The 104,635-nt window shown below is 40.3% G+C and overlaps 4 protein-coding genes across 9 annotated transcripts; 3 read left to right on the top strand and 1 right to left on the bottom strand.

Annotated features, from left to right (window-relative positions):
- Positions 1-45,692: 45,692 nt before the first annotated feature.
- si:ch211-262h13.5 (uncharacterized protein LOC571127 homolog) lies at positions 45,693-52,543 on the top strand. The gene is made up of 7 exons (XM_040031502.1): positions 45,693-45,978; positions 46,773-46,883; positions 48,484-48,571; positions 49,346-49,512; positions 50,004-50,111; positions 50,908-50,994; positions 51,832-52,543. Exons 1-7 carry the CDS (start codon positions 45,760-45,762, stop codon positions 52,273-52,275), a joined length of 1,224 nt encoding a protein of 407 aa, XP_039887436.1. The 5' UTR covers positions 45,693-45,759; the 3' UTR covers positions 52,276-52,543.
- A 4,200-nt stretch (positions 52,544-56,743) lies between these two features.
- Positions 56,744-74,252, top strand: LOC120733379 (G-protein-signaling modulator 2-like). Of its 3 annotated transcripts, XM_040031497.1 has the most exons (16): positions 56,744-57,187; positions 57,281-57,322; positions 63,556-63,777; positions 64,154-64,289; positions 64,655-64,794; positions 67,100-67,223; positions 67,346-67,461; positions 67,935-68,090; positions 68,689-68,797; positions 68,982-69,147; positions 69,372-69,469; positions 69,841-70,026; positions 71,396-71,555; positions 72,084-72,269; positions 72,354-72,469; positions 73,118-74,252. In XM_040031497.1, the coding sequence occupies exons 1-16, from the start codon at positions 57,180-57,182 to the stop codon at positions 73,283-73,285; spliced, it is 2,133 nt and encodes a 710-aa protein (XP_039887431.1). In that variant the 5' UTR covers positions 56,744-57,179; the 3' UTR covers positions 73,286-74,252. The 3 variants fall into 3 exon arrangements, with proteins under 3 accessions (XP_039887431.1, XP_039887432.1, XP_039887433.1); XM_040031498.1 differs by lacking the exon at positions 57,281-57,322; XM_040031499.1 differs by having other exon boundaries at positions 56,745-57,322; positions 63,498-63,777.
- Positions 74,099-81,817, bottom strand: mcoln3b (mucolipin TRP cation channel 3b). Its single transcript, XM_040031501.1, has 14 exons — positions 81,626-81,817; positions 80,876-81,099; positions 80,589-80,756; positions 80,101-80,254; positions 78,798-78,864; positions 78,594-78,690; positions 78,142-78,241; positions 77,930-78,042; positions 76,041-76,190; positions 75,827-75,928; positions 75,362-75,484; positions 75,027-75,233; positions 74,693-74,823; positions 74,099-74,540 (listed from the first exon to the last, which is right to left on the bottom strand). Exons 2-14 carry the CDS (start codon positions 81,095-81,097, stop codon positions 74,495-74,497), a joined length of 1,680 nt encoding a protein of 559 aa, XP_039887435.1. The 5' UTR covers positions 81,098-81,099; positions 81,626-81,817; the 3' UTR covers positions 74,099-74,494.
- Positions 81,818-81,925: 108 nt separating this feature from the next.
- Positions 81,926-103,765, top strand: dnai3 (dynein axonemal intermediate chain 3). Of its 4 annotated transcripts, none has more exons than XM_040031495.1 (23): positions 81,926-82,045; positions 83,439-83,500; positions 84,139-84,177; positions 86,640-86,824; positions 87,188-87,292; positions 87,709-87,843; positions 87,937-88,133; positions 88,411-88,527; positions 88,823-89,019; positions 89,640-89,758; positions 90,254-90,343; positions 90,586-90,684; positions 92,911-93,030; positions 93,890-93,963; positions 95,581-95,734; positions 96,083-96,167; positions 99,071-99,186; positions 99,629-99,689; positions 99,976-100,106; positions 100,549-100,756; positions 100,844-100,935; positions 101,096-101,212; positions 102,300-103,764. In XM_040031495.1, the coding sequence occupies exons 2-23, from the start codon at positions 83,446-83,448 to the stop codon at positions 102,408-102,410; spliced, it is 2,607 nt and encodes an 868-aa protein (XP_039887429.1). In that variant the 5' UTR covers positions 81,926-82,045; positions 83,439-83,445; the 3' UTR covers positions 102,411-103,764. The 4 variants fall into 4 exon arrangements, with proteins under 4 accessions (XP_039887429.1, XP_039887430.1, XP_039887427.1 ...); XM_040031493.1 differs by having other exon boundaries at positions 81,927-82,045; positions 96,083-96,179; positions 102,300-103,761; XM_040031494.1 differs by having other exon boundaries at positions 81,931-82,034; positions 96,083-96,179; positions 102,300-103,762.
- The last annotated feature ends 870 nt before the right edge of the window (positions 103,766-104,635 follow it).

Below are 104,635 nucleotides of genomic sequence, written 5' to 3'. Positions count from 1 at the left end.
TCAGGACTGCACCTATGTGCTGATTTGATGATTTGACCATAAGAAGGAGAGAGAGAGAAGGAGAGGGAGAGAGGGAGTGACTCAATTTTGTGTCACCATAGCAACGGGGCGACTGTAGAGAAATCTGGTCCTCTCTTGTAATCTCTTTTTAAATCATCTTTGAAAAGATGGGATGGCTCGGTGACAATATCTGTGAGTGTGTGACGAGTTGGGGGGGGGTTCAGAAAATGAATCTCTGCAGTAATTGTGACCCATGTCTTTCTTCGTACTTTCTTCCCCTCACACACACACACACCCTTCACTTCTTTCCCCTTTTGTCAGTGTATAGATTTTCTCTCGGCGCTGGCCTTGTCTTCCTCCCTGCACAACGCCACGTTTCAGAATAGCAATCAGCCAGCCTCATTTGCCCCCCACCACCCACCCACTCCCCCCTCGTCTCCTCATGTACCAGAGAATACTTATGCTCTCAAGTCAAAGGCTGCTCCCCGAAGGTGTCTGGGCTTCCTTCACGGGCTAAATTAGATATTTAAGTGGTTCGATGCTTTTGTTGCAGCTCGGCCGGCAGGAAACCACAACAACAAAAAAGAGGCGCCGATTAAAACAAACTGCGTTGACACACGCGGCAAAGTTGAACTTGAAATCATGTTATTGTTTCGTGTTCCCTTTCTCTCCCGCTGCCTTTATCTCTGTCTTTTCTTTCACTCCCTTGCACTCTCTCCCTCTCTCAAGCAAGTAATTATGTTGTAGTGTAAATCTGAATTCTGCTTTCTGCTTGCAGGGACAGAAAAAAAGCTCACAATTTTGCTGACATGAGCAGCATTGTAACTTCTCGAGGGGCAGCCTTTGCGCTATCAATGAGTCACCGTCTGCCTCTGGTTTAGTGAAAGCTAAGACTAACACAACTAGCACAGGGTTTAGGGATGTTATTAAAAATAGGGGTGGGAAAAAATGCACGCTTTAACAAGGCATTCTGATTCTTTTTCTCTTTCTCTTCGCGTTCCTCAGTTGCAGGATTGTTGCATCATATTAGAGTTAATTTAAGTGCTGAGCTCAGACTGACTCATGCGGCAGGGCGCAGAAGGTTACTTGAAATTATAATCTGTTTTTAATTACTGATTGATTGCGTGCTTAACACTTCAGTCAGCACAGGAGACTGTTAGACGGCTCTATTCAGCCATGTGTGAGAGTCATCAAACAAGTATTCAGAGAATCCCTGTCTTTGAGCCTTTTTTTCCCCTTCTCCCCACTCTAATAACAGCCTTTGGAGTTTCACAAAATATCAGCTGCCTTCTCTTTCTTTTGTTTTGTTTTTATCTTCTTCCTCTTTAGAAAAAAATCTCTTCTTATGCTGTCTCTGTGTCTCGACGTTATGCACAGGCCAGGGCTGTGCAGCCGCTGCTCAGTCCCCAGCCTTGTTAATATTTCACATGGTTGGAAGTCAGAGCAGACTCCTGGTTTTTCTCTCGAAAGGAAAGACATCTCCTCATTTAACCCCGGGCACCCAATCTCCATACTAACCAGCCAAGCCAAGGGTTTGACTAGAGACACACTGATTGTTGCAGTGCAGTCCCCTGTTGTTCACCCCCACCTACCCCCTCAGCAGTCTTCTGCACATTTTTTTTCGTTTTTACTTTTCAACATGACTAAACTCCAAAATATTTAGCTGCTGCAGAATCATAACCAGCGCTGCTAAGCACATTCAGAGGTATGACTTCCTCAAATGGAAAAGATATATATAAATCTTATAAAGTTTGTATCTGTCTTGTGTGAAACTTGTATGAAAAGCATACAAGAGTGAAAACAGATATAAGATCCCTTGAAAAATTATATAATGAAACTTGTAGTAATGAGAAAGTGGCCACTTTCATGAATAAATCATATATGTTTTTACTATTTCTTTTTCATATGGGTTGCTGCAAAAACCAGTTTAAAAAAAACTAAAACCAAACACACTGATTTTGTCTCCCTAACGGTTGTGATTCTTGTGATGTCTGAGTATAGCGTGAGGCAGATATACTTTGTATCTCCATCAGCTGCCATCAAATGAATGTGATTCATCACTTTGTGCAAAATGCAGTGTTTGTCTCAATCACTCCAACTTTCCTGTTTTTTTTTGTTCTCGTGTAAAGTCATTATCTCTTCTGAAAATAAGTTATTTTTGCTGAACAAAGTCTTTATTAAAACTTCCAGGTGTTATGTGAATACAAGAAAAGTCACCTTTCAGATTCAAGAGTCATTTATTATCAATAAAACAATATACACAGTATACAGCGTACCGAAAATTAAACAAATATAAAAGATATATCTCCAAGTGATATAAAACTAGGAATTACAAATAAATAATAATTTGCTTTTATACGTGAAAACACAAACTAAGTGAATCACAACACTACAGTGTTTTAGAATTAATTCACAATTACACAGCGATTCCCTTTTGTGCAGTCAAAAATAGCCAAATTGCATTTTTAATTATGACCAGGAAACGATGGAGGGATGAGAAACGCTTCTTTTCTGCCAAATCAGCACGTAATGTGTCTGAAATGATATCTGCAGTTGATATTTTTTGAAGCTCATTGGAGTTTTCCTCTTCTCCCCAGTTAAACCAATCACATTTTGCCTCAGCATCTCTTAGTCTGCCAATCATTTTTCCAGCTACACTCCACTTGGGAACGCTCCTGTGGCTCATGGCATTACTACCCCCTTAAACTGACGGCATCACAATGGAGTTTAATCAGCACGTATTTCTTCAGTTATTCCATACTGTGCGCACATCAAATAAATCATTTACGCCTTCTCTTTAAGCATCTTTCTCATTTAAGCCTCTTGTGATTGTTATGCTGATTAGTTATCTAGCCTGCAAATTGTTATACAGTGTAGATTTCCTGGCAATGGAAGATGTGCGACTTTGGTAGTTAAATAAGAATGAAATTGAAAAACTAATCTGAGTCGAGGTTTAAAATTTGTTGCTCTTATGCTGTGCATCAGACTGCTGTCTGCTTATGTATCATGAAGCACATCACATTATATACATGGTTTAAATTAGGGAATATTTTATTGGTATAAAAACCAACTGTCAATCTGGTAGGAGAGACTGGTAAGGAAAATATATATTTTATTTGTTGCTGTGAAATTGATTACTAAAGCACCAAATGACCCCCCACAGATGACTGCACTCCTCACACTATCACTAAGGGACAGTCCAGCCACCCTTTGGATTCTCATTTCCACTGTTTGTATCTAAAATCTCATTCTCATCACCTCATCACCACATCATCAGCAAAAAGCAGAGACAAGAGCCAAAGTGGAAGCCTTCTGCCACTCGACAATGCCTAGAATTTCAGATACTGCCGGAGTCACTGGGCGGGATGCTCTCTAGGATCCTGCAAAGTGATTCCAAAAAGTCTGGGTACTCTGAATTGTCAATTGGCACACAAAATATATAACTTTCTTTTTTTTAAATCTATGATTACTAAATATTTTTCAGTTATTTTACTATTTGTATTTATTTAGATAAAATAATTTATACACATTAATTGTATTTTATATTTGTATTATAGTTTAGTACAGAGCATAGCTGCTCTTTCCTGTTTTATTATATTAAATAGATAGCTAGAGGGCAAGACTTGGTACAAAGACTAGTCCAAATCACAACAGCCGTCGCCTTACTATGCTTTAAACTATAAGGTAAAGATGGTACAATAATAAATAGAAAACTCCAACAATCAGACGAGTCCCCTTGAGCAAGCACTTGGCGACAAGGGGAAGGAAAAACTCTTTTAACAAGAAGAAACCTCCAGCAGAACCAGGGTCAGGGAGGGGCGTGATTGATTGGGCGTGAGGGGAGGAAGACGGGACAAAAGTCATGCTACAGAAGGAGCCAGAGATTAATAATAAACAATTAAATACAAAGTGAACAAAGTGTTGTGTAAACACAGAGCTAAAAAGGTGAGTGCATCATGGGAAGACTTGCATGTTAGGTTAATCGGTGGTTCTAAATTGGACATAGGTGTGAATGTGAGTGTGCGATAGACTGGCAGCATGCCCAGGGTGCACCAGCCCCCCACAAGTGATAAAATTAACCTTCACGTGAACCTTTTACTGAATTAGGGTGGGCAGCTAAACAGCCAAATATCCCAAATGTCCCAACAGCAGCCTAAATCCCCACAGCACATGAATTACATGCCATAAACATCCCAGGATCATTGGTCCTGCTCCAGGTGTAACACCAGCCCGAGTGCTGCTAACTGGAGCCGTTTCTAGAATATTCTGGCAGCTATATATGGCCCAGAGCTGGCCTGCGTCCTGTCTTCTGATGCCAGAACCCAGATGAGTGCACCAACACTCAGCTGCAACTGGCCTGATTCTGGCTAAATACCAGGCACATTTACCATAAACAAATGAGAACATGTTCAATAAGATTGGCAGTCTTTACTGGACGCTACATTTCACATTGTGCACCACAGGGTCAAATCTCGCTCACAGTGTACGTGCCGGTGTGCTTTATGACACAAAGCAGAAGACAGACTGATGCCAGCACAAACAGAACTACTGCTTCAGAGTTTCTCACAAAGGCAGATGGTAGAAGGAGTGAAAGACAGATGGAAAACCACTTACTAACTGTTTATCCTCTTCAGTAAAGTAGAAGGGAAAACATTTGCCCAAACACGCAACATTTTTTGCTGAGGGGAGGTTTCCTGTTAAAAAAGATTTAAAGTTTATTGGTTTATGGGAAATGTGCTGTTAATTTAGAGAAACATTAGCAGTGACAGCATCACTGGTGCGAGGATCAGGTTACCAATCATCTTCGCCACGGTGTCATCTGTTTGCAGTAATTATACAAAAATTTCACAGATAGTTTGGAAGTAAACAGTGCTGTGTGTCGAGAGAAATATCAACCATTTCATAAAAAACACGTTTATTTTTTTTAACACTGGATTAAAGCCGCGAGTAAAACTGCACACAGCTAGAGAGCTGGGTGTAAAAAGGATGAACTGCAGCAATGCATTTAGAAAACCAGATTCCATTTAACGCAGTCAGTATGCTCTTCCGATACGTGATAATGAAGACTCCGGGGATCCTGTGACCTCAACAATAGAATACAGGTCAAAGGTCACAGGAGAGCGGCAGCTCATGATGATAATCGTCTCACTTTGCCTTTTATGATTCCTGAGGTGAATTCGTGGGATGCAGACGTATGTCTCTCTTCTTTTCTTGCTGTCCCATCAGGCTCTAGCATTTTAGGATTACTAATACATCTCACCGGTATAGAGAAGCGTCGGACGAGAGAAAAAGTTCATGCTAGCAGGCCCACCTAGTAGTGATGGGATTTCCGGCTCTTTTTGGAGAACCGGATCTTTTGGCTCGGATTACCAACCGGCTCTTCAGGTTGTTTTGTTGCTTTAATTAATTTATTATTAACAATAATATAAAATTATGCACAAAAAGAATTGCTAATGGAGAAAAGGGTTTTTATTTATGTATGTTTACATATAAATATATACGGTGGCCCCTAGAGACAAAGCACGTACAAACTCCGAAACACATTTCTAGCGTTAACTGAACTTCCAAAACAGAGCTAGATAACTTAAATAACACAATTGAAAGCATATGTGTATGTGTATTGTTTGTGTATTTACACACAAGCACTCACATAGTTTCAAATAATTTAAAAAAATATTCATTTACCTGTTACTGCCACACACCAAATCCGGTCATTGGTACTTGTGTACCCACTAGGTAACAAAAGTTCAACACTGCGCAAAGCATCCTGGAGCACTTCTGTTGTCTTTTGTAGGTGCTTCTGAGTTTTTACGTGTTTTGGAGTTCGTACATGCTTTGTCTCTAGGGGCCACCGTAAATATACTTTTATTTATCCACTCCACATACAGTTGGGCAAAAAAGTATTTAGTCAGCCACCGATTGTGCAAGTTCCCCCACCTAAAATGATGACAGAGGTCAGTAATTTGCACCAGAGGTACACTTCAACTGTGAGAGACAGAAAGTGAAAAAAAAATCCATGAATCCACATGGTAGGATTTGTAAAGAATTTATTCGTAAATCAGGGTGGAAAATAAGTATTTGGTCAATAACAAAAATACAACTCAATACTTTGTAACATAACCTTTGTTGGCAATAACAGAGGTCAAACGTTTACTATAGGTCTTTACCAGGTTTGCACACACAGTAGCTGGTATTTTGGCCCATTCCTCCATGCAGATCTTCTCGAGAGCAGTGATGTTTTGGGGCTGTCGCCGAGCAACACGGACTTTCAACTCCCGCCACAGATTTTCTATGGGGTTGAGGTCTGGAGACTGGCTAGGCCACTCCAGGACTTTCAAATGCTTCTTACGGAGCCACTCCTTTGTTGCCCGGGCGGTGTGTTTTGGATCATTGTCATGTTGGAAGACCCAGCCTCGTTTCATCTTCAAAGTTCTCACTGATGGAAGGAGGTTTTGGCTCAAAATCTCACGATACATGGCCCCATTCATTCTGTCCTTAACACGGATCAGTCGTCCTGTCCCCTTGGCAGAAAAACAGCCCCATAGCATGATGTTTCCACCCCCATGCTTCACAGTAGGTATGGTGTTCTTGGGATGCAACTCAGTATTCTTCTTCCTCCAAACACGACGAGTTGAGTTTATACCAAAAAGTTCTACTTTGGTTTCATCTGACCACATGACATTCTCCCAATCCTCTGCTGTATCATCCATGTGCTCTCTGGCAAACTTCAGACGGGCCTGGACATGCACTGGCTTCAGCAGCGGAACACGTCTGGCACTGCGGGATTTGATTCCCTGCCGTTGTAGTGTGTCACTGATGGTGACCTTTGTTACTTTGGTCCCAGCTCTCTGCAGGTCATTCACCAGGTCCCCCCGTGTGGTTCTGGGATCTTTGCTCACCGTTCTCATGATCATTTTGACCCCACAGGATGAGATCTTGTGTGGAGCCCCAGATCGAGGGAGATTATCAGTGGTCTTGTATGTCTTCCATTTTCTGATGATTGCTCCCACAGTTGATTTTTTCACACCAAGCTGCTTGCCTATTGTAGATTCACTCTTCCCAGTCTGGTGCAGGTCTACAATACTTTTCCTGGTGTCCTTCGAAAGCTCTTTGGTCTTGGACATGGCAGAGTTTGGAGTCTGACTGTTTGAGGCTGTGGACAGGTGTCTTTTATACAGATGATGAGTTCAAACAGGTGCCATTCATACAGGTAACGAGTGGGGGACAGAAAAGCTTCTTACAGAAGACGTTACAGGTCTGTGAGAGCCAGAGATTTTCCTTGTTTGAGGTGACCAAATACTTATTTTCCACCCTGATTTACGAATAAATTCTTTACAAATCCTACCATGTGAATTCATGGATTTTTTTTTCACATTCTGTCTCTCACAGTTGAAGTGTACCTCTGGTGCAAATTACTGACCTCTGTCATCATTTTAAGTGGGGGAACTTGCACAATCAGTGGCTGACTAAATACTTTTTTGCCCCACTGTATAATTTAATAAATAAATCATATAATACAAAAACCAACTATTTACATTTCAACTTTTAACTATTTAAATTTTCAGCTTTTTCCTTTTAAGTTTAAAGTGAAACAATACAAAATACTGCAAACCACAGCCAATTAAATATAAATTAAAATATGAAAGGGAGAGAAAGCGGGGGAAAAAAATCCCACCCGTTTCATTCGCGAACGACACATCACTACCACCATCATTAACGGATGACATTAATTTGTGTGACCGCTGGCTGCAGGCTCTGTGCATGACTGACAGATCACAGCAGTGTTTCCAGTCAGTTTGAAAGCCAAATGTAGCTGCTCTATCCTGCTCTGGCTTTTGATATTTAAAGTTCTACTTGCTATTTATTTAGCGTACCAACGCCACCATTGCCAAATACTGTAAACAAGTTAACTGTACAATTTACTCCAGGATTAATTGCATGTCAGGTAAAGATTCAAAATCCAACATTCAAAATGTATATTTAACAATGGTCTGTGTGGTAGTCCACAGAATATCTGTAGTTAAGCAAGCTTACTGAAATGGGCTTGGATTATTAAGGCTCTAGGAACAAATATGAGCCAATCATGAACAAGCAGTTTTTGTAACATTAACAAAATAAAATGAAAAAGCCATACCAAAAAGATTATAGTGAGCAGCAACATGGGAGAGCTGTTGTTGGACCATACTAATGCATTATTGACATGGTTCGCCATGGTTTGCATATTCTCAATAATCCAGATGGCTCCAAAATTACTCTTGCGGAAAAAGAAAATCCTATTAAATTTGTTTGTATAAGGGTCAATCATAAAAGCTTTAAAGCAGCCACCTTCATATGCTGCTTGTGGGTCTTTCTGCATTCAGTTTTGTATTTATGACTGAAAAAAACTTGGGTTGAGATCATGTGACTGACATGTCCATTGAAGAATATCATTGGACATTAACCACTGTACACAAGCAAACACACTATGTGTCATAATCTCTCTATCTGTCTCACTCATTCACAAATAATATCACCTAGCAGTGATCAATAATATCAATAGCATCATTCCAGCTTATGAATAACAATTCCAGTCAGAGTTCAGGGAAACTGACACATTTCAACTTGCCCACAAAAAATCCGGGACAGAATCAGCTTTGCTAAAGTAACAAAGATAGGTGCAGCGTCTATAAGCCCGGAACAAACGAGATAAGCCCATTGGATGGGGTCGAGGTACCAAACAAGCACACCTCATTTATAGAATTCCTCATTCAACAAGCATTTTCAATGGACTAGTTGGAATAGAAATAAACAGCTGCTTTCTAGATATGCCACACACATTACAGCATGAGTGCACATTTTCAACTTACTTAGACTTAGATCCTCCCGCGCCGATCGGTGCATCGGGCGACAAGAGAACGCCATCGAACTCGGTCTATCGCGGCAGTTGTTGCTTCATCCCATGACAGTTCGACTGAACGTAAATCTTCAAGGAAAGTCCTCCTCCATGTTATTTTAGGTCTTCCTCGCCGTCTCTTTCCATTCTTCGGGTTCCACAGAACCGCGACACGGGCAGGTCTCGGGTTCGGTAGCCGAAGGATGTGACTGGCAAATCTGAACCGACGCTTGGTGACTTGGACATGGAGCGGCTCTACTCCCGCACGGCGATATACTTCTTCATTGGTAACGCGATCCCGATATGTGATCTTGAGCAGCCGTCGAAGACAACGTTGTTGGAAGACGTCAAGATGGCGGTTGATCTTTGCAGTTGATTTCCAAGTCTCCGCTGCATACAGTGCCGTCAGTATAACGATGGTCTTCAGGAGCCGCAACTTGGTTGATAAAGGCAGTACGGTGGTCATCCATATAGGTCGTAATCGTTGAAAGGCTGCCCATGCTTTCCCAATTCTGCACTTAACGTCATGCTCCACGTCCCCGTCACTGCTAAAAGTGCAACCCAGGTACATGAACCTGTCCACCTCTTCTAGCTGCTGCTGCTGCTTCACAGTAACCGCTGTGTTTGATGGTGTAGCATAACCAACTCGCATAATCTTAGACTTCTCACCGCTGATTCTGAGTCCTATCGGTGCTGCTTCGCTTTCCAAAGATGAGGTTGTTTTCTAAAGAGCCCAGAGTGTTGGTGCAAGTAAGGCTATATCGTCCGCAAAGTCCAAATCTGTGAACTGCTGCAGGGGATCACGTCCGGCGATGCCCATCGTGTTCGGTCCAATTGCTCAGCGAATGACATAGTCAATGGCGATGTTGAAGAGGAATGGCGATAGGACGCAGCCTTGTCGCACACCAGTATCGATGTTAAAATATTCCGTGATGCCGTTGATGCCGTTGTCTGTTCGGACACAGCAACTAGAGTTGCGATACAACGCTTGGAACGCGGTAACGAAGCAGTCGGGTACGCCGTAAGACTTGATGATTTTCCAGAGCGTGTCTCGATTAAGGCTATCAAAAGCCTTTTTAAAGTCAACGAAGTTCACGCATAGCCTTTGGTGGAATTCGAGGCTCTGCTCAATAATTGATCTCAGCGTGAATATTTGTTCAATGCAGGACCTTCCACTTCTAAAACCCGCCTGCTCTTCGCGTAGCCGTTCGTCCACTGTTCTCAATAGTCGCCGAAGTAATACCTTTCCAAACACCTTCCCTGGGATGGAGAGGAGGGTGATGCCACGCCAATTATTGCAGTTTGACAGATCACCCTTCTTTGGGAGTTTCACGATGGTACCTCTCGTCCAGTCGCCGGGTACTTTGCCTCTTTCCCAGCATTTGTTGACCAGAGTTGTCAAAGCTCTGACCAGAACGGGGTGGGCATACTTCAGGAGTTCCGCAGTGATTTCGTCGGCGCCGGCCTTTCCACTCTTGAGAGACTTAATTGCCGCCTTTGTCTCTTCCATAGTGAAGGGGCCAGTGTCCACAGCGAGTTCATCATTTTCGGCTAAGTCATTGTCCAACAAGGGCGTGTCTGGGGCGGGTTGATTCAGGAGGTCTTTGAAGTGTTCTACCCAGCGCTTATCTTGGTCTTCCTGCGTGACGAGAGGTCTGCCATCTCTGCTTTTAATTGGCACTCCTTGACCCGAAAAGGTGCCAGCGAGGTCACGCACGATCCGGAATAGCATTCTCGTATCATTCCGATCAGCAGCTTCCTGCGCTTCCTCTGCTTTCCGCTCGACCCATTCGCGTTTATCCCTTCGACAGCTTCGCTTCACCTGCCGATCATCTGATCCCGGGTGATTTTTGCTCTTCGTCGTTCATTGATTAGCTGCCATTTTTGATCTTGGATCCAACGTTCCTTGAAGGTACCTCTTCTCCGCCCGATGGCCTTCTCAGCGCTGGCCGTCACAGCAATTCGAAGACACTCCCAGTATGCCTCCAGATCTTCGACTTCTTCCAAGATGGCAAAGCGATTTCGGATCTCAACATTATATCGATCGCAGAAATCGCAATCCTTGAGCTTGGCAACATCGAAAGGGCGTACGCGGCGAGCATCTTGTCTTGTTCGTTTGAGCCGCAACTGGATCTTTGCCATAACAAGATAGTGGTCAGACCCAACATCCGCGCCGCGTCGAGTGACTACGTCAGCAGTAGCTGACCTCCATCGCCTCGATATGCAAATGTAGTCGATCTCATTTGCTGTTTGACCATCCGGGCTTCTCCACGTCTTCTGCACATTTTCAACATATGATTGGAAACAATTCTTGACAAAAAAAAAGTAGTTTGTCTTTTCTCTTTTTGTCAAGAATTTTTTTATTGGAAACAATTCTTGACAAAAAGAGAAAAGACAAACTACTCACCCATTGGAACTTCCTTTTTTTGGGCCTAATGCTAAGCAACGGCATTGACAGCACCACTCAAATCCTAAATCCTGGTGCTCTGCTTGTCCTTTTTTCCACAGATGTCAAAGAAAAACATCAGGAAGTACAAGTAATACACATCACAGTGTGCCAACCTGTCGTCAAGGGCCGAGGGCTGACAGCATGTTGACCGGGGCAGTTCCTTGGTAGCTACCCCGCCAAAAGTTACGCCTTCGCGTTTGTGCTGTCCATTATCCATTTACACTGTGAAATACTTCCAGAGACTGTTCTTGACTTGGTTGGTTGTTGTGAAGTTGTATTTTTTTTTCCTACCAATTCTGAAATAATTCTGCAATCATCCCCTTCAGTTGTCTTCTTCTTTCAGAACTTCTGGTGTTACTGAGCTGGCCAAAATATTCCTTCTCTTTAAAAATGTAGCAGATTGTTGCTTTGGACACTCCAACTCAACTCACCTGGTATTTTAAAAATAGGCATACAATTAAACTTTTTTTAAAAAAACAAAACAACAACAACTTGTGATTCGTTTTTTAGGTCAGGACACAGACCTGAACTATTTATTATCTATTTATTTTGCTTTCTAAATGATGGGTTGTTCTTTATTACTTTGCATCAACTGAATTAACTCACACACCCACAAAGCAATAATGGATCCATTGATTTCAGATTAATACACCATAGTTGTGAACACACACATTAGCCACTGCAGAAATAATCAGCTGTCAGTGGAAATATGGCAGAAATATATGTGGATTTGTGGAGGATTTATGGCAGTCATTTAGGGAGAGGTTTACAGTTGCAGGAGCCGGGAAGGAAAAGCATGGCTGATGAAAAATAGTCTGTCAATCTGTCTGCCCTGGGTAGAATCTCAAACCCAGGAATCTGACGGTGGGAATGAAATATTATGTGAAGTGTGAAATATTCCAGCGGTGAAATACTCAGCTCTGTCTGTCCTCATTATCCATCTCTCTCTCTCTCTCTCTCGTCCTTCTTTCTCTTTTGTATCACTTCCTTTTCTTCCTCTCCACCGACACTGCTCTCTTCATTTGCCTGCCCTCTCAGTCGTCTCTCTTTGTCTCCTTCTGTCCATCCTCTTGCTGCTGCAGGGAGTTACTTAGATTGGTCGCAGCTTTCACAACAAAGGAGGAGAGAACAGAGAGGGACAGATTGGTAAAGAAGGAGAAGATAAAGAGGCTTTTACCTGGCTCAGATGTTTCATTTTGGAAGTGAAATACTTACTAAGGGAAAGATAAATAGTTTATAAAGCTAGATTACCAACTGGACCAAGTGGACAAACCGTCTAGCGATTTCCTCCACGTCATGTCTGCGCAACGCTTTTGTTGTTAATAAATTTGCCCAATTGAAGCAATCACAACAAGGCTTCCATGTCTTTTTCTTTTGTCTTGTAAGGTGACCTTGTTAAAAAAAAAGTTTGTTTTATTTTTTATTTGGGTCATTTGTTTTTGTTTTTTATCAATCTGCTTTCATTTTGGTTCACATAATTAACACCCACGGACCCTGAGGGAAAGTACTGTTAGCTTTTAAACACAGTAGCTGTGGAAAGCTGCAACCAACATTTATTTTTATCATCAGTACATTTGAAAGATGTTTTTAATTAACTGACTGTAAAGTGTTACAAATGAGAGAAAATGCCAGTACATCTGTTCTCTTGATTTGGCTTCTAGAATCTCAAAAATAAGAAAGTACACCCTCCTTCAACTGCTGTAGGCCCATCAGGAATAAGAATACTTAAACTGTAGTGTACATCACCTCTCCTCTCGCGGTGCTTTGGTCTATCCAAAGGACACTGCTCTTGTGGTTTGTTCAGATGTAACTCTAAGCCATGCTGTGATGTTCTTTTTAGACACAAGAGGCTTTCTCCTGTCAAACTTTTCAAACAAGCCATACTCGTTCAGTCGTTCTCTAATTACACTGTCATGAACGTTAACATTTAGCAGGCCAATTTGGACCTAGAGAGCCTCAGATGTAGCTAGCTGCGTCTTTATTCCTATGGCAGCAATATTTACTTTATACAATGATAATTACACTTTGCCATTTTGGGTGACTATGCTGTACTGCTCTCCTTGCGTGTGTGCATGCGTGCGTAGGTACACAATTCAGCAGCCAGCCAAACCCCATTCAAATGAATACAGGAATCAGGATATAGTGTCCAAGCTCCAGGTGCTTTATTTTACATTGCACCGCCATACACCATTGAATCAGAGTGAAACTAAAACAAAAACAAGAATACAACAGTAAGGTGATTAACACACTGATATTACAAATTCCCTTATCTACTCTACAGCAAGTCAAGGCTAGCAACAAAAGACAAAGACATCCATGTAATAGGTCCTCCTATGTATACATGGCATGAGATTAGCTTAACTATACACAAAGTTAGGCTTTAGAACACAAAACTACCAAAATGTTACTAAAATATGGCTCTATACTCTTAAGTCAACAAGTACTTACAGACGATGCTTTCGAAGGCATAAACAAGAAAGAGGATTGCAGCGGATAAATGCCGGAACACACATGTGAACCTGCTTACCCCAACTAACATGGCTGACTTCCTGTTCTGGGTCAAAGTGCATGTCACATTAACAACAATTTACAAGGCCCAGTAAGGGGCACTAAACTCAAGGCAGAACATAATGTGTCTAAATCGCTACAGTTGTGCTTGGAGGTTGGTGAACCCTTCAGAATGGTCTACATTTCTCCATAAATATTTTTTTAAAATATCACCAGTTTTTCACACAAAACATTAACAAAGAGGACCAAAAGTGAGCAAAGATAGTGATAAGATCCTGAACCAAGGTTTATTTTCTCCCGACAAAACGTTTCTCATTTAAACCATTTCTTTTTTGGGGGGGCTCTATCGGCTTTCTTCTTGCGTTCCTGCACATCATTGTTGTTCACTATCTCCTGATGATGGAATCATGAACAGCAGCGAATGTGAGAAAGTCATTTAGTTAGTCATTTGGACATTTCCCAGGTTTCCTTTTTACCTCTCAGTCTACTGAACGCCTTTCTCTTGAGGCGATCTTCTTTGGCCAATGACTCCTGGGGAGGGTAACAATGGTCCAAATTTCCCTCTGAGTGTGGAATCTCCCCTTTAACACTAGACTAAATTCAATTTAAGATTAACTGCTAATCAAAGACGTTCACATGCTTCCCTTGTTCAAGACTTGTGTGGAATTTTGATGATGTTTAGGTCATAATTTTGCAGAAATATATAAAAAGCATGCACAACCTGCCAAGTCCCACTTTAATTGAGAGTGAAATTTTGATCATCATAATCACTACAAAAATAAGTCGCTGTGCCCCCGGGAAATTCAAGGACAGGTAATGTGAAATGTTCAAACCTCCTGTGGACAGCTGTGTGTTTTAATAGACTGAGATCATGATCCTTGCCAGCCCACCCACAAATGTTAAGTAGGCTGTGAATAGCAGAGAATCAAATCAATTTGATTTGGCATTAACTGAAACGACTGGAGAGACACTGAGTTTTATTCGATTTAATTGGTCTGGTATAAACTATGCTGTTATTCAGGCTGAAATACAAATGCTTGTTCCAGTAAGAGCGGACAGATCGGCTGTTAGGAATAATAAGTCACAATAATGCAAAATGTCTGGGTAAGCCCTACATTTGTGTCAGAATCTAGAAACATATAAGTAAAGTCCTGAGTACATGTATGCATGTTTCTCTTTTCCCCATGAAGACGACATTTGATGACCTCCGCTGTACTCTTAACGGTGACTTTTACTCACTATACATCAATAAAGACGTAATTTAACGATCCTCAAACATTTTGCACACAATCGCACACTTCCAACTTTGTAGGAACAGTTTGGTGATGGCCCCTTCCTGTTCCAGCATGACTATGCATGTATAAGTGTGTTTTGTTTTAAAGAACTTGACTGGCCTGCACAGAGTCCTGACCTCAACACCTTTGGGATGAATTACAGTGGAGACTGTGAGCCAGGCCTTCTCCTCCAACATCAGTGTCTTATCTCACAAATGGAAGAACAATCAAAAATTCCCATAAACACACTTGTAAACCTTGTTTATAGCTGCAAAGGGTGGACTGACACCAGCCTTGTGAATTGTGAGCAAATACTTTTGCCAATATGGCGTATAACAGAAACCGTCATAATAAAGTGTCCGTTTGAGTTTTTATTTTTAATTTGAAGCTAAGGCCTTTGACCTGTGTCACTGCTGTCAACCTCCTGCTGCCTCCATCTAGCAGATTCACATCATTTGACTCGCAGGAACAGCAACTCGGCACCGGCCTTGGTCAAGTGTGGACACTGGTTTACCAGCAAAGACCCCAGATTCATTCCATAAACATCTCTTTAATTATACAACTTACACTAATAGCTCAAAAATGAGCCAAATGCTGAATGTTGAGAAATAAAATCACGCCACAGTTATCAGGTTGCTGGTTGCACTAGGATTGCTGCTCAGATAGCGCTGTCCATGGTGCTGATAGCAACATGGAGACGTTTGGCTGCCTTCATCCATGTGCAGTGTTCACAGTTTAACGCCTTCTGTGAGCTCTATGCTGATGTAATTGATCGTGTCATCTCCTTCCTCTCCAGGGCGAATCCCTTCCTGCTCTCCAACACATGAGCCTTGTGCCTGGCAGCCTGATAGACAGTCATGCCACGTACGGAGTTAATTCAAACACTTCCCGCTGAACGAGATGAAAGATTGTATTTGTGCCACTAACTTGAAACTAACTCTGTTGACACCGTGACACTTGATGCACCGTTCCTCTGTTGCAGGGAATTTTCCTCACTTCCTTTCCTAACCTGAAAGCGCATGAAAGTTCAACTTTTCCAGAGACAAAAATTCACGAGGCAGACTCCCACACATGAGCACACACACACAGGGATGCACGCTTCCCCTCCCCGCGCCACACACCCATCAGCGTGTGCGCGCGCGCACAAAATAACACAGACAGAATAATAAAAAATGCCTCGGCACTCACGCTGAGATGAGAGCTTGCAAGTGGAAAATAATGACATCTGTTGGGAGTCAAGAAACCCTCTACGCAGTACACATAGAAATACACACAAGACTGCACACGTGCACTCGGAGGTTGATAAATATACTAATTCTCCTGCGTGGCGTTATGCATATTGGTTTCAAACTGTTCAACCAGTCATTTCGGATCAAGCTCATTCAATGTGTGTTCGGCTGCATTGGAACTGTTGCTGCTGTGGAAATTGACTGGAAGTCTCTCGTGTCACCTGTGCTGCCTGATGCGCTGCCATGGCAGAGGCAATCTTGGCTCAGAAATGTAGCGCTGCTTGTGCTGTGCAGGTTCTCCGAGTTATGTGCTGTGGTTACCAAAGAAATTAATCTGACCTTCATAAATACATCATTTTAAATGTGGTATTGCAGCTGACTTGCACGCACTGCAGAGTAATTTGAGAGAGTTCCAGTAGGTGTCCAGTCATTTTAATTTGATGGGGGTTGTGCATTCATTACATCACCGAGTCCCCTACTGGTGCCTCCAAATAGCCAAGCAAAAAAATAATCCCAACTGCAACGCAAAGATAAGGACTCACAGTATGCCAGGGGATAATCTCCTGATAATGTGTTGTGTAGCAGCAGGGGTGTGCTGTACAGGTAGCTTGTGGTAGTCATTTAAAAGTCCCATTACCTGGTAAGTAGACAGCCTTGGTGCTGTGGGATTTTTACAAAGTATTGCACCTGAGAGAGGCATGGGTTACCAATCACAGCGCGGCAAGGATTGCTCTTCCTGAAGTGAGTCACTATGAGATTTGGGAGCAGAAACAACTCAGTAGTGGTGGATTGGACGGGCTATATTTGCACATGTTTTCATCTCCGCTGGCCTGCCACAGGAGACAGAAGATGCTACAGTGGTAGTGGCAGAAAAAAAAGGCGGGGGAAGCATTTTAAAGGCGAGTTAAAGATCAGTGTGGCATTTTGCATAGCTGTGTGAAAAGACTGCTATCAGATTGCAGTTCAGGGTCTATTCTTGACCTTGTCTTGGAGGGACATCTATTTTTCTGACTACTGTAAGGGAAATGAAAATGTTTGAATTGATTTTTTTTTCTTTTCTAGTACTCTGAGCACTAAAAGAGTGCCTACAGAAAATGAACATCTACAGTTATATCTGGGTAAGAACAGTCATTAACTACTTGCTAGACTGCTGTATGTTTTGACAGATGTTTTCCTGCACTCTTGGTGGCGCTGTCACTTGGTGTTCGCTCGCTCAGCGGTAGAGTATCACTTCCTGTTCCTGCTCAAACACAGTGGTGTTTCTGAGGAACCTTGGAGTCATTTTTGACCAGGACATGTCCTTCAACGCACATATTAAACAAATATGTATGACTGCTTTCTTCCATTTGCGCAACATCTCTAAAATTAGAAATATCCTGTCTCAGAGTGACGCTGAAAAACTAGTTCATGCATTTATTACTTCCAGGCTGGACTACTGTAATTCATTATTATCAGGATGTCCAAAAAACTCACTGAAAAGCCTTCAGCTAATCCAAAATGCTGCAGCAAGAGTCCTGACAGGGACTAGAAAGAGAGAGCATATTTCTCCTGTTTTGGCTTCCCTTCATTGGCTTCCTGTTAAATCCAGAATTGAATTCAAAATCCTGCTCCTCACATACAAGGTCTTAAATAATCAGGCCCCATCTTATCTTAATGACCTTGTAGTACCATATCACCCTATTAGAGCACTTCGCTCTCGCACTGCAGGCCTACTTGTTGTTCCTAGAGTATTTAAAAGTAGAATAGGAGGGAGAGCCTTCAGTTTTCAGGCCCCTCTTCTGTGGAACCAGCTTCCAGTTTGGATTCGGGAGACAGACGCTATCTCTACTTTTAAGATTAGGCTTAAAACTTTCCTTTTTGCTAAAGCATATAGTTAGGGTTGGACCAGGTGACCCTGAATCCTCCCTTAGTTATGCTGCAATAGACATAGGCTGCCGGGGGATTCCCATGATGCATTGAGTTTTTCCTTTCCAGTCACCTTTCTCACTCACTATGTGTTAATAGACCTCTCTGCATTGAATCATATCTGTTATTAACCTCTGTCTCTCTTCCACAGCATGTCTTTTATCCTGTCTTCCTTCTCTCACCCCAACCGGTCGCAGCAGATGGCCGCCCCTCCCTGAGCCTGGTTCTGCCGGAGGTTTCTTCCTGTTAAAAGGGAGTTTTTCCTTCCCACTATCGCCAAAGTGCTTGCTCATAGGGGGTCATATGATTGTTGGGTTTTTCTCTGTATCTATGAAGCGCCTTGAGGCGACTTTTGTTGTGATTTGGCGCTATATAAATAAAATTGAATTGAATTGAATTGAATTGGTAAATCCATATTTGCCAGTCAGGGTAATAACGATGTTATTATGGGTGTTCTGGATTATAAATCTCATCAGTGTGTTGTTGTATGATGTTTTCAGGCCTTACATGATTACATAGGGACAGACAGTCATTTTTTGGAAAAAACTTGATTATTGTTTATTTATTTAACTATTTAGTCAATAGTTAGCTCATAAACGGACAGTGATTATGCAACACAGTTGGACTTATTGAGATTCATTGGTATTTATCTTGAAAAGATTACATTTTAAGAGAGTGTTTCATCTGTCTCCATGGAACATAAACTCAGAAGTTATGATGCCATAAAAATCTTTTTTTTAGTCACAAAGTAGCTGTAGTTGATGAAGGTTGCTGTTAGGCAACAATGTAGCTCACTGGGTTAAACAAATGGCTTTTGCAGAGGGCCTGGCTCAAATCTACCCTGAGGCCACTTACAGCGTGACTTCTTCCTGTTCTGTCTCCTCTGGTTTGCTGTCTTCTCTCCACTGTCCACAACAAAAATAAAAAAAAGACAGTGCTGAACAGTGAACCCCAGATCGCACATGCAACAGTGTTTCAGGTTTGTGGAACAAAAGGCTAACACACCCTATAAATCACTCAGTCCATCGCCAGAACTTTCACACCGCACTGCTCCAGCTTTAAGGGAAGGCTTTAGAGTTTATCGATCTGATAAACTAAAGACTCCAGCTGAGAATAACTCCATGGCACGAGTACGAATCTGGCTGCATTTTACACCAACTCAAAACCCAAGTATGATGACAACTTAAAAAATAAAAATAAATAACATTTCTCAGAGAGAAAATTTCAGTGTCATTGCTACAGATGTATGAAATCAAACACCTAGCCATGCAGTCCGCCTTTACAAACAGTTGTGAATAGATGGGTCCTAAAAAGCTCACTGGACAGTGTGTTATTGTAATAGGATGCCACCATTGCAACAAGCCAATGACTCTGTGAAATTTCTTTCCTCCCACATATTTGACGAACTATATCATAACTATATCACTGCAAAGTGGATGAAGGTACTGTTACAGGTTAATTACATGAACTGGGAACAGGTCAGTAACATGACTCATTATAAAAATAGCATTTTAAAGAGGCAGAGTTAAGTCTAAGAAGTAAAGATGGGCAAAGATTTTTTTTTAAAAACAGCGTTTACAATTTGTGGAAGAATTTTCCATAAAATATGTAAAATTGTCATCATCTACAGTACATAATATCATTCAAAGATTCACAGAACCTGGAGAAATCTCTGTGGGTGAGGGACAAAGCTGAAAATCAATACCAGATGCCTGTGATCTTCGGGCCCTTTAGCTCACCATGCCATCCACAAATCCAGGTTGAAGCTCTGTCATGCAAAGAGGATGCCATGTGTGAAACTTATAGAAACACCACCACTATGTCTTCGCTAGAACACAGTTCATTTTAAATGGACTGAGGCAAAGTGAAAAATTGTTCTGTGTTCAGCTGAAAACGTTTTACCTTTCATGGAATCTGGTCAAATGAAGTTATTTGGCAGATTTTCCTTAAAAGATGAAATATTTGACTTAATAAACATGTGATTTAATATTTTTCAGTTTCAGTTTAGCATAAACTAAATAAACGAAAAAGTCTTATATATAGTAAAATGCCGTAGTTTAAACATGTGATATCTTTTCCTTGATTTGAAAACCGTTTCATTCTGGTTTTCTTTACATTTTTCACAGCGTTCCAACTTTTCACGTGTCATTTAGATTTACTGAAACCTAAATGACATTTTATCCATACCCTGAGCTGTCCATTAGTAAGTGCAGCAATGTTACAGTCAAGATACCCATTATCATTAAGTGGGCTTTAGCTTTTGTCAAGCCATCTAATGCAATGAAGCCTGGTTATGTCCAACACTGAGCACAGGTGCCATTTATCTCTCTGTCTGCGTTATACCTGAGAAAACAATCGGCGTGTTTTCACTGTTTGAACATCTGATGAGTCTTTAACATATGTATGAATGTGTTACCATTCAGTGGGTGTCTCTTTGTCACTTGCTTACACTTTGTCAGACTTGTCAACAGAAGCCAAAGAGAACTGTGTCGCATGTTTAATGTAAAATAAGTATGCTATCAAACTACAAACCAAAGCCACTGAAAAATCACCTGAAACAAGTGATTTACAGTGTACAGTCACAATTAAGCAACAGCGCCTTTTGATAAACAAGCTCACGACAGTTTACAATTCAGAAATTACTACTTTGAGAGCCTCCATAAAATGTGGTGCATAGCGAGGCATAAAAAACTATCCATATGATGCAAAGCTGAAGGACAAAATAGGAAATGGGCAAACATTTCCAATCAGGCTGGAGTCGTCCTTTAATGTTGACCTCAGTGATTGATGCAGGCATTCTCCAAACATCATTTTATTCCCGTAGCCTTTCAAATCAAAAGCAGCAGAGGACCGGGAGGCTTTGAATGGCCGTAATCAGTTTCTACTCCATTTTGCACAAACCATTGTTCGTGAAACAAAACCACAATGATGGGGCTACAAAGAAATGTGAGGAACTGATTGACTGCCGACGGTACGCTGATTCAGAAAAGTTCCGTTGTGGATAACTTTTTGTTTGGCTTTTGACAACTTTGTTTATCATCCGCCCAACGGCCAAGTTTGGTTACTCAGCTCTGCAGGAAATGAATAGTTATTCCAGTCACTTGTTGATCATGTAGCTTGCAGTGTGAATGTGGGGTTTATGGGAGGAATGTAATGAAGTTTTTCACAGCAGTAAAAGAAAAAAAAAATCACTGTGTGTGTGCGTGCGTGTGTCCGTGCGTGTGTGTGTGTGTGCGTGCGTGTGTGTGAATATTAAAACCCAGGAGATCCACAAGCGGCCAAAACAACAAATTAGCTGGGCAAATGATCCAAAAAATGAACAAACCAAGCAAAAAAACAACAAAAAAACAGCTTCCATCACTTCGTAAGTCGGACTTCACATGTGTGTAGCCCCCTTTCATCACCCTTAATCAGTGTATTAGTCAGCTTTTACCGTTCCATTAAGTGTTTTCAAGCCTTGTTAGTGTCCCCTGTAGAGTGTGTTTGGGTGTGTTTTGGAGTAGCAGGGTACAGACTGTGCTCTGAGTCAGCAGACGAGAGTGGAACTGAATGTTAAAATGACTAAATGCTAAATGCCAGCTCAGTAATGAGAAACTGTCTGAAGCTGTCAGAAGCAGCCCGGACCAAATGCTCCCGGTTTTGATTAAGACACCTATCGTCGGTGTCCCGCAAACAGAAAGCAGAACGCTCTCTAAAAAGGTCAAGCTTTCAGGAAGTGAGAAACATTTCTTCATTCACCCAGTGACTCTGCATTTCACAGAGTATGTTTATGTGTTTAAGCAGTTTGCAGAAGTTGCTCTGTGTGAGTGTGAGAGGACTTTGTTGAAACTGCTGCCTTATCCAGAACATCAGACTATATTTCACAGCAGTTCTGAGTCAAAAGCAGGGTCGCAGTTGGATAGATCGAACCCATCCTGACTGATTTACCTTATCTGTGGGCAATGGGGAACCTTTATTAAGAATTCTTTCCTGACTGATCTGCAGCATGTCTGGCTTACTATGACAGCCTTTCAGCATCTACTCTGTCAGGAGCACACGCAGCTGAGCAGCAGCTCACGTAGCTTTAATAAAGAAGTCATTCGATAATTGGCCTTTTCACTTCCCATCCTTGAACAACTGTGACCGCATGCTGCAAATAGGGTGAGCAGCTTTCCACACAGCAACAGCTCTACACAAGCCTCTAAGGTGGAAATATCAACAGTACGATACCAATGCCAGTATTGGTATCAGATCAATACTAACAAGATAGGATCGATACTTTGTTTCTATCCTCCAAGTTCAGTGTGTAGCCCAGTGAATTGTGTTAAATAAATACAAATGAAATGGAAAACACACCTCAAACAGTATGAAAAATATCTGAACCTTTTTGTGTTGACTGTCATATCTACATTATTTATAGTCTATAGCACATTTAAACAACAAAAGCTGACCCAACGTGCTTTAGAGACAGGAGCGCTTACGTGCCAGGTCTCCAAATAAACCTGGTTTCAAAATACATAAAAAGCTGAATGATGTGTTTTGTTGTGTTAACTATTTAATGTGGAAAATATCAATCACCAAATTCCATCAGAGCTGAAGTACTTACAATTTGTTCTAGAATAGAAAATCTTTTTCCAGTTGCAATGTTGATCCAGGACCAACATTATCATGATGATGCAGGAACGACACTAACACGGGGATATCGGGTACACCCGTGGGTTTGGAGGGGTGCAGCTCATCATCAGAACCTCACCGTGGCTGCTGCTTCTTCCTTTTAAATGAATGATTCCTGTCAGTGTTAACCTGGATGACAGATGTGTTTATTTTCTCTGTCACTTCTTCAGTCTGACTTTTTTTTTATCCTTGTGAATTAAGCATTGTGAAGCAGTTGGAAATATTTGTTTTCATTAGCAGTAACTTCATACAGCTCTGATACAGCTGTGGGAGAAGGAAGAGTAAACAGTGAGGCTGATGATAATGAGCTAAAATTACAAACCGTAATGGGTTTCTGGGAATCTTTGTGAAGGCAATCTGAATCCAGTAAGTCAATGGTTGACTTAGAGACATTACAAAAGCATATATTGTACACATTGGTAGGTTTAAATACATATGTGACTGGATGGGTTTGCCGTCTAGGAAAGTTATCCCACTAGCATCTGGGTTTTGCCTTAATAAATGTTAGTATCCTGTAAAATACAAAGTAAGAGCTTTTAGAACAAAGGGTGAATCTGTAAAAGAAATCAAGTTTGAAGAGATTAAGGCACTCAGTCAGTTTTTGTGTTAACCAGTGTTGGAAGTAATGCGATTCAATTATCTGTGGGAAAAAGAAAGAAAAAAAAATCATCAAACGTATCTTTTCCTACATCCTTGTGCAACAATTTTCAGTTCTAAGCTTGCATGGGAGAGGGTATGAAAAGTAGGAGGCCTGAAATATGCACATTATCTTCACATTTTTGGTCATTATGTGCAGTAGATTTGAAAGAAATAACCATTCCCTACTGTCTGTGAGCACAGCTCACCATTCTCATGGCATCTGTGTTTGCACTCACCTGCAAAGGAGACATGCTAACACAAAGGTACCAGCAATTTGTACCATTGCTTGAATGTCAAGCTGTGGTGGGTCAACACAGAATAAGATGCATGTGAGGCAGATTCTCATCACTCTGAAACTCTCTTATAGACATCTGGATAACACATAGCCAATCAGCCAAGGAAACTGCTGTTGCTGCATCACTGTACAATACATTTGAGGGCTGTACAGCTAAGTAACGAGGAGTAGCTAGAAGTGCAATTCTCCAAAAAGATGAGTGCAGCTGTAGATTCAGCTGATAGTTTCCCATAAGTCAGTGAAGCCTTTCCACATCATCGCATTGCCAATATTATGACTTGATTGTTATTTGCCCTAATGAAAAGCCCGAGTCATAGTCTTACTGAACGGAATCAAAACTTCAAGTTTAAACTGTTTTTGACTCAGACCTACGAGCCTCCTCAGCAGTGCGCTCTCCTGCCTTAGGTAAAGTATCATTAACAAGGAAACATGCTGCTCGATGCAGGTGAAGGAATGCCTCCTGGTTGCCTCCTCTCTATAAGAACCTGCATGTGGCCAAACAATGAGTGTGTGAGTCATGCACAGAGCTATATCTGATGCTGCCTGTTGTTTTTTCCCTCCTTGTCAAACACACATGCTGGTCTGATGCAGTGTTTCAGCCCAGCAGTCGATGTAGCTTTTATCCTTGCTAATGTGGACGGTGGGATTGGCTAAAGCCGCATCTCTCCACTACATGGTGTTTCTTGTGTGCTTTCCTATCTCACTATCTTGGTTTAAAGTATATTACTGTCAATTTTACTATCTTTTCTTGGGACTGAGCTCTTACAGTGGGGCAAGGAACAAATCAGTAATGGAGCCAATGTTTGCGCTTCAGTGCTGATTGAAGACATGTGTTTCAGGTGTGCCTTTGTTCTGGTTTAATTCAGCCACATACAGTGAACTCTGAGACCATGAGTGTGCTTCAAGTGCTGCAGTCATAAGAGTTGGGCTTCTTAAGGCTGAAGGGGCCTTGTATTAATCCATGCATGATGATGGATTAAACAGGACATTCAAAAATGTATGTGTAAACTTGGTGTGACAGGAGCCTTCAGTTGATGAAGGCCCCTGTCACACAGGCCTCGATCCCAGTTACCAACTGCCTGGCAAGCATTAGTTGCTAGATAAAGATAAATATTCCCTGAATGGTTGCCAGAGGTTGCTGGAAGTTGTTCTGTGAAACTGGTTACTTCAATTCATTTCTATTTCTATAGTGCCTAATTGCATCATGTTACTTTATATTGTAAGGTAAAGACCCTACAATAATAAAGGAACCCCCCCAACGATCATACAACCGCCTTTGAGCTTCCCACTCTGGCAACAGTGGGAAGGAAAAACTCCCTTTTAAAAGAAAGAAACCTCCAGCAGAACCAGGAGTGGATAAGAACCCAAATAGTGCCCCGACTATCAGACAAGGTTCCTTCTATTTCAAAAAGTCCTATTTAAGCCCATTTAACTGGTCAGATTATTATCATTGCAATTATTACAGATCGACTGCATAAAGACTACATACGTTTAATCACCCTTTTCAATCACTATGTGTTTGCACACCCCTATTATTTATTATTAATAATCTCTGGCTCTTTTCCACATGACAGATGGCCCCGCCCCTCCCTGGTTCTGCTGGAGGTTTCTTCCTGTTAAAAGGGAGTTTTTCCTTCCCACTGTCGCCAACGGCTTGCTCATAAGGGGGCATGTGATTGTTTTCTCTGTTTTCTTTGTATCATTGTAGCATCTTTACCTTACAATATAACCTTGTTGTTATTTGGTGTTATATAGAAAAACCTGAATTGAATGGAATTGATGTGCAATGATTTCTTCAGAGCTTTTTTGCCCTGTCATTGTTACTTGTGAAGAAGTACAAAAATCTTCCTTTTGCTACGCTAGAGCCCTGTGACCGTGTTGTGAGAACTTGCATCACTTTCTGGATAAGTGATGCTGAACTTGAACTAATTATGTTTGCTTCAGTTTTACTGCACAGTCAGACTTTATTCAGCTTGCACGGTATATTTCCTTTCTTATTCTGTTCTATTTGCCTTGCTTATCGCATGGCTTCAAACAGCAGGCAGTCACCATTTCTCTGTTCTAATCCTTTGTTTTTCTTTTTTTAAATTTTCATTTGACCAGAAAATCTTGGTGTGTCATTGGGCGATTCCCATCCGGGTGCAGCAGCACACTCCCACTCTGGTCGGCGTCAGGCTCTTTCTATCAAAGCCGAGGGAAGCTGCTTTGATTCAGCAGACAACGCAGAGTCTGTAATGATGTTCTCAGCGGAGCACCCCCTCTAGAGTGATTGCGGGGCCATGTTTGTTGGTGTTGTTTAGATGCATCAATCTCACCGCTGAATGGAGTGGACTCCTGCTGCCACTGCTCAGCATTCAAATTATCTTCCAGTCAATTAGTCATGAAGTTGAGAGGAAGCCTTCACTGAAGAAGTTTTTTTTCCTAGAATGACCTAAATCTGTTATTTCAAAGAAGTGACATGTACTCCTCGACCAAAAAAAAGAGAGTGAAAAAAGAGAGTCACCGGCACAGATGGAGATAAAACTTCCCTGCTGTTTCAAATGGAATTTGAGTTTACTTTTCATTTCAGAGGGGTTATTTTAGGAGAGTTCTCCCCCTTTTTTTTCAGAGTAAAAGTATGAACACAAACAGCCCCTCACATGTATACACAGCCTCGCACTCTGACAAGACTAGAAAAACCTCATTAAGATCAAAGACTTGTTTCTCTTAATGACTCTGTCGCTGCAGCCCCATCCTGCCCTCACATGCATGCACACACGCACACAAAGCAGAAAACTAATTAGACTGTGGTTATTTTTAAATCCGGATCACAGTTTCTGAGAGGGTTTTCTTTGACTGTTCTGTCTCTTCGGGATCAGGATTCCCCTATAACCCTAGGATCAGTGACTATTTTATTACTAACAACTCTCTAATGCTGGCTAGGATCCCAGAAGTGCCCGCATTCTGCATTACATTGATTCAGCAGTGCATTAGCATTACAAAGTTGCTACATGATGCAGACTCAAGGGTTCCCTTTTGTGGACTGAGATATGCTAGCTGCAGTGACCTTTCCTACAGTATAACCGAACTTAAATCATACACTGTGTCCACAAAGATGCTTATGCTAAGCAACAACCATAGCGTTAAACCACTTCAATGCTTGGAAGTATTTTGTTTTTTATATTGGTGAATATATCCTGCAATACGGAGTGATTCAACAGGTATTTGCACCTATAGGAGCAAGAGGTAAGAAAGTTTTTTGCTGCATAAGCATTCTTAGAACAAAATAAGCAACAACCTTTCCTGCAGTATCTCAAAATCAGTGGTGTATTCAGACAGAAGTACTGGTTAATGAATTATTTATTTGCTACAGCAAAATTTAGCAGCAAAAGTACCCCAAATATCATTCAGTCAGAGTGCATTTATTATGGGACAGGAATGACAAAGTTCAAGTGGGACAATGTTGAAACTCCCATCTGCATCCTGCAGAGACACAGGATCTTCTGGTCAATGAAAGATCATGGTGGGCATGCAAAATGGTGAAATAGTGAAACAGCAAAGGAGTGATCATTTATAGCATGGGTAAGGATCAGAGGTCATAAAGAGGTCAGAAGGTGCCTTGATCTGCATCTGAAAGCACAAGTGTTTGTAGCCCTGCTTACTGAAGTGAAGTAGATTACATAGTATAACATGTACAGGTACCTCTATTTTTTTAAAGACTCAGTTTTAGTGACAAGAGCAGTTGTAAATAATTTCTTTGGCCCCTGCTTTAAACGATTTACACATGAATTGTGTAACCTGCTCTTGAAAACGATGTGTAGTTTGGCAGATTTGATTCAAATACAGCACCAGGATTTTCACTCAGCCCATTGTCAGGCTGGTGAGTGTTAGGGATTATTAAACATGGCCAAGTTCGTATTAAGGCCTTTATCTGCCAAGAAAATATTCTGAAACCTATGAGGCCTCCACCCCCAGCCTGAACTGCACAAGGCAGCTCAGATTCTGTGATTCATGATCATTTTGTTCTTTATTGGATGCTGTAGGATAACACAACTTAATTATCAAAGACAGATGCAAATAGTATTTGCAAATAGTATTTATAATACATCCAGCCATTTATCCATTTTCATAACCACTTATCCAACACAGGTTGGAGGTAACACTGTGAGAGCTGTTGACACTATATGAGAGGCAGGGTACACTCGGGCAGGTGGCCAGGAAACACAGACGTGTAGTTTTCTTTTATAAAGAAGTGGGCACTGAGTCAAAAAACACAAACTAGCTGGGAAAAAATAAAACATGTATTGATGCTGTGCTTTAATTTAATTTGTAATAATTGAAAAAATGAAAATGTTGCCAACTACACAGTTAGCTTGTCTGAAAACCTGTTGCTTTGCAACGGAAAATGGCGTTGGGCTTTCTCGACCGTTCCTCTTTTCTCCAGCCTAGTAAAGCACAAATGCAGTGTGCATATAAAACAAGGGTGCAGGACAATCAGTCTAATGGCCAGTAAGATGCTGAAGGCAATTATATTCTTTGAGATGAATAGGAAGAGAATAAAGAGGTTGACACCATGAATAAAGCACTTCAAGTTTGTGTATGAGTGTAAAGCGAGTCCCTTTGTAACGTCTTGCACCCAGCGCTGTACATGACACGCAGTCAAATAGGGCAAAGTAACAGTGCTGGACAGTCTTGTGTGTCATGTCAGTGGTAGCTGGCACCTTCATACAGAGTGCAAGTAAGTGTGCAGTGTGACATTGGTGCAAGTAGTCTCGTTAATAACTTGGTTTTTCTTAACGTTACACACATTTATTGGGAACTTTTAAAAAGATAGGTTAACAGTTCGAGCCCTGTATGTCAGATAAATTACAAATATGATTGAACAGATTTATATCTAACATCTCTGTGTTTCCACAGACATTTGATCAACATTCAACATTTTTATGAGCTTCTGATGCTTTTTTACTTGCATTACTGCTGCCTTTCCCACCTGATTGACAGTAACACTGTATTTGGTTGGTTTGGTCTGGATCAGAGTCAAAGCAACAAGCTATTCATAGCTTTTTAAATAGGATTGAGCCCATCATTAAGTTATCCTTACATTACATCCTTACATAATTGTGTCCAAGTTTTAACTTTCTAGCTGTTGATCTGAGGTCAGACCAAAGTGATTCTCTCTGTTCATCCACATTGTGCAATGTACCAGTATTACTGGCAGCAAAACTGCCCAGGAGCATGATGCTGCTACCACCATGTTTGACAGCTGTTACAATGTTCCCAGGTTTGAAAGCCTTGCCTTTACTCTTCCAAACAAACCTTTTTTCATTGTGTATAAATAGCTCACTATTGATCTCTTCTGATCATAACACTTTTGTCCAAAACGCATTTGTCCATAGGAGTGGCAGTGGAAGCAGGAAGTAGGCGGAGCCACACTGGTTTTGACATGTGTCAAATTTATAGTCAGCACCATTTAATCTTCAACCAGTGGTCCACCTGGAACATTACCACCATCAGGTGTGGAAGAGCAAAAACAATACGCAAAATTATGACCTGGGTCAAAACAAGCTTCAAATTATAGTTGAGTTTGAAGGTGTTCATTTTGAAGCAGGGGCTTCTTTCTTGGTTGGCTTGCTCTCAGTCCATGGCAATGTGAAACTCCCTTTTCTGTGAACAGCGACTCTGGTGCTTTAGCAGTGTTTTGGCAGCGTTGAAGCTTGGTGGTTCCTGGGTTGTGTCTGAGCATGTTAACCAATTTCCTCTCATGTGAGGCTGACAGTTTGGGTCTTCTTCCAGAACCTGGCAAAGTGGTGACACATCTGAATAACTTGCACTTAAATTCAATTGCTTGAATTGATTGATGATTCTGGAATTTGCAGATAATGGCTCTAAAAGACCTTTGCAACTTGCGTAAACCTACAATTCATTTTCCATTGATCCAAGAGTTGATCAGTCCAGCTCTTGGATAAGTGTTGTGGGATAAAAAGGGGGTGTTTTTCTGTTATTTTAGTATCGGCATTATTAGTACATCAGAATCATATAATCAGTTTTGCATTAAACATTTATTGAAGCTTTTGACCTTACATTAACATTTGTATTACAGTGATTGTTATAACCTCAGGTTAATCTTCTATTTACAGGTGCCAGAATAATCATATGATCTTTCATTGCAGGTGTAACCATGATCATCTCATACATATTGCAGTTTGTTGCTCATTGTAGAGTTGTGCTCAAGTTAATAAGGGTTAAAAGCTACAGTCAGCGCGAATGTCTGGCTGATCTATGGAGGGGAAAGGCTTCGAGCATAGAAGGCCGCACGCGCTTACACAACACTGATATCATGTTATTCTTTGTGATCCTGTATTCAGTTTTATCTTTTGTTATGTTTTAAGTAGTGGCAGTTGATTAAACAACATTCATTTAATATTACATACTTGATTCAGAGCATTACACACTGATCACCTTAACCAATCTGGAAATCCTTGTAGCTGCAATGTTGTGTCTCCGCAGGGGACAGTTGGCTCCAGGAGATAGGCGGGAGTCAGGGCCCGTCCTCGGGAAGGAGAGAATGTTCTTTTGCTGTGTTAAATAAACTGTCAACATTGATTGTATTGTACCTGTCTTACGCATGAAGGGGGCATTCTAATACCCTGATTTCATAAAACTATGGAAATGTGGTTTTTGAGGTGAGATCTGATGCTGTCTGCGTACGGTGTCCATCTCCCACGCGTGTGATCATTAAAATCATCGTTTGACTCAACCCGGCCGGACCAGTGTTGTTATTGTGGTTTTTCCTCTTGTATCCATCCCCAATATTTGAATCCGTAACAGTTTGGGGGCTCGTCCGGGTCAGACAAATTCTTTTCATGCTGGCAAAAAGAAAATGCCAGTTGTAGTCAATCATGATCACTAACAAGAAGTTAATAGTTAGCGTGTGTATATATTTGAGCCCTTTGATATTTAATGAATGTATATATATATATATATATATATATATATTTCTGACATCAACTAAATAAAACCATACTAGGTGTCTGTATGAATAAGTTCAGAGCTTGTTTGAAATAGTCATGGTTTAATGGAGGTTCTAAGTTTGTCTGCAGTCATTTTGTTTCCGCTGCAAAGCTAAATGAACTGCAGGATTAAAATACAACATGCACTCTTTCCAAAATGTACAGATAATCTTGCAAAATCTTCTAGGGGATCACATTCATCCATCCCCAGAGAGACTAGTAGTTTAGTCAAACTTTACAGATAGTGAAAAGCTTAAAAGGAGACACACATGCTGTGTGTGGAAATAGCCTGTTTGGAATAATGCAACCAGATAACTGACAACATCTCCTCTGTATATTTTTGACTTATTCTACTGCAAATTTCGCTCACTTGCAACATCATTTCAAGGCACTTCTCCGTGTGTGTGTGGGGGTGTCTGCATTTGTGTAAATCCCATCTTCTTTTTTTAAAATATGAAATTCATTTCTGACGCACCACATGAGGGGAATATGTATCAGATCATGTCTTCCACATGCGAGGAGTGAGACTTTTGAGTCATTGCTCATCCCAGATGACTCGTGCCTGACAACCATGTGGGTTTTAAGGCTGTTTCCTGTTGTTTTTCGAAGCCTCTCGTAACATAAGATATGTGAATTTCATTACACCATATCAAAATCTGTCCCTGAACACCAAAATAGTAATGTCTATGGTCTTTGTAGTTGCCAACAAAGGCCTATCTCTGTCTCTTATTTTGCCACTGTGGCGGTGGCAGTGTGTATATGTGTGTAGCATGTAGATGGCCCACCTGCCACTTCAAAGCTCCTGCCAGATGTGAAAGCACAGGGACTGGCAACACAGGGTCCCACAGTGGGAGGTCCCCACACGGTTCTGCAGCATTATTCACACATAATTATACATGCACAAACACAATGGCTGTAGCTCATTGTAATGCCGGAAATCATGCACCCACCCTGTGTCTTTACCTCTGGCCACTCTTTGATGGATAAACCTGTGGCAGCGATTTTTCATTATTCTTCAAATAAGCATTTATTTCATTTGAATATGTGTTGAACAGTGAGCCAGGGCTGTACAGGAGGACATCCCATCTTGCTAACGTGGTCAAGGGATGCTCAGTCTTACCTTAGACCAGCGGTCCCCAACCTTTTTTGCGCCACGGACGGGTTTATGCCCGACATTATTTTCACGGACCGGCCTTTAAGGTGTCGCAGATAAATACAACAAAATAAAACTAGTACCGGTACCGAAGAAAAGAAGATTTATTCATAACACACATGAAAAGACCCAGGAAAACCGAGTTAACGATAAAAACGATAACAAAATAACGCTGAAAACCGATAAAAACCCTGAAAACCATACATTTCACACCTGAGCCTCAACTCTCGCGGCCCGGTACCAAACGACTCACGGACCGGGGGTTGGGGACCGCTGCCTTAGACAATACGGGAGGTGCTTCGAATGTCATTTCCTTGTCCAGCTTTGGACCATTTTCGGTGCCCTATCAACTTTTCCCTCAGATCATGTTGAGGGAACATGCTTCATTTCTTTATATTTTGCTTCAAAGCAGACAGACCTTTTTGTAATTGTGGTCTTGAGCAATAGTTCTCTGGGATTTCTTTCAAAGTCCTTGTACTTGACCATTTCAGACGATTTTTCTGTTCATTAAAACACTTAATACTGACCCACGAATTGTTCGAGCATAAAAAGGCAGCTAACTCAAGTAGGATGTCTACACACAACAGAGCAAAGAACCAATTTTACATTTTATCTTTAGTGACTTGGTTACTTTGTGTCCATTTCTTTAGTTTAATCTACAAAAAATAGAAAACAGCTTGACATTCATAAAATAGTGTTTTGTGATATAAAAACTATCTAGACCTCGTGAATGGCATCTGAAATTCTTTCCCTTAAGAAATTGTAAAAAGCTGAGACCTTACACACGACCTGCGAGATGCCTCCATTGGATCTTTGATGAAGCCTCACCGGAGAGGTTGAGATACGCTAAATTACACAAGAACTGCACTAAAAATCAGTGCAACAAGTCTTGTGGGGAAGTGAATCCAAATTTGAAATGTTTGGTTCACATTGTCAAAAATATGTAGCAAAAAGGTCTCGAGAGATCTGCAGCCATCTATACGCAGTAAAAGCACATCTGAATAGAAAAACACACAATGACATGATCAATCATGGATTAGCATGAAAGAGCTCAAAACTCAAGATTATTGAAGTAGTAAGGGGTCATCTTGAAGGCAGTCAACATCCAAAGGAGAGCTTTAAATGTCTTGAAGAAATTTTCCCAAAAACTAGTAAAGAAATTACAGGAAAGCTCAAATTAAAGAGGCGGTGCTGAAGAATAAAGGTCATACCAAATATTGACTTTCAAGCTAGAGTTGAACCAGTTGTTGCCTTATATACTGTATTCCCATGTATGTTTGCACATGTTTCAATAAATCGCTACATGTATTTCCCATTTTGCTAACAATGCACAAAGAACTCAGAGACGGCTTAAGACTTTTGCACGACAGTGTCCATGTTACAAAATGTCTGTTTCCTGATTTTAGTTCCTCTGTTAGTTCAAGTTCAAGGCATGAGAGAAACTTCAGCGGAGAAATGAAATTCCAAGTTCAAAAAGATTTCAGACGCCACAGTAATGAGATGCATGTCAAAAGATTTGACCACATAATTACTTCATTGTATAGTTGCTACCATCACATTAAAAGCATTTCTAAAGGACTGTAACATTTCCTATTTTCAACATCTGATAAGTTTCTTTGTACTGTTCAACTAATATGTAGAGATATAACCCTGAGATGAGGCTTTTTTCTCTTCAAAAAATATTCTATTTACCCAGAAGATAGCACATGATGTTTTCTCCGTTTTTCAGTTAATGAAGCTGATTATCTTTGTGGCTTAATTACAGCCCACAAAAAAGGATAATTTCACTACGCTTTCTTTGCTTTCTTTATTGTGTGATGCTTCTCATCATTACTGTAGTCTGCAGACTTGCTGCATTAGTACAGTTTGCATAAGTAAAGTCTGGATGTTTCATATACAGAGACAGAATGGATGGATGTATATTTTTAAATAATGTGCTTTTTCTATGATAGTAAGTTATTATGTGCTCGATCCATAAAGCTAACAGCTCAGCTGCTAAGGTTGTGCTTTATTTAGCATTATGTTAGAATATGTTATAGTAGAATGTGTCACCGTGAAACCTGTGTTAGCACAGATGGGAGTGATGCTTTTCCCACAGTTAAAAAGAAGATCTTTGAAGTGAATTTCAAACCGTCTTGCTGCTGATGAAATGTGGAGTCACTCATAAAACTTTTATGCCAGGCAAAATAAAGAGTAATGATCTATGTTAACTTTTGTGTTATATTTACAATGTATAGAGTCAATGCTTTCGTTGCCTCGTCTAAAGTGATAAGGCTTATGTGTAAGTTCAATAAGGAAGGTTTGATTAATTTTACCATTCCTTTGTGGTTTGGTCTGTGAGTTTATTCTTTACGCCTCTCATGCTCTCATGCACCAGCAACAAGCATCTAGACTCCAAAGGGCCATTTCCCCAAGGTGATCTCATCTTGATGAAATGAAATGAAGGTGTCTTACTTCAAATTAAAAACCCGACATTACTTTCTAAAGACTTTAACTCATTAAAAAGCCGACATAGCATGTCATTAGATCCTTAAATTCTGAAAATATTCAGTTTGAGTTGACTTGATTTTTATAAGCTACTGTATGAGCTGTAATCACAGGAATTCTTGATTTTCTATGTTAATAGCTAATTTAAAGTTTTCAAAGTGTATATATTGCATCTAATAAACTTAGTATCCTTTCATTATTTGGGCCGATGTCAGGTTTTGGATTTTAACACAACATTGAAGCATGGTAAAAAAGTGCATTTTGCTTATTGTGTGTCATTATTATATTAATTCTATTATATGATTGACCGTATCCGGCAAGGGTCGGTCCTCTCCAGACCAGCATCGTGTTACACAGTAGTGGTCATTGGGATTTAAGAGACCTGCCTTCTCACTTTTCCCAGCAGACCAGCGCTACCCGCCTCCACTTGCTTGCCATAGTCACGTATTCCTTTTTAATACCACAAACCGCTTCCCATTACAGGGTTGATAAAGCTGCACAACTGTTCCTTGCAGTAGCCCCTCAAGAGTGTGTGTGTACATGTGTGCGTGTGTGTGAAGTGTTTTTTATCCATTAATGCTTAATATCATTGGCAGAGGGCACGTTTCTATTTCATCTCTCACAGCGTTTAAGTGTTGAATCATCTGTGATTAAAGTGTCGAAATGACTACATCATCATGTTCCTCACGCCGCCCATGTGCATCTTGACTCAAACAGCCACTTCGGTGATATTAAGGCAGGTATGCACGCAACATTAAAACTCCATGAGCCGCTGTTACACGCCAACGTAAACGCGGCCTCTTGCCCATTCGAGTCTGTGCGCAACATCGTGCATTTTGACGCGTACGCGCATCTGAATGTGGCAGCATATTTACAGCTTTCCCGTTTTAAGTAGAACAACAGGGCTTTTTGATATTCCTGCCATGGATTGTGACACTGTCAGGCTAAGGGTTTTGTGCATTCAAGTGAAGAGAATTAGACAGGTAGAAAACTAGAAGGAAGGAAATGACATGCAACACACACATACGCACACGTGTAGCTTTTCATGTACTCACAAACACAATCAGTCTCACACACACACACACACATGCGCAGACACCCTTTCCTTGTTTCAGTGATTCGTTGGCTGGCATTTCCTGGGGTTGCTCTCTCTGCATGAGCTTTTCACACATCCTCCCTCTTTCGCTGTGAGTAACACTGATCTGATGGGCAGAAAGAAAGACAGACAGACAGAGCGAGAGAGAGAGAGCAATCAGGCAGATACTTGGTCAGATGCAGCCAAGCAAAGAGTGGTAGTCAGACAACGAGACAGACTGCGCGGGAGTGGTGCCAGGACCTGAATTTTTATTTTACCCCGAACCAGCCGTCTTCATTCAAACATCAAACCAGGATCAATCGAGCTCCAGTGAAAGAAAGGCCAAGGTCAAGTAAAGAAAGCCAGTGTTCTTTAATGCGTGTGCCTTGTTAGCTGTATTTTTTTGATCCTCAGAGCTGGGAATGATCTCTAACGTGTCAGTTTCTTCTAGTTAGAATTCAATTAAAGAGAAATTTCACAGCAGCAAAAACCTTGATTTCTGGCACAACTCCAGTGGTTTCCACTGGTTTGACTTCCACTCCTGCAGAGAAATATAGCAACTGTGGCAACAGGTGCAGTATACCACGTCTCCAACCACACCCAGATACACCAGATACACTCAAAAAATACTTTTGAGTAAAATGCAGCTGAATCTGAAATCTGCTTGGTATAAAGTGAGGGCAGCACTGTTGCCTCACAGCAAGAAGGTCCTTGGTTCAAATCCACCATCTGTAGCTGCTATTGTTCTCCTCATGTCTGCATTCGGCTAATCCAACTTCCTCCCACAGGCCACAGACATGGAGTTAGTGGGGTTAGGTCAACTGATGATTCTAAATTGCCTATAGGTTTAAATGTAAGTGTGTGTGTCTCTGTGTTAGCCCTGCGACAGACTGGTGACCTGTCCAGGGTGTACCAACCTATGGCAGTTGAGACAGTCTCCAGTCCCCCCAGTTTGACCCTGAATTGGATAAGCAGAAGAAAATGGAAGCATAAACTGAATATATACCAATCAAGTAAATTTCACTGACCAGATTCCATTTAAATAAATTTTTCTTTGTATTTTTGTATCAAAATTACATGCAAAATTGAAATAAAATTACTTAAAATCATTGCTTTTCAGCAAAAAAGTACTTTTTCAGAGCTCACGTAACTCAAAATCCTGAAATTCTGACCTAAACAAAATAGTTTTAGGATAATTAGACTTGATCCGAATGCAGCTGAAACAAACAAACCCTAAAGGAGGGAGAAAACGAGCAGTGGCAGCACTGTGATACTCCACAACTTAACAAGCAGCATCTGTCGCGGCATGGTGTCAAAACATGTAATTTTTTTCTCCTGCACTTAACAGTTCGCACGCCTTGTTTCAAAAGACAGATTACACTGAGTATGAGACAATACAATGCTTTGTTCCACTTGGCTTACTGCCACACTGATATGAGTCCCGATGCAGTACAATGAGATACTACCTGATCCAGTCAAATCACAGCCACTAGTATCTGAACAAATGTGAAGATCTGAGACTGCAGTGAAGTATTCATCTTAAAATTAATATATATAAAACCATCATCTGTGCGTTTTGGTGATGCATTTCCAGATTTGCAAGGCACAAAACTGCTAACTGGTTATTAAAACAGTGAAACCCACTGGCGGGGACGCACACCTAATGTTCATGCACAAGAGTGGTGTACAAACAATCATCAGAACCTGATCATCAAAGCGCTGCTCCCCAGCCACATCATCATCATCATCATCCTTATTATTATTATTATGAAGCATGCAGCGGGTGTCCGCACAGGCTGCTGCTGCAAGACACACATTCAGACTGAAAAAAAGAAAAAAAAAGAATTCAATATTTGATGAACATTAAAGAGAGGGGGGAAAAATGCTAAGTGATTTTCAAAGACTGGGCTGAGACTTCGGTGGATAGCAGTAAGATTAAAAGATTACTCTGGAGAAAGTGAGAGCGAAAGATAATTGAAATGGCGTGCTGCCAACGACATCCCAAGTCTGTGGTATGTAAGGCAGGCTGATGAGGAACGACGTAGCCCGCAGATTGTTGTTGCTGACGGAAGAATACACAGATATAGTATATCCACTGAACAATAGGGAAAGTTGCCTGTAAGATTTGGATCCATTGTTCAAAACGTGAATAATCAAATATCCCGAGACTGTTTAGACGTATTGAAACAAACAAAAACACCTCACCTGAAACAAAGGGGGGGGGGGGCATTCATAAATGACACACACACATATACGCACACATTCTCACATGTAAGCTGGCGTGCACTCACGAGAACAGACGGACACAGACACACACACACACACATATATATACACAGGCAGTCTGAGACATCCACAGCATCCTCTATGTGCCGGGCTCTCCCTCCAGGGTGAGTTAGTGGTGCTTTTAAGTGCCGACATCAAAGAGGCCTGTATGGGTGTATAAATAGGCTTTAGGGCTGGAAAAGTTTTAGTTGTCATGAGTTTGATATCCAGTCGGTTAGACAAGGTCATGCATTGACTCAGTGACTTCTCACTAACCCCTCTCTCTCTCTCTCTCACACACACACACGCATGTAAAAACACGCACACAGAAAAGTACATAAATACACACAGGCCGGCAAAACAACCTGCGCTCAGGCTTCCAAACACTGTACAGCTTGTGCAAATAAGCACATGCATCCAAACACATTTTAATATATTCACACACGCACACAGACACAGACACATGCTTGGAATACAAATAGGAAGCAGAGGTTATGACATTTCCCAAATAGCCACAATATTACTGCCAAACAAAAAAAAGTATTATATTTTCTTTGTCAGCGTGTCAGGCGCAGAGGTCCAGCTGTGCGGTGGGTAGCAGGTGACTGGTCCTGATACATCTTAGGGTTGGCCGAGGAGGTAAAATGAGGAGTGGGCAATGCATCGAGAGAGGCAGAGTTTGAAGTGCCACACGCGGTACTTCAATCACATTCAGTGATTGAGCCAGTCTCTCACACTGTGCGTCATCATTCCAGCTCTGGGTTTCTATAACACACCCTGACATAGCTGTGTTCCACAGTATTTTCTCTCTCTCTCTCCCTGCAAGTCACACTAAATCCCTGTGCTTGCAGTGTCTTGTACCGCGTGGCGGCCGTGGCGGCAGCATGTGCAGGAAAACAAAGCCGCGTTAATTAATGTTGCTCTAATGTTAAATAAAGTGAAGGCATGTGACAAGAGAGAGAGGGTCTCCTGTTAGTGAATGCCAGCTACGTTTCTGAGGAGTTTGGTTTGGTTTGAAAGCACACACAGCAAATACCTCTCAGTAAGCAAGCAAGCTGTGATTATCCCACTGGTGCAGAAAATCTATAATTCTATATCAAATCTATATATTTTTGTTATTCCTAGAATCACCAATTAACCTAACTAGACATACAGCACATCAATATACAGAAAAACAGCAATTGTTCTCCCTAAATGTTCACTTAATTGAATATTCTTTTAACATCATTGGACAGAACTATCCAGTGGCTTATCAATCAGCTATTTAACTTCATTCAGGGTAATCACAGGGTTAATACAGGCAGACAAGCATTCACGCTTGTCACATGTCATTATACCTACAGCTAGTTTATAATGACCAATTAACAGTTAATAGACAGGAGGTATATATTTACTTACTACAATCTGCAAGTGCTGACAAGTGCCCTCAAACCAATCTCCTGTCGGCTTTGTTAGACTCAAAGTGCTGGCTGCTGCCATATTGCATATTTATAGATATACAGTATGTACAGCGTTTCTTCTTCACTCACTACTTTTCTCTCTGTATGTTTTTTATACACCACTCTGCATTAATCATTAGTTATTATTATTAAACTCTGGTTCTCATCCACAGTGTGTGTTTTTGTCCTGCCTCCCTCCATTCACCCTCAATGGGCCACCGCAGATGGCCCCGCCCCTCCCTGAGTCTGCTTCTGCTGGAGGTTTCTTCCTGTTAAAAGGGAGTTTTTCCTCCCCACTGTTGCCAAGTGCTTGCTTGTAGGGGGTCACCTGATTGTTGGGGTTTTTGAGACAACTGCTGTTGTGATTTGGCGCTACATAAATAAATCTGAATTAAACTGAATTGATTTTGGATTTATCCTGGGTCACTAATATTACACTATAATGGGGTTTTGATTTGCTGTTTACCTATTTGTCAACCTAAAACCAAATGAGTGGACAAATCCTAGATCCTTATGATGTGCCGTTAAGTGCTATTAATAAGTCTAATCGTAAGTATATCAATAAGCATAATAAGAAATGTTACTTTACTTCTTTGGTTTTGTTCTGAAAAGGCATATACAGGAAGCACATATAATGGTTCAATCAATACGATGAATAAAATCCTGCACATACAGAATACAGGAGCATCAGTTAATGTTTACACCAGAACAGGAGGCGAACTGCTGTCTCAATGACTCGTTGGTGCCAGAGTGGCTGCTCTGAGTACTTCTGGGAATTTCACCAGAACATTCTCTGCAATCCACACAGGTCAGTGGAAAAAAAACCAAATGCTCCTGTGGGAGTGTGCATTGTAGAGAGAGAGGTCAGACGAGTACTATTACTGTGAGCATCTTATAAACCAAAACCCTTCTCAACTCGAGGCAGACGGGCTACATCAGCAGAAGACCACGGCAGCCGAGAACATACATCTGAGGCTACAGATGTGCCGGCTCAGAGCAGACATCACCAGTTTGAATCCATCCACCGACCGGCCTTGCGTGTGCGTGTGTCAGTAGTCCAGGCTATGAGTTTGGTGGTGTAATGGTGTTGGGTGAATGCATGGTCTTAGTGGCACAGCCTATCAGAGTGGCCTCTGCATGACCATGATTAAGCCGTCTCCTAATGGGCGCTTCCAGCATGCTGACACACCAAGTCTCAAATCAAAAGTCGTCTCAAATTGATTTTATGACACGACATTGACTTCCCTGGGCTTCGGAGGCCTCCCCATTCACCAGATCTTAATCCAGTAGAACACCTTTGGGATGTTGCAGATGAGTGCAGAACAGGAGATTTGCAGCATGAATGTGCCGCTCGTGAATCTGCGGAAATAGTGTGAAATCATGTCAGCATGCACCAAACTCAGAGGAATACTTCCTTCAGTTGGTGGAACCATGTCAAAAATAGCTGCTGCTGCTTTTGAGCACTAATAGCGGTGATATTTATGCATTACATGCAGCTCTAAATGAAATGATCAGCATGCGTTTAAATGCATTGAATCTATCTATCTATCTATCTATCTATCTATCTATCTATCTATCTATCTATCTATCTATCTATCTATCTATCTATTGTGGGCAAAAAAAAAAAAAGGGCAATCGTGGCTTAAGAGTTGGGTGTTCGTTTTGTAATCGGAAGGTTGCCGGTTTGAGCCCTGGCTCGGACAGTCTCAGTCGTTGTGTCCTTGGGCAAGACACTTCACCTACCACCTACTGGTGATGGCCAGAGGGGCCGATGGCGCAACATGGCAGCCTCGCCTCTGTCAGTCTGCCCCAGGGCAGCTGTGGCTACAACTGTAGCTTACCTTCACCAGTGTGTGAATGTGTGAGTGAATGAATAGTGGTATTGTAAAGTGCTTTGAGGAGTCCCAAAAAGCACTATATAAATGCAATCCATTATTATTATTATTCATTATTAAAACAGAATCACAGTTACACCCAAGTCACACAGATGGATGGCAAGATTAAAGGAAAGTCCAAACTCTAAGTTTTTTTTAAGTGAGTGATCACATGTAATAATGAAAGAAAACATTCCCATCTCGATAGGAGTGGTCTCTTCCCGGATAATAGGGCTTCCATCCATGAGGCACAAGGGATCAGTAAATGATTAGACGCAATAACATGAGGTAAATGCGCACAGGCCCTATGGAAGATTTCAAACCAGTGCATCAGACAGCACTTTCCACCACTATCATCAGAACACCAGAAACATTTGTAATATCATGTGGGATATTCCGCCTGTCCAGTAGATCTCCAGAGACTTGGAATCAGTGCTAAACCAGACTGGACCTGTGCAGGCAGCAATTGGTGGCCCAGCACTTCACATGGACACTAAATGCTGTTTTACCTGTTCGTATCTTGGAGTTTGTTTTGTAAAATGAGAATATTAATGATAATAATGTTGAATTAAAAACCTTATTCTACTTTAAGCAAAAAACAAGCATGTGCCACTAAGTGCAGGCAGGAAGACTTCCCACATAACAAGCCGTGTTCTGGTGCAGGTGTCCATTCATTTACTGGCTGCTGCTGCAAAAGCAGAGGCTGAATACACGGTGGGGAAATTAAGAGTCTAAAGCTGACTACTTTATCCAAGGGAAATGACTGGGATTTGTGACCACTGCTGCGGAGAATGCCAATCAACTGTGAAAGCTTTTGCTAACACGAGCTCGTGGCTTGACCAATTACAGTGAAATTTAATGGGTTTAGCGTCAGTGTCCGTGTTTTGGCCACAACAGCGGAGGAAACAGGTCCTCCAGGGGCGAAAAAAGTTTGAAACCAATTAAATGAGGGAATTATCCTTCTTCCTCCTCTTTCCTCTCTCCCTGATGTAATGTCTCCTTGCAGACTTTGACCAGTAAGATTAAAAAAACGAGTTCCCAGAAGCTTCTCAAGTCAGAAAAAAGCAGAAATAGAAACGGCAAAAACACAGTGGGAGATAAAATGCAAAAGAGAAGACAAAAGCAAGGCTAGTGTGAGAATTAAACCAGGCGAGATGGAGATGGAAGAGCGTGATTTTTTCTAAAGATAAAGGCTGGCTGTTGTCCTGTCCACTTGTTCTATTTATTCACACCAATCTGTGGGAGATAGTCTAAGTAATGATAAAAGACAAAATGTAAATACTCTGAAAGACAAACACACATCCCAGGTACGATGTGATTAGAAAGTGAAATGGCACTGGCCTCCCCCCCTCCCTCCTCCTCCTAAATGCACCATGCAGTACAGAAACCAATTCTTTTCCTCTTTTACTGGCAAGGGATGTGACACAGAGGGATGGGGGGGGTTCCCCCCAGAAATTTATTCTTGGCAAGGTGGAAAGGTCTGTGAAACAGCATTTAGAGCATGGAAGACTGCAATTCTCCACTGAAAACAATACTAATGAACTTCTCTGAAGCAGCATTTAAACCATGTCAGAGTAAAACTTTGCTCTGCGAGAAACTTCAGTGAAACCTTTCAGAGCGTATTTTAGACCAGCGTCACGCTGCAAATTTCTCTTCTCTTCTCTTCCCGCAGGCTCATGACTGTACAAAGTGAACAGCAGGAGCCCCGGTGGCAGCAGCCCCCTCGTATCAGGGCCTGGGCATCACTACAGTGTGGCATCTATCCGCAGCTAGCAGAAGGGGAGATTACTCAGTGCTCACATCAAAGGAGGTTTGTCTAACTTGGGTCTGGCGTTGTGCTGGTAGAGCAAGTCCTTGGAGCAGCCGTGCCGTTCTTATCTCTCCCCCACAGACTCTTTCTGTTTTTCTGCAGCAACACAACTGGCTCCCGGTAACACTGACGCATGAATGCATGGCTCTGCGTGGTCAAAATGTGCACACAGACAAACACCGGTTCACATTCTCTCGTATGAAAGCACACATACACAAAGGGCGCACACAGCATGGAAGCAGCTCTCTCTCTCTCTCTCTCTCTCTTTTCCCTGATATTAGTAGAATTTGTTCTGCTGAGCAAGTCTCTCTCTCTCCCTCCCTCCCTCCTTCTGCTCCTTGTCGAGAGCTGAACCTGGTTCAGTGAATATTTGAAATGGATTAAATGATTATCCCTGGACAGATGCTTGCAAAAAAGAACCCTCTGCGGTGGAATATTATGTTAAATATTTTAACCACTCCAGGTGTACTTTCAACCCGAAAGCACCAGCAAAGTGAAAATCGCTGAAACGTATAAACAAACTGGCTTATGGCGTTTTACACACTAAACTCAGATGATCTTAATTTCTGGATGAAAGGCAACTAGAAAAATCAACAGTTTGAAAAATGGACTTGAGAGGGTTCTCATACCACCAGCATGTAGCTTAACACAAAGAGCATTGCCGTGTCATACCAGCAGGTCCTTCATTAAGAGATTCACCTATATAGCTTTTATGTAAGGCATAGACTGCATATAAATGATGGATACAGCGACCACGACATCACCCACCAGTTTGTAATCTCCTGTTTTGAGACCTCGTGGCATCCACGGACTGTGCAGGTGTCAGTCGAAGTGAACGTACCACAGCATTACTTAACTGTAAGTGAAGGTGGATGAGTTTAAATACTTGGAGTCAACCACCCAAAGCAGGAGAGTGCACAGGAGAAGTGAAGAAGAGAGTGGAGGCAGGGTGTCAGGGGTATTTTGTGACAGAAGGATTGCAGGGAGAGGGAAGTGAAAGGGAAGGTTTATAACCTGCTATGATGGATAGGTTGGAGAGGGTGGCACTAACTGAAAAGACAGGAGGCCAGACTGGAGATGGAAAGGTGGAAGATGATAAGATTTTTGTTGGGAGCGACCAGAAGGGACAGGATTAGAAATGAGAACATCAGAGGGACAGCTCAGGTTGAGTGGTTTGGAGGTAAAGTCAGAAAGGTGAGGCTGGGATAGTTTGGACATGTGCAGAGGGGGATAGTGGATATAATGGACAAAGGATGATGAATATGGAGGAAAAGAGGAAGACCACAGAGGGGTTTCACATATGCAGTGAAGGAGGGCATGCAGAGGGTTGGTGTGACAGAAAAGGATTCAACGAGCAGAGTGAGATGGAAGACAGGAGATCCATTGTGGCAACTGCTAAAGGGAGGAAGCAATGTGTCAGTTGTAAAAGTTGAGGAAATTATCTACAGAGAATCAAAGGATTTATTTATTTATTTTGGCAAAAGGCTGTAAACACGTGTATTCCAGATGAAAGGTTGGGCATTTTGACCTATTCTGAGTGATTCGGGTTCAGAGCCAGCCTCGAGTAGCCATTTGAGGGCCTGCTTTTGCCCTTTCTGTCTTGACATCATTTTTAACCCCTGAGGTCACCACCTGGTCAAATCCACAGCTAGACTGTTTTTCCTTGTTGCTGCCTTTTATGCTAAGCTAACAGCATCTTAGCTTTACTTAGATTTACAGCCTTGCCAGAGGGCAAATGTGAGTATTTCCCAGTTGTATAAAACTAATGCTTTGGAATTCTTTATTCATCAGTGTATGACAAAAAAACCTTTGCTTTGTAAAATCTATGATTAATTAAATGCAAGCATATGTGTGTGAGAGAGAGAGAACCAAGAGAGAACGAGATAGGCCACGCACGTGTGCTCTCCTGTATGCCAGTCTGTACCGAGCTGCAGTTACAGACATTAGTCATCGATGTTCTCATGAACAATGGAAGCAGCCGTACTTCTACACACAAACGCACACTCTCTACGAGGGCCTTACCTTCTGTTTATTACTTAAAAAGGAACATTATGTACTCCCATTTATTTAAAAAAGAAAATCTGATTTCTTTTGTAAACATGACACTAGTTTATAAAATCTAAAACAATTAGACTATGGTTACTTATTTACCACAACAAAGTAAGTTGAGTAGGATTAAGGGCAGCTGGGTTCCTCAGGAAAAAAAAATGAAGATAGGAAAACACAAATATCAGAGTTATGAGGCTCTAAGACAACATCAACATCAAATGCTAAAGTAATTAACTTGATATCAGTGAATCATTAACCCAGTTCTGCCTGGTGGACCGATAGATTTCTCAACCCGCATCTTACCAGATCCACAGTGACCCCTACTGGTGAGATAATAATATTACAGTCCAACTCAGCGACCCAGTCTTAAAGGCATTGCACGCTCTCTTTGGTGTTCATCGTCATTTAATGAGGTATCTATTGCACTAATTTAGTTTGCATGACATACACCTCTTGCACAGTATGGAAACAACTCCTGCAGAAACAATAAAATAATCCCCAGTCTTAATATTGGAGCCACAGGAATAAGTATATTGAATGGCCGTTTTGACATAGGTTCTATTTGCCTTTGACGACTGCGTGTTCCAGGGGTTAAATAAATACCAGGAACATCCATTCACAAGTATCAGCTCTCTGCTGTCAAATAAACTTTGTCCTTGGCGTCATTTCAGCTGTCCTGTTCGTCCTGTTTTGATTCCAAAAGTCAATGCCTCGACTGAAGGCAAACACAAGGGAACAAACTTCACTATAAAACGGCCCTGTCTTCTGGCTCCTGTCTAAAACCACCTGCCGTCATGGACAAATTACTACATCTAATATCACTATCCATTCACATCCTGTGTGTGTGTGGAGAGGGTGTCGTACTAATGCCAGTTGAACTTGCTCCCATCCCCTGTAACGACAAAGCGGTGGAGAAGCTGTCTCGCTTGGCCGTCACTTACATCAATGAGGATCGCAGCGAAGGCTACAAGTTTGCCCTGAACCGCATCGCAAATGTCCATCTGCACGCTCAGGTTAGTACAAAGACCAGAGGAGGCTGTAAAACACGTTTGTTCATCCTAGACCAGGGTGGGAAGTGTTTATATGTAACAGCCGTGACCAGATTCATGTCAGGGGAAGCCCATTTGATAAGATTTAAAACAACAAAAATCAGAAATGACCCTTTTCCAGGACTCGCTGTGGCTTCTAGATTCTCCAGTTGGGGACCCACTGGGTTACATGAAAGCTGTGAAAAACAGCAGCAGTTTCATTAGGGAGCAGCAACGTAAGTACTAAAAACAACAAGAAACACTTTGGTGCGAATGGCCGCCATCAGTGCATGTCGCTTTTAATAAATGTAGCATTAAGATCAAAGTACATAATTTTATATCATAAAACGGGAAGCCATTCCTTTTTCACGCCTCATGAAAAAAGGCCTCTAGGATTGAAGCGAGTGTTAATAAAGTCCAGGTCATTTCAGTCCAGCACTGCTGGGACAAACCTTGCACAACAGACTTTATGAACTTCATGCTGTCAGCTGCTGAAGGCTATAGTGGCCCGACTGTGGGATAGATCAGGTTTTAAGAGGCTCAGATCAACTTCATGACCTAAAAAGGCTGCTATTACTGTGGCGCAAAGTGTTGACAAATCATTATTGTACAAAGTGTTGTGTGGAATTACACAGAGCACCTCCTAAATGGTCCCTTATTGATATACTTAACAGAACAAATGATGCTACTTGGCAGGAGGACTTCTCATAAATTTGAGCCTCATAGCTTTGTTAATGCCTGCTCTCCTTTATCGCATGTGTTTATACTCTGAATTACAGGGCCCGGCAGGCAACGTGTATTACCTCGACCTGGAAGTCCTGGAGACCAAGTGTCACACAGGCAGCAAGAAACCATGGAAACGTTGTGACGTCAGGCCATTCATGGAAACGGTAGGATGTTCACACGTATACAAACAAGAGCACGTGTCCGCACGAGTAGGAGGCCCCTATATGCCTGAAGGCACTGTTTATAAGATATGTCCCACACTGTAACTGAACAATGTAAGAAAGTCACACTTAAACCATATACATGAAACTTTGGACATGAAGGTATTTTTGAGTTTTTGGAAGTGTCAGGGCGTTCTTTCAGAAGTCACAGTCACTTTACCCATTTCCACTGGCAGATCTATTTTATTACTGTGACTTTTTTCAAAGCATAAATGTATTACTCTTCAGTAACTGGGCATTTGGAGGAAATCTTTCCCACAAAATGGAAAAATCTATTCTGTTAAAATAGATATTTATGGTTTACATATTTTACATATTTTACTTATGAAACTTCCATTATAAAAAAAACTATTGATTTAATCATAAAAGCAGCTCCTTTGACAAAAGGATGAAAGGAACCATCGGCAACACAATCATGGGCCACTTTATTAGGTACATCTGTTCAACTGCTCGTTAATGATTGTTGGTTTATTAATGGATTGTTGATAGCAGACAGGCTGGACTGGGCTCATCAGACAATGAGAGACACAATCATCTCTAGGGCTCAAAGAAACAACAACCAGTGAGTGGTGAAAATGTATTGCTGGCATCAGAGGTCAGAGGAGAACAGCCAGACAGCTTTCAAATGACAGCAAGGAAACAACCAAGATATGCAGAAAAGCATCTCTTACTGCACAACACAAACCTCTAAGCAGACGGGCTACAGCAGCAGAAGACCACACTGGGTGCCCTACTCGTGTCAGATAAGGCAGAAGACTAGAAAAACTTGAACTTCCCTTAAGAGTCTGGATTTCTGCTATGACATTTGGATGTTAGGGTCAGAATGTGGTGTAAATGACATGAATGTATGCATGTGAAAGTGGTGTAACGCTGTGGGGGATCATTTCTTGGCACATTTTAACAATTAATAGTACCAAATAAATATTTAAACATCACAGTCTACCTGATTATTGTTGCCGAAAGTGTCCACAGTGTAACCATCTTCTAATAGCTGCTACCATCAGGATAAAGCATCATGTCACAAAGGTCATTTGGGATGTGGTGGAACAGCAGATTCGCATCATGAGTGTTCAGCGGACAAATCTGCAGCAACTGCGTGATTCTGTCACGTAGCATGGACCAAAATGTCTGAGGAATATTTCCAGCAACCTTGTTGAATCTGTGCTATTAAGAATTAAGACAGCTCTGAAGGCAAAAAGGGGTCCAAACCAGTACTAGCAGCATAGTGTACCTAACAAAGTGGCTGGTGAATGTCGGTCCTCTAAAACTTACAAACACAACCTTTTTTTTACGGCAATGGGAAATTCAAATGAGTTTATTTCTTTTCCGTATAGGTGAGCGACTTATAAGCCAAAAACAGCCCTTTGAAGAAGTAACACAAGCCAAAACACTCACACTGGTCTCACTGATAGAAGAGTACATTCAAAGTTTTTTTGTCTTGCATCTGTTTGAACACATTGTGCCAAGTCTTTGTAGTGAAGTGGTTGATATTGGGCCAATCACGAATTCTGTCTGTTTTATCTTTTTTTAAATTTTTTTAAAGCAAATCTCTGGCAACTGCAACACCACCATCCTGCACACACCAGAGGGCTACTCCTACTTATACAGCTACGACTGTGCTCTCGTGCCAGGTAACGTTAGCAGGTTCCTAACCACTAACTGCTCACATACACAGAAGGTCACATGCATACAGTGCTGTGCAACATGAGTCGCAACATAACATCTATTATTAGATACCCACTGTTTATTGATATCTTTAAATAATGTGTAGCATCAGAGATCATGCAGCTGGCATGTGCTGCTTTGGATACCACACCAAGCTGGAGATTTAAGGTAAAGAAAATATTGAATTAAAACAAAGAAATTGTAAATATCCAGTAAGGAAAAATTCTCATAAGAAAGAACAGCAAAGACCTGAGGAGAGAAAAGTATCGACGTTTCACTGTGAGTATCTCAATTTGTTACGTGCAGGTGTAACTAATAACATTAATGATGGCCCAGTCTAATGGAGCTGAGTCCTAATTAATTATCAATTAGTCACACTAGTGAATTTCCCACTATGACAAATCAAAAGGTCGAGCGTGAAAATTATGATTTCGCCCCGATCTCAATCGATTTCCCTTCTCTCTCACTGCCACAGTGTTTGGTTTGGTGCTACTTTGGAGACATCAGCAAAAGCAGGTTACACCTCACTGTCATGAAAAGAGATGTAGATGTCCGATTTAAGTGCATTTGGACAGCAAAAAGTTGTGTATCCGTTCAAAATGACATGACTTTTTTTCCTTTTCTGCTTTCACTGTAAATTTAGTGCCACTGCTTTATCCAGTCTCTATCATCTGTTTGCTCATGTAATTTAATACAGACGTTTACTTATTCATTCTTATTCAGTTCTCTGCTTTCTGCAGATTCTCCAGAGAAACTCCAGCAGATCTGCCCAACATGCCCCCTCCTGCTCTCCGTAGACAGCCCCGAGGCCATGACTGCTGCTCGGGTCACTCTGGTATCCTATAAAAGGACGTCCACTATGGCTGCAGGGCTCGGGGTGAAAAAAATTACCAGAGCTGCTGCACAGGTATCGCTAGATATACTGTTATTAACTTTGATGGGGGGGAAGAAAGCTGCGGGGCTAATTTTATTGCTTGACAGTGCGTCAAACATTATGTTTATGGGGGGAAATCACACTTAAGGAAATTCTCTGGGTATACATATGCAGAAGGTACAGTGCACCTTTGAGCTTCTGTGTTCCAGATAAGAACCATTATTGCACAAGCATCACCATCACGCAGTAGTTATAGACGAGTCTGGCAAGGTTGCAAAGGATCACTGAAGGCACTTTCCTCCATGGCCCAGCTTTTGTTTGGGGAGCAAATGAGAAAAACTGAATAGTTTGCTTGGAGACCAAAGCTAAGTACACTGCTTTTGCATATGATAGTCCAGCTTCAGGATGGAAAAACCAACATTATAGCTGCCGCAATAAAGAACCCTGCCATCTCTATTTGTGCCTGTGCTTGTGTTTGTTTTTGCAGTTTGCTCCTCTCTTCCTATATTATTTTTATATTTCAGTCTGTGCCAGTAAAAGCCACCTTTGTGGAATACACAGTGCAAGAATGCCCCGAGGGAGTGACAGAAAGAGGCACCTGCCAGCGACTGACACTCGACTCGGACACAGAGGTACTCGTATAGAAGTTACTCGAAAAAAATGACACATTCACACACCAATTTAGATACACTCGTACAATGTGCTTTAATTTATTGTTTTTTAGGATTCCTGTATTGTTTAGTCATGCCACTTTTGGAGATTATTTATTTTTAGGTCCTTAGTGTCCCAGCTAAGCAGATTTTGTGGCCTCCTTGTGTATGTAAACAAGAAGGACAAAAGCATTTCCAAGGTCAACAAAAATTGAACATTACAAACTTCACAAAGGTGAAATTCATGGAAGAGCTGTATAAATTCTAGATCTATTTACGTGGCCGCTAAGTGTATATTAATGATGAATTAGCACTCAGACATAGTCAAGCAGCGCTGTCTGAAACAGCACTTAATTACAAATCAATTCATTGATCACCATTGTGTGTGTGACGTCTGGATAATTTCATGGATAATTTACTAGCTGACATGACTACTTCGGTTACGTTTAAAATGTGACGTCACTTAATGGTTTAGGCTCATTCAGACATGAATAGTGGTGGTGGGGTGCAGGTGGGTTGCAAAGCGGCTTGCAGATGCACAACAATTATTTGCAGGGTAAAGCAGGCTTTGATATCAGCTTCTAGTAAAAACATCAGCTGAGCTGCAGGGACTGTTGCTGAGCTTAACTTCATTTACTGCCTGAACTAATGCTAATGAGAAAGAATGTACATTTTATTTTAATTATTTTAACCCACCCTGTGTCATACTCTTACTTTTTAATAGTCTCCCAGTATGTCACAGAAATACATTACCAAATGTCTCACACTCTTCTCTCAGACTGCAGGTTTCTGCACAGGATCTGTACATGGAGACATGAATACTGATCCTGATGTCCAGACGTCCTGTGAGATGTTTAAAGTACAGGTATGGGAGGAAATTACGTAATATTTTTTAATATTGCGTTGCTAAGCCAAAGTGGCAGCTCATTTATGCAAAGATCCTATAAAATCACAACAACTATAAGAATCAGTATGATGAGGAGGAAAGGAATAGAAGTGACTGCATGTGGACTGCATGTTGAACATGTTTCTTATTCTCCCATGACAAGAAGAAGTTCAGATTTAGATTTATAGAAAAGCCAACATTCAGTGTGCACGCAAGATTTGACCTAAAAACCTGTTCTGATTGTTCTCTATCAAAAACTGTGAACGTCCTACATGCAGGAAAATCACAGCGGAGGTGTAACAATGATAGCAGCTGAATTATCCGCAACCCAAAAGTGAACAGAAAATTGAAATGCATTAATAGAAGAATGTCAGTAACTGAGAAAAAAAAGCAAAAACTACTGGAAAAGTGTAGCATTTAGTGTCAGTTCACACTGTGGGACTGTGAGTTGGGAGTGTAACAACCCACTGCTTGACCTTGACTTGATGAATGTTTCATGTTCTCTGTTTTCTTTCAGGGTTTTTTTTTTTTTTTTTTTTACTAAAGTAACCTTTAGAGTGAACATTTAACTCTCTGAATGGAAGCCAGTGGTCATATAATTATTCTGTCATATCTTACAAGTTGGTGGTTTTGTGTGTGTGTGTTTAATCCTATGTGTGAGATTTCAAATTGTATGCTCCTGCGCTGTAATTATGTTGTCTTCTCAGTTCTTTTTAGAACGTGTGGTTTGTAAAGTAGTTTTACAGTATTGAGTGAAATTCATTCGTGCAGCCAGAAGAGTTCTCATTTGGTGTGGTGTTGTCTGCATCTCTTCAGAATGTGGATGTCCTCCGGCCGGTGCAGCCACAGGGTCACGACCTCCCAGAAAACCCAGCAATCCCGACGTTCCCACCTGTGATTGGCGGCCCAGGAAACGATCTGCAGCCTGTTCCCTCTGACCCTCCCTTTCCCACTGCCGTTCACCCTGTACCCGTTGACCCCTCTGTGGCTGTTAACCCAGCTGTCCCTCTTAGCTCTTCTTCCAGTGAGTCTGCTGAAGGTCTACTCACTGAGGCTTCTGACTCATCCTCCGAGGAAATCGGAGGCCCTGTGGCTCTGCGTCCCCCTTTTAACTTCCGCTACCAGAGGCGTGACCGTGAAAAACGCCAGGCTTTGAACAACACCTCGCCCTCTCACCACCCTGTCTTCCTGTCTGATTTCCCCAGTGGGCCCTCTCCTTTCCGATCCTGTCCCGGTCCAGCTCGGTACACCACTGTTTAAGTGTTGCTGCTCTGTTCAGGAGTCTATTTTTCCATTTCTGATTTATCCAGCGAGAGCCTACGCTGATAAACTGTTCCACTTTCTGTTGCTGGAAGCATAAAAATAATTTGTGCTAATAAGAGGAAACCTATCTCTTTTCACTGGCCCTGAAATGACCTCTAATACTGCTGCACTGTTAACTGCTTCTAATGCAGCAAAATAGCTTCAGATGTTATTACAAATTTCAATAAAACTTGTTTTGAAACCCTCAACAGAATCTTCAAATTCTTACACTCATAGTCTGACAATGCCTACACTTATTTGGTAGTACATACAATTTTGATTGAAGAGCTGAATTTGTCAATAAAAGTCTTAATGGAACTAATCTTAACCAGTTTAATGAATAATTGAATGTTTTGAGTGAAACAACATGGATCAGAAAGCTGATAACTTTCATGCGCTTTTCTAATTCAGATATCCTTGCAAAATGCAGCCCCTGTGTTACAAGCATGTTTCATTGATTCTTTGATAATTCTCACATTTTTTACAAAATGAAGAACTATAGAAGGAAATGGGTGTTTTAAAAAAAGTAATGAGAAAATAACCAGCTGCAGCTGCAAAATCTTTAGCTGCCGTGCTGCAGCTGCATTTATATTCCTACAATTTCTATCAAGCCCATCCCTGCTGAAATTAGGCATCAAAGGGCTAACATAAAGACGCAGACAACCATTCAAGTACACGCCAATTTAGAATGCAATGCACATGTTTCTGGACTGAGTAGGGAAGCCACAAAAACTGGTGAGAACCCACATAGACACATTTAGAACATACAAACTGCACAGAAAGGCTCCAACCGACTACAGGAACCTTTTTGCTGTGTGCTGTGCTAACAGCTGCACAGCTACGTCAACTCACATCCAATTTTCTGTAATACATTTCATATATAACGATAATGGACTGATTAATCACACTAGGTCATTTCATTTTACTGTTATCCTTCCCTCAAATGTTTTAAAGGTGACCTTTTATGCTTTCCCTTACTTCCTGTTAGACATTGATACACTATATGGACACCTTCAGGAGTTGCTTGAGCAAAGAAACTTACGTCATGAAGCTCCTGGCCCACAGTTTTTGTGCTGATGTTAATGGAAGTTTGGAACTGAGCAGTTACTGAATCAGCAGAGCACAGATGAGTTTTATGCACTATAGTCCTCAGCACTTGGGAACTCCACTGCGTAACTTTAGGTGGTCTGCCACTATGTGGCTGAGTTGCCTTGAGTATGCAGTGGTACCACATACAGTTTGTTGTGCAATATCTATGAAGGAAGAGATCGCACAAACTTGTTATAATGATGACATTTTATCACAGTACTATGTACCTCTTTAGAACAGCGGTGTCAGAGCTAAAGGCCCGAGGGCAAAGACTCCAATCTGCCCATTGGACGCCTTCGGAAAATGTGAAGGAGGGCATAAACTTGGACTTTTAACTGTTTTATCATTAGTTTTACAGCATTTCCATGCCATTTTTACTATTCCAAAGTAATTAAGTAATAGATAAACACTTAAATCAGAGAAAAGTTCATTTTTTTATTATCTACTGTAGAGATTTCCTCATTCGTTACAACAACATTTATTTGTTGTAGAACACTGACATAGATGTACTATTGAAACTGCACTTCTTTTTTAAGATATCTCAGGGATTACATGTTTGGTTTACACTGACAGAATGGAGTCCAGCCCACTTAATATCAAAGTGGGCTGTTAGGGCCCATGATGTAACATGAGTTAGACATCCCTGCTTTACAATGACCCATTCTTTCACAAGCATATATAAAGGCAGGGTGCACAGCTGTCTGCTTGATTTTGCACACCTGTAGAAAATGGTGCTGAAAACACCTGAATTTGAACATACTTTTGTCCATATAGCGTATGTAGATAGCAGTGAATGCTGAAATGAAATATGAAGATTCAATATTAAGTTACAGGTGAGCCCTGTTAGCCGAAAGCTCAGGGTTCAGTCCATTTAGTGCACTTTTTTGAGAGGGGATATCCTTAACACAGTCATTTCAGGTACACAGCTTAGGTTATAAGTGCAGAAGCCCAACCTAATTGTTTCCTTTTTCTGTTTTAAATCTTCTGTTTGTGATAGACAGCCAATCAGAATAAAGTAATATAAGAAGAACCAAGCTGAAAGATGAACTTTCACACAGAAGATGAGCTGAAGGTCAAAGGGCTAACAGAAGGTAAATAATGATTATTTTGATTTAAAAACCATGGAAATCTCCTCTAGTACAGCCCAAGAATAAAATTATGGAGTAGAAAATAACTGTAATATTTTCTTTTCAAAGGATTCCCTCATCCTGTCTTTATCTGGAGAATTTTAACACACAGGACTTTTATGAGTCAAAAAGGAATATTTTAGAACGTTTTATTTTATTTTTTAACTTTCAAGATGACAGTGTTGTAGAACACAGCAAGGTTTGTATTCTCCACACCATATCCCTCAAGATCCAGATGGTTTAAAACCGCTTTACAAACACATCTGGCGAAGCAGGGGGAAAAGTCGGGGTTTGTTATTGCAGGACTCCTCACCACAGGGCTTATACTGTGCCAAATAGCACTGAAGTGAAAAGGAAAGTGCAAACATCTCAGGAAAGCTTTAAAAGCTTGCAGCTAGCTAAAGTGGGCCTTTATCAACACAGCTACATGAGCTATTAAAAAGAGCAGGACAGCACAGAGGAGAGACGCAGCACAAATGTGAAAAGTCATCTCGTACCTGGCTGGAGTGTCACTCTGGAGAATCCTCAATCAGCAGCATCTCAGTGTTTTTTAAGGCCAGTGTGTCAGAAACTAGCTATTAGGAAAACCACACACACACACAGAGCAATGTCGAGTCCAGACCAAAGACAAATTCAGAAACATATAAGCCAAGAGATGAAATATGACTAAGACAGAGCAAACCAGGTCAGGTCTCTGCAGTATGTCTTCATTTAAGAGACAGCAGAACATTATTTGAGCTTCATGCTTGACAGAGACGAAGATGAATGAAAAATGAAAAAAGCTAAAATAACCATTCGGAACACCATCCCCCCTGACATTAGCAAAATACCAGCAGGACTCATATGACAGCCATGTAAACAATTTCAGTGACTGACGACATCAAGTTGTAAACGTCGCACAGAGGTTTAAGTGTCTGTGACTCCCTAAATGCATCAAAACATCACTGCCATTCTTGATAATGCATTCTTCTGAATTGTAGCAAACTGGAAGCACGAGTTACACTTTCTTTATTTTCCATATGGTTCTTAGCTTTCTGTGCTACGACAAATCCCCCAAAGCTACAAAAGAAGGAAGCTTAGGGTGTTAATGACCCTGTGATTCTCCCTGCCTTGTTCAAATTACACGAAAGCTTTCTGGGTACAACAGGATATCCCATGCGGTGACTGTGTGATTCACAAGTCTCAGACAGCTCTTCCTCTTTTTTTTGTTGAAAAAAATTGCAACAGTTGTGAAAATAAATTCGTCAGTAAAGGCAGGGTATATGTGAGCAGTCCTGTGTGATGTAGTCATTTCATTACTTCAGTCTGACAACTATTTCTGGATAAAACAAAGAGAAACCAAAACTGAGCTCTTGGCCAGCTGCTGGGACAATCTAACCAGCAAATAGCTGTTTTAAATCATCAATTAAAAGTATTAATTGGCAGAATTAGTGAGCAAAAGTAGCTAAAATGTTTTGAGGCATTTATTTGGGCAGTTTAGAGAAGAAATGACACTTGGGAGAGACAGTGAATGACAACTAGAGGTGGCCGGGTCAGTCCAATGCTAGTACTGGTGTCAGATTGATACTAGCACGATAGTAGGAACGATATTTTGTTTCAGTCCTGAAACACTGAATTGTGTTAAATAAATTATTGTTTATAAATGAAAAAATATATACCTCATGCACATGTGCATTAGAAAAATGTCTGAATCTTTTTTGCGTTGACTGTCTGTCACCTCTATTTTATTTGCCCTATGGCACATTTAAACAACGGAAGTTGACCCAAAGAGGCAAGCACATTTACATTCCAGGTCTCCAACAGTTTCAAAAATATAGTAAAAGCTGAGAGGTGTGTTTTGATTGTGTAAAGTAGAAAGAAAAAAAAACTAAATAAAATCACAGTGATTTAGTGGTTTTTAAAATGGCTTCAGAATTTGCAAACTAATGATGATTCATCTCAAAAATCATGACACATTGCTCTCGCCGCTAAAAGCTGCCTTTACAGGTTAAAAATATCAGTATTGACAAAATTGGCCCTCTATTTACTTGGTCAGTAAGTAATTTTTACGGCACTAAATTTGCAGTATTGCACAGCACTAATGACAGCTAAATGCCTGGGTGAAGACTACGACTACAACCATCAGTAAGGGACATACCTTTATTTTGAAATCCTAAACGTTGCTTTGCGCGTTTGTCGTAATTCCCATTTAGTCAAAGTGATTTAAACAAACTGCTACACTTTGCCACCCCACTTTTAAATATTTTTACCGGACTGCACAAGACATCTGCCGTAATTTGCTTGTTTTGAAAATGAGTCGCAAAGAATAGCGCCGTGCGGCAGGGGGCGGGAGAGACCTTCAAAGCTAGGCACGCTGTATTAATTGAGGCTATTCGCTAGTACTAGGGAATAGCCTCAATGGTTTATTAACAATCACTGACTTCCAACGACGGATAGTTGACAGTGGAGGTTTACAACCGCCCTTCTGCAAACGTCACCTCAAGAACTTTTTAACGACGTGATTGGTCAGGTTACAGCACTATTGCCAAATATTTCCCATGACACTTGAAGGCAGCAACCGTGGAATCCTAATTGGAGTCAGATTTTGAGCTCGAGGTGTGGCTTCGACTTGTGCTTCCCGAGACACCAGAGTCATCTTCCTCCCAGATGGACGAGTGAGTAGTAACGCTACTGTAAACAACCCGGTGGAAAACAAAACAAACACTTTGGAAGATTTTGGACTTGACTTTACTATTTTCTTTACCGAGCTGGAGCCATGTTTGTGGTGTATTCGCGGACTTCACTTTGAGGTAGGTGAAAGAAACATCTGGGAAGTTTTGGTGTCGTTTGGTCGTGGTGGTTAATTTCTAGAAACAGTCGTTTACACATTTAAGGTAGCTTTAGTCTCTGTGAGACCTTCATACGTTTGGACTGTATTAACTATGTCACAATAGCTTCTATAACAAGTGACACCGTCTGCAGTTCAGTCAGACAGGGGGCATGTGAGGGCTTGCTCAGGTTTAACTGACTCATTTCCAGCTTTCTAATACAGAATTTCCTAAACATGACCAAGGCTGTGTCATGAGTTTAGGGAAGAAATGTAGCGTGAGCCAGTACACGGACCAAACAAATGGTAGCTTTAGGTGTTAAATCGTAGCACAAAACCCCCCCCAACAACAACAAAAATAAGTTTTGTTTTTTTAAGTAGTGTATTGCTACAGCTTTGGCTACATGGTGAAACCCACTCAACTAGTTTAACATAAACAGTAATTACAGGGCAGGCAGCAGTTATGATGTTGAAGCTCAGTTTGCTATTTAAATAGGCTGCGACCCATTTTCCCATGTAGGGCTGGGTTTAAGTCTCTAATGATGGTTTCTGGTGAGCTTTCTTCAGGGGAAAAAGAAAGAAAGAAGCTGTTAGCACTTCAGAGAGCATCACTTAATTGGAGAGAGATTGGCTGGGCGTATTTCTATGGAAATTATTTTTGGATGTCACTTTGAGCTCTCTTTTTTTTTTTTTTTTTTTTTTCTTTTTAATGCATGGGTGAGTAAGAGGCTTCCAAAGAGCAGCGGTGGGGTGGTGCTTTCGTTTGTAGTTGTCCACACTTTCTTTGCAAAATGCAGCAAAATTAGGAGGATTTGTTGTGTCAGCTTTTTTTTTTGTATTATGGGAAATTAAAAGCAGTGGTCTGGGTTTTTTTTCTTCTTTTTTTTTTCAGGATGTTTAAAAAAATATTTATCACTGGATCTTCAACAGAGAGCTGTGGTTAAAGGCTATGGAGCTGCTGCAGGACTGCACATTGCTCTTATAATTCTTCAGAATTATAAAAATTCATATTTAAAGCAGCGTTTGACAAATGAGATCTAGATTTAGGCCAAACTGGGTGGAAAGTGAAAGAAAACTGGACTTATTTGGCTGCTCATTGTGATCAGTTTTGGTTTTACTGTGCCGCACTTCCTCCTGATTGTCATTTACTGTAATGGAACATTGCACATGTATAGTGCTTGATCTTGAATGTTTTCCAGTCAGCTGATTTTTTTTTTTTTCCTTCATTCTACTCTCAAGAAAATCTGATGGCTTTTTTTTTTCACCCCCTCTTCTTTTAAGCTTTAAAAAGTAAAATCTCAGTTTGACAGGTATTGCTAAAAGTGCGACGCAGAACCGACTTTTAAGTTTGCTCTCGATTGTTGGCAGACGTCATGGTCCCTGCATCGGAAACGACTTTCCCTTTGGGATCCGTGTGCACTGCAACACTGTCAAAACTTTAGAGCGCATGATGATGCTTTCACCCAAAAAAAAGAGGGGGAAAAAAGGAAAATGGTGCAGTCAGCTGGAGTGCCTTCTCTGAAAACAGTTCAGTCAGTGAATGAGGTCATAGGATAAATGGATCCATTCAGGCCAACAGGGAGGCAAACAAGCCTAGTACAGCTCAGTGCTGAGGTATGTGCAAAATAGGTCAAAAATCAAGAAAAAGAGCATCAACGGCAGCATGATCAGAAAGACAGGAGGTGTGAAACTAGTAGTTGGATTTCGAGTTTCTGTTTGGACACGGTCTTGGGAACTGGGCATGAGGAACATGAGCACTTTCTCATTGTTTTGAATGTGAAGGGATTTTTCTTGGCATACGATTGACACTGAGTAGGTGAACATCATTTTGAACGCAGTAGCGTGCCCATTGCATTGTGTGCACTGTTCATGACAAATCCCTAGTCATTTTTTTAAGCATGAAAATCAAAGCGCATGCCACAGAGCAGTGGTACCCAATGCAAGCTCTTCCCCTTCGAGACAGTGTCTGTGTATTCTGTTTATTTACCACATATTGCAACTTGAGGAGAGATTGCTATTGCTTTGAACAAGTACGTGAACTGACAGCTTCCACAGAACTCCTGGCAGCATGTGCAGCAATGAAAATAATTAAATTATAAAGCTCTGCTGATTCAATTGTCTCCCCATCTGTGTCTCGTCAAACACCCTTGATTGATTGTGTTAGTTTTTGCTTGTGAGTTGGGTTTTGTTTGTTTTTTTTCTTTACATGTGTGCATGACAGTGAGTGTTTTCTCTTGCACCTCAGCTCTGGTTTCCAGATAAGAGGTGGGACAGAGATGGTGCGACAGCTGAACCCATGCATAGCAGCATGCGGGCGTTCTCCATGAATCGGTTGCATGTATATTTCGTGTCAGTTAGTTCCCAGATTTTTCTTCAAAACAAAAAAAGCTTGGTTCACCTTGAGCCGAGGAGTTGACAGGAATACATAATGTGGTTCAGTCTCTGGCTCCTTATAGGACTGCTTGGCTGACTGTCATGTTTGGCAGCTTTGCTCTGCAATGTGCATACGACAGAGAGCATTTACTCCATGTGCGCCTCAGGTAGGCTTGTGTTTGCGTTTACTTAAACTGTGCCATGCTTTTGTGCCGTTCTCTCTGAATATAAAATCAAAGAGATTAGAAGAACACGACTGAAGAGTAATGGAATAATCCACATTATTTGGCGTGGAGTGATAAGAGCTGAAAATCTGAATGCTGACACGTGTAAGAGCTTCCATACTGAATGGCACAATTATCTCAAATTGAAGTTACAGCTAATTAAATGCATTACTTTTTTTCCACAATAGTAGTAACAATAATACTACTACTACTAATAATAATAATTATTAAGGAAAGAATCACTCACATTTGTATTTATCATTAGTTTATCTGCTAAGTTTGTGTCTGTGTCAGTAACATGAGACCTGATTGGCTAGCTGATGACAGATTCTGGATGGCCCACAGGAGGTCCTCCTGAGCCACGGTGTAAATATTTCATGGCAGGACCGAAATAGTTGTGAGAAAATGAACCTGATTACAAAGCTGTGCTGTCATGTTGTTGACTCTGACTCTCATGTTTAGCTCTGCATGTAACTGATCTAGTATATGACATATATTTTGGGAAACGGCGTAGGGTAGAGACATAATTGAGCTGCATGCACAAGCCCAGTCAAACCGGTTTGCTACTGGCATATTTTCCTTTGAATGAATTCCATTCTGTGTGTTCAGCAACAGCTAGCATGCAGGTAAATAAGACAACCTGATAATGGAGATTTTCTTTTACTTTGAAGTCATAGCCATAGATGAGAAGTAGCAGGATAATAATTTATATATTATTATTCCTACATAAGTAACTCATAGCTAATTAGGAGAATTTTACTAATGCATTTTCTTGTCTAATACATTTCTACGTGCACCAACGTTCACCTCTTTGTATAACAATTGACCTGGCGTTTGGTCAGCTGAGGTGGTGGCTTTAAAGTCACATGGCTTGCTCTAGTGATCGTGGACAAGGATGAGGAAATGTCCACCCCAGAGGGCACTTTGGTCCAGCCTTCTTAATTCAGACAAGTGGATTTCTTCGGATCCGCAACAGCTGAGATACGAGAAGCTTTGGTTAAGGGATTGTGAAGGGGTGTGAATTTATTTTTGGCTTTCTGTACCTAATAAATCTCTATGCTGTCCACTGTGGGATTTGCCAAAAGAAATCACAGAGAGTCATTCTAATAAAAGATGACGTGTCTTATTAAAATGAACACTATTGTCCAGGTAAAACATTTTTATATGTTAATAGTAGAATGTGTGTACATCCAGACTGCATGCTGCAGAATGATTATTTCATGCGGAGTCAAGCAAATAGCCTTAGGGTTCACTAGAGCCACTTAAAGTGACTATAATTACCTTGCAGGTCTGGCCTAATTGGAAGTGACACATACCATCAGGTGGATTAGATGTGCAGGTTACCAATGGCTAAGTGAGAAATATAACAATCATTTGAACATGCCAGCCTCGCGGACTGCTCTAACTTAAATCATATCAGCTCTGTAACAGCCTGCTGTTAATCCGTCTTCACCTAAACAAAAGGTCTCCCAGCCTTTCACCTGGCCATCGAGGTCGACGTGAACGCTGAGAGGATTAAGTCCTTTGTTTTGCTGCTACGAGTTAGCGGGGCGCACGCAGGGAAGGCGGCCTATCCGTGGGGGTTTTCTTTATTTCTTTGAAATTGAGACACCGTAGCTGTGTGCGTTATGTGTATGCACGCGAAGGTAGAGAAGATAAAGGGTGCAGTGCTGAACGAGCTGGGTTTGCTCCTGAGAGTCATTGAGAAGCTTGAAATGTCTGTCGTGTCAACTTGTCTCGAGTGCATCAGAAGGGGAAGAGGCGACAGGTATGTGAGCCAGGGTATTGGATTGTCACTCGTCTTTGACCGGGAGCAACAAAATGTCCAGTTACATGTCAGAAAGCATGTTAATATACAGGAAACACTGTGGTACTCTGAGGTCCTACATTGTACACATACGTCTCAACAGCTTACAGTTAGTGTTTTTGTGGAATTTAAAGTCTTCAACATATTGTAAACAATAAAGACATCCTTTTTTAATGCATTAGTGCTTTAGTAAGAAAAGGTTTAGTTTATTTACATTACTTTTAACCTTTTGAAAGAACATCTCTGCTCTCTAGCTGAGATTAAATACTTCTATTCTTGTAACCAAAGTGTGCTCAAATAGCCATGGAACATTCAGAAGAGGAAATGTCTAAGTTTAGAAAGTAAATGCAGCACATCACAGATGAAGATATATTAGTTTGTTTATTTATTTATTTTAATGAATCCTATGAAACCACATTTTGCCATTCATAAATTACTTGTTAATTCCTGAATGGAGCAACCTAACAAACCAAATAGTATTGCAGACAACACAGCAGAATGTGGTTTCATTTCCTCAGAGGGCTGAGGGGGTTGAGGGGGCGGGGGATAACTGGTATGGTCTCTTTGGGGGATGGGGTCACAAGTGTGCAAGGGTAATTATAAACCTGTGATTGTTCTGATTAAAAAGAAATGCCTGCATGTGTGTGCTTTTCCTGTGGCAGACACACAAATTTTAACCCAGTTCATGAAAGTAAACCGCTTTGTTTTAATGCAGAGCAATATTGCTGTTCCTCCAAATTTAGTATCAATCAACAAGTCAAGTCATGTTAATGCTGTAGTTGTGAAACTGTTGCAGCCGTGCATGACTGGATTTGTTTTACAAATTTATTATGCATTTGCTCATGACAGATTTTTTTCCCCTCTCGGTTTTGTTTCACTGACAGTTTTGAAGCTGAAAAAAGTAAAAGATGATTGAGAGTGCAAAAATGTTAGACCTTATTAGTTTAGCTAATGTCATGGTTAAATGTAAAGTACACGTTGTCATTTCAGGGTAAATGTGGCAGTTTAGGAGTTGGACAGGAAATGCTTGGTCCTATTTTGGAATTATAGTTGTTGGGTCTGGTTTCACAGTCTGGAGGGTTTTTTTTTTTTTTTTTTTTTTTTTTTTCCTGCTTCTCATTTGGAGTTTCTCTTTCTTGTGTTGTGTGGTAATTCGACTGTTAAAAAGGGATCTCCACAGTGAGCCAGTGAGATGAGTTCATGTGTTACTTGAGTGATCTAACCTCCAGGTTATTTGGCCCCGTTTCAAAACACAGATGATCTCTCCGCGGTGGCACTTTAGCTTATTTCTTTGTAGTAAAGGACATTCGTGCAATTTAAAAAGTGGTTGTTTCAGATTTTGCTTGAATAATTTGTCAATTTGTTGTTAAGTCACTTCAGAAAGGTTTTTGCTAAATGTGATCTGTTGAATAATTCAAACAACCAAAATGGAATTTTTGGCATCTCTCGCTGGCAGCAGATTCTCTTAAATGATAATTTTCTGCTCTTTTACATCATTTTTGAGTAGGTGAATATTTTTTTTCTAATATGCTAGGAAATTGATTGGTTAATCAAAACCTAGTCAAGAGTAATCCGTTTTAGTAATTTGGAAGAAAAAAAAAATCAGTACCGTACATTTGAATGGATGAGTGTGTCCACACTTATGTTCGGGACTGTGGACGTGACAGAGTATTGAGTTGTAGTTTTGTGGCTCAGCATGAGTAAGGGGGAAGGGGAGAATTATAACTGATTTGTCATCCTTCTGATTTATTTAGGTATTTCAGCCTTGTGATTAAACACACTGATTTCTCGCCTGGTCCCGCCTCCCTGCAGGATGGAGTCATCATGTCTGGACCTGGCTCTGGAAGGTGAGCGGCTCTGTAAGACCGGGGACTACCGAGCGGGTGTGTCCTTCTTTGAGTCTGCCATCCAGGTTGGAACAGAGGACCTCCAGATCCTCAGTGCCATCTACAGCCAGCTGGGAAATGCCTACTTTCACCTTCAAGAGTATAATAAAGCTCTGGAATACCATCGGCATGACCTCACACTCACCAGGTGAACATTTTTAAAATATGGTTGTTAAACAAATCATCCAAATGTCTTCATTTTTAAGTCTTTTGAGTTGATTGTACAACTGTTTTGACCTTGGTCAGCCTACACACACACGCGCGCACACACGTATATTCTAACAATACATTCAGGATTAAGTGCTACAACTTTTTTTTTTTTTAATCACTATATCTCCCCTCCTTGATTAAACTGCTAAACTAGACTCCAGCGTATTACTGCTTGCAGCTGCAAATTACTTTCTTGCCTCTTGTGTTTTCCATCTAATACACATAAGGAATACACTGATATTCCAATCTAATTATTTCCTAATGCTTATATTTTTTTTTTTTTTTTTTTTTTTAAATCTTCATTACAATCCCAGAACAATTGGAGATGAAGTTGGAGAGGCCAAAGCCAGCGGTAACCTTGGAAACACATTAAAGCTTTTAGGACGGTATGATGAAGCAGTGGTTTGCTGCCAAAGACATTTGGAAATCACGAGAGCCATATATGATAAGGTGGGTAATGTTTTATTTATTATTTCAACACAAGCAGAGCATCCCCCAGCTGTTTTTTATTTTAGCAACATAAGATTAAATTATTTTCACTGTTTTGTCATTTAGTCTGTGACTAAATTGCTCATATACTGTGATTAGCATAAATGGATCCAAATTTGTTACAACTGTACCACGTAACGTGCTGTGGAGCCACAGAACACTTCGCGCACACGTGACTACTGCATTGACTCTGTGTACCAGCATCTAGAATAGTTCTGCAGGCTGCATGCAAGCACCAAAGTCTGGTGTCTGTGTATTTTAAGTATGTAATTACAGCGCCGGTCACTCTGGTTTCCGTCTGTGAAAATCTGTTGTGCGTGTTGTAGGTCGGGCAGGCTCGAGCGCTGTATAATTTCGGAAACGTTTACCACGCCAAGGGCAAGAGCATCTGCTGGAGCGGAGCAGAGCCAGGAGAGTTTTCAGAGGAGGCAAGGATAGCCCTGAGGAAAGCTGCGCAGTACTACGAGTGAGTTGGCATCACTGTTTACCTCTAAGCATTGATTTTGCTTTGTTTACTGCAAAGGTCCCAATGAGATATGACTAAGACGCTGAACTGTGCCACGGTTGGAAGTTGCTTAAAAAATGAGCTTGCCAGAATGGATTAGATATAGAGCTTAAGACAGCTCTGAGGTGCTAGGATGGTGTATGGTGTTTGTAATAAAGTTGTTTAATAATCATTTCCATTGCCTCACATTTCACTGACTAACATCAATGTCTTTGCATCAGTGGCAGGCGATATTTATATAACTGAACAGTTTGGAGTAGAGCAGGGCGATATGGCCAAAAATATTTATCACGATATATATTTGAAAATTTGCGATAACGATATAACTGACGATATAATTGATGCGAGACAAAATACAACTCCACAACATTACTAGCGCAAAAAGACAACCTTCCATTTATTTTCACTTAAACAAGAAGCTGGTTTTCATGTACATTAAAGCTTTATAAAAATGTAACAGTGCAAATGCAAATTCCTTGCTGAAAGTTTAACCAAAAGGCATTTCCAGTAGAAATGGGCTGACATATCCTGAGCATAACCATGTATAACATCCACTGAAGTTAAAAAGAGGTGCTTTGCAACATTAAACTGCAGTGTGCAGTACGTATTTTTCGGACCATAAGGTGCACGGGATTATAAGGCACATTAAGCGAAACAAAGCAGTCAGATAAATCAAACTTTATTAAAACTCATTCTTCTTGCTTCCTCCACTTCTGTACCATTGATTCATTAATGTTGAATTCTCTGGCAGCTGCTCTATTCCCATGTTGTTGCAGTATATTAATGACTAACCTCGTATTGTGGATGGATTATCTCAGTTGTTCTCCTGACTGAAGTTTGGTCCGTTTACAGCATCCTGCCATGCGATTGCATTTGTCTCTAACTATCAGGAACCTTAACGTTAACTTTTATAAGTGGAAAAGTGTTAGTGTTCGTCCTCCAGCTTCACTGTTTATGTTATGCTAACATAGCTGTGTCGCTAGCGATCACGTAGCACATCATTATATACCAGCTAGCCCAACTTCAGTAACCCTACAAACGTCACTGCTGTTTAGTTTCCGGTCTTCATTTATGTTGGAAGTGATAGCAGAGCTGTACGTTTGAATTTTTTCAGAAATCTCTCAGTCACAACATGCAATATCATGCTTAGATAACTAGCGAAACTAGCGAGCTAACTTCCGCTAGCTTCCTGCTAACTTCTAACTCCGTTAAATGTAATAAATTTTGTTTTCATGGATGCCTGGATGTTAAACTTCATAGTTACACCTGGTAAAGCAGCAATGCTGATCGTTTTATTAAAGATGAAAGAATTTAGACAGTTTTTAACTCTCAGTGATGCTGCAGTGTTCGTTTGACCTGAAGAATACGGAGTTTAGGACCCAGATTGCTCCCAGATTTAAGAGCATCTTAGTCCGACAAATACGACAATAACGACGGCCGCTTGCATGTTCTGCAAAAAAATGTGCTTTGTCGTGTATCTGACGGACAAACACCAAACCAGTTCCACATCACTGAGGTTGCACCATTTTTACAAACCAATTCTGGTTCATCTGTTTCACTCAACAATCGGCCATGTGCGTATGAAAAAGGCACTGCGCATGTGCGTTTTACTAGTATTCTATAGCGATATTTCATTTTCCTATCGTTGCCTAACATTATACCGGTATTACCGTGAACGGTATAATATGGCCCAGCCCTAGTTTGGAGTGGCATTGAAACTGTTGTGTCCCATGCAGCTCTAATCAAAATTGTCATTTTTGATTGTTTGCTGTTATTTCATTATGCAATGACCACCATGCACATGTAGACAAAGACGATTTGTAGAAAAAATGGTATGTAATCTTCCACTGATCCATTCAAATGATTTAAAAAAAAAATAAAAAAAAAAAAACACACAAAAACTAAACTGTTGCTAAAGTTACTTCTTAAGTTGTTGGGTGGTTGTGCTATCAAGATGTAGGTCATAAGATGGTCCGTCAAGAGTTTAAAAAAAATAAAATAAAATAAAGAAAAAAAAAAAAAGTAGCAGACAAGCTCCGATTGGCATTAAACCCAAGTCGAAGCAAATCTTCGTCTGGCTGTCCAGTGGCCGGCCTAGACTGATCAGTTTCTTGTTGACAACTAGAAAAACAAAAGGGAAAAGTGTCTTTTTGTCAAATCTCACTCAGTCATCACAGAATCACCCAGGAAACCTAAGACAACAGCCATGTGTTTCTGCCACAGTTTTCAATTATAAGTGAGCATCTTCTTGTTATTGTGAACAAAGAGCAAACCTGCACCTGGTGACGGAGCTAGGCGATCGAGCAGCCCAGGGTCGTACCTACGGGAACCTTGGAAACACTTACTATCTGCTAGGAGACTTTGAAAACGCAGTAGCTGCACATGAAAAGGTAGGTGCCGAAGTACTCACAATGCTCTTTGATGCTTGTTTAGGAGCTTGGCCAGTATTGTTATGATGCTTAACTCATTCTTTAATAAGATAAGAGTAACATGTACCCTTTTTATTCGATAGCGCCTTCTCATTGCTAAGGAGTTTGGGGATAGGTCTGCTGAGAGGAGGGCCCACTGCAACCTTGGCAATGCACACATATTCCTCAAACAGTTTGACGTGGCGGCCGGTCATTACAAGTGAGGCTCATCATCTTTCTCACTTCATTTGTGGCATGACAGAAAAAAAAAAGTCTGCTGAAAGCACAGTTTTTACTTTTAGGGCTTCTCTTTGTTCTCCTCTTTGTACCATAAATGCTACATTAAAACCTTTTACACATGAACAGACAGCTATAAATGAGTTAGGTTTAATCTGATTCTTGTTCTCTAAGTGATTTACACTGGAGGATGAGTTCATCCCAGCAGCTTAGGAGGAGTTTTTTTGGCTGCACTTCCTCCCTAGTTTTTATGAGCAGCATAGTATTTTTTAATGACTTACTTACAGGAACACTGTCAAATGTTGTAACTTGTCAGTCTGTCATTCCAGCACTTCCTTGACATGGATGTCCTTGGAAAATGAGAACAAAGAGAACAGAAAAGAGCAGATAACAATCATTGTCCTGCACCCGCCCTAGATATTCTTTGACCTTCCTCCTCTTCTCTTTCACCCTCAGGAGGACTCTGCAGCTGGCCAGGGTTTTGAAGGACAGAGCTGTGGAGGCTCAGGCCTGTTACAGTCTGGGAAACACCTACACGCTACTGCAGGACTATGAGAGAGCTATCGATTACCACCTCAAACATCTGGTCATTGCTCAGGATCTTAGCGACCGGTATACCACTGAAAGCCTTTTGTTGTTGTCAGCTTTGCTGCCAAACTGTCCTCAGAAGTGTAATCAGATTGTGCACTTAACATGTGGGTGGCCGCTGTGGTGTTAAAACAAACATCCAAAAGCAAAAAGTCCCAAGGAGCAGCATTTACAGTCATTTCATGTTGTAATTGGTTAAGTGTTTATAGATGAGCTTTATATAAAGGCTCTGCAGGATATTTGGGAACAATAGTTATTTTATAATGTGGAAATGTTGTTTTGTTTTGTGTTGTTTTTTTTGTTCTTTTTTTTTTTTGAGGGGGGGGTTGGTTTTCTTTTTAGTCTTGTAAAAAGATGTAAAAGGGTTTAAAATAGGCGGTGCTTAGTAAATCTTGTAGAATGTTTTGGGTTTTTTTTTTTTTTTAAACTAGCTGTCATTAATATGTATAGATTTTAGCAAATTGTTCGTGGAAATGTTAAATACCCACTATTGTTGTGAAATACACATGACCTAATTTTAGTCTCAGCTGTTGTAATTGCAGTGTGTGATAATTTGATGTATGACTACCCGTTATTGCATAATTTCACATGAAGTTACTCAGACTGTTCTGTCTTGCTGCAGCGTCGGTGAAGGAAGAGCTTACTGGAGTCTAGGAAATGCCCACACAGCCCTGGGGAATCATGAGCAAGCCATGCAGTTTGCTGAGAAACATCTAGAAATTGCCAAAGAGGTGACTGTTTACAGTTTTCCTGCTCTTTTAGGAGTCTAGTCAGTAGTTTTATCGGGCCACACCTCCATCTGCTGGTTGAGTAGGGAACAACAGGAAATAATTGTATATGTATTTGTAAAGCCAGATGTAGAAATAGAAATATATCATATGCTCACAGTAAACTGTAATGTTGTCATTGGTGCAGACCGGAGATAAAAGTAGCGAGGCCACCGCCAGGATGAACTTGTCAGACCTACGGTTGGCTGTAGGCCTCAAGTCCAACCCAAACTTTCATCCCTTCCTCTTCGGCAACACCAATGCAAATAGCTCTGCTCTGACAGGATGCTACCAGGGTTACCCCAGCATACCAGGTAAATCTGGACTTTGTTAACCAGTTCATTTTTACACTTCTGCATGTGTGTAAATGCGCATGAACAAGAGTAGAGTCCTCTTTAACACCAAACCCATGCTGTTAAGATTCAGAAATCCATTTGCTTGTGTCCTGTAGCTTTATGCTGTGATGCTTCACTGAATCATTGTTTTTCCAGAAATGTGGCCACACTGGCTAATTTTTTTTTTTTTTTTTTTTTTTCAGGGACCAAGTATGCATCCTTGAACAGAAGTAAAGAAGAGAACTTGGATTACAGTCCAATTTCCCCCAAAAGTCAAAGGGGAGATTTGCCAGCACACCCGGTACGTAAAACTAACTGTGCTCAGTCTTATTTCAAAACTGGCCATAACAAATGAAATGGTCCAAACTCCTGAGCTTTAAATTAGGCTAGCCAAATTTTTAGTTTTATTAGTTTTACTATATTCACTATTTTTAGGAGACAAAGTGAAACAGAGTAACAAAAAACAGCTGTTCTGACAATGAAAACACATTAAATACAAAAAAAGAGTTAATTTTACATGAAAAATGGTCTGCAAAGAATGGTACTTTCTGCTCTGTTCACCCAGCCTGTGCTAGGTGGGGGGAAAAAAAAAAGAAAAGGAAAAAAAGACTGATCTTGTAATTCTGTCAGTAAGAAAGTCGTATGTTCTGTGTGTTTTTTTTATATATACAGGACTGGGGGGAAGATGCGTTCTCTGGGTCTTCAAAAAACAACTCAGTCAAGGCTTCCAGTAAGCTTTTCCCCTTCCCCTGGACAAAAAGCAAAAGGCAGAAGGATGACAAATCCTCTCTGGAAGACCAGCGCAAAACCTGCACCAAGGACACGGAGCCTGAGCTGGAAGCACCAGTGCCTCAGAAGGTATGTGTAAGTTAAAGCAGGCAGAAAAACGTAACCCACTCAAAACATTCTTGGAATCCTCGCTGAGCTTCTGGTCAGTGATGATTCAGCCTAAAAGTTAAGTGAGCATGTAGCCTGTGACACAACCTCACGCAGATGCCTTCCCACAAAAGTGTTAATGCTGTGGGAGGAAGTTTCGGTGTAGCAGCATGGAGTCATAGTTTCTGTCTTATGCTCGTTGTTGTTTTTCTTCCTACAGCTTCCAAGTACTTAAAGGGAAACGGTTTGTCTGTACAATACCGAGTCTGTTAAAATACAGGCTGTTTCAGATTTAAGTGAATTTGTAGCAAAATGTAACACTTGTAGTAATAAACTGTAAACTAGTGAATCTAAGCTTTTGTCCTCTGTGCCTGCAGCTGTCTTGGAGTATGTTGATATCATAAGACAAGAAAAATTGCTACACAAAAAAGGGGCTTTCTTTGTAAACATCATCCACTCTGCTGCTAGTACAATTATCCCAAGTTGTGATTGGTCAGATGCTGCTAGCAGCACTCTGGGAAACCCTGGGCTAAGTTGATGAGTTCATAACCAGTTATATGTAACTGCTTATCCTGATTCAAAGATATCCTATGTATGTTGAACTCGCTTTGTAGTACAGGACCCTCACCAGATGAAATTAGATGTGCCACCTCATTTATTCTAGAGAGTATTTTTAAATCATCTGTAAGGGGGGGAAAAGTGCCACTTGTTTACAATTTCTTTTCCTAATTATATTACTTATTATTATTCGTAATTGAATTATTATACACCCAAATTCCATTGGATAGATTAATCGGGAAGAGCATCCAGTATAAACCTCTGCTAACTCAAACATGTGAAGCTACCTGCTGTGGTTACCCCTTGTGACAAGAGAGCAGCCGGAAGTAGCGCAGTGTTCAGAGAATCTGTTGTATATTCAACTGCATCGCAGTTAGTGTAACAAACTGTGTGCATCAGATGAAGAAAGGCTATGTTAACAAAGGAAGCCGAAAACCACTCAGGATACTTATCTTATTGTATTCATAGCTGTTTATAGTATATTAATGCATAAGTATCAGCAAACATCTACTCCACTCTCCGCCAGAGTGTAAAGGTTAATCTCTTGTCACACTTGCCTTTTAGTCAGTTTTGCCTCTAAAATGTTGGAAAATAGAGAAAGTGTTCATCAAAATTTCCCAGAACACAAATGGCATCTCTATTAAAATGATTTAATTTTCTGTCAAAGGTCAAATTAACTAATTGTTTTAGCTTTACTGTTTTGTTTGTTTGAGTACCTCCGTTATCTGCAGCGTTTTCTGTTGTTATTAAACCTGCTTCATTATTTATTTATAGATTTTTAATGTTTTTGTAGCCAGAAACACGGGACACTATCGGCGAGGACAGCTTTTTCGACGTCCTCTCTCGTTTCCAGGGCAACAGAATGGACGAGCAAAGGTGTACACTGGATGGCAACAGCCATCTCCCTGCCCATCCCTCTCCCTCCTCCGTCCCACCTGTAGCTGAAAAGAAATGTGAGTCAGTCTTGTGTCCTTACTGATGTTCACACCATATCTAAAAAGGTGCCAGGTAATATACGAGTGAACTACAGAGAAGGCACTCCCAGTGCTGGCGTATTGTGGTGTGAATGTCACAGAATTATCCTTTTACATGTTGAATGTTGCTTTTCCTCATGGCAGAGATGACCTTAAGTGATTCTCCACCCATAAAGCTATATTTGTGGTTTTATCCTTCAGTGAGCACAGTGGCGTTTATGAGCCTTTTTGTTATCATTGCACTCGTCTGTAACGGCCATGAGTCCCAGCTTATCACACCCGACAGTCTCTATGAAGGGCAAATTCTTTTCAGCCAGCTTTCAAACCTCCGAGGACTATTTGAAGCGGCACACTTCATTTGGGTGGAGGATTGCTTTAAGATACTGCCCTCTTTTTGACATGTACAAAGTCAGGAGTAAATGTTGGGTTGAGTAGCTAATTGCCCAACTAACAGTTAACTCACTTCCATTGGTTGCTCACACACATAATAATTATGTCTGTTTGTAGCTGTTTCAGAGCGCGAACGACTATACCAGGATCCTGGTCATTTCCTGGAGCTGCTGGCCAGCTCCCAAGCCCACCGTCTGGACGACCAACGGGTCAGCATGACCCCTTTTCCTGGCTTACGTGTCAACACCTCCAACCAGCCTTGTACACCCTCCACCTCCAACACAGATCAAGTCCAGTCACAAGGTAAAGAATGCAAGGAAAAGCCCACTTTTATCCTTTCATTACTCCCCATAATATCACGTAAAGGGTTTCTGGTTTTCTTCCTAGTCCCAGTCCCCACTGCAAATACTACTCGCACACCCTCCCTGTACGGTCGTCTCGAGGCCAGTTCTGAGCAGCCCGAGGGGGATGATGTCTTCTTCGACATGTTAGTCAAATGCCAGGTAAAGAAAATTCATTGCATCACATCCTGCCTTGTACATGCCCTTAAAGTTTTCCATGTGATAACACTTAGATTCTGGGTCCATGAATTTAGGTCCCAGGAAGTAGCTTTGATAATTTGAACATGGTTGGATAATTCAGGATTATTTATACTAAACAAGAGACTGCTGTACATCGTCTTCTCATGCTGACTGTGCTCCAGGTTAAACAAGGCATTGCCATTTCATTGAAAGTGCAGGGCAGTCCTTCTTAATTGGCACCATATTACCCAGTTCATTCCACGAAATATCGAAGACAAAAAGGGACTCATGTATGTACTTTTCAACCAAGTTGGGTATTTGAAAAGTGAGTTAATGTCTAGGTGTGATAGGCAGTGTAATGCAGTCAAGTGAGAATTTTCATGGGCTATGGCGTGGCAGGCCTCCCAGCCAAAACAATCGACTGGACCTCAGAATAGAAAATATTAGGCCACTCATTTCTAATTTTTATCAGTTTCCATGCTGCACCACTACCCTGGAAATGAGTTTCCTCACTTACCAGTTTCTGCTTTATGCCTAATAAAGTATAATCAGGGGTTAATCAATTCTGATACGTGCAAAGCATCACTAAACACTTCAGTTGGTATAATTTAACTCTCGATTGTGTTTTAGGGTTCCAGACTGAATGACCAGAGGTGTGCTGCTCCACCACCTCCAACTAAAGCATCGACTGTTCCTGATGAGGATTTTTTCAGTCTCATCCTGCGTTCCCAATCCAACAGGATGGAGGAGCAACGGGTTCCACCTCCCTCTGGAGTAAACCAGTCCAAACTAGGCTGACGCTGACCAGCGGGGTTTTTTTTTCATATTAAATGAAGTAACAAGCTCTGGCGTTTTGCTTTTGGGTTTGTTTGTTTTTTGGGTTTTTTTTTTTTTTTTTTTACATTTAAGGAGGGTTTGTAACCTGTAGGAATTCCTGCCTTTTTGGACTGCCCTGACTGATTTCCTGTGCGATCAGGAAGAATACAAAGCAATCCTGCGAGGAAGTGAAGCTCTCAAAACTGGCATCGTGACTTAAAAATCATGTGAAATTTATGATTACAAGACTTGGGAATTTATTTTATTGAAAGGTCACAACTTTTTTTTTTTTTTTTTTTTAAATATTGGTGATGTCACTGGTTGGCTGCTTATATAAGAGACCTCTCTACCAGTGATGTCTGTTTACTCTGGAAGTTTGCATAAAGTCACTCCTGCAAACAGATGGTTGTAGTGGTCACTGGTGGCTGGATTATGTATCCCAAAATCATAAGCCAAAAAGAAAATAATGGATTTTGGCTTCAGTTTCAAGGCTTCAAGTTGGATGGCATATTCGATGAAAGGAAGATGCATTAAAGCAGCGTGGAGTGTGTGTGTGTGGTCTGTTTACAACTTCATTAAATGCAAGAATGGAACATCTTTGTTTGAATTGATCTCTGACCTCTCCAGCAGTAATTTGTCAAAGGAGCTCAACTCTTCTCTTGGGAAATAATCCACTGCTGCAGCACTGACTGTGGAGCCATATACAATATCTGCTTGCGGATATTGCTTTTAAAGACACAAAAGACTTGATTATTTTACTGTGCTGACAGATGTATGGGTTGTCTTATTACCGTGAAATGAAATGGGATTTTTTTTTTTTTTTTTTTTTTTTAAATTGTAACAAGATTTTACAGAGGATTAACTAATGTGAAGGGTAAAACGCTACAATATTAGCTTTTATACTAATACCTTCTCCTGATGATGGGGAAATAAAATCATTTAATACACATTTCAACTTATTCATTGAACCTTGATTTATTACCTAGAATTTACAACTTCCAGTATGACGTGCTTGATTTAAAAACAACATTTTCATACAGTGTTCATATGAAACTAGGAGAAGTGCATCACAGTGCTTCACTTCTAACCAGATGGGTTCAGTCAGGTTAAAAAAAATCCCTGTAGCTGACTATAACAGGATAAAGTGCACATTAATTATAATTTTTAATGCGTTTCCACAATGAAATCATGTCACGCCTCTGAAGTCGGCCTCTCTTGAGTTCGATACTTCCTGCATCTGAAAGGAAGGTGGGGGGAGAGTCTCTGTTACAAAAATATGACCAATTTTCACTTGCACCTCAAGTTTAATTACCAACAGACATCTCTAGTAAGCGGTACAATATCAACTAAAGAGCAAAGAAGTGCTGTAGAGCAGAAGTCTAGATTTACCTGTTGTTGAAGCAGTTTAGGAAACAGCTATTGTTCTTGTCAAGTCTGTACGCCCCAGAGTTTGGCAGGTCTTTACATTCTGACAAGAATCTCTGCAGCTCTGATGTTGGGGTTCCACTCTGCTGCTGTTGCTAAATGATGCAAGTCGGAGAGTGACAGTAGATACAGAGTGCATGCTTGTTAAGCGTTTCAGACACCATTTCAACTATTAAGGCTTTCTCAGAAACCTTTTGTTAGACCTGCGCTTAAAACTTTCTTCTGCAGCATTCAAAGCAGAATGTGCATTTAAAAAACACAAAAACCAATGACAGAGTTAGTAGAAAGGTAGCAATACCTTGATGGTGTCATAGGTGTCAGTGATGAGTGTGATGAAAAGGCTGAGGATCATGTAGATAAAGAGTGACACGAAGGTGTAGAGGTAGACCCTGCTGAACATCCACACCAGGCTGTTCTTCTGCTGCATGTTCTTAAAAGTGGGAAACATGTCGTCTCCATTGATCAGCGAGAACAGACACTCTGACACAGTGTTCAACGTCCGGAACTGCAAAGACATTTACAGAGCACCACGTTAATTTTTTGTTTCCACTGCATTGATTTTAAAAAAAAAGTTCATTTGGCCTCAGTAAAGTAAAGCAGGCCTTTTTTTGTGTTAAGTACAATGCTTGTTACCTTCTCATGATACGGGCCTAGGACAATCCAGCCACAAAAACAGTAACTCAGGTAAATGATTCCCGCGCAGCAGATGAAACGAATAACATTTGGGAAAGCTGCCCGGAGTGTCAGGATGAGGATCTGGAAATGAACACATGGTAATGCATCTAAAAAACACATGTGCAAAAGTGTGTGAATCATTCTCTCTTTGAGAATATCTTCAGGTTTACTGGGTCTAGTTTTTCCCACAACTGGCCATTCAGAGACCTTAAAGTATTCTGAGGTCCTATTAAGCTTTAGTCTTTCACACACTGCCATTATGCACAAAGACAATAAGAAAAGCTGCATCTTCTTTTCAGACCTATGAACAAATGTTTCTAATTATTTAACCCTTTCTAATGAATAAAAAAGGATTTTATACATGTTTAATCATGTCTAGAGATCTATTAAAACAAAAAATCTACTACTGTGTGACAGATTTACATTATACTTCTTGAAGTATCCCATATAACGGATCACCCCCATCCAGACAAACATGGTGCCTGTGCCAAGGAAGATGCTGCACACATCATAGCTGGTGAGCACCTGGGAGGAAAAAAAACATGAATGATGAACTCAAAAAAATACTTGTAGTATCAAACAGAAAATAATAACGGCTATCACAATTGAAATGACGAACTTACTAAAATGTTATTACCTTTGTTTGGATCGCTATCTTGAGAAGGGAACCAATGATGGTCAGTGTGTCGCTGACGATAATAAGGATATACCAGCTGTTCACAAACTCTAACTTGTCAGACCACGACAGCTCTTTGCTTAAGTGTTTCCTGCAGTAACGGCTGTACTCCTGTTTAAAAGAAGAAACGTGGGTTGTAATTTGAATCACTAAAGAGAATTAACCACTACAGGTTTTTGTTTGTGATCTAAACGCAAGCACGTAAAAAACTAATAAACAGAATAATGAAGATCAGATGATATTAGAACTGGATATTATTAGTTCTGAGAATGAGATATTATGATAACATATGTAGGGAGAATTTGAAGGAAATGAACAGGTGACACAGAAAGGTGGACACAATGTTCCCTTTGGTTCGTAGTTTTGGTACTGAAGAGTGGTGAGAAAGTGTTTATGCAGGACATTATCAAGTCAAAGTTGAGCTGAACTTCGGCCATAAGAAAATTTCATCTTCATCTTTATCATTTTCTTCAAGTCAAGCTCAGCTGTAATCCCAGCAATTCAGCTGATCTCAGTTCCAGCCCACATCAACTGATATAGCACATTTCTACAAATCCAACTGGCTATGAAATACAGAGACTGCTTGTTACAGTCAGTTGGATTAAGTGGAATTTCTGGTACAGTGGGGGTAGTGCGTTCCCAGTCTAGGGATGTCCTGGCTACCTGCAGAGAGCTCTGTTATCGATGGAGGTACAGAGTATGTGGTACAACTGGTCTGTGAGCTGCTTTTGCCTGTGCTGTTGTTGGTCCGTCAGTCAGCCGTGGAAAAGAGCTAATTTTCCGCGACCTGAAGTGTTAGAACAATGAAAAGTGGCCACTGCGTGATAAACGCATGTACCATCTGCTTAAAGCACAGGTGGGATTTTGGCAGAGTGCATGCACGATGGGTGAAAACCCCTCTCTGCTCCATGTCTGAACAGAAATGTGCATGCAGACAGACACATTTGCGGGGACTGTAAATTCTGCTTTAACCTGTACACAGCCCGTGTGCATGTGCAACCTGCTTTGCACCCACCTCTTATATCCTACCTCCCCCCTTTTCATCTTGCATCTGACTTAATGTCACATCCATTTTCCCTGATGACTGCTCTGCTCTGTTCTGGAGCTTTCTTTCCACTGCTCTCCTTGTCTCCGTCTTTCTGTGTCTGCTCACTGGAGGGTGGAGAGGTTGCAGAATACAGCTAGCTACTAGCTAGATACTCATTTTCCTGCCACAATAGTCATAAAGTTATATAAAAAAAACTAAAAAGAAATACTTTTTAAGTATAGACAAGTGTTACTCATCTAACCCAAAGTAAAAACTGACAACGGCACGCTCTTATCTGCCGTTATACTACAGAATAATTGTTTTTTTAGTAAAAGCTGCACTAGGCTGAAAAAAAAAAAATCCCGCAGCTGTCCCCTCTCTGTCCTAAGCCCCTCCTACCAGCTGAGCTCAGGCAGAAGCAAATACTTTGTATGGGCTAAGATAAGTCTGATTTGACTTCAGCAAGGATTAAAATCCCACTCACCCAGACACAAGTCCTCTGCTTAACCCACCCAACTGCTTAAGCTGCCACATCCAACTTCCTCTATAGACTTTCAGGACCCTAATCTGCTCTCTGATTGGCCAATATTACTCCCACTTCACTTCACTAGATCCCTTCACTTGAATTACAATATCTTTTTTTTCCAATGATGCCAAAAACATGTTGCCGAGCCTAGTCAGATGTAGAATCAGCTGTGAGCGTGAACACGTTTAAAAATGTTTTACACACAAGGCTTCTCTTGCACTTGTGTACACAAAAATGTATCAGACAATCACAGCCTGTTTTAGGTCTGAGCAGAAGAAACCGCTTTGTTTTACTCACGAGCTGCAGCTGAATCCCAGTGATCACCGAGCGCGTGCACAGGGCGAAGGAGATGATGCACATTATAATGATGAGGCAGTCAAACAGCACAGTCAGGTATATGCTTCTACCATCTGCAAGAGGACAGGAATTCGAAATTTTCATCAAAATTAAAAAAAGAAAATCTCCAACCAGATGATTTGTACAAACTAGAATCTGCTCATCTAACTTACATGCTCCAGTTACTTTCCATTGCCTGCATTCATTGATGTCTACTTCGTTTTCCAAATCAACCTTTATCTGGCCACTGTGAGCTTGGTTGTTGAAAGTGATCTGTTAACCAAACAGTCGTATTTGGAGAAGAGGAAAGAGTAAGCACTCCAGTCTTAAAGCCACACTTGATAGCCAAGCATTTATCTGCCTGGCCTCAAAGATAACATTCATTATATAAACAGCAACTGCTGTGTAACTAAACTGCTCTAATTTGTTTACTCGAATGAACTTCAGAAATAAAGACTCTCTGTACTTTGTTTAGGTACAGAGTCACAAGAAGTAACTGTCACGGTGAAGGGTTAGCTTTAGTGATACAACACATCAGATACATCGTATAACTGCTAGTAAGAGTCAAAGTCTGACGTGATCCACTCATGCTCACGGAGCCACGAAGACAAGTCAAATGACATACGATTAGAGTGAAGTCGTAGCAATCTGGCAGCTCTCGATGTCTCAGTGTCTGCAAATTTATTGCCTTGAGAACAAATGTAATCTTGACAGATATTAACCTGGAAGACAGAGCAGGCACATGAGCTGACAGGAGGATTTAAATGCATATACAGCAACAACAGCGAGGGAACAAAGTCAAAGAAAACATCGAATGTTTTTTCCGTACCTTATGAAATCCAATTTAAAATGTGGAAGCGCTTCGTGTACTGGCTGGGGATAAACTCTGAGGCACTCTAGTAGAGACATGCCACAACACAGACAGAAATTAACAAAATAAACCCATTAGACCTAATTGGATTTTTTTATTTTTATATCTGATTCCATTGTCTATAAATTAAACAAAGTCAAATGTGTTTTCCTTTTTATGCTGTTCAAAGCTTCCACTGTTTATTTCTCAAAACCACCTTCATGACTTTGTGTCCTGGAGCTTTTCCAGCGGTGCTGAAGGAGTTACCAAAAGTGCTGAGCACTTGTTGGCTGCCTTTCCTTCACTTCACGGTCCAACTCATTCCAATCCCAAACATCAGTTAGGTTTGGGTTTCAGTGAAGGTCAAAGGTATTGATGCAGCCCTCAATCATGGCGCCAATCGGTCAAACACTCATTACAGAGCCTGGAGGCATGCTTTTGCTGACTGAAAACAGCTGATGTTTCCACTATACACTGTACTGGGGAAATACTTCAGGAGGCTGAGGTAGTCAAAGTGTTACCTTGAAAATAAAATAAGCCACCAGCAGCTCCTTGATAAATTATCCTCCATGCATTTTACCTGACCTAATGCCCATTTACTGTGCTTCTTGGACAGATAACTTCTCCTGTTATTAGTCTTTCTCAGAGGTTTCTTTGGAGCAATTTGCAATTTGTGCAGGCTTCATCAACTAATTTGAGGTGCTGTTAAGTGATGAGATTACTTTAAAGGTGCAGTGTGTAAAATCTCACCACTAGATGTCAGTAGACTGCAGATTACAGTCAACTGAATTCTGTGTTCTTACTACTTCCAATTCCAGTGCATAATCCATGCTACAGTGGCAGCTGTAGGATAAGTGACTCTGGCTGCCATTCCTCTGTAGTGAGTGTAGTCGTTTAGTCCACTGTTTATCTTAGCTGTCAATATGTGTCAGTTATATATTTACTCTGGAAGAGGCTTTAGTTAGTTAGTTTTCTATAAGGCAAACCCAAACATCACCACGTGACTACTTCATGAAGCTGGTTAGGTTAAAATAAAGGCACTGTTGTGCAAAGTTTATCATTTTTGCTAACAGTGTCAACATCATTCTTTGTAGTTTCAGCACCTTATTTTTTCTACACTTTAGATAATTAGATGATATAATTTTATATTATTACAAATTGCAAAAATCTTTGAGTCCTTGTTTGAGTCACAGTGTCCAATCTTTCAGTTGGCTTACGTGTAAATCAGTGTATTTTAGCAATACTGTTATGAGTCTTTCCTGTAAATATTAATCATGCTTACCAGTGTCCACATGAGCATCAATTTCAAAGGTCTCATTTGAAGGGTAGATGGTCCCGTTCCTGTAGAACTCCTGACACAGTAACAGCGGGGTGTAGACACTGTGCTTTTCCTCATATTCATGATTGCTTAATGTGATGTTGTGCAGAAGCCGATACTGAAAATGAACAGTAGAAAAAGGTAGTTGACATTTTGCTAACATTTTGCCACAGGAGGTTTATGTAACCGCCATGTTATTTAAAAACACATTTACTATATGAGCCATAATCAACACAACTAAAATACTGGTTCAAGCGACATGACCAAAGTCCAATTCCATGACACGCTTAGCCTGTAAGACGCTTGGACATACGAGGATACAGAATTGTAAAATTCCAGCAATAATTAACAATAACTAAGGCACATGTAAAGCTGTGTTTTCAAACAACCAAAGTAAACCCATTTCACAGCTTCTTAGTTTATTTTCTTATTTATAGATAAGTTTTAGTCACCTGTTGAATGACGTACTCAATGTGATCATAAACATCCGCCTGTCTGTAAAGAGCATACGGAGCTATGCCTCCGTCCACATAATCTTTCAAGAAGAGGTGCTTGAACGTCATCAGATTTTCATCCTTGAAAGTGACAACCATCTGGTTGCTTAGCCCAAATAAAACCAGCTGCAGTAGGGAAAAATTATAATATAAATCTTATAAATTATAAATCTTATAAGGACAGTAGATCACAATAAAATGAACTGATCATAATTGTTTGGATCATGTTTGAGAATACCGTGTACCTGGATGGTAATAATGGCGATTTTGATGATCTGCAGTATGAGTTTCCATGGTTTACGTCCACGAGCGTGGTATTTCTCGCAGGGGTTCATGAAGTAATACTTGATCTTCCTCCTGAGGCGCTCCACTTTTGCCACGTCTTGCAGACACTGGGGGTGCTGGTCCTCCCAAGAAGAGGGGTCATTGGTCTCACGCACGTCATACAAGTCACCGGACTCCTCCATATCTAGAATTATTGACAACTGGGTGATATGCATGCAAGCTCCTTTATGAGTGTGTTTGTGTATAGTTTAGAGTTCATTTTATACTTCAGATACATGATGAATATTTTTAATGTGCTATACGGGATTAAATGCAGATTGTAACATTTTTGTCCAGCCTAGTGCTATTCATGAAAACTTAAAAGAATTAAAACACAGGCTGGGAAATAAATACTAGTCTTGATTTTTGTTTTGTTGATCCTTAAGAATGAAGAACAAACCAACATACTTGCCACAAGCTGAATGCATAGCTCTAGCTTTCACGTGATTAATGACTAGCTAACAGCTGACTGGGAAGGAAGGAAGAAAGGAAGGCAGTGACTTCTAGCTTACTTGTACTGCTGAATAATACAGACAGCTCAGGTTTACAGTCACGGTCGCCTTCCAGCATTGCGGGAACATGTCAGCTATTCATTACTCCTCGTGAAGGAGTGAACTCATACCCCGTAGATCCGGGAAAACAGTACATAACGTACATTAACAGATACTTACCGATATCCCGAAACAGGTTAATCAACTTGTAATTGCATCCCAACGCTGCGGATCCAACGACGCGCACAAATTAATATATTCCTCTCAATTAAAAATCATAATTAAAACTGTTGCTTTGATTAGACAGTCGCGAGTGACCTCACTGACTTCGACTGAACTCCTAAAGCACCAGACTTGTCTTTCCGGTAAACTCCTTTAACTATGTAAAATACCCAGGTAACTTTTAACCACTTCGCGAAGCCTCGTTGAGCTGGAATGTGATTAGCTCGTGCGAATGCCAGTCAATGTTCTCCCGCCCTCTCTCTTGTAACCATTGGCAACCCAGCGGTTCCCAACCCACTGGTGAGCAAAAACAGTGAGTACGAAGAAGATATCAAGAAGATAGAAGAACGTATCAAGCCTATGCGGTGTAAGCTCACGGTAATATTGATTCATTCTTCTGTAAAGTGGAAAAGTTGCACCTTCGAGCATAAAATAAGCTGCGTATCCAATGTTCTTTTGATGACTTTAGCCCTATTAACTAGCTACACGACTAACTTAACGTAACTAGCCTGTAATAGTTAATGTCTTCTAATTTGTAATGCCTAAGTAAGCCTTAAAGAAAACAGGACGTTACGAGTTATACTTTATGATATTAAATTGAGACTTACATATTCTGGATTATACTGAGTGATAGCTATGTGGATATGATACTGTTACTACAGTGGACTAAAATTAAACTGACTAAAATACCATCCATATTTCAGGAAATAAATGAGACTATCATTAACTAGGAAACGCATAAAAACGTAAATTGACCATTGTCAAATAATACAAGCGAACTCAGAAAGTAATCTGTATTGAAAACAAACGTCAAAATGACACAAAAAACTTTTTAGAAACTACAAAACTGTAATAATATTTTATCTTCGTGAGTTAGTGCATTTTTTGGGCCCAATACTTTCCAGTTCCCTTTTTTGTGTATTTTTGTTCCAGAAGGAAATATTAAGTGAAATAATGTTAGTAAATTATTATTGTAAGTGCACACCCATAGTTTGTTTTTAACAAAATTTTCATTGAAAAATATTTGAGCTTGTTAAACTAGATGCTGTTAGAGGATATATAAAGTTTCCTAATATTACACAATATTACACAGCAGTAAAAACGTCCTCTTGGCAGAGTATATTCACATCACTAAACATTATTTCCAGTGGTCAAATTATGTTGTTACTACTTTTGATGATTAGACTACATCCATCCAGGTCACCAGTCTATTACAGGCCTAACAGAGAGAACCAGTTAACCTAACATGCATGTCCTTGGAGTGTGGGAGAAAGCTGGAGAACAAAGGAGAACAACAGACTACACATAGAAAGGTCATGGATTTGCACCCAAGACCTGCTTCCTGTGGGGCAACAGTGCTAATTGCTGTAACTTCATGTTGTGCAATTAAATACATTTTATTGATATGCACAAAATATAACACAATACAATAACACAAGTGTATAATAAAACTTCCTCTATCACTGGTTGTAATCTGTATTATAATTCTGATTAAGACAACTAAACAACAACTTATTATTGTCATATTGTCATAAGCATTTATTCTCAGAGTTCACCAGCTTTTTTTTTAAGTAAGCAGTGCAGTTCCCTTACCTGCCACAAGATGTCACCAGAGCTTTTGATAATGACATCAAGATCGCCTGAGTGGATGAGTTCTAATGCCAGTGACAGTGGTGAAAATTAAATTGAAAATTGTGTACAGAATGTGTTTGGTTGAAAAAATGTGTAAACTTGTAAACTTCCTCTCTTCCCTTTATAAATCTGCCCAAAGAGCAAAGATGGCACCCAAGAGGCAAAAAAGTCCATCAAGAAAAACAGGTGTTAAAGGGAAAGGTGAGTCCTGGAGTATTAATTTCTGAATTTAAATGCATTTGTTTGCTTTTATTGTATATGTCTCTGTATGAAAGATGTTCTTTCATGACATGTAAATAAAATAGTAAACGGATTTCCCAGAGCCAGGGTGATCCTATAATCCTTGATGCTTTTGAATTGGCCATTAAGTTTATGTTGAGGGATTCTTAACTCATGGGAACTGAATTACTTTTAATTAGTTTTGTAACACAAATAGCTGAGAAAAAAAATCTCAGAAAAAAAAAGCTATTTGCATTGTTTTAATTTGGTCTTGAGTGTAATGTTAGACAGCACAGTGACATTGGTGCTTGCAGATGGTTTCTGCTCAGCTGTGATTCCCCATTCTCAGTGTTTGGTTTACATTCACCATGCCACAGCTGAAAACCTGCATACAGTTAAATACTATCAGCACATCATTTTACGATGAGGTGATGGTGCCATGTCCTTGTTAAAGATTATTGTTCTCAGAGTTGTTCCTTTTTAAAATATCCTGTGTTACCCATTCCACCTGTCTCCAGCTTATAGCCCCGACAGTGTAAGTCCACATTGTCAAAACAATCTAAACAGGCTTGCTTTTGTTTTTGATTTACCCTAACAACTAACAGTTACTTTCTATTCAGTCAAGGAGAATCTGACACCTTCACCTATGGAAAAGCCTGGTAAGAAAAAAAATTATTTGTATTTTTTATTTTTTTTTTTGAAGAGAGAAAATTAAATTCGAACTCCTTATTGTGTTTTTACTTTTACAAAAAGCTGGCTTTGTTCATTTTTCACCACTGTATTTTTATTCTTGAACTCAGAGAGCCTGAGCATTTGGCTCTCCTACTTATCTCCTACATATGTGCTGACTTTCAGCACAGCATATTAATCAGACCCTTATTATTCCGTTTCAGGTTTACCAGTAGCAATGCTCAAGTCAAAAGAACAGTCGCATTTTGAAGTAGTCCTATAATGTGAATAGTTATATATCCTTCATATGTGCATTGTTCTGATATGTTCTCAAGTGTACTGCTGTGTAACCTCTAGTGCAGCGGTCCCCAACCTTTTTTGCGCCACGGACCGGTTTATGCCCGACAATATTTTCACGGACCGGCCTTTAAGGTGTCGCGGATAAATACAACAAAATAAAACTAGTACCGTTACCGAAAAAAGGAAGATTTATTCATAACACACGTGAAAAGACCCAGGAAAACCGAGTTAACGATCAAAACGATAATAAAATAACACTGAAAACCAATAAAAACCCTGAAAACCATACATTTCACACCTGAGCCTCAACTCGCGTGGCCCGGTACCAAACGACTCACGGACCGGTACCGGTCCGAGGCCCGGGGGTTGGGGACCGCTGCTCTGGAGCTCTTCTCTACTTGGCTCTGTGTCCCTAGATTTGGTTTTTTCTTAGACATACCAACCCCAAAACTTGTTTTTGATCAAGTGCTTGGAGCCATCAGCATAAGTAATGTTTCAATTTAGATTAGGTGATTGTGAGTAAAAAAAAAATTTTCCTTTAAAAATTTGCTCAGTTTTTTTGCATTTATTTATTCCTTTTAATCTTATACTTCCAGCAGTTTAAGTCCAATTTGTGAACGTGACAAAATTGAACATGACCTAATTAGGTTGAGCCCAAGCCAAGCCTGGGCTCAGCCTAAAATCTTGTCTTTGCCATAAAACTAATGGTAATTTTTTAGGAACCAGTTTAAAATCTTTGTGACAATAACAACACATTGGCCTTCTAGTTCAAATATAAATGCAGGTTTCTGCACATTGTGTGACATTAAGGATACGCTGATAAATGTATTTTGTTCAAGCTTAAATTCTTCACTAATAGGAGCAGACTGGAAAACAAACTCTGCTAAAATTTCAATGCTCTGAGGTTTGGTATAAATATCTTGTGGTATGCTTTTAAAAATGCCTGGGTAAATTATGCAAGAGAAAAGAAGCTTAACAAATTAAAAATAGCTTTTTGGAGCAGCCAACAAATATAATTTAATTGCATTCTTGAGGGCTGTGGAACGCTGCGCATCACACTCTTTATGTCTCCCAAGCAAATATTTCCCATGAATACAAATGCCTTGGTTGACACATGACTCTGTGAAATGAAGGGTGTGAGTTTCCACTACAATGATTTGGCGTGAGGCCTAAGTGGTGTGAGTGGAAAAGGTTGACACACCCAGCTGGGAAGTGGTTACTTAAGCTGTACTTGAGCATTCCCAGTGTCCCCTTAGCAACCTTGTGGAAAGACTTTGAAGCGAGAGACCACAAGCAGGATGAAAACTATCATTATACAAAGCTTTGTTTACTGTACTATGCCCTGGACTGTGCTTGGCTTAGATATAGTAGAGTCTGAATGGATTGTTTATTAGGAAAAGCTTTGTTGTGGCGATGGTAAAGTACTTTGGCTTCGTATTATAACAGTCCTGAATAAATGTGTGTAACTGCACTTTATGTCTTGAGGGATGCCCTATTGGTTTTTACACATTCTGATACAAACGTACGCCTAGAAACATTTAAACATTGTGCACAGACTTCTCATAAGGACTGATATTTGTAGAGTCAAAGCAGGCAAAGGATGAGAGGTGTTCGCTGGGTCTGAGGGATGTTAAATTTCTTCATTGGAAGGTGAACACGAGGCTCTGCGTGGATGTACGCGTGCCTTATAGTTTGCTGTGACCACAAGGACTTGTCCCCATGGACAATGCACTGCAATGCACCAATTCTGCACACATTCTCCAGGCCCACTCCAAGCATATTTGAATAAATACATGTCAGTGGTCTTTGCAGCTGTTGTGTGTATCCACAAGCCAGTAAAATCCCAACATTTATACCAGAGTTTGCTTATCTGAGTGTTTACATTGTTTTGATATCAAAATCATTATTGTTTGATTATCTGATACAGTCTCATTCAATATTCTAAAACATAAGTAATTGGTTCTGAATTATTTATTATCATTATTATCACTATTTTTATTATTATTTGTGGTAGTAGTAGTATTAGTATTAGTATTTATTTGAGCCGTCATCAGTCATCAGCTTTGCTTTTAGGGAATGAAGCCCAAAAGCTCGTTTTATCAGATAACTTCCCTATTTTTCTTCTCTCAATTGTTTCTGAACGCTCCTGAAGATCACCCTGATGACATCTACCCCATCGTCCTGACAACAGCCACCCAGGAGCTCTTTGAATGCTGCATTGATGAGGATGTCACAGAGCAGAGCCCTTACAAGCTGCTGGAAAAGGACGACATCATACAGGATATTAAGACAAGAGCCGCAGTGTCCGATTTCCACCCTGTGAAGCAGTTTGTGCTGGTTAGGCGCTGGTTATGCATTGTTGCATAGTTTACTCAGACAACAGCAGCCAGACACTGTGATGATGCACAGACCCAAGTTAAGAGCTGTGGGAAAAGACAAAGCAACCAGTTTAACTTCATTTTTTTCTCTGTCTGATCTAAATTCTTTTATGCATTTATGACAGAACTTTGCAACTTTAGTCATCTACAAATGAGACACCAGTTTTCCTTTCAGCCATTTCGTTTTTTGTGATGTTTGTAGGGTTTTTTGGCATTTTCACATTCACTCTCAACCAAATTACTGGAGAAGTAGTTTGTACTGTGATGTATTCTAACACTCTCATAAAAAATTAATGCTGTGATTTTCACTTTCTTTTGACAGGACTACCCAGAGGATGAAATATTGCTTGTTTTTGATGTAGATTTCACCTACGGACAGAGTTTTTACCTGGTTCTCACACCAGAAGCCAAGGCTAGAATATATAATGTAAGCTAACAGTTTTGGTTACAGTAACAAGGTTCTCTTTTGTTAATATATTTTTTCTTTCCTCAATACATGTTTGTTATTAGACAGACCAGGCCAATAATTAAAAAATGTATACTGATAAGCAGTAACATAGGCAGAAGTTTTATATTATTTAATTTAAAGGTCGTTAATTGTTTCTAGTGCTTTTGTGGCACCAGTTATTAGTAATAGTGACAGGTCATATATCATCCTGGCTGTTTCGCTTTCCAGGCTATTTTTCCGTAAAATTTAAGACTTTAAGTACTACTTTATTATCTTTCCCTAGCATAAGCATTTTGCTGTAAGCATGAATACATGTAAAGATTGCTAGTGTGTGGGTTTTTTTTTTTTACTGTTATTTTGTCCTTTATATTATATATTCTTACAATTGTATTTAGGTTCTGCAGCCCCCACAACCTGAAATAATAGTGTTGGAGGATGATGTCAGTAAAACCCCAGAACCAAAGCCATGGATATCTCTCGGCAGTGAGCTGGAAGTAGATCAAGAGTCTGTCAAAGAGACCAGAGAAAAGGCACTGCAGTATATTCAAATTAACATTAAATATTTATATCTGATCTGATTGCTTTGCTCATGAATTCTGTTTTGTCTCTTCTGTCATCATCAGCTGTGCTACAAGTTTGACTTAAAGCGCAGACCGGGGTTACCTGTCTGTTTTTCTGACCGCAACAGTACAGAGGCTGAGTGTCGCTCCGTGGCGTGTCCTTCCTACCAAGACAGCAGATTCAGCATCAAGCAGATGCAGAGGGACTGCGGGATGCAGGCTGTTCCCAAACTGCAGAGCAGCACTGCTCAGACGGAGCGGTAGGCCAGCAAATCAGTACACTTAAAATGGATTTGTTCTGTAGGGAGGGAAAGCACGTGCAGGTTTGACTAGCCCGATAATAAGACTGCATCTGTTTCAAATCAAGGAAGTAAGATGAAATCAATTTCAGAAATATTTTCTGCTTTGTCTACATACATATATATATAAATTATATATGCTTTCAGTGAATCTGCAACACATTTCATAACATATTGTTTTAAAAGTAAGGCAAGTTCCATGTTTTATTGTATGTGTTGCCTTCTGTCTATTTTACAGGGCGGTTCAGAGGAATGTGTTTACCCAGTATGAACCAAGAGAGCTAAGAGAGAAAGAAAAAGAAAACATCCTCAGGTCTGAGAAACTGAAGAAGTTTCTCAACTCAGTGACCCCCAGGTAAAATGAATTCTTATGGTATCGTCGTTTCCATCTGCTTCTTAACAACCCATGCTCAAAATATCAGCCATAGATAACTCAATCCCATCCAGTATTATGAATGCAGGAATATTCAGTGGAAATATGATGATGGTGTATTAAGACAATTGTGTGTACTTTATTCCTCTGCCGAGGCGAGAGAGAAAAAATGTTTCCAGCAGCGTTTGTTTGTTTGTCTGTTTGCTCCGCTGTCTGTGAGCAATGATACATAAAAAGTACCGGTCCAAATTTCAACAGGTACATTTTCACTTTGCAGGGTCTTGCATGCCCTTCAGCAGGCACACATAATGAATGTGTTCACTGATGACTTTAAGGCCTTGGGCATAGGAGCAGAAGCTTCTGACCAGTTAGTGATGGTTTCTGAAGGTCTGAAGCTTCAATGGACCTTCACAGACGAGAAGCGCGCCATGGGCAAGAAAATCAGCAGCGTCAGCTGGCACCCTACAATCCATGGTGAAGTACATAGACTTCTACAGACATAGCATAGAGTACATTTATGATAAAGTCAAGATTTGTGTACCATAGAAACTTTGGACATTCATGAACATTGCAAAATAATCGTTAGAACCCTGACAGGTCACATTAAAATCATCATAATTCATTTTCTTTCACTTTTTAGTTGGAAAAATTAGGTCACTATTGACCCCCTGCACAGACCTGGGCAGGCAGGAGTTTGCCCAATTCTTGTTTTTTCAGCAACAGCAGTTTGTGGCGAGAAAGTGTACACTTAGTGGACAATGATATAAATATGTACAAATATACAATAGCCTGCCTAAAAGAAATTGAACTCCCTTTTCCTGTTATTTCAACTTCACTGACAAGCTCTGTAATATCTGTAATATCTGTAATATCAACGCGTCACCTTAAGACACACATCGACGTCCACAAAACCAGAAAAAGAATATCAGTGTGATCAGTGCACATGCATTATCAATTTGTGGCTTCTATGTAAAGTAGAAATTAGAGTAGATCTACAGATTTTTCAAAAAAGGCTTTGTAAACACAGGTCTGTTTTCCTGTTGCTATGTAGCTGATACATTGTGGGGTGTGGTGTTTTTTTGTCTATGTGGCAGGTCTGATAGCTGTGACTTTTATAAAGAAACAGGAGGAGCAGCTGGATAAGTCCACTGTGTACATCAACAGTCCTGCTTTCATTGTCTTCTATGGCTTCCCCGATCAATCTAACCCCCGGGTATGAGAAGTAGAGGAGAGAAACCCATTAATGGGAGTCGAAAAAACATTTTTTTAAATGTATGTGTTTGAGAGTTAGCTCTAAGTCTTTGCCCTTTACTGTAATTTATCTTCTGCTGTAAATTTGAAAAGATCTATTGATTTGAGCCAAGCACTCAATCAATATAACCAAGCTGCTAAATCGCTCAAAAGTAATATGAGTTCCATGTGTGCCTTCAATGGTGCATGTGTCATGATTTGGTTTCAGCCTCTGGGCCCAGTGGCACTTTGACAAGACATATAAATAACATAAATAATTAATATTTTCTACAAAAGGGAATAAAGCTAAAAAAATATACTGCATACTGTCTTTTTCCCCTTATGTCTAGTGTAGGCATATGAGAGACTAGAATAAATACATTTTTGCGTTGGGAAGCTCCTTATACATGGAAACCTCTGCTTGGAAATATGTGTATGCTCATTTTTATGTGTTTTGATTTTTTTTATATATATATAGTTGCTCTTGGAGTGCCCAGATGACATTTTTGCCTTCGAGTTCTGCCCTTCGAATCCAAATGTTATTGTTGGTGGCTGCAGGAATGGCAAGGTGCTCCTTTTTCACTCAGCGTCTCAACTTCACAAATCAAAATAATCAGTTTCTCATCCCATGCCCCCATTTTAGTTCAATATAAACATGGTATTGCATACTGTTGCCACTCTTCTGTCAGCATTTAATATGATATGTTTGAGGGTTTTTTTTTCTAATATATATATTTGTATATTATTATCTATAGTCTCAGGCTCAAATGATCATCACCACTAAACGATTTTATGTTGCTGATCTCTCAGGTGGTGTTGTGGGACATTTCTTTTCACATCCCGCACTTACAGGGAACACGGCCTAACAGTAAAAAAGCCTCAGACTCCGACTCTGACACTGACACATTTGTAAGTACCCATACTCTCTTTGAAATAGTCACAGTGCTGATGCAGTGAGACATGCTGTTCTGTACAATGTTAGTCAAGTTACTTGAAAAAAGTAATTAGTTACTTTTGAATAACATGATACACAACCTGAACACATAATAAAGCAATAGACCTTTCTGCCCAATAATATTTTTTCTGCATAATCCAACATATAAAGTTGAAATGAATTTTGAATCAAATGAAAAAGTCTCTTTTTAAAAATTGTTTTACTAATTTTAATCTTTTAACTTTATGCACATTGAATCATGCAAAAATTAAATTATATGTAACAGTCTTTGACTTAAAGAAATTTATTTAACATTTATTCTCTGCATATTCCAGCATATAACATAAAACAATTTTTTGTGTTCACAACTCGCTCTTTCAAATAGATGCAAGTAAAACATCAAAAAATAAATAAAATCAAAGGTTCAGTGGGACTAAATCCTGTCACTCTTAAATCTATTTTCACCTGTTTAGCAGGAGTGGGGCGGTGGAGGTTTGCCCGGTGCTGCAGCGGTCATGTCAGTGGGGGGATCCGGGGAGTTCCTCTGTTAATTTCACATTCCCGTGGCAGATTTAAAGTTAAATTTTTAGCTGAAAAAAGACATTTTCTTCCCGTGCAGAGTGTAGAGCGGACGCTAATGTTTTTGTCACTTTTTTCGGAATCAAACTCAAAGTAATGTCAGTACTTCCAAGCTTTAAACGCTGCCCGGTCGTACTCTCTCTCGTACTCCATATTATCCATTGTTGATCTGCACACGTCTGTTGCTGCCACGGACGTGGCACGCTTATACGTCATTGTCATGAGACGCTCTCACACAAAAAAAACATGGTTTAGTAACGCAGTAACGGAGCGTGCTTACGGGAAAGTAACAGTAATCTCATTACTTTTTTTTGCAATAATAATTCCTTACTCTACTCATTACTTGAAAGGAGTGAATCTCTTAGAAAGATTATATCGTTATATAAGCCTGCTTCTATATACGTGCAGCTTATTAGCCTTCATATGGACGCCTCAGTTAAACTGAAGTGAGATAAAGTGAAAATTCTGACTGAAGACTGAAATATTTTTGGCAAAGCCTTGTAAAAAATACATTTTCACAGAGGGCGGGGACAGAATAGTAATGCGACAATATGTTGTGGGAAACACATTATATTTATCATGTGGTATTCTATAGTAAAACCCTTAAAGTGAAGGCCAGAGAACAGCTGTGAGTTATTATAGTTTTTTACATTTATTTTTACAGTTTTTTATTATTTATTTTTGTTTACCGTAGTTTTGACTTTGTTTTGTTTTAGCTCATTTCAGTGTAGCTTTTATAGCTTGAAAATGTTTTGTTTTACAGTTTCTTAAAGCTTCCGCTTAAAGCCTAACCTGCACTGATATCTTCCAGCTGTATTTAAGTAGACACTCGTGTCCTATCATCTCTGGCCCAGATTTACCTTGGGTGTTTTTATTGCCACTACAGTGGAGCAGCTGTCTCCATCCTTCTCCTTACTGCTTCCTTCTCTTTGCCTTCCCCTCTCCCACCCTCTGTGCCTCCTTCTGTTCTCTTTGTCATTGTTAGCCCTTTATTCACCAGAGTCAACAGCACCGGCTCACATACGCCAGCTGTTACATAACTCTTGTTTCTTGCCCCCACATAGAAGATAACACACAGTGAAATCAGATCACTGCCCTTCCTGCTGTTTGCATTGTAAACAGTGGCAGTTGTATCTACTAGAACGCTCTGTTAGGTGATGTGAAAGCTGTGCTACACCACCACCTGTCACTGGGTTGTCAGATAAATGAAGAATTACATTTTAAATTAACATCTTCTCTTCCTATTTTTTTTTTATTCGCTCCATTGCACATAATAAATCCAATTGCAGGTCCACAAAACGACTAAGATATATGTTTAAAATTTGCTTGCAATACTATGAGGAGGTGTTTTAAACAGATTAAATAATCATATTGCAGCGATTTTATGTTTTTTAAGTGGCTCTATTGTGCCAGAATGTGTTTGAGTGTATTTATCTGTGTGCTGTTTGTTTTTCCATGCACACATCGAAGTCGTCATTTGCATTTCATTATTCTGCTTGTGCGTTTTACAGTGGTTATTCAGCTGTGTACAGTCTTTGTGTCTAGATTGAATTTGTGTGTAGACTGAATTGTCAGAGCTCACCATACAGCACATTACTGTCGCGTGTCTGCTTTCCCTACAGGACCTGGGTAACAAAAAAGAGAACAAGACTCCTGTCATGAGCTACTGTGCAGTTTCTTCCATAGAAAGCAGCCACAAATCCCCAGTTACTGATGTCCAGTGGCTGCCGAAAACATTTGAGGTACTGAGGGACTGAAGGGCAAAGGGGTTGGAGAGAATTAACAACTGTTGGGAATTACTTTTTCCACCAGGCGCACATGAGCCTACTGCTGTGCCCTTCCACAAGGTTACTGCTGTTTAGCGTGTGGATAAAAGGTGTTTTTGTGTGACTACACAGCAATAGTCTCAGAAAAGTAATCTTTAGTGTTCTCTAGATCTCAGCCTCCCTAAATTATATCTAATACACACACTGTGTCGTAATTCAACATACTAAAACCCCCAATCTCAAAATGGTAACAAAACACACACTTCAAGGTCAGGTCTCATACTGGCATACTGATTTCTCTGTCTTGTTTTGGAATGGTGACAGGTTAATGGCCAATTCACTATAAACAGGACTAAGAGGATGTAGGGCATTAGTGGGAAGTAGATAGCAAGCAGAGCAAATGTTACAAATGAGGGTGCGAGCACAGAAAAGGAGCAATGTAGAATATATGTTCAGAGGAAAACAAACCCCACAATCACAACGTCAAAAGAAATCAAATCTAAACCTATATTTATCTAAAGATATATTTTCTGCAGTAAGACTATGGTATTTTGTCTTTTACAAAGAAATCCAATATTAAGTGTGCACAGAAAATTACCAGCCATATATGTCCAGATTTGGTTTCCCACTTGTGCCTATCACTTACCTCTATGTAGTTACTTGCAGTAAATCACATCGATCACTTTCAGTTATCTTGATAAGTAAAATAAGGCAATCATCAAAGTGCCCCCAGGGGAAAATCCAACCACCCATACAGCTTCATGAACCATGTTCATTCTTTACAAGACCAAGCCTGATGTAGACATTTATTGATTTTGTAACTCCCTCTGTTTAGGTGACCAGGACAGGCGTTCCAGTTCAAAACATTTCTAACATTTCTGTCCAAGTTGTCACCTGCTCCCCTGACTGGTAAGTTCTCTACAGTTTAATGAAAAAAATAACTCCTGATACTTTTTCTTCTTACTTTTCACTGCTTGTCAGTATGTACTTTGGATGTTCATTCTAAGTGTGTTTTTAGTGGCTGATAACATGTGTGTGTGTTTTAATACATACAGTTATTTGCAAAGTAGGCAAACAAAGGCCTCTGGTTACCTGATGGATACATTATACACTCACTAGATCCACTGTTTGCTTTATCACGTCCCCTTTCTCTCTCGCTGCCCTTGTTTTGAGTCTCTCTGGATTGTTGACATTCTAATGAAGGTCAAATACAGGGGAAAAAAAAGAAAAGAAAGAAAACCTTTGGAAGTGAACAGTGTTTAGAAAATGGGTTTTAGTCATTTTCCCTCATCATAACTGACTTGACTTTGCCACACCTCTACATGTGCATAGAAAAAAGGATACATAAAATATTATTATGAAATTACAGCAAAACCTCGACAAGTTTAGATAATAAGCAAAACAACCCAAATGGGAATATTATACTACTTATGCCGTAACATGAGCTAAATAAATACATCATAATTTAAGTTCCTTGGTGTATATATTTTGTGTAATTCCAAATCAAACGGACTTATAACTAACACTGGAAATTAAATACAAAAGAAAGCAAATACAAAGAATATAAGAAGTAGTAATATTTATTGCTGAATTGTAAAAAGAGTAGAAACACAGTTGCAAGATACAGAAAAATTCAAGCAGTACCAGATCTCTTAGAGAAGATGGAATTCTAACTTCAGGCTAATGCTAGAAAGTTAGCAAGCTACATACCTAGCTTCGAGTATGGGTTTGGTTTTACTGTCTGTATTTAGCAGACAAAAATGTCTGGCTATTAGTGCCAAGTCACATATCAATTAAATAATAAAACACTACAATTTTGTTCAGATCAGTGACTTGGATTACCAAGACATAACAGCTACTAGCTAAGTTTAAAACATAAAATGTATATGTGTGAAAAAATCACCTTTAAATTTTTCATGAAGATGAAAGGTATTTATATAGAGTTTTTTTTTTTTCTTGTAGAGTAGACTGTAAAGATGCTTTTTAATACTGTAAAGTTGTAAAGCTTTCCATTGGTGAATATATATTATGGCACTCAAACACGCTGGATTTTTTTTCCGGTTTCATCTTAATTCTATGGTTTAATCTGTAGTCATTCTCCTCTGGTTGAACATACTGAGCCAATAATATATTGAAGAGCTGTGCAGTTGGTTAAAATATTGCCTTTTGTAAACCACGTAAATGAGTGTATCTGGCAATCATTATATTTCTCAGGAAATAGCTATGCAGTCTAATTCTCACTAGTGTTTTTATGTGTTACTTCATTTTGCATGTCCTGTTATTCAGTTTAGATATGAAGTATCAATGTGAATACAGACTGTGTTTCACACTCTGCGTCATTAGACTGGCGCTAAAGGAGTTGCAAATGACAGAAAGATTTCAAAACACTGCTCCTGTTGTTTTTGGCAATAACCACATCTATATATGCAACAATCATGTTTGAATATGAACTTTGACGATAGAGAATTTTGTTAATTTTCAGGTGGTTCTTAATTCCACATTATCTTATTGTGTCTCTGTCTAAAGCACTGTCATGTTTTGGGATCTGCGAGTGCCAAAACTACAGAACCAGTTTCTGGCCGACAGGAAGCAAGATGTGGATCAGAACACCAGTATGTCACCCTATAGCATCCCCACAACTTTCAAACACCTGGATCGGACATGGAAACCACTCTTCAGGGTACTTTCATGTCTGGGATGCATTACAGAGCTTGTGATTTGTGTAGAAAGAGCTTCCAACCATAAGAAAATCAACCATAAGAAAAAGAATGATTCGATGTTTAGTGTTATTTTTACACATCAGTAATTATTCTGCAGACAAAGATTTGTTACAAGAAAATAAGGAAAATGGCTTAAATTGAATAACTATTTAATTTGTATTTATGTGTGCATCGGATTTATTTAACTGGGGTTTAGGTAATGATTTCAGTGTGTAGATTCTTGAGCATGCTCTGTGATTTTGTTTTAGATAAGGTTTTCTTTTTTTCTTCAAGTGATAAAAGCCATCTTCTTTTATGCCATGTGTCAGGTTTCCCTGCCAAAGATTGATACAAGTGGAGAGTATGCTCCTTTGAAGTTCAGCCTAGAACATTACACCTGTAATAGTAATACAGGTAGGAACACAGGTGAGCAAGAGCTTTTACCCTCGAGGCTGCAAGGCTTTGTCTGTTTCAGTCTGCTATACTCGTTCTGTTTTCCTGCAATCAGTCACATTACTTAATTACACAAAATACTTTGTGGTTTTTTTGTTTGATGCCAAACGTTTTAGGAAGCTGACTCACTCACATGCTCTTTCAAATCAAACCGATTGTCCATAAGAGATGTTGTTTGATCCCCTGCTGAATTTGTTGCTTATTGGAAAAAAAAGAACAGTCTCTAATATTCATGGAAGCTTCAATTTAATGGAGAGAAACAGAAAATCAACCAAAAATCTAGAAAAAAATACATAAACATTATAAATTGATTTGCATGTCTGCATGCAGCAGACAGATTAATTCAATTCAATTTTATTTATGCAGCGCCAAATCACAACAACAAGGTGCTTTATATTGTAAGGTAGACCCTACAATAATACATAGAAAAACCCATCAGTCATATGACCCCCTATTAGCAAGCACTTTGGCAACAGTGGGAAGGAAAAACTCCCTTTTTACAAGAAGAAACCTCCAGCAGAACCAGGCTCAGGGAGGGGCGGGGCCATCTGCCTTGAGCGGTTGGGGTGAGAGAGGGAAGACAGGATAAAAGACATCCTGTGGAAGAGAGCCAGAGATTAATAACAAGTATGATTCATACAGTCAATCAATCAGTTACAGATACTCCTGAATCTGTTTCTCCCATTCCAACCTCTCCACCACCATAAGTAAGACCAAATAGCTCTCCATGGATGTCAGGGGCAGGACTGCAGACCTGTTGAGGCTGGAGTTGGCTACAGTTGGGACCACAGACACCAAGAGCACCATTGGTAACGGTTTGGACAATGGACAGAAATCTTCCGGGTCTCGCAAAGTCCCCTGCTCAAGAAGGCACATTTACAGGCCCATGTCAAGTTTGCCAATGGGGATGTAAATGGGAGAAAGTACTGTGGTCAAGTTATTGTGTTTATGTTTGAAGGAAGAGAAATGCTGCATATGGCACTAAGAGCATCATCCCCTCAGTCAAGCACGGAGATGTAAACATGCTTTAGGACTGTTTTTCTGCTAATGGTTCAGGGCAAACTCATTGCACTGAGGGACCAATGTAACGTAACGTAAAATCTTGGACACAAACATCCTCTCCTCAGTCAGAACACTAAAGACGGGTCATGGACGGCTCTTTGGTCATGGATCAAATTCTTCTTTCAAAATCAATTTATAACTTCTATATAAAGTGTTTTCTGGATTTTTGGTTTATATTCAGTGTGCCCTCCATTAAAATTGAACTACCATAACAATTAGAGAAATGATTTCCCCATTGTAGCTGATAGTCTCATTTTCATTGTTGTCCATATAACAGTTTTGATGAGGAAAGTATTGAAGCAAAGCTCAAGCGCAAACTATAGAAAGATACACTCACTGTGTCTTCAAAATATCAAAGGTAAAGAGCAATTATTCTTTTATGTGCCTGAACAATTCTTATAATATCTGAATGGCACAGAATGTGTTAAAAACTGAAGTAAGTGAGGAGGCCAAACAGTGAGCATCACAGACATGTCTCCTGACCTCTTTGAGGGAGTTTTGGATTCTTGAGTTCTCTTTTGGATGGCTGAGCACAGTGATCAGTGGGGCAGGGCTCATTTGGCCCTGAGCTACTCTATTTCTCTCTCTGTCTTGTCTCTCCTCAGGTTTCATGGCACTTTATTAAGCGATACTTCCAAAACAAGGCCGCCATAGTTGCAGACCATTGGCTTTGCTGACTGTCAGCTCTTTGCAATATGCTGCTCAGACTCCTTGAGGGCCAGAAGATGATCATGTGTGTCCTGGCTGGTCAAGAAGAGACATGTCTTTGTCTGGCTTCCATAAACACATCCTTGGTGGCTGGTTGTTATAGAATTAATATGCTTACTAACTCAAGCAATAAATCTGCTTCTTTTTTCATCAGCCCTCAGGGAGTCTGTTATTACGATTTTAATGAATCCCTGTGTGATTAATACTGCAGCGTTACCTAAGATATCTGACTCACATTGATTGAGGGTGGTCTTTGCTGTCTGCTTCTGTGCCTTTTGACATTTTTCTGAACATTTAAAAAGCTACAATATACTAGTTAACATGATTTTTCACACTGAAATAAATTGTGAGCAGGCCCTCATGGGGATTAAGCAAAGTCAAACACTGTCTGTAGCTGTTCCTGTATCATCTTTCTCATATCTTTACACACATCTTAACTGGGAGAAAATAGATTTAGAAGACATGTGGTTTGGTAATCTGATCTAACCTTTAAGAGTGAGACTTGATCGAGACCGGTCCACAGGTAAGGGGCTGTGAACAGATAGACCCACATGATCTCTGGCAGACAGTCAGGCTTTTGTGATGGAAAAGGCTTCTACCAGCTTAACCTATTTCAGCCCCTCCACCTTTTACCTCCTGTCCCTGTTTTCTCCACAGGCTTCCCTCCTACCTCTACCTCTTGTGCTTTTCTTTCTCTCTCCCTTCAAATCCGCTCTTACCAGCCCTTTCACTTCGGCTGTACCCCCTCCCCACCTCACTTGCTTTAGTACTTCTGTCGTCTTGTTCACGGTCAAATTACAGCACCACTGCCGCAGTTCAGGCTGTTATTTCCTTCATTTGAATAAAGCAGATATTCTTTTTCCTAAAATCTGCTAGTTTTCACCTATTTTTCTTCCCCTATTTGAGTTTATTGAAATATTTGTACTTGTCTAGTAACAAGGCGCTGAGTATTGTGAACATTTTAGTCCCACGTCAGCACCAGGCTCCCTCTTTCAGGTCACTGAAATGTTAAATAAATAAATAAAAAACAATGAGTTGAACTTTTAACCTGTTCTTACTTTACCGTCTCTTCCTGTTTTGTCTTACATAACAAGATAATGAAAATGATGGCGCAGAGGTCCTCCCAGAATACAGTCAACTCAGAATACCCTCAGCCAAGACGCTCAAGACCCTGGACGATGTCAATACCAAGTTTTATGTTGGAACAGAGGTAAAAATTCTGTTATTTTCTTCTAAATAAACTGCACACTCTCTATATGCTCATGTAAGGCTGAGGAGCACGAGCCAAAACATTTCATTATGGTTAAATGTGGCTACATTGTTTATCTGTACATGACAATAAAACTTGAAACTTGAAAATGTCTTCAAATGATATCAACATAGAGCAAGTAAAAAATACAGTTACGTTCTTGACTGCTTAACTTTTAACTTAACTCTTGACTTTACTCAGCTTGTGAGCAAGCTGGACTTCTTTTTGTTACATTGAAGTTCATCTCAAGTTGGCATAACCAATAATGAATGATTTTTTTTATTAGGTTTTTGCACATGTTTTTGTCATGCCACTTAAGGAGTGTACTATACTTTACAACTTAACTGAAATAAGGAAGACGCATACATACATTTATAAACAGTTTTATGTTCATTTTTTACAGGAAGGAGAGATTGTCTACACTGACTGGAAACTGGAGGAAGATGAGTTTGGACGAAAGTTCAGTGAGTAGTCGGGCTTGCCGCGCTCTGTTTTTTATGGCTCACCAGTGCTCAGCTGTCAGACTGACAGCAGTACGTTGATTCATAAAACAATTACACCCAATTTATTGAAATGACTTTGATTGCTACTTTCACATTAAATCCACTATTTAGTTTGGTAACCTGGCCAAATGTAATGACCATAATGTTTTACAGGGTTAATTGCTCCTTTGCATTATGATTACCCTGGAAGGAAATTACTGTCAAATAAAACTGTGCATATTCTCCATCTGTCTCACTTCACTCCCAGGTGCCAAGCCCCTGCTCTGTTTTAGAACTCATGCCTGGTTTGTGAACACAATGCAGCGATCACCCTTTTTCAAAGACATTCTTTTGACAACAGGAGGCTGGAACTTTGCCATCTGGAAAGAGGGTGTGATGGTACTGCAACAGAAAACATTGATTACCTCACATGACGTATGCATAAATCACATAGAATCGAGACAATTCAAATTACGTAATTTCTTGGTTGCTGTTTTGATCGTTTAAACTGCAAAACTAAGCAAAACTATTCACACTTATTCAGTTGGTCACAGACATAGACTGTACATAAAAAATGGATGTAGCAGCCATGTATGGTTTGTGGAGCCTCAGCATTAGCAATCGGGTTTTTTTGTTTGTTTGGTTTTTGGATAAACACTGTCAATTTTGGTTTTTGAAGCACGTCCAAATGGGAACCATGCACAGACTAATTCGTCCTAAGTAACACACAAGTAAAATACCACAAGTTCAATCGACAAAATTGGAGCACATAATTCAATAATTAAAATGCTTCAGAACGCACAAAATTTTTTAAATACTTCTTGTAAACCACAACATCCAGGGTGGCCCAATCTTCGTGGGACCAAGCTCTGAGCAAGAGTACAGTGCGGCATGCTGGTCCCTCTCCCGATCTGCGGTTTTCTTCATTGGGAGAAATGATGGCAGTATTGAGGTGTGGAACCTGCTCCTAAACACCAGCGAACCTACACACGTCCATGAACACGTCGCCAGTACCAGAATTACCTGCATCAAACCCTGTATCACCGCCTGTGAGTTCTTGGCTTATATTAGGTGCTCAGGACAGATACGATTTTTGAACCTTAAAACTCATTTAATGGACTGTTTTGTACTTACAGCCAAACAACACTACCTGGCTGTTGCTGACAACCTTGGAGTGCTCCGTGTTTTCAACGTGCCAAAGGCCCTCCGCTCCCCGGTTAAGAATGAGGTAAGAAGACTGTGAGCTGTCTGTTTTGCTTGGACCCGTGTGTAATGTTAAGAAACTGCGGTAAAAATGTGTTATTTTTCTTAAAGGTATTTAATGGCTGCTACAGTATTATTGACTGCTAACTAGTATCTTTGTCTTGTTTTGCTTTGTTTGTATGCAGGATTTAAACATGCAGATCTTCTTTGACCAAGAGAATGACAGGCTGAAGGATTATTTGGAGTGGGAAGAACTGTGGGCGAAACCGAGAAAGGAGGAAGGCGAGTCCAAGAAACAAGTGGTGAGCAGTAGGTTTTAATTCTAAACTGAATTCCCAGAAGTCTTAAGGTGCCAGTTTCCATCAGTGTGACTGGAAGGTGGCTCAACAGCAGCTGAGAGGGAGGAAAGATGTCCTGTGTCCAGTGTTTGTAATTTCCTAGATCTGACAGTTCAGACCATAGTGACGCATAACGAATGGTTAGGACGAGAAAGGATAGGAGAACACTAAAGCTTTTCTTTCCCTGTGTCCTTTGCCATTTGTCTACAGTGAAAGTGTCCTTGAGTTAAACCTTGACTTCCCACAAAACTTCCCTGCATTGGTGATCAGAATCTTCAGCAGACTTACAAAAGTTTTAGTACTGACCCAGCTAAATATGTGGACGTATAAAGTTGACATTGGAAGAGATGAAGAAGGCACTCGTGTATCTCTTTTTGTGTCTCTCTCTCATTTTCTATCCGCTCATGTTTAATTCATTCACATCGTTATTTGATCCCAAGCACTGGGGATAGGGTAGTTATTGACAGGCAGTGCCTGACAGTCTGCCTGCTAAGTATAGAAGCAAACTTAAGTGGCTAACTGGTTCCATCTTAGGCTGCATGGCAGCTACCAAAAAAGTTTTGTTTTGCTGTAGTAATGTCACTTGGAGTGGATACTTTCTCTTAATTCCTCTAAACAGGAATGAATTTTCATGTTCACCTCCAGCTTCTTTCTGCTGTTGGCTTTAAAACATCTACGGCAATTTGAATTTAGATGGATGATAAGGACAAGGCACAGCTTAAATATGATATGAACAATACTGTCAGGTTTACTGTTGTGGGAGGAAAGTATCAGGAATTTGCCACACAGTATCCTAATTTTCCTTTTTTTTTCTTTAAAGGACTGTGCCCTGCATGCAATACACAGATGCAGGGCACAGTCCAGATTTTACTAGAAAAGTGTCATCTTATTTAATATTTGCATCCTTCAATAAAATTTCAGTTCAGTAAAATTCAGAGGCAATGTAATTTTCTGCCTCTACGATGGGAAACGCTGAGATCTTGGATTAGGTGCTCTATTGTTTCGTAATTATTGTTTATGATGAAGCTTTTTTCTCTGGCTTTGTCTGCAGGAGCCTGACAAGCCAGTCACATTCCAGGTAGACAGCGAGGAGGCGGACTTGAAGGAGTACAGTGATTACCTGAAACTGGAGGAAAGCATCCTCGAGCATACGGGCCTGTAGCCACATGCTCCAAAAGCCTAGGATACCTAATATCACACCCCTTCACACACACATGCACATAAATTAAAAGCTTTTTTTTCTTACATTTATTTATTGATTTGTATAAGTTTAATGTAAATAAGAAAACATTTTACAATATGGAAACCTGTTCAAACTGTTCAACACATTGCCAGTGTTCGTATGTTTGTGCCTATTTTTGCAGTATTTCTTGTAACTTACATCGATTTTACAGTATACATTCGCATTGTCCTTGGGTTCAGGCTTCAGGGTCAACAGATTATTTTCATCCATTCATCTAAGATCGAGTTACTGGGTAATGCCATCCATTAGTGCCCTCCTTACCACCACTCCCTAAGGATACAAAAGTGATCTGACCTTGACAGAAAGTCATTATATGGCTGTTTAATTTCAGTAAGTGCCGTAAGAAATGAATTTAGAATCTGGTGTTTTGTGGACAATTTTGAATAAAAAGCCAATGACTGTGGTCACTATCGCAAAAGCTGTTTGTCAGTAATCCTGCTTGTAAGTGATCATTATGGCTTAATATTGTGTCTCTGGGTCTTTACTAAGTCAGTAATTCACACGGCTGTGAACCAGTTGGAACTGGTGGCTATAAGGCCGACTACATTTTAGTAGGGCAGCATAAAAGGAGTCAAATGAAAGGATGCACTCTTGCTGATCTATGAATACATGTACACAGCCTGCACAGCACCAAACAGCAGTAAGCTGAAACTAGCTGGAACAATAAATATTTACCTAAAGAATATGCGGAGAGCATATTTTCCAAATAATCTGGCCAGATGGTGAGAGTCATAACTCCAATTAAATGATAACACTAGTCTACCGACAAGTGGATTGGATGGCTAACAATGTAATAAGATCATGGTATGCTAATCATGTGTGTATAGCTTGCCCTCATTGCACAAGTAATCAGCTAATGCAGCAATAACGTCTTGATCTAAACAGTGGCCAGATGTTAGCATTATGTCTAAAGCAGTCTCCCTAATGGTCCCGCTGAATGAATCCATTGTTTCCAGTGAAAAGATTCTAATCATTTGTCAGTTTGTTTGTTTTTTGTGCACAAAAGGCCATGTAGTTATGTGCTAGTTAACGGCTGTCCAAGAACTTCCAAGGCTGTTTTGAGAGCGCAGGAAACTGCACTTATGGCCTTAAAACGTTGTAACCAGAACCACGAGTGTGGTGTGTTACTGTACAGCACCTCTACAGCTAAAAATTGGAATGTGTTCAATATTTTAAGTAACACACTTTTACCAGAATTAGAAGATTTTACTAACTGTGTATTATTTTAGAAAGTAGGCTACTGAAATGTAGCACACATGGAAACCAAACATTACAGTATAAGTTTGCAAAATGGAAACAGCTGGTTTCCCTTTCATAAGTAACTTTGGAACATTTCCATATGGGGAATAGATCAAATAGATTAAATCAAATTAAATATATCTTTAATAAATCCAAGACTGTAGACTGTAAATCCTTTAGACTGTAGTCCTCACAGCTTCATTCAGCCATGACTCAAAAACATAATACTGAAATGAGGCACGGTGGTTAGCACTGTTGCCGCACAGCAAGAAGGTCCTGAGTTCAATTCCAACATCAGGCCGGGGTCTTTCTGTGTGGAGTTTGCATGTTCTCCCCGTGTTTGTGCGGGTTCCCTCTGGGTACTCCAGCTTCCTCCCACCGTCCAAAGACATGCAGCTTGTGGGGATAGGTTGATTGGATAATCCAAATTGTCACTAGGTGTGAATGAATGTGAGTGCGAATGGTTGTCTGTCTCTGTGTGTTGGCCCTGCGACAAACTGGCGACCTGTCAAGGGTGTACCGCGCCTCTCGCCCTATGACAGCTGGGATAGGCTCCAGCGCCCCCCGCGACCCTGAAAAGGATAAGCGGAAGCGAATGGATGGATGGATGGATGGATGAGCCACAGTGATGCATTATAATATCTTAAAGTTTGTTTGTTTTTTAAATTCACTTCATCTTAGAATTGTGTCAGAACTCGGATTGTAGTCATTACTGATGAGTGTAATTCTGTAACCCAACCGACTTTAGTCTTTGTTGCAGCAATCGTTAAAAAGTGCTTCACCATGTAACAACGTGAGATTCTAGATCAAAGTGAGTGAGGGAAAGTTGGATATACTGTCACGTAAAAAAGAAAGTTTTCTTGGGATTCTGCACACTTGTGAGAAATTAAGTCCACACTTACTGC

Source organism: Simochromis diagramma, unplaced genomic scaffold (genome assembly GCF_900408965.1).
Source record: "Simochromis diagramma unplaced genomic scaffold, fSimDia1.1 OVJJ01000284.1, whole genome shotgun sequence".
In the NCBI taxonomy this organism is placed as follows: Eukaryota; Metazoa; Chordata; class Actinopteri; order Cichliformes; family Cichlidae; genus Simochromis; species Simochromis diagramma.
Note: the sequence above shows the minus strand (reverse complement) of the source record. Positions and strands in the feature narration are given on the sequence as shown.

What these genes read in the sequence shown, in the direction of transcription:
- si:ch211-262h13.5 (XM_040031502.1), top strand. Translation starts at nt 45,760, where the DNA reads ATGGACAAATTACTACATCTAATATCACTATCCATTCACATCCTGTGT. An exon ending in CGACTGTGCTCTCGTGCCAG is followed by an intron (nt 48,572 to 49,345) that starts GTAACGTTAGCA and finishes TGCTTTCTGCAG; the next exon opens with ATTCTCCAGAGAAACTCCAG. An exon ending in CACTCGACTCGGACACAGAG is followed by an intron (nt 50,112 to 50,907) that starts GTACTCGTATAG and finishes CTCTTCTCTCAG; the next exon opens with ACTGCAGGTTTCTGCACAGG.
- LOC120733379 (XM_040031497.1), top strand. An exon ending in CAGTAGCTGCACATGAAAAG is followed by an intron (nt 67,224 to 67,345) that starts GTAGGTGCCGAA and finishes TTTATTCGATAG; the next exon opens with CGCCTTCTCATTGCTAAGGA. An exon ending in ATCTAGAAATTGCCAAAGAG is followed by an intron (nt 68,798 to 68,981) that starts GTGACTGTTTAC and finishes TCATTGGTGCAG; the next exon opens with ACCGGAGATAAAAGTAGCGA.
- mcoln3b (XM_040031501.1), bottom strand. Translation starts at nt 81,097, where the DNA reads ATGGAGGAGTCCGGTGACTTGTATGACGTGCGTGAGACCAATGACCCC. An exon ending in TGATGCTCATGTGGACACTG is followed by an intron (nt 78,865 to 80,100) that starts GTAAGCATGATT and finishes TGTCTCTACTAG; the next exon opens with AGTGCCTCAGAGTTTATCCC. An exon ending in TAGGCCCGTATCATGAGAAG is followed by an intron (nt 75,234 to 75,361) that starts GTAACAAGCATT and finishes ATGTCTTTGCAG; the next exon opens with TTCCGGACGTTGAACACTGT.
- dnai3 (XM_040031494.1), top strand. Translation starts at nt 83,446, where the DNA reads ATGGCACCCAAGAGGCAAAAAAGTCCATCAAGAAAAACAGGTGTTAAA. An exon ending in CTGGCACCCTACAATCCATG is followed by an intron (nt 89,020 to 89,639) that starts GTGAAGTACATA and finishes TCTATGTGGCAG; the next exon opens with GTCTGATAGCTGTGACTTTT. An exon ending in CCGATCAATCTAACCCCCGG is followed by an intron (nt 89,759 to 90,253) that starts GTATGAGAAGTA and finishes ATATATATATAG; the next exon opens with TTGCTCTTGGAGTGCCCAGA.